At 44.8% G+C, this 144,179-nt stretch overlaps 1 protein-coding gene across 2 annotated transcripts; it reads right to left on the bottom strand.

Annotated features, from left to right (window-relative positions):
• Positions 1-40,146: 40,146 nt before the first annotated feature.
• il2 (interleukin 2) lies at positions 40,147-104,106 on the bottom strand. 2 transcript variants are annotated; one of them, XM_078539172.1, is made up of 8 exons: positions 103,893-104,106; positions 78,739-78,848; positions 60,788-60,899; positions 60,670-60,696; positions 56,227-56,259; positions 54,469-54,501; positions 51,066-51,206; positions 40,147-44,446 (listed from the first exon to the last, which is right to left on the bottom strand). In XM_078539172.1, exons 1-8 carry the CDS (start codon positions 103,965-103,967, stop codon positions 44,333-44,335), a joined length of 645 nt encoding a protein of 214 aa, XP_078395298.1. In that variant the 5' UTR covers positions 103,968-104,106; the 3' UTR covers positions 40,147-44,332. The 2 variants fall into 2 exon arrangements, with proteins under 2 accessions (XP_078395298.1, XP_078395306.1); XM_078539180.1 differs by lacking the exon at positions 56,227-56,259.
• Positions 104,107-144,179: the final 40,073 nt, after the last annotated feature.

Below are 144,179 nucleotides of genomic sequence, written 5' to 3'. Positions count from 1 at the left end.
CTGTGCCCTATAGTTCTAGTCTTTCCCACGAGTGGAAACATCCTCCCGGTATCCACTCTGTCAAGTCCCCTCAGGATCTTATATGTTTCAAGAAGATCACCTCTCATTCTTCTAAACTCCTAGGGGTATAGGCCCAATCTGCTCCACCTTTCTTCATAAGATAAGCCCCTCATCCCAGAAATGAGTTGAGTGAACCTTCTCTGAATTGCTTCTAACACAATTATATATTTTTTCAAATAAAGAGACCAAAACCGTACACAGTATTCCAGATGTGGTCTCACTAAGGCTGTACAGCTTCCCTGCTTTTATATTCCATTCCCCTTGCAATAAACGCTAATTTATTATTCTATTATATAATATTTATTATAAGTATGTGTTATTATATATTATATTAATATTTATCATATAATAATAAATGGAAGCGTCCAGAGGATGGCTAGATTATTTCCAACCATATGAGTTCCTCTGTACTCGAATAATTTGAGTGGAATGTCCTTGGCTACTGGAGGCTTTCCCACAGACAGTTGCTTTATGAACCGTGATGATTTCAACTTGAGATGGACCGAGGGCCTCATCCAGAACACGATGCTGTGGAAGTGATGCTATGGTGCTGTTGCACACTGTCGGTTCTTGGCTCAAGGATTGTTAAAATGCCCTGGCCAATGAGATAGAATCTCATCAAAAACAAAAATACCTGGAAAAACTCAGCAGGTCTGACAGCATCTGTGGGGAGGGTCATGCCTGTTTGTTAGAAGTTGATTGGTGTCTGCTGAGAGGATAGGTGTCATATTGTTGGTTTTGAGGCCATAGACAGATCGGAGATCTTCATGGGGAGCATTCATGAAACAGCTTGTCAGTAGCTTCCTGAAGCTCCACAGCTTTGTTCTTCCATCATTAGTTCTTCATCTCTTTCTGTTTGGCCTGTAGCATGTGTTTTACTTGATGGTCATATGTAGGATCTGTGAGCATTGTGCAAATCATCTAGCAGCTTGTCTGTATCTTGGTCATTCTTGTTGAACCAACCTTGGGTGCTTCCATTTCATGAATCCAAGGACCTCAGATATCTTGCTGTGAGTAACATCCCTTAACTGCTTCTAACAATCTTCAATGTCTATGTTATCTTCTGGGATACCAGCAAGATCTATAACTAATTTTTGTTTCAGTTCCTGTCTCTTGGCCAAGTCTTTTAGAATAATTACGTCAAGCTTCCTTTGAAGTTTGACTCTGTGTCATAGAGCTTTAGGTGTTATCTTCAAGGATATGATGCTCCTGAAAGACAATGGTCCGACCAGAATTTAGCACCTTTGAGGCAACAAATAGACAGCACATTCTTGAGGTCTCTCTGTCATACAATAATGTAGTCATACATGTAGTCAATATTTAGATCTGGGGCGCATCCATGTTGTTTTCAGTTCGTCACTTGTTGGAAGACTGTGTTAGTGGATGGTGAGGTCAAACTCGCTGCACTTAGAGAGAAGAAGCTGGCCACTGAAGCTTACTCTACCAGTGCCGTGGTGTCCCAGTACTCCCCTCCACATATTAAAGTCTGTACCAACATGAGCATTGAAATCACCAAGGATGTAAATTTTATCTTGATGTGGTACTCCTCTGAGATCATTGTAAAATGATTCTATGGTCCCGTTTTATGTGTCATTGTTGGTGCATTGATGCTGATGAGCATTGCATTCTGGTTTCTAGCAAGACTTCTTTGAAATACTATAAGTCAATTGTTGATACCCTCGGGAAGTGAGTCAAGCTTACGTGCCAATTCAGATTGGATGGCAAAGCCCACACCTGACTGTTACGGCTGGCCTTGGACTTGCCAGTCCAGTAGAATGTGTAGCTTGTGCCTACTTCCTCAAGATGAGAATCCTCTGCAAATCTTGTTTCACTTAGAATGGCTACGTCAATATTGTACATGCCCAGCGTTCTGGCTGTGAGGGCTGTTCTTCATTCTGGTCTTGAATTATTGTCCAGAAGTGTTCTGATATTTCATGAGCTGACTGTTATTTGATAGTTGTTTGTCCTTTGAATTTTATGTTTTGACCACAGTGAATGGTGACCAGCCAGGAGCAGTGACCTGGCAGGTGGAGGGAGGACAGGGCATGTTTAGGGTTTCTTTTCTACTCCTTCCCACAACGTTGTACTTAAAAGATCTGCTCAGTCGCTTTAGATGAACTCTACATCTGCCCTGACCTGTGGAGAGCGACGATCACCCTCAGGCCGGCTGTGTGCAGGTTTATGAGTGAAGACTGCCAGTATCATCCTCTATTTGTTCAGTCACCACTTCCCCATTGCCACAGGGCTTGGTAGTCTGATATGTTGGTTGATTTGATTTGCTGAACAACCTGCACATAGAGTATATTTAAGTGTGCAAAGTTTTATGAAAAGCCATTTGCACTCTCTCGTCAGAGGCAGCTAATGCTGCACTGGTGCAACCTGTGCCATAAATGCGGCAGCTAAAAGGATGTAAGTTTTAATTTTGGAGTTGTCCTCCCCCTAGATGAGCTAGCTAAACAAGTTGGAGAGCCTCACCGGCCCTTCCTACATCATCATCCATCCTGTTGGCACTGTCTGTGTTCTTCTGCACTGTCAGCTGACGAAGACTTGACTGTTTGGTCCAGAGCTGGAGCTTTTGTTCTCTTACTTAGGCTGCCAACCAGGACTGACAAGCCTCACCTGCCCGGAGCATATTTTTGAGGTACTTGACATTTGTCTTCACACCTCTGCCTACAGCTCTCACCAGGGATTGGCCTGTGAAGCCGGGAGTAGGGCTATCTGAGACACTGACCATACAAGACTTTTTGTGGATTAAGAGTTTCTCAACTCTCTTCACCATCCTGGTCCTTCCTAACCCTTTGACCCCTACACTACTGTGACAAATATTGAGTCAGGGTAAATGGCAGTTGTGGACAAAGAAACCATAAATAGATATGTGGTTCAAGAAAGTTATTAATATATTTTGAAGCTGACAGGTAAACTCAGAGTTAGGAATGATCTTGACTGATATTGCTGCCAGTCCTCAATGAGTTTCGTGCGGGTGAGTGGCTGTAAATAACATGAGCTGTCCAGCAGTTCTTTGCCACTATCCCCTTTAATATTGAATTGGTGTCTAAATGTAATAGTGCCTCTGTTGCCTCTTCCCTAATTTCTTTTAATATGCACAGAACATACTTCATGATTTTACCAGAAAAAGGAAGCTAAGTACGTTATCTACCTCAGTCAAGGTCATATACTTTGTATATTGCCATCTTGACACAATCCTTATTTTCTACAATGGAACTTTGTGCTTGTATGGAGGTGTCAATGTCTTTAAGCTATTGTGCACAGTTGGCACTCCATCACCAGCCCTGCTGGGCAACGTGTAATCATAGATATGCCTTTGCATCCCACTCAATCTGCCAAAACTCTGATAGCCACTGTTATTAATTTTGACTTCTGGGTATCATTCCCAACTCTGTTGAGTTGAATGAGGCTGTTTTATGTAGACTCTGGATTAGATTTGTTGGGGAAGAACGTTGCCAGTTGTGAAGATGGATGTATTTTTTAAATGTTTTTGGGAATATGGTGGTATTCAGTAAAGAAAGCTGTGTGTGTGTGTGTGTGTGTGTGGTTGGGTGCAGCTTGTCTGTGGGAACTAAGTGATTGATAGGTAAAGGTGCTACATGCATGCATTTGCAGTGAGGGGCTCTGGTGAAGTGGCTTTACAATAGGCTGAGTTTTAAAATTTGCATTAAATGATGGGTAGGGACTTAACTTTTCAGCTGTTAAATTTCAAAGGGAAGTTTAGAAGTGAACAGGGACTTCGACAACTTACAAAGGTTTCATAAGTAAACAAGGGAGGGTTATTAAATTTTACTTGACTTGAAAGTGGAGACAATAGGAAAACATGAAATATTTTTATATTTGGAAAAGTTGAGTTAAAAGAGGTGATTGAGAACAATCGAATCTAAGATGAAAGGAAAAAAAAATATTTAAGGAAAGATGTTTAGTTGAAAACAAAAACAAAAATACCTGGAAAAACTGAGCAGGTCTAGTAGCATCTGTGGAGAGGAGCACAGTTAACGTTTCGAGTCTGTATGACTCTTCAACAGAACTAAGGAAAAATAGAAAAGAGGTGAAATATAAGCTGGTTTAAGGGGGTGGGGGGGGTGGTGGGACAAGAAGAGCTGGATAGAGGGCCAGTGATAGGTGGAGATAACCAAAAGATGTCACAGACAAAAGGTCAAAGAGGTGTTGAAGGTGGTGATATTATCTAAAGGAATGTACTAATTAAGCGTAGAAAGCAGGACGAGCAATGTACAGATAGCCCTAGAGGGGGTGGGGTAAAGGAATCGAAAAAGGCTAAAAAGTAGAGATAAAACAATGGATGGAAATACATTTAAAAATAATGGAAATAGGTGGGAAAAGAAAAATCTATATAAATTATTGGAAAAAACAAAAAGGAGGGGGAAAATTGGAAAGGTGGTGGGGATGGAGGAGAGAGTTCATGATCTAAAATTGTTGAACTCAATATTCAGTCCGGAAGGCGGTAAAGTGCCTAGTCGGAAGATGAGGTGCTGTCCCTCCAGTTTGCTTGAGCTTCACTAGAACAACACAGCAAGCCAAGGACGGACATGTGGGCATGAGAGCAGGGTGGAATGTTGAAATGGCAAGTGACAGGGAGGTCTGGATAATGCTTGGGGACAGATCGAAGGTGTTCTGCAAAGCAGTCACCCAGTCTGCATTTGGTCTCTCCAATGTAGAGGAAACCGCATTGGGAGCAAAGAATGCAGTAGCCTACACTTCCCTCAACTTAGTCTACTGCATTCGTTGCTCCCAACGCGGTTTCCTCTACATTGGAGAGACCAAACGCAGACTGGGTGACCACTTTGCAGAACACCTTTGGTCTGTCCGCAAGCATTACCCAGACCTCCCTGTCACTTGCCATTTCAACACTCCACCCTGCTCTCATTCCCACATGTCCATCCTTGGCTTGCTGCATTGTTCCAGTGAAGCTCAACGCAAACTGGAGGAACAGCACCTCATCTTCCGACTAGGCACTTTTCAGCCTTCTGGACTGAATATTGAGTTCAACAATTTTAGATCATGAACTCTCTCCTCCATCCCCACCCCCTTTCCGATTTTCCCCCTCCTTTTTGTTTTTTCCAATAATTTATATAGATTTTTCTTTTCCCACCTATTCCATTATTTTAAAATGTATTTCCATCCATTGTTTTATCTCTACCTTTTAGCCTCTTTCGATTCCTTCACCCCACCCCACCCCACCCCCTCTAGGGCTATCTGTACCTTGCTCGTGCTGCTTTCTACACTTAATTAGCACATTCCTTTAGATAATATCACCACCTTCAACACCTCTTTGACCTTTTTTCTGTGACATCTTTTGGTTATCTCCACCTATCACTGGCCCTCTATCCAGCTCTTCTTGTCCCAACCTCCACCCCCCCCCCCTTAAACCAGCTTATATTTCACCTCTTATCTATTTTAACTTAGTTCTGTTGAAGGGTCATACAGACTCAAAACGTTACCTGTGCTCCTCTCCGCAGATGCTGCCAGACCTGCTGAGCTTTTCCAGGTATTTTTGTTTTTGTTTTAGATTTCCAGCATCCACAATTTTTTGCTTTTATGTGTAGTTGAGTTGTGGTGGCTACATGAGGGAGATGTCCTGAGACCAGATCTGTGCGGGGGAAGGTGTGAAAGCTGTGAATTTGAAGCCAGAGAAGTCCTTGTTGCAGAAAACAGTCTGTTTCTGAACTTTTCTTTTGAATTTGGAAGAGAGTGAGAAGCCATGTGGTATACCTTTACTAAAGTGACAACAGTTTTTGCCTTGGGTTAAGTTACTGGATTTTTATGGTTAAAATTCTGCAAGGGAGTTGTTGGCAAGTAGTTTACTTGTGTGTTCTGACCAAGTGGGGATTTTATTGGGGCGATGTTTTGTAAAACTGTTTTAACTGCGTAACTTTAATCTTGTGTGTTTACGTTTTTTTTTCTTCTTGTTAATAAATCTTTCAATTTTAAAATTCTAAAAGTGTTACAGGGATTCTATACTTCTGCAATCAGTAGTTCTTTCCCTCATTTTCAAAATACAAAAAAAAAAGGTTATGAACAGTAAGACAAGTTCCTCTGGGATTTGGTTTTCTCAGCGATTAACATCAGCTGTGATCATAACACCAGAGCAAAAAACGGCCATGGAAGGGGAATGGCAAATGAGTTACATCCCACCCCCACCACACCCTGCCTAAGGATGAGGCACTCAGTATAAAGGGGGTCCAGTGGTGTAGATATTGGGAGATTAACACAACCAGGTTTGCTTAAGAATGACTTAATTTTGCTACTGAGCTTTATCCTGCAACAATCAGCACACAAACACAACAAAGATATAGGCGAGGTAACGCCTTGGCACTCTTCCCTCCCTGCTTCCTTTCACTTAGCCAGAACTACACTCTTTTTATGCACATTAACAGTGGTTTCATGGCATTTTGATCAATGCAACACTGACGGAGCAGCTCTGTGGAATTCCCTGGCCATGATTATATCATGTGTGAAGGGGAGCTTACTAGTGAGCTGCCCTGCATTAATTCATGCTATTCTGTATTCTATATGTTTATAATGATATTGAGGAACAATCCCTTCCCTCCAGCTGCTGCCCTGCCATAACACCATCACCCACACTCTCATTCATTCCTTTGCTTTCAGTGTCAGTCCAAATACTACACCCAGAGACATAAGACCAACATCGGGAATCTTGATGCTTTGAGCGAAACACAGCATATAAATGGCCAGGAGAAAGAGGGAACGGAGAAAAATAATAGCATCTCTAAAAAGGGGAGTTAGAGGATGCAGACTTCAGCTGTAGTGACCCGGAATGTGACCTTATGGGCCTTTCTTTCAGGAGAAGAAAATTGGTGGAGCATCGTGCCAATGTGTAGCCATTGCACCCAACCTCCAAAAATGTGTTTTATCTGGTTGTTTTGCTGAACGAGTCTGTCATCAGCCAGCACAATTAGGGAGATTTCTCCTCACAGCACAATTCCCAGAAAAGGATCGCAAGCCAGGGAAGGCATATAGAGCATGCCACTGTTAATGAAGCTTTCACAGCAACCTCTGCACCCTGAAAAGCAGCTTGTGTTCAAACAATGATTGAGACTTTTCCAGTTCTACGCCTTATGAGATCAGCCATGATCGTAATGAATGGCGGGGCAGGCTAAAGGGGGTGAATTGCCTACTCCTGCTCCCAGTTCTTCTGTTCTTATGTTCATATTGGGTTCACCTGCCAGCCGATCAGTGGCCAATCAGGGACAACTGTTTGGCAAACATGAATTCACTGGATGTGGATTTCCCTCAGGAATCTGGTTCCAGTGAGACAATGGGCTGAATTTTGTGGCGAAGTCCAAGGTTCTGCTGCCAGGACCAGAAGTGAGAGCCACTGCCTCTCGGATGGGGCCAGGCTGGGGAATGGTATTCTGTGGCGACTGCTCAATTAACAGGCAGGAGGCAAAGGAGGCATCCAGTAAGGTGACGGTGGCAGTGCGATGTCAAGTCCCTAGATGTGCTAGCACCATTTTTAGAGGGCTGCCAGCACTCAGTGAAATTGATCCATCCACAAAGAAGCAGCAGTGAAAGCCCCAAGGAAGAAGGTTGGTCAAGGAATGGCAGAAGGAAGAGCCCAGGACCCTCGGTTCAGCAGTGCCTCCCTGCAGGTTCTTATCCAGTTTTCTCAGGCAAGGATGGAGGGTCTCTTCCCCCAGGAATGGGGAGACCTGCCCACCATGCCAATCAAGCCTGGACAGAGGTCACAGAGGAGGTCATCCCTCAAACCTGGCTGCAGTGCTGCAAGTGGACTAAGGACCTTATGCCGTCCACCAAAGGGCGTGCATCAAATAATGCTTTCATTAGCAGCTGACATGTGGCTATGCACTGTCAACACCCTGGGGGTTACCATTGACCAGAAACTGCACTGGGCTAGCCAGATAAATGCTGTGGTTACAACAGCAGGTCAGAGGCTAGGAATCCTGCAACGAGTAACTCACCTCCTGAATTCCCAAATCCTGACCGCCATCTACAAGGCACATGTCAGGAATGTGATGGAATACTCCCCACTTGCCTGAATGAGTGCAGCTTCCACAACACTCAAGAAGCTTTACACCATCCAGGACAAAGCAGCCCACTTGATTGGCACCACATCCACATTCACTCCCTCTACCTCTGACGCGCAGTAGCTGCAGGGTGTACCATCTACAAGATGTACTGCAGAAATTCACCAAGGTTCCTTAGATAGTACCTTTTAAACTCACGACCACTACCATCTAGAAGGAAAAGGGCAGCAAATAGATGGGAACACCATCACCTGGAATTTCCCACACCTAGTCACTTGCCATCCTGTCTTGGAAATATATCACCATTGCTTCACTGTTGCTGGGTCAAAATCCCGGAAGTCCCTCCCTAACAGCACTGTGGGTGTGCCTACACCACATGGCCTGCAGTGGTTCAAGAAGGGAGCTCACCACCACCTTCCCAAGGGCAACAAGGGATGGCAAATAAATGCTGGCCCAGCCATAGAAGCCCACATCCCGTGAATGAATAAAAAAAGGTGGTGAGATTGGTAGAAAAGTAATGCCAACCCAGTCAGTGGCAATGGGGCAAGTCAGCAGCATTGCTTGCATATACATGACAGTCTAGCAATGGATGGCCATGAATCACCAGTGGTGATTCCTGCTCTGTTGCTTCTAAGTGGCTGCATTCCGGAGGCAATCCCATGACACCATCATGGTCAGTCAGACTGCCACCAGCATAGGCATTATGCTTGTCTTTGGCAGACCACTAGTCATTTATATATTTGCAGAAGATATCTGTGCGCGATATCAAAGGAAAGGTGAAGACTGGCAGCAGGGTCATTTACCGCACAATCATGATTCCCACAGAGGAGGAGGCCCTAGAAGTTGAGGCCAACATGGGGGCCATTCCATCACAGGTCATGAGACAGGAGTGAAGACATGAAAAAGTGAGGGTCTAATGGATAGCCGCAAGAGAGCCTCTGGCAAACATGAAGCATAGTTACCGTATGCCCACCACTGGTCACATGGACCTCCACAGTAGAAGAAGATTGAAGGACGTGATGGAATGTGCATTACGCTCTAATTAATCTTCTCTCTCACAGTGCAAAGACAAGAGCAGACAGCTCCAAATACTGGGGGACAGCCAGTTATCTCTGAGGAGGGGGGGGAACCTCAGAGGCTGCACAGTCATATTGTTTCCCCCGCACTCTCCACCAGCGCAGATATTCTCACTTTGGTGGGTATCCCCTCATGATTAGATTCAGGGCCACAATCTGGTGAACCCAGCAAAGAAGCACCCAAGCAATTGATGGAGTCTATCACAGCTGAGGCCACTGACAGTCGGAGGACTGTGGGGGCGCCCAGTGATGCTGAGCCTCAGGCTGATGATGTGTGTCTGGAGTTGTTGGCATGACAGCAGATGCTGGAGCTATAGTGCCAGATGAGGGAACATCTGGTGGAGTTTCCAGAGGTGAGGTGCACTGGTGATGGAGGAGTCCATCCAGACCATGAGTGCCACCGTGTCTCTGACATGTGTGCGCTTGGTTTCCTCCAGAGAGAGATTGGTGATCCTCATGGAGAGCCAGATCCAGCAAACCACCCAGCGGATGCCAGAGATGTGCATGGACATGCATGCCATTGCCAACTCCATGAGCTTTCTGCAATAGTGCCTGGGCAAGAGGTGGGCAAGGCACCTGGTCTCACTGGCAGATCTTCTCACTCCCCAGGTGAGCAGGGTGGTACAGGCATATCTTGAAAGGGGGAAAGAGCCTGATGCATCTGGAGTCTCCTCAGTCCCTCTGTTAATGACATCCGCGCCTCACTTAACTCTGAAGACAGAGGAGACTTTTGTACTTGTGCAGGAGGCCCTTAATATGCCGGGCCTCCAGGCCTCAGGCAGCCAGACGACAACGGTCAAGGTCATCCCAAGCAATGGGGCAGAAAGGTCAACCTGCCTTCAACTCAGCTGCCAGTAGAGTGGAGCACAACATAGAGGCACACATACAAGATTTAAGAAGAGCACCTACCTAGTTGCACCTGGGGTTCATGGGCCAAATCTTTGTTAAAGCATGCTGCCTTGAAATTTTCTTGTTTTCCAACTTTTATGTGATGCGGCAAGGCAAGAGGTATCCTGTCATTTCTGTGGACCACTGAGTACCCTGGCTTTGTCAAAGGATGTGATGAGTGGGGTCACACTGCTTAAGGTCAGTGCCTTCCCCAGGCCACAGTGTACTGTCTTACTCAGGGAAGAAAAATGCAGGAAGTGGCAACAGGGCTGCAGAGAGTTGAAGCTTTAAGGTACAGATCTGTCAATGAGGACCGGGTGAACTCTGCCTATATTAATGCCTCCTTTGCACGTATCGTATTGCATCTTGCCTGTGGTCCCTGGGGCTCTTCAGCATCCTGTGTCTGGTCTTCATTTCTTTCCATCCTTGAAGCTATGCAGTGGGGTGGAAAAGCTCTGGAACCTGGGACAGAGCATTGAGGCTGCTTCCCAGGTACGGCGAACATACCCCCAGAAATCACTTGCATTGGCCGCAGACCAGTTGTGCTGGCCCTCTTGAAGTTGGCAATGGTGGCCATTGATATAGCCGCTGACTGGGACTCTCTAGTAGATCCCTAGAGGATTTGAAATTCAGCACCACGATGACCTTGAGCGCCACTGGTATTGGGTAGCCATCAGTTCCTATGGGGCTCAGCTCGTCCTCCATCTGTATTGGCCTCCGTGGGGAAGCACAGACTTTAGTGACACTGCTGCTCTGACATTTGAAGGTAGCTGAGCCTAGGATTGTAGACCCTCTGTGAAGGGTAACCCTTTCTGCGCACAGGAGGTTAGTTGCATGCCCCTCTGCGCCTTTCCCCTGTGTGCCACTGCACCCCAACCTGCTGCTGGCCAACTGTCTCTGGCTGAAGTCCTCTCGCTGTCAGATTCTCCTCCTCCCCGGAGATCCCAAGCTCGAGCGAATGACGCCCAAGTCACATTAGGCTTCACAACGGTCGTCATTTGGCTCCAGCATTGACCTCCTGCTAACTCACGTCCTCCTTATTCCTGGAGAGGCCCTGAAGCCCACTGCGCTCTTTGAAAAATTGGAAAACCCTGCTAATTTAATTAATTGCCTGTTTAACGGGATTCCCACCTTGTTTGAGCACGGCATCTTCCCATCGTACTGGCCACTACCCTTCAGAGTATCTGGTTGCAATGTGAAGACGTGGGGTTTCTGTTCTGTTATTCTGACCACCCCTGCCTCCCAGCCTGACTCCAAAGGGCTGGGAAGATTCTTGCCTTGTACCCCCCCCAAAGCCTTAAGTTGCTGGGTTCAGCAGGACGGGTTTCTCATGTTGTCAAAACTGAAAATGAAAGCTGCAGCTGGTCCTCTCATTCCCATTAGTTTCTAATGGATAGCGAGGAGCTGGCATCCATTCAGGCAGCCAGGAAGCAGCTGGAAGAAGTTCACAACAAAGTTAAGATTTTAAGCATCCAGAATAACAATGGGGTTGCGGGATGGTGTTGGGTGGTGCACATAATGATGACTGCGCTTATGGTGCTGTGTTGTACAGATTTTATTGTAATAAATTAGTGTGGCACTATCATTCTGCTTCAGTTCGTATCCAACAACCTTTTCCGAGAAAGGGAGGTAGTTTGTGAGTGCTGAGCGATAGGGATTCCCAGAAAAGGTAGGGCACATCGTTTGATAAATTTGTAGACACCTCAAAAGGCGGTGGAAGCAGAGTCTTAATATTTTTAAGGCAGAGTTGATGGATTCTTGATAAGCAAGGAGGTGAAAGGTTATCGGGGTAGGTGGGAATGCAGAGGTGAAGTTACAATCAGATCAGCCATGATCTTATTGAATGGCAGAACAGGCTCGAAGGGCCGAGTGGCCTACTCCTAATTTGTATGATTAGAGATTCTGGGTTTCTCCATGAAAAAATGAATCAGTGTATTACTTATCATGAGCAAGGGTCACTGAGAAGAGCATTTCTCACCAGATTACAGGAACATTTCATCTGCATTAACCTAATCTTAATTCTCTGCTTCCAATGTTCCCTCTCAAATTTAGTTGTTATGCTTGGCTCAATTTTTTCAGTGTGTGGTCCCTTTGGATTTTCTTTTGTAACTACGCAAATGCATTATGTACCAAAGGACAAGGCTTGCACGGTAACTTTCAGACTGTTGTGTGGTTGCTCACCCATGCAGCTTATTGGCAGCATTGTCTTTCTACCTTGGTGTTCCTCCTCCTCCTCTTCCTCATGCTCCCATAGTTAAATTTTTCTGGAATTTATTAGCCTGCACTGACTCTCCTGCAGGTCAGTGAATGTGCCGTCTAATAAAATATCTTGCTAATTGATCAGATTCCTGGATCTCAAACCTTTATTCATGGAGTGAAAGGCCACTCTGACAACAGAAAACATTGCCGACTCTATGGCAGGAGGTAGTAGGGAGGGTGAAAGTCATGTCCACCACTCAGATGACCTATACGCACGTGAGAAAAAAGTTAGAAATAAAAACAGAAAATGCTGGAAAAACTCAGCAGATCTGGCAGCATCTGTGGAGAGAGAAACAGAATTAATGTTTCGAATCCATATGACCCTTCTTCAGCTCCTTTACTGCATCATGGATATGACCATATTGCAACAGAACACACTTTCTAATGGCAACTTAAAACTGGAATTATCACATTAAAGTTGAACCAACAATACAAACTTTGAACAAAACCTAGTTACTTAATACATGTTAACTTATTTACTTATGCACTTGAGATATGCTGTTAAGTAAATTAATCTAGAACATGAAACTACTGGATTGCAATGAAAACCCATCTAGTTCACAAATGTCCTTTAGGGAGGGAAATCTACTGCCCTTACATGGTCTGGCCTAAATATGACTCCAGAGCCGCAGCAAAGTGGTTGACTCTTAACTGCCCTCTGGAACAGCCTAGCAAGTCACATAGTTGTATCAAAACGCTACTAAATCAATAAGAATACAATAAAATTGATCACCCAATTTTATGTTTTTGATTATCAGGTTCGCTTTGTCCAGCGAATGCTAGCTGCACCCTTGACATTAACACATTAGTTGGTGCTTGAAACAATAGAGGCAGAGCGACTGATTAACTGAACAAACATTGGTAGTTCATTGAAACTAAGAACAGAGCACTAACACTATGTGTGCTTCTTCAATCACCTCCAGCTCTAGACTTACAATTACCCAAGAATTCCCTGCTGTGTAGTGATTGGTCAATACAGTCACATGGTCAACTAACTACATTCTCTTAAAAGTACATAGCACTCCACTTTACCACATCCCTCCCCCTTTACTTGAAAGTACAATTGACAAACATCGCATCAACCCAATTATTTATATGAATAACTATTTACAAGTCAAGTCTCTCAGGAGGCTTGCCCAGATTTGTCGAGTGTCGTAGCTCAATGGCCTTGGCTGGTTTTACTGAGACCCCACTTCTCAGGGGTCAACTGTCCACCAGGCTCTTCGGTGGAAGTGGACAAGTTTGTGTCTTCGACAGCCTCGGGTCCAAAAGGCCCCACCGGTACTTCCAAATCGTGTGACGTTTCTTCCACATGCGGTGCAGACTCAAACATAAATGATGACAGCATTCCTTCTTGTGGGACTGTCTCTCTTCTCCGGAGATGATCCGCATATCATTTAATTATTTGGCTGTTTACTGACGCATTATAGGAGAGAGGCCCTGTCATGGCACACCGCCTAAAAGCCACTGGGCCCAGCTCCAAAGTTCTTTGTGAGAACTGTGTCTCGCACCATGAAATTTCTTTCATGATTATGGCCATGATGTCTACTCTTCTGGACCTCTTGGCTTGTCTCCACCCTCCCCACTAAATTTGGCTTGATAAGAGTTAGACGGGTGCGGAGCCATCTCTACACCAGTAATTCAGCAGGGGCAATACCAGTGGTTGTGTGTAGCATTGTCCAGTATGTGAGCAGGAACCGTGACAATCTGGTGCTGATGGAATCCCTGTCCAACTTTTTCATCCTGGACTTAAAAGTTTAGACCGCCTGTCCAGCCACACCATTAGAGGTGGAATGGGAAGGTGAGGTTTTGACATGAGTTATTCCGTTGAGGGTTTTAAACCTATGGAACTCCCCGCTGATACATGCAGTCCTGTTGTCTGACACGAGCACCTCTGGTAACCTGTGTACTGCAAAACTGTCGCCAACGGCCTATGGTGACAGCAGATGTAAGTGACCGGGCTTTGTAGACATCCATCCACTTGGAATGGGCATCTATTAGTAAAAGGAACATCGTGCTCTAGAAGGGCCCCACGTAGTTGATGTGGAGGCACACCCCTGGCCGCCCCAGCCATTCCCAGGGGTGCAGCAGAGCTAAGGGGGGGCAGCTTTTGTACCTGCTGGCATTAAGAACAACTTTTGACTAGGATTTTGATGTCTGCATCCATCCCTGGATGCATGCGAGCATCTTCGTCCTACTAATGCCAGGGTTAGCACTATGTAATTTGGCTAGTAATGGCTTTTGCCCTCTCTGGGGCACGATAACCCTTGCTCCCCAGAGCAATATACCGTCCTGGCAGGTGAGCTCATATCTGTGATTGAAATAGGGCTTCATATCATTAGGCTTTGGCTCGCCTGATCATCTATTCAAGACCTGCTCCCGGATGTGAGATAAAAATGAATCTTGGCTTGTCCACTCACGGATTCGTTTGGCCTGGACTGGGGAGGAATCCAAAAAGTTCAGTACTAAGATAAGTTCCTGCGGAATTGGAACCTTCACGTTGTTATCTGGCAGGGGCAGGCTGGCTCAGCGCGTCAGCATGTGCAATCTGGCTTCCCGTTCGGTGAATAAAAGTGTATTCATAAGCAGCCAATATCAGTGCCCACCTCTGGATGCGAGCAGATGCAATGGGGGGTATCGCCTTATCCTCCCCAAATAATCCCAGCAGAGGCATGTGGTCTGATAAAACGTGAAAATGGTGATCATGGGGGTATTGATGGAATTTCTGAACACCAGACACAAGACAAGCCCTCCTTCTCAATTTGAGAATATCGTCGCTCTGCAGCACTGAGCATGCGAGATGGACAACCAATGGGTCACTCGGAGCCATCCACCATCCGATGTGAAAGTATAGCCCCTACTCCACAAGGAGATGCGTCACGAGTTAAAATCAATTCCTTCTTTTGGTCAAAGTGGACCAGTAGGGCCAATGATTTTAACAATTGCTTTACCTTCAGAAACGCATCCTGGTACGGAGCTTGCCAAATACATTAATGGTTTCTCTTAAGCAATGCGTATAACAGAGTCAGTACGGTTGATAGATTTGGGAGAAATCGCCCATAGTAGTTTATCATGCCTAAGAAGGCCTTTAGTTCTGTAGTGTTTCTCGGTGCAGGTGCCTCGTGAATAGCCTTGACCTTTTCTTCCACGGGATACAGGTCCTGCGTGTCAACATAATGGCCCAAGTAAGCTACCTCTTTGGCTTGGAAAAGACATTTTTCTCACTTCAAGCGCACTCCTGCTTGTGAGAAGCATTTCAGCACCTCCTCCAAATTAGCTAAGTGTTCTTCGTCAGTTCATTGAGTGGCTAAAACATCATCCAGCTAAGCAATGACATGGGGCAGTCCCTGAAGCAGATTTTCCATGGTACGCTGGAAAATCATGCACATGATGAGACCCCAAAGGGTAGTCGAGTATATTGATATAATCCTCGATGCGTATTGAAAGTCACAAATTCGCTCGAGCCTTCTTCCAACTCTACCTACTGGTAGGTGTGGCTCATGTCGAGATTTGAATATGTGAGGCCCCTGCCAATTTCAAATACAATTTGCCAATCTTTGGTTTTGGGTGTTTATCAAGTTTGACCACACTGTTTACAGTTAACTTATAGCCACTGCATAAGCGAACACTTTGGTCTGGCTTCAGTACGGGTACTATGGGTGCCGCTCACTCGGAAAATTGCACTGGTTGTAAGATATCAACTTTTCCAGCCTGTTTATCTCGGTCTCAACCTTGTCTCATAGAGCATAAGGAACTGGTCTGGCTCTGATAAATACGGGGGTTGTGTTAGGGTGGATTTTGGCTTGTAGCCCACGAATGCTTCCTAGCTTGTCACTGGAAATAGAAGTGTACTTTTGTAACAATTCCTGTAAGATTCCTGTAAGGGGTAAATTTGCAGGCTGATCCCCAAACTGCAACAGGGCTTAACATATCCCTTTCACTCTTATTTCTTCACCCATATATGTTTTTGATTTAGTGTCCAATTGTTCCAAACTTAAAGGATGGACTCCTTTATTCAAGTGTCTGAATGTATGTTCTCCTATGACAGACACTGATGCCCCAGTATTGACCTCCACCTTGATGGGTTGTTCATTGACTCTAATCACTATCTGAATTTCTCAGTTCTACCCACTTTCAGGCTTCTGCTTCCTTTGGTTCTTCAATGAGACAGATTTTGTGATTTCTGCCTTTGTTTTTAAAATGCTGACTCAGCCTATCTTGACAGTGCTGCATTATGTGACCATTGCTGTGGCAGAAAAAGCATTTGATATTTCTGAACTGTCGATCACCTGCAGGCTGCCTGGGTGCATTTCTCTCATTAATGTCGTGGGTTTTCTCTGTTGTACTGTTGTTCTTCAATGGTCTGTACATAGTGGGCGTTCCCCACCTTTCTGCAGAGTCTGACATTTTCGCGCCTTTTGTTACAGGCCGTTCCCGCCCTAGAAGATGGATGGTGCCATTTTGTGTATCTTTTATTGCCTCCGAGTCTCTAACAGCGCTCTCCATGGCTGCCGCCAATTCTAATGCCTTACCGAAGTATAGATTAGCTTCAGATAGCCATCACTTTTGAATAGCATCGTCCCCAATTCCGCATATCAATCGGTCTCTCAACATGTCATTAATTGAAGTTCCAAACTCACAATATTCCGTTAATTCCCTCAAATTGAATTTAAAACGCTGCATAGTGACTGAGGGCTTTGGCATTAGGTGGTTTTTTACAATGTTTACTTACTCGTTGAAAGTCTTCGTATTGGGGGTATTAGGTGACGTGAGGCTGCGGATCAACCCATACATTTTGCTCCCACCTGCGAACAAAAGAATCACCCTCTTCTTGTCCTCCCCCATGATGTTGTTAGCAGTAAAGGAGAATGCTAGGCATTCGACGTAATGAGACCAGTCATCGAAAACGGGGTCGAATGGTTCAAGATACCCAAACTGCGGCACACTCGATGACTAAGGAGGCTGTGCTTTCAAACAACGTTCAAGGTAATGGCGAAGTAACGTGGCTGGCTTACTGCAGCTTTCTTGATTGCCGTCAGTTGACCAGATTACCCTCATCGCCAGTTTTATGCTTTTGGTTATCAGGTTCGCTTTGTCCGGCGAACGCTAGCTGCGCCCTTGACATTAACACATTAGTCGGTGCTTGAAACAATACAGGCAGAGAGACTGATTAACTGAGCAAACACTGGTAGTTTATTGGAATTAAGAACAACGCACTAACACAATGTGTGCTTCAATCACCTCCAGCTCTAGACTTCCAGTTATCCAAGAATCCCCTACTGTGTAGCGATTGGGCAATACAGTCACATGGTCAACTAACTACTTTCTCTTAAAAGTACATAGAACTCCACTTCACCACACCAAAATCAACCTAAGCAATAGACATGACAAGGGCCAGTCAGCCCAGTAAACCATGTAAAGGTCTGCTCACTAACATCTGGGAGCTTGTGCCAAAATTGCACGAGCTATCCCATAGGCAAATTAAACAACAGCCTGACATAATAATGTTCAATGAATCATTCCATCAGTCTGCATCCCAGACCCTTCTGTCCCTTCTGATACCCATCCCTGGGTATGTCCTATCCCATCCATAATGGCAACACAGTGGTATACATTCTGGAGGGAGTAGCCATGGAAGTTCTCAACAGCTTATATCCAAACTAGCCAAATATCGCCAAATCGTTCTACCCGCAACAATTACCAGTGGTGGAAGGTGTTATTGACAATGCTATTAGGTCGCACGTACCGTAGATGTCGGCGTATAACTCGACTTCTAATGCTGCAAAAAATCCCTCCTAAAGGAGGGTCCAAATTATACGTCAAGTGTAAAAATGAGCCGCCAGCCTGGGTCCAAATATGGACAGAAGAACTGAATTCCAGACGTAAGAGTGACTGCACTTGACATCAAAGCAACATTTGAATCAGTGTGGCATCAAGAAGCTTGAGTAAAATTGAAATCAACGGGAGTCAGGGGGAAAACTCTCCATGGTTGGAGTCATACCTACCCCCCACAAAGGAAAATGGTTGTGGTTGCTGGAGGTCAATCATCTCAGTCCCAGGATATCACTGCAGGAGTTCCTCAGGGTAGTGTTCTAGGCCCAACCATTTCAGTTACTTCATCAACAATCTTGCCTCCATCACAAGTTCAGAAGTGGGGATGTTAATGGATGATTGAACAATGTTCAGCACCATTCACAACTCCTCAGATAAATTAAATTAAATAAAAAGCAAAAACAGCTGGAAATACTTGGCAAGTCTGGCAACCTCTGTGTGTAGAGAAACAGAATTAACATTTTGACTTGAATGTGACCCAGCTGAAGAACACTCATATTTGACAAGGTTTTGAAGAAAATTAGGTGAGACCATTGCAAATGCCTGAATATAATCTTCCAAAGTCCTCTTAATTTGTTCCATTAGGTCTGAAAATTATGTGTTTCGCTCATATTGAAGAAAGGTGATGGAGGGAAACTGGGGAATTATAGACCAGTTAGCCTAATATCTGTTGTCAGGAAATTGCTCGTGCACATAGTGTAGGATATGGTGACTGAAAGCCCGTACAATTTGCAGATACTGGACAGAGCCAGCTTCCATTTGTAAAGAATAGGTCATGCCTGACAAATCTGACTAATTTTTTTGAAGAGGTAACTAAAGTGGTGGGCAGGGAAATGTCTGTTGGATGTTATTTATGTGGACTTTTCAAAAGATAAAGTTCCTTATAAGAGACTGTAAGCTAAAGTTGAAGCTCATGGAATTAAGGGGAAATTATTGACCTGGTTAGGAAATTGGCTGAAAACAGGGGACTGAATTCCAAACTAAGGAAATGGATGAGTTTGGGTCAAGTGATTGAGGCAGGGAGGAGTTTGTGAGGCGGTGGTTAAAGTCTCAGAAATCTCTTTCCTGACTCAACCCGCCCACTTCTGGCTTTAATTCTTTAATTGAAGCTTGTGGATGGGTAGGTGGCAATCCCATTCAAGGAGGCTGGTTGGAACTTTAAATATGATAAGCCTCATTGTCATTCAGGTTTTGAGTGTTAACTATTGTTGGCCAGGTTTCCAAAGCTTTGGGGAACCCAGCAGCTTCATCGAGGCGAGGTCTTGGTGGATTCAGGAGGTAAGTGTCTTTACATCTGCTTCCTGGATCCAGATGCCTGTCTGAGGAGCCTCTGCAATCACTGTATTTGACAATGACCTACCCCCTTGTTAGGGGAAAATTAAAAATGCTAAAAGGGAACACTGTAAGAATTTACTGAAGAACCACTTAAAATCTCCAGGCAGACATGGCTGCTAAGCATATTAAACGTTGACGATTACCAAATGAACATTGCACAACCTTGGGAGTCAGGCAGAAGTCACAAGGAGGACATAAATTAGATTAAGTGTACTCTCCTCTCACATAGGGAAGGAGCAGATGGTTTTAGCTTAGATATGGGAAGACCTACAATGGGCAAAGAGGGGGCTTTGATGAAACACAAGCAGTCTTGAGCTGTGAGAACCAAGGTCTTTGCGTACATGTTTTAATTTTGATTGGATAATATAATTATGTATACATCCTTTAGAATAATTGGTTAGCAAAATCACATGTTTATGTACTCAATGCATAAGAGCGGTGTGTCGGTTACCGATTGGATGTATTCAAATGTACTCAAATGTATTATGATAAGAAAAAGTACAAAAGTAATGAAATGTAATCAATCTGGGAGCTGGGCCTTCATTCTTAGGAATGATTGCGGCTCCCTTGCATATGCTTGAATAAAACCGGTTAAAGGAAGCCTGAGTCTCTGTGGTCGCTATGTGATCAGGGATTGTAATTTCTCCTCTTCAACTGGCCTATGTGGTAGTTGCTGGATTGGAGGGAGTACCTTCTTCACTGTGGTAGCAAATTCCACAGGCTCACCACTCTCTGGGTGAAGAAATTTCTCCTCATCTCAGTCCTAAATGGTCTACCCCGTATCCTCAGACTGTGACCCCTGGTTCTGGACTCCCCCACCATTGGGAACATCCTTCCTGTATCTACCCTGTCTAGTCCTGTTAGAATTTTATAGGTTTCTATGAGATTCCCCCCTCATTCTTCTGAACTCCAGCGAATATAATCCTAACCGACTCAATCTCACCTCATATGTCAGTCCCGATATCCTAGGAATCAGTCTGGTAAACCTTCGCTGCACTCCCTCTATAGCAAGAACATTCTTCCTTAGATAAGGAAACCAAAGCTGCACACAATATTCCAGGTTTGTGGTCTCACCAAGGCCCTGTATAATTGCAGCAAGACATCCCTGCTCCTGTACTTGAATCCTCTCGCTATGAAGGCCAACATAGCATTTGCCTTCTTTACCGCCTGCTGCACCTGCATGCTTACCTTCAGCGACTGGTGTACGAGGACACCCAGGTCTTGTTGCACATTCCCCTCTCTCAATTCAGATAATAATCTGCCTTCCTGTTTTTGCTGCCAAAGTGGATAACCTCACATTTGTCCACTTTATACTGCATCTGCCATGCATTTGCCCACTCACTCAGCTTGTCCAAATCACAATGAAGCATCTCTGCAACCCCCTCACAGCTCACCCTCCCACCTAGCTTTGTGCCATCTGCAAATTTGGAGATATTACATTTAGTTCCCTCATCTAAATCATTAATGTATATTGTGAATAGCTGGGGTCCCAGCACCGATCCCTGCGGTAACCCCTAGTCACTGCCTGCCATTCGGAAAAAGACCCGTTTATTCCTGCTCTTTGTTTCCTGTCTGCCAACCAGTTTTCTATCCATCTCAATACACTACCCCCAATCCCATGCGCTTTAATTTTACACGATAATCTCTGATGTGGGACTTTGTCGAAAGCCTTCTGAAAGCCCAAATAAACCACATCCACTGGCCCCACCCCCCCCTCATCAACTCTACTAGTTACATCCTCGAAAAATTCCAGTAGATTTGTCAAGCATGATTTCCCATAGCTGAAGTCATGCTTCAGCTATGCAACAAAGACCACACTAATTCTGGGCACCGTATATTAGGAACAATATATTGGCCTTGGAGGGAGAGCAGTCAATTTTAGATTTACTAGAATTATACCTGGTCTCCAAGAGTTAAATTACGAAAAGGGATTACACAAATTCACATTAAATTCACATTAAACTCACACTGAAGCATTCAAGAGGGCATTAGATGATTAGTTAGACAGAAAAAATGTGCAAGGTTATGGGGAAAAGGCAGGAAAATAGCACCGAGTCATAACGCTCATTTGAAGAGCTAGTGCAGACACGATGGACCAAATAGCCTCCTTCTGCACCGTAACAATTCCGTGAATTCCAGGGAAAACAAAAGGTGAAGGGGTACGATCAAAGTTTTCAAGACATTATGATGAACAGATAAGGTAGATAGGGAGAAACTATTCCCACTGCTTGGGGAGTCTAGGACAAAGGGACATAGTATAAAAATTAGAGCTAAACCTTTCAGAAGTGAAATTAGGAAATCCCTCTGCACTTAGAGGGTGGTCGAAGTTTGGAACTTTCTTTGCAAACAGCAATTGATGCTAGATCAATTTTTAATTTTAAATCTGAGAGTGATAGTTTCTTTGTTTTCCAAGGGTATTAAGGGATATGGAGCAAAGGTCCATATTCCACCATTCCACATGAAGCCAAGTCACAGATCAGTCATGATCTCATTGAATGTTAGAACAGTTTTAAGGGAGGCATGGTCAATTCCTGTTCCAATATTATGCAAGATATTTTCAAGACTCACCTTCTCCTTGGATGTGATAAAGATGTTCAAAGTCATGACGGTTTTAGACAGAGTAGCAAGAAAGAAACTGTTCCCATTGGTGGAAGGGTTAAGAACCAGAAGAAACAGATTTAAGGCGATTGGCAAAAGAAGCAAAGACGACATGAGGAAAGATGTTTTACTCAGTGAGTAGTTTTAATCTGAAATGCACTGTGTGAAAGGTTGGTGGAGGCAGATTCAATTGTTGCTGTCGATAACTTTAGATAAGTAATAGAAGGGAAAAAATGAGGGGTACAGAGAAAGGCTGAGGGAGTGGGACTAGCTGGACTGCTTTTGCCGAGCGCCACCATAGACTCAATGGGCCAAATGGTCGCCTTCTATAATGTAACCGTTCTAGTGCCCACAAGATAATATCATTCCCACTCCCTCCCACTCACTCTGCACTCAAGTTATTTTGCAATGCTACCTTCTACTCACTGTCTCCTTCAGGTGTTTTCTGCATTCCCTCCTGTGGACTCCCCTCTTCTCCACATTAATTATGGTGACATCTCTGTCTTGATCTTGCATGCAACCTCACCTCTACAGCTTGAGTTTCCCCATGCCCATTCACATGTATGTTTTGGCTGCTGCTCCAGGCCCAAACTCATCGCCCGGAATTTTCCGTGCCTGCTGGTGTCAGGCATGTCCGGTGGTGTGAGCGGACAACATGGTGTGATCGGTTTCACAATGGCATGAAACCAGTTCGCGATCGTCCACTCAGATCACCGATGGCGGGTGATGTGCTCTGGACATCGGGAACCTCATTGTAATACATCAGCATATCATTATTAGGCCTGCCTGGCGGACTTATCTCCCACCCCCTGATGGATTGTCTATTTCACAACAGCACATAAGCGACGTGCACTTCGCGGGCTGCACTTCGCTCAGGACTTAAAGGTTTGTTTGCCTATCTTGCTTCGGTCAGCACTCGCAGTCATCAGCGCCAGGCTTCACAGACAGCACCACATCACTTTTACGGGAGCTCATGGCAGATCTCTACCTGCCAGATCAGTCATATATGGGTGGGTTTTCAATGGTTGCAGTGTTAGGGCTTCCTTGCCGAAGAGGGAGAAGTGGCCTTATGCAAGGAAAGAGGCTGCAGGATGAGGGCTGTACTGTGGAAAGAGGGTATTCCAGGATGTTCTTGGGGGCAGATGTTGATCTGTGCAAGTGGCCTCAAGATGATGATGCCTGAGGAGTCAGTCTCCAGAGGAGATGAGGCCAGACAGACATGTGAGGGTATGTGTGTGAGAATGGGTGGTGATATCCGTTGGGCTGGCAGTGAGTGAGATGCCAGTGAATGTCTGATGGGCTTGAGCATGTGAGTTTAGAGTGATGAGGTGGTGGCCGTACCCTGGCGGCACAGGTGAGATTATTCATCCTCTATCCGAATTGGATGGCCGACCTCTTCTGTGCAGCATTGTCACTGATCATCACTGCCATCATCTACGACACCATAGTGGTAATGTTGCTGCCCCTCCTGCGGCCAGAGCAGGGGTAGAGGACATCACGGTGTGCCTCCACAGCATCCAAAGGACACTCGAGGGCTGCAGTCTTCTTGTCTTTTGGGGCCATGTCTTGTTTGCTGCAGTCCTGGGCTGGAAGTACTGAGCGCGGCTGTACTTTACATGTGGTGCCTGGCGTGATGAAGCAGCGAGGTGACGGCATGGCTGGCGAATTGGAGCTCGCCCACCATAGAAACAGCGTTTTACGCACTTACTGCAAATCTGGGACAATTCCGCCCATCAAATTTTTTTCCCCTTTTCTATTTCTGTTTTTTCTACTTTTCTCTTTATGCCTCCTTGGAAAAATCTATCCTGTCGACATGCCCGCTTTAATTTCACCCCTCTTAGGTACTTGCCCCTCCCCCCGCCAGCCCCCCCAAAAACCCTATCCTTATCCTTCAGCACTCCCTGTCTTTTTTTATTATTTGTATGGCTAGGGAAGCAGTTATAGTTCAAAGTTGGTGTTAACAGTTCGTGCTACAGCTCAGCTGATGAAGTGTGAATGGCTGCGATGCCACCAGGAACAGGTTTCTCAGGGCAGAAGTTCAGTGCGCGGGTGATGGTCTGATTCGGGTGGCCACAGTCAAAATTTGAGCTTTTCCACATGCAGGGATTTGTGGAGCAAATGGCCACTTCTTTCCTGGCCTATTCTCAAGTGTGTGGAGTGTGTTCCAGTAGGGACAATAGGATTTTAGGTGAGTGTGTGAGTATTTTTTAGCCCCTGTGTCAATGCGAGTGCTTCATTAGCTGTAAGCCAGTGGTGTTCTTTCAGGAGGATATTTTCTCTGCAGACATCAGGAGGTTCAATATGTGCTTGCACAGGAAGTCATTTGAGCTATGTTGATCGCAACATCATAGAAATAATCCTCATGGCTTCCCAAAAATGGATATCAACATGTTTGTGTGCTGGCTCCTGAGCCTGGTTGAGCAGCAATATTCTGCTCTGGGGTAGACCAGGGTGTGTGAAGCAGTGCATAGTGTGTTGGCTCTGCTGCCCCAGGTGGTACCTGTCAGTTTTCATATGAGGTTAATTTTTGTCTTGACCTTGACTCCATTGTTCTGGAGATATTGCCAGCAGGTGAATATATGGTCAAGAGTGAACCATGGAAAAGTTACAGCACAGAAAGAGGCCATTCAGCCCAGCGTGCCTGTGCCTGCTGCAAAAGAAAAAAAAACTGGCTGCCAATTTTAATCCCACCTTCCAGCACCTGGTCCGTAACATTGCAGGTTACAGCACTTCAGGCGCAGGACCAGGTACCTTTTAAATGAGTTGGGGGTTTCTGCCTCCACCACCAAACCAGGCAGCAAATTCCAGACATTCACCACCCTCTGGGTGAAGAATTTTTTCCTCATGTCTCATGTTCCCTCTAATCCTTCTAGCAATCACCTTAAATCTGTGCCCCCTGGTAATTGACCTCTCTACTAGGGGAAACAGGGCAGCCCTGTCTACTCTGTTTAGGCCCCTCATAATCTTGCACACCTCAACCAGGTCACCCCTCAACCTCCTCAGTTCCAAGGAAAACAACCCCAGCCTATCCAATCTTTCCTCATAGCTGGAATCTTGAATCCCTGGCAACACTCTTGTAAATCTCCGCTGTACTCTCTCCAGAGCAATTATGTCCTCCTTGTAATGTAGTGACCAGAGCTGTACACAAAATTCCAGCTGTGGCTGAAGCAGCATTTTATACAGTTCCATGATTACATCCCTGCTTTTATATTCTATGCCTCATCCAATAAAGGACAGCATTCCATATGCTTTCTTTACCACCTTATCCATCTGTCTTGCTACCATCATGGACCTGTGGACATGCACACCAAGTTCTCTCACTTTCTCTACCCCTCCCAATATTCTCCCATTTATTGTGTATTCCCTAGCTTTATTTGTCCTCCCCAAATGCATTATCTCACACTTCACTGGATTGGATTCCATCTGCCACTTTTCCACCCACTCAATCAAATCATTGATATCATTCTGCGACAAAAGCTATCTTTTTTACTATCAACTACACGGCCAATTTTTGTGTCATCAGCAAAATTCCCAATCATGTCATCCACATTTAAGTCCAAATCATTAATACATACAACAAACAGCAAGGGACCCAACACTGAGCCCTATGGAATGCCAGTGGAAACCGTTTTCCATTTGCAAAAGCATCCATCAACCAATACCCTTTGTTTCCTGTCGCTGAGCCAATTTTGAATCCAACTCGCCACATTCCCCTGTATCTCATGGGCTTTTACTTTTCTGACCAGTCTGCCATGTGGGACCTTGTCAAATGCCTTACTGAAATCCATGTAGACAACATCCATTGCACTACCCTTATCAATCCTCCTTGTTACTTCCTCAAAAACTTTGATTAAATTAGTAAGACACAACCTTCCCCTAACAAAACCATGCCAACTATCCTTGATTAATCCATTCTTTTCTAAGTGACAGTTTATCCTGTCTCTCAGAATTGATTCTAATAATTTGCCCACTACAGAAGTCAGGCTGACTGGCCTATAATTATTTGGTCTATTCCTCACATCCTTTTTAACTAACAGTACAATGTTCACAAACCTCCAATCCTCTGGTACCTTGCCTGTACCTAATAAAGAATTGTAAAATGATCCTCAGAGCATCCGCTCTTTCCTCCCTGGCTTCCCTCAACAGCCAGGGATACAGTCCATCCGGCTCTGGTGACCTATCCACCTTCAGAGATGTCAGTCCCTCCAGTACATCCTCTCTCACTATGCTTATTGTATCTAACATTTCACACTCCTCCTCTTTAACTAGAATTTCTGCTTCATCCTCTTTTTAGTGAAGGACTCATTGAGAACCCTGCCCACATCTTCAGCATCAGAGCACAAGTTGCCATATATATCTCCAATCGGCCCTACCCTTTCCTTAGTTATTCTCTTGCTGTTAATGTGCTGGTAAAATTGGGTTTTATTTGATTTTACCTGCCAATATTTTTTCATATCCTCTCTTTGCTTTCTTAATTACCTTTTTTACTTCACCCCTGTACTTTCTATACTCCTCTAGGCTTTCTACAATATTAAGCATTTTTACTTAGTTCTGTTGAAGAGTCATACGGACTCAAAACGTTAACTGTGTTCCTCTCCGCAGATGCTGCCAGACCTGCTGAGTTTTTCCAGGTATTTCTATTTTTGTTTTGGATTTCCAGCATCTGCAGTTTTTTGCTTTTATATTAAGCTTTTTGTGACTGTCATGAGCTTTCTTTTTCTGTTTGATCTTACCTTGTATACTTCTAGATAACCAGGTGACTCTAGATTTGGCAGTACCACCCTTTTTCTTTGTGGAGACATATATACACTGTACCTGTAGAATCTCACTTTTGAATGCCTTCCGCAGATCTGTCACTGATTTCCCTTCAAGTAGCTGTAACCAGTCCATTTTCACCAGATCACCTCTCAGCTTCGTAAAGTTTGTCTTTCTCCAATTTAGAACTTTTACTTCTGTTCTATCTTTACTCTTATTATATTAAAGCTAACTGTATTATGATCACTATCTCCAAAATGGTCACCCACTGCTACTTCATCCACCTGCCCAGTTTCATTGCCTAATACTAAATTTAGAATTGCACTGCCTCTTGTTAGGCTTGTTACATGCTGGCTAAAAAAGTCCTCTTGAATGCAATTCAAGAATTTTGTGCCCTCTGTGCCTATTACACTGTGTCCCAGTTGATATTAGGGTAGTTGATGTCCCCAACTATTGTTGCCCTATTGTATTTGCACTCAGAAATTTGCCAACATATTTGCTCTTCTATCTCCCTCTCGCTATTTAGGGGTCTATAGTACAATCCTAGTAGTGTGACTGCCCCCTTTTTACTCCTGAGCTCAATCTACATGGCCTCATTTGATGATTAATTTAGTATATCATCCCTCCTCACAGCTATAATTGATTCTTTAACCAATAATGCCACACCCCCACTTTTTTTAGCCCTGCCTCTATTTTGCCTGAAAACTCTATATCCAGGGATGTTGAGCTGCCATTTTTGCCCCTCTTTAAGCCAAATTTCCGTTATAACAAGGATATCATGCTGCAGTCATGAGTGAGTGGTCAGTCACAGGAGTGACACGAATTTCCTCCCTGGACATCGAATTGTTCAGGTGGAAGGCTGAAACGATTGTCTTTACAGCATTTGATCGAAGTCTCCATTTTCTGAAGTAGACTTCCAGAGAACATAGATCTTCATTGAGTGCTTTCTCAATGTCCTGAAGTTCTTTAGCCTGGTAAGGCAGGGCCAAGTTGTCAGCATGTGCGAAGAACCATGACTTTGTGGAAGGAAGGTCACTGGTATATATGTTGAAGGGAGCCGGTGTGAGGGCTGGTCTGTGTGGGAGCCCATTGTTGGTTATGGATGAGTGGCTGATTTGATCTTCAAGATGCACACACAACTGTCAGATGATGATCATGGAATTGATTAGTTTAGGGTTTTCGCACAGAAGATGATTTTGGAGAATTTTCAGCAGCACACCTGTGCACCAAGCTGTGTCACAGGCACAAGATAAGTCAACCAAGGTGGTTCCTGTCTACAGGCCTTTCTGAAAACCAGCCTCAACATGTGAGGTCAGTGTCAGGCCCAGATCAGAGCAGTTGCACCTGTGCAAAAAACCTGCCTGTTGGCTGGGGGGAGTGGGGTGGGGTGGGCATCACTGCTTCCAGGGTGTGACATAGTCTGTTTAGCAGGAGGCTTATGTGTTATTGAGAACAGGGTGATGGGGCGGTAGCTGTGTGGCTCATCAAGTGGTTTCCCTGGCTTGGCAATGGCCACTCTCTTGGGTCATCACAAGATGTTTGGAATTGTTCCTGTGCTATGGATGTCGGCAGCTTTTCTAGCCACTTCCTTCCCTGTGATCTGATGTTCTTCAGGAATTCAAAACCCACCGACTCCTGCTGCTTTGCCAGACTTGTTGCTGTCCACTTTCTCTTGTAAGGGCTTGAGAAATCTGTCTCTCTTGAGAGATTGCATCAGGGCTGTTTTTATCATCCGCTTATCTTCCCTGCTGGCTGGTATCTTTGAGTTTAATAGGAGCCATGAAGCGACGGCATCGGTGTCGATTCTGGGCCACCTGGTGTGATTGTTGCATGGCTGCTCCCAGGCAATGCAAGAGTTTCCACACCTCTCAGGTTGAATGCATGAAGTCAATCTTTTCCCCTGTTTCCTGCTGTCTGAAGAGGCACTCTTCATCAAGCAGAAAAACTTTCCTTGCTTTATAACATCATAAGAAATAGGAACAGGAGTAGGCCATACAGGCCTTGCTCCACCATTCAATATCATCATGGCTGATCTGATTGTGGCCTTAACTCCACTTTCCTGCCCACTGCCCATAACCCTTGACTACCTTGTAAATCAAATCAGCCTTGAATATATCCAATAATCCATCCTCCACTGCTCTCTGGGGAAGAGAATTCCAAAGATTAACGATCCTCTGAGCAAAGAAATTCTTCCTTATCTCAGTCTTAAATGGGAGGCTCCTTATTTTTTAAACTGTACGATCACCCACCCCCCCCCCCACCCCGCCCCAACCACCCCAAGGGGAAGCGTTGTCTCAGCATCAACCCTGTCGCGCCCCCTCAGAAACTTATGTTTGAATAAGATCATCACTCATTCGTCTAAACACCAATGAGTACAGACCCAACCTGCTCAACCTTTCCTCATAATACAGCCCCTTCATCCCAGGAATCAGCCTCATGAATCTTCTCTGAACTGTTTTCAATGCAAATATATCCCTCGTTAAGAAAAGAGACAAAACTATACACAGTTCTCTAGGTATGGTCTCACCAATGCTCTATACAGTTGTAGCAAGACTTCCCTGCTTTTATACTCCATCCCCTTTGCAATAAAGGCCAACATTCCATTTGCCTTCCTAATTACTTGCTATACCTGCATGCTAACTTATTGTGATTCATGTGCAAGGACACCAGATCCCCCTGCATTGTAGTCTCTTTCTATCTAAATAATATTCTGCTTTTCTATTCTTCCCACCAAAGTGGACAACCTCATTTTTTTTTAGCCTACTCAGTTAACCAATTAATAATCCTTTTCAGACTCTGTGTTCTCACAGCTTGCTTTCCTACCCATCTTTGTATCATCAGCAAATGTGGTTACAATACATTTGGTCCCTTCATCCAACTCATTAATAAAGATCAGAAATAGTTGAGGCCCCAGTCCTGATCCCTGTGATGTGCCATTAGTTACAGATTGCCAATCTGAAAATGAGCCATTTATCCTGACCCTCTGTTTGCTGTTAGTGAGCCAATCCTCAATCCATGCAAACATATTTTCCCCAATGTCATGAGCTCTCATCTTGTCTAGAAACCTTTTATGTGGCACCTTATCGAATGCCTTTTGGAAATCTAAATACAATACATCTACTGGATCCCCTCTCAAAGAACTCAAATAAATTTGTCAAACATGATTTCCCTTTCATAAAATTAATTTGACTTTGCCTGATTCCATTATGGTTTTCTAACTGCCCTAACTGTCTTTCCTACTGTCCTGCTATCATCCCAGTGTTGACTTATTCTTGGATAATTCTACAGCTTTTTCTATCAATCTCTTGGTATTCTCTGAAGGGCTGACCAAGGCAGTCCTCACTGTCTCCTTAAAGGCAATTGCCCCACCCTACTCTCCCCAACCTTCACATCCAGTGTTCTTCCTGAGGCCTGATGGACTCTGCCAGCAGATCAGCTCTCGCCAATCCTCTCTGCGTCTCCCTCCATAACGTGTGTTCACTTGTGCACAGGACCCGTGCAATTCATGGCCTTATTGCGGGTGATCAGATCAGTATCATGGCCTTGATGTATTTTCCCTTATTGAAGTTCCCTGCTAGGCTACATCATTCACCACTTGCCCTACTCAAACCATTGCAGTGGCAATGGCACTAAATCACACCTGGATCTGTCTCTCTACCCCTCTGGCGACTTCTCCTTTGAGCTCCTCAATTTGTTCCATCCCTCATACATGAAAATTAAAATTCTTGTCCCTATTGCTCACCCAACGTCATGCCAGGATTCTCACTGAGCCACGTGCAACACTTTCCTCCCTCAGCCTCTGCCCCAAGCGGCTTCTCATGTTCAGTGATTTAAACTTCCATTTCAACTCATGCTCTTGTATCTTTGAGTTCACTGTCATCACAGAAACTCCCCGAGCCATTTTGACAGCCATTCCCTCAACCTCACCATCTCATGTGGCTTCACTACTCATGTCTTGCCGATCACAGATAAAGCTATCTTTGATCACTTCCTTTTATCCTTCTCCACTTGCACCCCCTTCCCTCTCCTAAAGTTACTTATTTCTCTATCTGACACTGGAACAAATTCTCCCTCAAGTCACTTACAACTGAACTTTCAAATTTCCAACTGTCTCCTAGGCTTTGGCCTTCCATTCATTGGCATTTCTGCAATTATCAATCTTCTCAATCACACCATCACCTGCACCTTTGATGCCCATTAAAGAATTCTCTCGGCCAGGCTGTTCCCCCTGCCATGGCCCTCATTTCCACACTCAAGTTCAACAGCACAGAATTGGACACCTATGGTGAACAACTGACTTATTCATTCATTACCAGATCTGGTTGGGCCAATTAAAGCCCAGCACTTGTTTATTAAAACTGCTCACTATTTACAGATCACCCTGGAATTCAAGGATAACCCCCATTTCTTGTCTCCACTGCAATCTGTTATCTTATGCCACTCCTCCCTGCCTCCTCTACCCTCACCTCCAATAACATGCAAGAATCTTATGCACTTTATTGTTAAAAGATTAAGACCATTCATTAGCTGCCTCTGCTACATCCCTCACTTTCCCTAACCCACTGGGCAATTTACTGCCCATCTACATCTTCCTTTCGCTCTCCAAAATTTTTGAACAAGATATCGCCTTCCAAATCTATGCTCACTCTTCCTGCAATTCCATATTTGGTGATCTCTCCAATCAGATTTTTCCATCTCTGCCACAGTAGTAAAACAACCCTTATCAAATTCACTAATGACATTCTGTGCGATTATGACCATGGTAAACTATCTCTCCTCATCTTTCTCAACCTGTTGACTGCCTTTGGCAGAACTGACCACATTGTCTTCCAATGCCTTGCCACCATCGTCTAGCTGGGTGGGACTATACTTGCCCAGTTCAATTCTTATATATCTGATCATAGCCTGGGAATCACCTACAATGATTTTGTTCCCTATTCCTGATCTTGAATGACCTATCCTTGGCCCTCAACAATTTCTCATCAACATGCAGCCTCTTAGCGGCATCATCCAAAAACATAGAGATAAAAACAAAAAGCTAAAAGCTACTGTGGATGCTGGAAATCCAAAACAAAAACAGAACTACCTGGAAAAACTCAGCAGGTCTGGCAGCATCGGTGGAGAAGAAATCAGTTAACGTTTCGAGTCTTCATGACCCTTCGGCAGAACTGAAGCATAGTTAGGAGAAAGGTGAAATATAAGCTGGTTTAAGGTGGGGGGGCGGGGGGAGAGAGAAGTTGAGGGTGTGGTGATTGTGGAGATAAGCAAGCAGTGATAGGAGCAGATAATCAAAAGATGTCACAGACAAAAGGATCAAAGAGGTGTTGAAGGTGGTGATATTGTCTAAGAAAAGTGCTAATTAAGAATGGAAGACAGGACACTCAAGGTACAGCTCTAGTGGGGGTGGGGTGGAAAGACTAACAAAGTTTTAGTTTTAGATTTAAAAATAATGGAAATAGGTGGGAAAAGAAGAATCTATATAAATTATTGAAAAAAAAGGGAGGGGGGAGAAACGGAGTGGGGATGGGGGGAGGGGGAGTTTAAGATCTAAAGTTGTTGAATTCAATATTCAGCCCGGAAGGCTGTAAAGTGCCTAGTCAGAAGATGAGGTGCTGTTTCTCCAGTTTGCGTTGGGCTTCACTGGAACAATGCAGCAAGCCAAGGACAGACATGTGGGCAAGAGAACAGGGTGGAGTGCTAAAATGGCAAGCGACAGGGAGGTTTGGGTCTTTCTTGCGGACAGACCGCAGGTGTTCTGCAAAGCGATCGCCCAGTTTGCGTTTGGTCTCTCCAATGTAGAGGAGACCTAAAACATCCAAAAGCATGTCAGGTTCCATGTCTACGCTGATGACATTCAGTGCTATCTCACCATCGCCTTTCTTGATCTCTCCTGGTCTCTGATTTGTCATACTGCTTATTCAACATCCAGTACCAGATGAGCAAACATTTAGTTCAACTAAATATTGTGAAGGCCAAAGCCATCGGGCTGAATCGTCCCAGATTTGCACTAAATGTGGTAGCGGGCGGGAAAAACGACGTTCTACTTGCTGGCTGCAATGGTGACTTTTCAAGCCGTATCGCCCCCAAACCCGCCACATTAATTTTGCATTCCCACAGTAAATGCCATTTTGATGGTGGGCGGGCTCCAATTCATCTGCCACTTGTCACCTCGCCACTTCATCATGCCAGGCACTACATTTAAAGTGCAGCCACGCTTGGTGCTTCCAGCCCAGGACTGCTGCAAAGATGACATAGCTCAGAAAGGCAAGACGACCACAGCTCTCAAGCGCACTTTGGACGCTGTGGAGGTCCTCTGTGATGTCCTTTACCCCCGCTCTGGCTGCAGGAGGGGCAGTAACATTACCGCTCCCGTTTGGGAGGGGATGGCAGTGGTGATCAGTGCCAATGCTGCACAGAAGAGGTTGGCCATCCAATGCAGATAAAGGATGAATGATCTAATCTATGCCACCAGGGTACAGCAACCATCTCATCACTCTAAACTCTCACACTCAAGCCCATCAGACATTCACTGGCATCTCATTCACTGCCAGCTCAAGGGACATCACCACCCATTCTTTCACGCATACCCTCACATGTCGATCTGGCCTCATCTCCTCTGAAGACTGCCTCCTCAGCCCTCACCATCTTGAGGCCACTTGCATAGACCAACATTTGCCTCCACACACACTCTGCGATACCCTCCCACCCCAGTACAACCCTCGTCCTGCAGCCTCTTCCCTTGCCTAAAGCCATTTCTCCCCCTTCCCCAAGCAAACCCTAGCCCTGCAGCCATTGAAAAGTCCATCCACATATGGCTGATCTGGTAGGTAGAGGCCTGTCCGTGAGCCCCCCTAAAAGTGATGGTGCTGCCTGTGAAGCCTGGTGCTGATGACTGCGAGTGCTGCCCGAAGCAAGGTAAGCAAACAAACCTTAAAGTCCCAAGTGAAGTGCAGCCTGCCAAGTGCACGCCTTATTATGTGCTGTTTTGAAACACATTGGCATGTTTTCCCACTGACATGGGTGGATGATCCAGCAAAGTGGGAGGCGAGAATAATGTTATGCTTATGCATTACAACGAGGTTCCCGACGTCTGATGGCAGCAAATGTGCCCCGCCATTGGCGAGCTGAGCAGACCATTGCAAACTGGGTCGCGCCGTTCTGTCCACTTGTGCCGCCAGTCATGCCTGGCTCCAGCGGACATGGAAAATCCTGACTATCATCTTCAGCCCTGCAACAAACTCCGATCCCTAGCCACTGATAGCATCCCTCTCCCTGGCAAATGTCTGAAACTGAGCCAGGGCGTTCACAACCCTAATGTTGGGCTTGACCCAGAGATGAGCTTCCAACCACATCTCTGTCCCATTACTAAGACTGCCTATTTCCACCTTTGTAATGTTGTCCAACTCCACCCGTGCCTCAGCTCATCTGCTGCTAAAACCCTCATTCATGCTTTTTTGTTACCTCTAAGCTATTCGAATGATTCTCCTAGCCAGCCTCATCTTTCACTCAACATAAACTTAATCTCATCCAAAACTCTGCTGCCCACATCTTAACTTGCTCCAAGTCCTATTTCACCCAACACCGCTTGCTTTCCCACTTGCATTGACACCTACTCTGGCAAAAGCTCAGTTTAAAAATTCTCATCCTTGTTTTCAATTCCTTCCGTGGTTTCACTCCTCCCTATCTCAGTAACCTCCTCCAGCCCTATGAGACTTCAAGATCCCTGCGTTCCTCCAAGTCTGGTATCTAATGCATCCCCAATACCTATCTACCCATCATCTTCTTACTATACAAATGGTGCTTGTTGTTATTTTCTAACCTCACCCCCTCCTCCTCCTCATTATTGCCTCCAGGTATTTTTCAGCCTCCCCACCTTCAAGGCCCAATTCTAGTTTAACTCTGATCTTCACACCATATTCCACTTGCTAAATGTATCTGGCACAGCCCGTACAGCTCTGCCTTTGTGAAGTGGCTGAGTCAGCAATTTCCAGAGATACCAATTTACAAATTAGATCTAGCAGCATACCTGCATTTTAGACATCATGTTTTTTGATACTGGGTGTATACTGTGTTAGGCTTGATCAATGACACACATGAGGCAAAATTTCCCCCCGTTTGGGGGTGGGTGGGGGAGGGGAGTGTGGGAGCGGACGTGGGTGGGTGGCCCTCCAATCGGCGTCCATGATTAAGGCCCGCCCAGCTGTGAGCTCCCTGTGTGGGCTGGGGGTGGGGGGAGAATGGCAAGTGCGGAAGTGCGCTCCATCGTGCAAAGGAGCGCTCCGATCTTCCTGAGACTAAGTGCCGCCTCAGGGAGATCGGTTCTTAAGCGAAAAAGTTATTCTTTCGAAAATTTCATTCACCATCCATGTCCCCTCATGTGACAATGTCACATGAGTTGGGACATGGACATAACGTTAAGGAAAAGTGAATCTTAATTTTTTAATTCAGGCATGAAACCTCATCCCACCCGTGGGATGCTTTTTCAGGTGGCCGCCAGCGCCCCCGACCTACCCGCCAACCTTAAGGTTGGACGGGCAGGTCCACTAATTGCTTTATGAATGGCCTCAATAGGCTGTTGATAGGTCGGCAGGTGTATAGCTGACTCAGCTGCACCCCCACTGACCTGAAAATGCAAATGACGCAGGGTAATTCCGTGTCATTTTCTGCGTCGGTGAGCAGGCCCTGGCCCCGCTCGCCGATGGGAAAATTCTTGTCGTGGGCAAGTTTTAGTTTTTTGATTGTACCCACCCTCATGAGCTTAACTCAGAATCCAATTTTACAAACAAAATAATGGTCACAGCCTATCAAAATCAACAGCTGGTATTATTCCAAACCTGACTCCATCAAAATAATTCTTACAGACATTCTTTGATAGTTATTTAAAAATAATATTCAATTAAAAAACATTGAGGTTGAACTTCCTAATTTAACTTAATTCTGGATTTTGCTAATTTATATGAACAATGCTGATAGCATTGAAAACTAATAGCAAAACTCTCTCTCGAAAATAAATTTGCTTTTAGATCAAGATTTGTTCCCCAAGCATCAAGTATACATAGCCTTAACTGGTTGTTTACTTTGGCCAACCAGAAAACAATGGAATTTATTTGGCATTTGGGCAAATAATTTCTCCATGCAGCTCAAACTCTAGAATGGGCAAAAATGAGTGAATTCCAATACAAATTATAGCTGAACACATTCACGTCAACATTTGTTTTTAATAAGAGTTAAAGCAGGTATCTTTGTATGCAATTACGGCTTTAATGGAACATTTTCAATGCCAAAGATACATTTCCTCATCTGCTGGAGTCACATAAAATGATCAATAGTGACATTATCTTGGGCATATGATCAGGTTTCACCATGAGGAATGACACACATTTCCACCTTATTTAAGAATTATTACACATCATATGGGGAAAAACTTCAACATCAGTTCCATTACGTTACTGCATAAACATTAAAGGTCAACGTTAATTTTGTTGTAAATACACTTTTTTTAAAAGCCCTGTTTCTAAGACAGGCAGTTTTGAAAATGCTACGCACAATACAGTCAAGCTGTTCCTTATTGCTGAAAAACAGCCCGGCACAACTCTTTTTATTAAAAAAAGCAATAATGGGCTAACAGTGAAACACTTAATAAGTCAGGCGACAACTCGAATGCCCAGTTAAAAATGGTTGCAACCAGACAAACTGAGGAAATTAGCATTGACTAAATCTTTTTAAAAATATGTGGTTAATATTGGATTATAAACAAATGTGTAGCTTTATGGCTGGTTCATTGTCTGGTTGCCTCGTCAGGATTGCATTATTGTACTATACATGCAACTTAGGGGAACATTTATAGATGTGGCTATGAATGTGTAGTTTGAAAGAGCGCACAAATTATGGAGGGCACTGATTTATAGCCTCCAGAATGGTGGCAGGGGAGGTAGGAAGAAGAAAGGGAAAAGCAATGATGAAAAGAGAGCAGAAGGTTACAGAAACTGTTGCAATACAAATGGGCAGAAAGTGACCATCAACTACTCTTTTTGGGACTAAAACACTTCTCTACTGTGAAAGCCAAAATGACAAAATGCTCTAGAGGTCAATCATCTCAGTCCCAGGACATCACTGCAAGAATTCCTCAGGGCAGTGTCTTACTCACAGCCATCTTCAGCTTCTTCATCAATTACCACTCCTCCATCATAAGGTCAAAAGTGGGGATGTTTGCTGATGATTGCACAATGTTCAGCACCAGTCACAACTTCTCAGATACTGATACAGACCGTGCCCTTAAGCAGCAAGGTCTGGACAATATCCAGGCTTTGGCTGACAAGTGGCAAGTAACATTCATGCCACACAAGTGCCAGGCAATGACCATCGCCAGCAAGAGAGAATCTAACCATTGCCCCATGACACTCAATGGCATTACATTGCTGAATCCCCTCACTATCAACATCCTGGGGGTTACCATTGACCAGAAACTGAATGGGCCATCCATATAAATACTGTGGCTACAAGAACATGTCAGAGGCTAGGAATCCTGTGACAAGTAACTCACCTCCCGACTCCCCAAAGCCTGTCCACCATCTACAAGCCACAAGCCAAAAGTGTGATGGAATACTCCACTTGCCTGGACGATTGCATGTACAACAACACTCAAGAAGCTTGACACCATCCAGGACAAAGCAGCCCTCTTGATTGGCACCCCATCCACAAACATTCACTCCCTCCACCACCAACGAACAGTGGCAGCAGTGTGTACCATCTACAAGGTGCACTGCAGGAACTCACTAAGGCTCCTTAGCCAGCACCTTCCAAACCCATGACCGCTACCATCTAGAAAAACAAGGGCAGCAGATACATGGGAACACCACCACCTGAAAGCTCCCCCCCAAGCCACACACCATTCTAACTTGGAAATATATCGCCATTCCTTCACTGTCGCTGGGTCAAAATCCTGGAACTCCCTCCCCAACACCACAGGGACTGCAGCGGTTCAAGAAGGCAGCTCACTTCCACGTTCTCAAAGGGCAATTAGGGATGGGAAATAAATGCTGGCTTAGCCAGCAATGCCCACATCCCATGAATGAACTTAAAAAATAATAATTATGGTTCCTCTACAGCAGAGATTTTCAATCTTTTTGTTTTTGAACTCCCCCTCCCACCCCCACCGTGCTATAAAAATTCCAAGGAGCCCCTGTAACAGCACAAGTAGTTTAATAAAAATTAGTTATACAGTTAAAGGCATATATTTATTATTTTTGTTTCACTTAACCTGAAATTTGTTGCTGGGGCTGAGCAAAAATTCTGTCAAGATGTGCAGGTATTTTCAACAAGCACATTCACCTGACACGTTCAATGTTCATCCTGGCTCAGTTACTCTTAAATTAGTAGATTGTCACTAAGATGAGTAAACTGGCACTCTGCATAAGACCATAAGACATAGGAGCAGAAATTAGGCCATTTGGCCCATCGAGTCTGCTCCGCCATTCAATCATGGCTGATAAGTTTCTCAACCCCATTCTCCCGCCTTCTCCCCGTAACCTTTGATCCCCTTACCAATCAAGAACCTATCTATCTCAGTCTTAAATACACTCAATGACCTGGCCTCCACAGCCTTCTGTGGTAATGAATTCCATAGATTCACCACTCTCTGGCTAAAGAAGTTTCTCCTCATCTCTGTTCTAAAAGGTCTTCCCTTTACTCTGAGGCTGTGCCCTCGGGTCCTATTCACTCCTACTAATGGAAACATCTTCCCCACTTCCACTCTATCCAGGCCTTTCAGTATTCTGTAAGTTTCGATCAGATCCCTCCTCATCCTTCTAAACTCCATCGAGTATAGACCCAGAGTCCTCAAACGTTCCTCATATGTTAAGCCTTTCATTCCTGGGATCATTCTCGTGAACCTCCTCTGGACCCTCTCCAGGGCCAGAACATCCTTCCTGAGATACGGGGCCCAAAATTGCTCACAATATTCTAAATGTGGTCTGACCAGAGCCTTATAAAGCCTCAACAGCACATCCCTGCTTTTATATTCTAGTCCTCTCGAAATAAATGCCAACATTGCATTTGCCTTCCTAACTTCCACGTCAACCTCCAAGTTAACCTTAAGAGAATCCTGGACTAGGACTCCCAAGTCCCTTTGCACTCCAGATTTCTGAATTCTCTCCCCATTTAGAAAATAGTTTATGCCTCTATTCTTCCTACCAAAGTGCATGACCTCACACTTCCCCACATTGTATTCCATCTGCCACTTCTTTGCCCATTCTCTTAACCTGTCCAAATACTTCTGCAGCCTCCCCGCCTCCTCAATACTACCTGTCCCTCCAACTATCTTTGTATCATCTGCAAACTTAGCCAGGATGCCCTCAGTTCCTTCATCTAGATCATTAATGTATTAAGTGAAAAGTTGTGGTCCCAATACTGGCCCCTGCGGAACTCCACTAGTCACCGGCTGCCATCCTGAGAAGGACCCCTTATCCCTACTCTATGCCTCCTGCCAGTCAGCCAATCTTCTATCCATGCTAGTACCTTGCCTCTAACACCATGGGCTCTTATCTTACTGAGCAGCCTCCTGTGTGGCACCTTGTCAAAGGCCTTCTAGAAGTCCAAGTAGATAACATCCATTGGCTCTCCTTTGTCTAACCTACTCGTTACCTCCTCAAAGAATTCTAGCAGATTTGTCAGACCCCTTGATGAAACCATGCTGACTTTGCCCGATTTTACCATGCACTTCCAAGTATTCTGAAATCTCAACCTTAATAATGGACTCTAAAATCTTACCAACGACCGAGGTCAGGCTAATCGGCCTGTAATTTCCCGTCTTTTGCCTCACTCCCTTCTTAAACAGGGGGGTTACATTAGCGATTTTCCAGTCCTCTGGGACCCTCCCTGACTCGTGATTCCTGAAAGATCACCACTAATGCCTCCACTATCTCTTCAGCTATCTCCTTCAGAACTCTGGGGTGTAATCCATCTGGCCCAGGTGATTTATCCACCTTCAGACCTTTCAGTTTTCCTAGCACCTTCTCCTTGGTAATGGCCACCATACTCACCTCTGCCCCCTGACTCTCTTGAACTTTGGGGATGTCATTCGTGTCTTCCACTGTGAAGACTGACGCAAAGTACCTATTCAGTTCCTCCACCATTTCTTTGTTCCCCACTACTACTTCTCCAGCGTCATTTTCCAGCGGCCCAATGTCCACTTTTGTCTCTCTCTTACCCTTTATATATCTAAAAAAACTCTTGCAATCTTCTTTTATATTACTGGCTAGTTTACCCTCATATTTAATCTTCTCCCTCCTTATTTCTTTTTTAGTTGTCCTCTGTTGGTCTTTGTAGGCTTCCCAATCCCCTGGTTTCCCACTGCTCTTCGCCACATTGTATGCTTTCTCTTTAGCTTTTATGCTGTCCCTGACTTCCCTTGTCAGCCATGGTTGCCTCGTCCTCTCTTTAGTATGCTTCTTCTTCCTTGGGATGAAATTTTGCTGTCTCTCTCAAATTACTCCCAGAAACTCCTGCCATTGCTGTTCCACTGTCTTTCCTGCTAGGCTCATCTCCCAGTCAATTCTGGCCAGCTCCTCCCTCATGCCTCTGTAGTTGCCTTTATTCAACTGTAATACTGTTACATCTGATTCCAGCTTTTTCCTCTCAAATTGCAAGGTAAATTCTATCATATTATGGTCACTTCCTCCTAAGGGTTCCTTCACCTTAAGCTCCCTTATCAAATCTGCCTCATTACACATCACTAAATCTAGAATTGCCTGTTCCCTAGTGGGCTCCACCACAAGCTGCTCCAAAAAGCCATCTCGTAGACATTCCACAAATTCCTTTTCTTGGGATCCACTACCAACTCGATTTTCCTAGTCTACCTGCATATTGAAATCCCCCATGATCACTGTAACCTTGCCTTTCTTACACACCTTTTCTATCTCCTGGTGTATCTTGTGCCCCACATCCTGACTATTGTTCGGAGGCCTGTACATAACTCCCATTATGGTTTTTTTACCTTTGCGATTCCTCAACTCTACCCACACAGATTCTACATCATCTGACCCTACATCATTTCTTGCTATCGATTTAATTTCATTTCTTACTAACAAAGCAACCCCACCCCCTCTGCCAACCTGCCTATCTTTTTGATAGGATGTATATCCTTGGATATTTAGCTCCCAGTCCTGATCCCCTTGCAGCCATGTCTCCGTGATGCCCACCACATCATATCTGCCAATTTCAATCTGCACCACAAGCTCATTTGCCTTATTTCGTATACTGCGTGCATTCAGATACAACACCTTCAGTCCTGTATTTCCCGTCCCCTTTCTCATTGTCGTCCCTTTATCTGATGTGCTTGAAGTTACATTCCTAGCCCTTTCCAAACACTCTGTCCTATTTTGTGTTCTGGGGACTTTAATAGCCTCTCCTGGGCTCTCCTTTCTTTTCAGTTTTTTCATAATTTTCCATGAAGTTGAATCCACTCCCCCCACATGCTAACCTGCTGCTTTGTTTCCCATTAGTCATACTTCTTGGAGTTTTACCCTTCCCTCCCCCACCTTCTAGTTTAAAGTCCTGTTGACCACCCTATTTACCCTTTTCGCTAGAACACTGGTCCCAGATCGGTTCAGGTGGAGACCGTCCCAACGGTACAGATCCCTCCTGTTCCAATACTGATGCCAGTGCCCCACGAAATGAAACCCCTCTTTCCCGCACCACTCCTTTAGCCACGTGTTTACTTCCCTTATTCTTGCGTCCCTATGTCAATTTGCATGTAGCTCGGGTAGTAATCCGGGGATTATAACCCTTGAGGACCTGTTCTTTAATTTAGTTCCTAGTTCCTGATAATCCCCAAACAGGTCCTCTTTCCTAGTCTTATCTATGTTATTTGTCCCGACGTAGACCACAACAACTGGATCCTCCCCCTCTTCAATATCCTTTCAAGCCGGTCAGAGATGTCCCTCACCCTGGTACAGGGCAGGCAACATACCATGCAGGACTCTCGATCCTGCTTACAAAGGAAGCTATCAATTCCCCTAATTATAGAATTCCCTACAACTACCACTTGTCTTTTTGCTCTCCCTTCTTGAATGGCCTCCTGTGCCACGGTGCCGTGGTCAGCTGGCTCATCCTCCCTACAGTCCTCCTCCTCATCCACATAGGGAGCAAGTACCTCACACCTGTTGGACAAGGTCAAGAGCTGAGGCTCCTCTGTTCCTGAACACAGGATCCCTCTACCTGCCTCACTTGCAGTCACACCCTGCTGACCCTGACCACTGACCACTGCAGTTGGTAGATTATACATTTGTAGTTTGTAGACTGTCACTGGAGCTGACGGGGCAATGATAAAAAGACAAATAGGAGCAGGAGTAGAAGATATGGCCCGTCGAACCTACTCTGCTATTCAATAAGGTCATGGCTGATCTTGGGTTTCAACTCCACTTTCTTGCCCACTCCCCATATCCCTTGATTCTCCTGAGACACCAAAAATCTATTTATCCTAGCCTTAAATGGATTCAATGATGAAGTATCCACACTCCTCTGGGGTAGACAGCTCCAAAGATTCATTACCCTTTGTTCTCTTTTTCTCAGTCCTAAATGATTGACCCCTCACCCTGAGACTGTGCCCCCGTGTCTTAGATTCTACACCAATGGAAACAATCTCTCAGCATCTACACTATCAAGCCGCTGCAGATTTTTGTAGGTTTCAATGAGATCACACCTCATTCTTCTGAACTCCAGAGCACATAAGCCTCATGAAACAAATAGTGTTGGCACCTGTGCTAGCTCTTGCTTCTCCTCTTGGCCATTGTAAAAGAGCTAAGTGGAGCAAGTTTGCTGAGGCTAGATGTTGTCTTCTTGACAACACAGCACTGGACCAATGATAATAAGCCTCTGGGGCCACATAGTAGTGCTGGCTCCTCAGGTCCTGCTCAGGGTCAGGCTGGAGACTAAAGTGATTGCGCAGTTGTCGATTGGTGACTTGGATCTGGTAGGTAAAACCTCTTGTGCCTTGGTACTGCAGCCATCATGGATCAGCATTGAATTCACTTTAAATCGTCTGTGCTGTGAAGACAGGGAACCTTTGGAATCTTCATGCGGATCTCAGGGGTTGGGATGATGGGGGTGGGGGTGCACAAACTCCTAGAAGAGAATTTCTGCCCCTAAACTCAAAATCTGTCAGACTATAAATTAGTTTGTGCCCCTTTGGTAGCGCCCACTTGTGAAATTAATTTTAAATGTAAAGTCTAAACCCAACATTTTTATTAATTGTATTAAAAATAAGGTATGGCATGGAGAGCAAAGTTTTGAAAGGATGTTGCAAAAGAAATTTCTGGGCTTTATGGCTGCATGAAGAGTGAAGCAATAAAAAACATAGTCTAGGTTTCCTAGAAATGGAACGGAGGGGAAGACCTGTTCGGGCCTCACGCATTAAGTGGGTGGCACCTGAATCAAGGGCCCCCTTTCCACATTGGCCGCTAACCACTTGCCCAAGGTCTGCTCACCACAGGTGCATCTTCCCTCGCCTGGCGTTCCCATCAAGACCCCACCACTCTCTCCCCACCTTCCACGGACCTCACCTTCCTTCCTCGCTGAAAAACCTCACACACTAACCTGGTCCTAGACACCAGCACTTTGAGGGGCGAATCAGATTTTTAAACGGCTGTGCGGCTGCCGCAGTTGGCAGTGATGCATTCCCCGACGACTCTTTTGGTGGCGGGATTTTTGCCTACTGTGTAAGGAACTCAGGATGCATAGAAATACATTAAAACCACAAAAAACAGAAGCAGCTTTACCGTCAAGTACTATCAACTGTGTCAAATGGGAGCCAAACCACATTTGGTCATCCAATGTTTAGTTTTGTGTGTTAGCGGAAACCTGCCTATTCCAGCACAGGCATGATGGGCTGAATAGCCTCATGATCTAATTCCATGATCCTTTTCCCTCTGATCAAAATAATTAGGTGGGTGGGGCCAGGGGGAGGGGAGGGGGAAGAGTATTTCAGGCGCACTTAATTTTTAACTTTTTTGTACTATCTAGCAATTTTAATTAAATTGCATATTAAAGTACGTTCCAATGTTATCCAAATCTGACTGTTAAACAGCTGGACCTACAGAAATTACGGTTATAAGTCTTTCCCCAGGCTCAGAACTTCATAAAAACACCAGCAACTGGTGTGGCTTGAATAGGTTCTGAGAAAGCCTACATATCTTTGATGATTGGATTAGTGGAAAGTGTACAGGATTTAATTCATACAGTTTCTATGTATTGTACATACTACACCTTCATATTATGTAGTTCATAGCTTCATCATTTACAAAGAAAATTCAGCAATATTATAGTTTTTATAAAAATATATACAATATAAACATTAAATTCCAAGCATTTACATAAAATACAGTGAGGTTAAGTTAAATATAACATTCACACACAAAAAAAAAATCAGCATTTATAAAAATTATTTTGGCATTTATAAAAAATTCAAACCACTATTTACATACCATACAACATGGTTTATGCTATGCGTTTTGCAACTCTATACATCTGTTGGAGAAGAGTTTCAAAGGCCTTTAGAAAATCTGATGTCTTTTTTTCTTGGAATTCTTCACATATAGTACAGTTCTTTGGCTATATTAAAAACATAAGTTTAAGATCACAGCAGCAAAAAATATCTTTACATAGCATCTTTAATGTAATATAAGTGCACAAATACAGTGCTTAATCTAATCAAATATTGCAATCTTATTTTTAAAATATTGCACAAACTAAATGGCAGCAGTACAGGATTAAGACCATAAGACATAAGACCATAAGACATAGGAGCAGAAATTAGGCCAATCGGCCCATCGATTCTGCTTCACCATTCAATCATGGCTGATAAGTTTCTCAACCCCATTCTCCCGCCTTCTCCCCGTAACCTTTGATCCCCTTACCAATCAAGAACCTATCTATCTCGGTCTTAAATACACTCAATGACCTGGCCTCCACAGCCTTCTGTGGCAATGAATTCCATAGATTCACCACTCTCTGGCTAAAGAAGTTTCTCCTCATCTCTGTTCTAAAAGGTCTTCCCTTTACTCTGAGGCTGTGGCCTTGGGTCCTAGTCACTCCTACTAATGGAAACATCTTCCCCACGTCCACTCTATCCAGGCCTTTCAGTATTCTGTAAGTTTCAATCAGATACCCCCTCATCCTTCTAAACTCCATCGAGTATAGACCCAGAGTCCTCAAACGTTCCTCATATGTTAAGCCTTTCATTCCTGGGATCATTCTCGTGAACCTCCTCTGGACCCTCTCCAGGGCCAACACATCCTTCCTGAGATACGGGGCCTAAAATTGCTCACAATATTCTAAAAAAACTCCTGCCATTGAGTATGGTGGCCATAACTTGCAACTAATTGAATTGTAAGAAGTTTGACACAGACACATAATATGGACAGACAAGGCTAGACAGGAGAGGGCTAAAGAAGTAAAAATAAATCAAAGCACAGTACTAATCAAAAAGAAATTACGAAACAGAATACTGAAAAAACACTCAAAGGGGATCTCCAACTATATTGCAAGAAAACTGTGCTGAGGCATAAATTTTATATAATGGATTTAACAGTTTGCTTCCAAACTTAGCAAATGATAAGAAATAATTCTTCAAGTCTGGTGGAAAGTAGACTGGAATCAAAAAGTTACTGACATGGTGAAAATATTTCTGCTCCAATCTATTTATGGTGACATTGTAAATGTGACCTTAGCACATGTGTTTATGATTTCAGTATACATGATGAACATGTATATGTTCATCCATGTTCATCCCCCATTTAATGCAGCATAATTCTAATTAGGTCACACCAAAATGGGGGCAGGAACCTGGAGTCAAGCAGGCGGGCACTTATAACCGCTGTGGCGAAGCAATCAAGTGCTTTTCTAGGATTATTCCTCAAATTTCCTTCAGGGGTGCAACCCACAAGTTGCAGACAAAATTATACCCACTTTGCTAAGGTCAAGTTATGCTCAAATTTCCTGCTGGTCTCATTAGCATACGCCTGAACATGAAATGGGTGTAAATCAATGGTTTGAACATAACTGAAACATGATCAAAGGGCATCAGCATAGCATATTCCACAGGGATGATTGTATGCCTTAACACCAAGTGAGCATTCCAGTATCCCAATCCACTTTCAGGGTGCTTGGGAGACTGAGGTGGTGGCGGCTGCTTTTACCTTACTGCAAAGAGTGGCTAGAAAGTGGCCATGGACTGCTGGGTCAGTGAATTGTGAATTCATTGTTGAAAGGCAAAAGAGATGCCTGCTGGTCAAGACTCAGAGAGGCTTGAAGTTTCTAGGATCTATTAGCAGTAACATGGAGCCAATACCTATGAGTAGCTCCAAGTCTACTCCAATGTTCAGCACCAGCATCGCAGACGTGATGTGAAAGCTGCAAGAACCAATACAACATGCAATGGTTGCATTGGGACAGAGCAGGACCCCTGCCATGGAGAGCATTCATGCTTCCTCTCTGATGGAAGCCCTTGATTTATCCAACACATGGTTTCCTGGAAGAATCTAAGTCCATAACAATTGAGGGTCGCGGCGACCTTCATTTCTATATTTAAGGCTCTGATCCTGGCTCCACATTGCCCGATCGCCTCCTTTATGAAGCACACTGCACACAGTCAGCTCAACAAGCGCAGGAGGGGAGAGACCCGAGGGTTCAAAACCAATGTGAGAGAGGAGGTCTGTTGGAAACCAGCTAGCTGAGTCTGTGAGCCAGCTACATTTGGAGCAATAAAATGAAAAGTAAAGTCACAGGGAAACAGGTAAGTGATTGGTTGGTGAGTATTTTGCTATTTTACTCATTTATCCTTCAAAACTTAGGTACTTTTTAAAAAAAAGTAATTGTAAGGTTTATTTAGTATTAGTAAAGTTTACTAACAGTGACAAAGCTTATTGAGAGTAGTGGGATTTAGTAATTATAAATTAATTAAGAAAACAATAATGTGACTGCAAGATGTAGGAGCTCCTGGATGCCCATGTGATTCAGGGCAGACACATCTGTGTAAATGTTTGCGGCTGGAGGAGCTTTTGACTCAAGAGTCATTGAGCTGGAGGCTGAGTTGTGGGCACTGAAGCACTGGGGAGGGGGAAGAGTTACCTAGGCACTTTTTTTCCAGGAGGCGGTCACATTCCTTAGGATAGGGTCATCTGATGGGGTCAGTGGTCAGGGACAAGAGGGTGTGACTATGAGTGAAGTTGGTAAGGAGACCCAGAAGCTGGAAGTGAAGGAGTCTCAGCCTCTGCAATTGTCCAACAGGTTCGAGGTTAAAGCAAGTGGTATGGATGAAAGTGGGGGCTGCCGGGTGGCTGAGCAAACTGACCATAGCATTATGCTACAGGAATACATTCAAGTCAGGGGAGTTAATATGAATGTAGTGCTGTAGGGGACAGCTTGGTCAAGGGAATAGACACAATTCTGTGTAGCCAAGAGAGAGCGAGTCCAAATGGCTGCATTGCCTGCCCTGTGCCAGAATTTGGGACATCTGCACTGGGCTTGAGAGAAACTTGCAGTGGGAGGCGGAGATCCAGTGGTCATGGTACACATAGGTACCAATGACATAGGTGGTATATTAGCATGGATAGGGGATTGGCTAACTAATAGAAGATGGAGAGTTGGGATGGCAACCTGTAACTAGTGGAGTGCCACAGGGATCAGTGCAGGGGGCCACAATTATTTACAATATATATTAATGACTTGGATAAGGGAATTGAATGTACTATCGCCAAGTTTGCGGATGACACAAAACTAAGTGGGAAGGCAAGTAGTGAGGATGACAAAGAGTCTACAGAGTGATATAGACAGGTTAAGTGAGTGGACAAAAACTTGGCAGATGGAACATGATGTGGGAAAATGTGAGGAGCTGAATATTGTTTAAATGGAGAAAGAATGCAGAAAGCTGCAGCACAGAGGGATTTCGTACATGAATTGTAAAAAGCTAGCATACAAGTTCAGCAGATAATAGGTAAGGCAAATGGAATTTAGCTTTTATTTCAAAGGGAATGGAGTTTAAAAATAGGGAAGTCTTGCTAAAACTATACAAGGCACTAGTTAGACCACACCTAGAATACTGTGAAGGGTTTTGGTCCCCTTATTCAAGGAAAGACATACTAGCATTGGAGGCAGCCCAGAGAAGGTTCACTAGATTAATCCCAGGTATGGAGGGATTTTCTTATAAGGAAAGGTTGAGTAGGTTGGGCCTGTACTAATTGGAATTTAGAAGAATGAGAGACGACCTTATTGAAACATATAAAGATCCTTAAGGGGCTTGACATGCTAGAAGCTGAGAGGTTGTTTTCCCTTGTGGGAGAGTCTAGGACCAGAGAGCATAATTTCAGAGTAATGGGTCACCCTTTTAAATCAGAAATGAGGAGAAATTTCTTCTCTCAGAGGGTAGTGAATCTGTGGAATTCTTTACCACTGAGGAACGTAGAGCCTGGGTAGTTAAGTATATTCAAGGCTGAGATAGACAGATTTTTAATCAGTAAAGGAATCAAGGGCTATGGGGAAAAGGCAGGAAAGTGGAGTTGAGGATTATCAGATCAGCCATGATCTCACTGAATGGCGAAGCAGACTCGATGGGCTGAATGGCCTACTTCTGCTCCTACGTCTTATGGTCTTATAGGTAGAACTAGGAAAGAGGTCCTGCTGAGGGAGTATGAGCAGTTGGGGGCAAAATTAAAAGGCAGAACCTCAAAGTAATAATCTCTGGATTATTACCTGAGCCACAAGCAAATTGGCATAGGGCAAATCAGATTAGAGATAAATGTGTGGTTCAAAGATTGGTTCAGGAGCAATGGGCTTTGATTCATGGGGCACTGGCACCAGTATTGGGGAAAGTGGGAGCTGTACCGTTGAGATGGTCTTCATCTGAACCATGCTGGGACCAGTGTTCTGGCAAGTTATATAACTAGGGTGGTAGAGAGGGCTTTAAATAAATAGTGGAGGCAAGGGATCAAGTTTGGGAAGATGCAATAAATTAAATAGAGAAGACAAGACAAGAGGGCAATGTAGCAATAAGGGAAATGGTGATCAAAGGGTGGCAGGAAGGGACAGAGTGTACAAACCTAAGAGTGCATCAGCAAAAAAAGGCTAAAGGTTGCAAAAATTTGAAAAAGACAGAACTAAAGGCTCTTTATCTGAATGCATGTAGCATTCGTAATAAAATAGATGAATTGACAGCACAAATAGAAATAAATATGGATGATCTGACAGTCATTAAAGAGACATGGCTGCAAGGTGACAAAGACTGGGACCTGAATATTCAAAGGTATATGACATTTATGGTGACCATGAAGCTAGGAAAAGGTAGAGGGGTAGCTCTGCTAATTAAGAATGACATTGGTACAATTGAGAGAGATGGCCTTAGTTTTAGAGATCAGGGTGTAGAATCATTGGGTAGAGATGAGAAACAGTAAAGGCAAGAAGTCACTTGTGGGGGTGATTTATAGGCCCCCTAATAGTAACCACACTATAGGACAGGTATACAAGAAGAAACAATGGGGGCTTGTGAGAAAAGTACAGCGATAATCATGGGTGATTTTAATCTACATATAGATTGGGCAAATCAGATTAGCAAAGGTGGCCTGAATGATGAGTTCCTAAGAGTATTTTCAGGACAGTTTCTTAGAGCAGCAAGAGAGTTTTAAAGTTTTAATTTTACAGTTGTAGAGCCAACCAGAGAATAGGCTGTACTAGATCTGGTAATATGTAATGTGACAGGATTAATTAATGACCTCATAGTAAAAGTGCCCCTAGCTAGCAGTAGTCATAATAGAAATTCACATTCAGTTTGAGGGAGAGAAGACTGGATCTAAGGGTAGTGCTCTAAACTTAAATAAGGGAAATTATGAGGACATGAAAACAGAGCTGGCTAAAGTGAACCGGGAAATCAGATTAATGGATAGGTCAGTAGAGATGAAAAGTCAGACATTTAATGAGATATCTCTGAATATTTAGAACAGATACATTCCTGTGAGAAAGAAAGGCTTTAAGGGAAGGATGCACCATCTGTGGCTAACTAAGAAGTTAAAGATAGTATGAAGGTGAAAGAAAAAGCATATAATCCAGGAAAGATGAGTGACAGGTCAGAAGATTGGACAGAATAAAAAGAACAGCAAGGAAGGATGAAAAAATTAAAAAGGGAGAAATTAGAGTATCAGAGAAAGCCAGCTAGAAATATAAAAACAGATAGTAAGAGTTTCTACAGGTATCTGAAAAGGAAAAGAGTAAGCAAAGTGAGTGTTGATCCTCTACAGAGTGAATCTGGGGAATTAAATGGTGGAAAATAATGAAATGGTGGGTGAACTGAACAGATATTTTGTGTCTGCTTTCACTGTAGAGGATACAAATAACATCCCAGAAATAATTATGAATCAGGAGGTGAAAGGGAGGAACTAAAAACAATTACAATCATTGGGGAAAGGGTACTGAAAAAATTATTAGAATTGACAAATCCCCAGGTCCTGATGGACTTCATCCTAGGATCTTAAAAGAAGTGGCTGCTGGGATAGTAGATGCATTGGTTTAATTTTTCCCAAAGTTCCCTAGATTCTGAAAATGTCCCATCAGATTGGAAAATAGTGAATGTAATTCCTCTATTCAAGAAAGGAAGGAGATAGAAAGCAGGAAACTACAGCTTAACATCTGTTGTAGGAAAATTGCTGGAGTCTATTATTAAGGAGGTTATAACGGGGCACTTAGAAAATCTCAACGTAATCAGGAAAGTCAACATGGATTTGTGAAAGGGAAATCATGTTTGACTAACTTATTGGAGTTCTATAAGAAGTAACAAGCAATGTGGATAAAGGGGGCGGGGGGGGAAAGCAAAATACCGTGGATGCTGGAAATCTGAAATAAAAACGGAGAAAATTTTCTCTTCCCTGGCACTGTCTCAAAGAGGGGTAAAACATTCAGTCCTTTAAATGAAGCAACTGCAAGCAGTTTCGAACAAGTCACTCTGGGAATAAATACCTATCAGGTAGATTAAGGGAAGGAAAACAGTACTGCTTATTTGCCTACTGGACTAGTGAAATTGGATAAATGTTAATCAATTCATTTCCTGGACTAATCCCCCAAGAACTTGAGGTCTGCATGGTTGATAGTCTATCATGAAGGTAACACACAGGTATACAAATTGTTCTTCCCCCTCACCCCTCCAAAGTGTTCTATACAGTATGAAAAAAGTTACTCAGGGACTTACTCTGATAAATTCAGAAATTTTTTTCGCATTTTTCGTCAATATCTTCATGTCTGCTAATTTGTAAGAGTCAAATGACAATTCAAATTTCAACACTTTCAGTTCTTGAATGAAGCAATTGAAAGCAGTTTCAAAACAGTCACGCTGGTGGAAAAATAAGCAGATTAAATATTACTTCATTAATTCTGGTATCTTCATTACATACATGTCTTTAAAGGAATTGCACAGTTTATCCCACATTTTTAATAAAACTGGTAATTCTAATAGATCCTTATTACTGGGAAAATATTAGTCTGTGCCACCTCAACACTCAATCTCTGAATCAGCTGTAGTGACACGAAGAAATGACAAGTCTGAAATATACTTTCAGCCATTTTCAAACCAGGCAACACACCAAAGAATGGCAGGGATATGGTTCAGTCTGAACAGGTCTGAATCAACGTAGTTTGCAATACTCCTGCCGCCGACAAACATAAAATGGTAATCAGGAGGTTGGCTCCCACTCAGGGCGCCAGTGCATACACGGTTAGTCCAACTGCTTACATTGTCATTGTGCATCCTGAAGCCTCAGCTCCCACACCCCATGCCACTCTCCTTGCATCCTCCCACTCCCCTCACCACTCTCCTCATATCCTCCCACTACTACCCCCCCGATCACTCTGCTCCCCTCGCCACTCTACTCACATTCCCCCGCTCCCTTCACCACTCTACTCACATTCCCCCGCTCCCTTCACCACTCTACTCACATTCCCCTGCTCCCTTCACCACTCTACTCACATTCCCCTGCTCCCCTCGCCACTCTCCTCACAGCTCCGTGTCCCTCGCCACTCTCCTCACACCACCCCCGCTCGCCTCGCCATTCTCCTTAACCCCCCCGCTTCCCTTACGACTCTTCTCCCATTCCCCCACTCCCCTCGCCACACTTCTCAAATCCCCCCTGCTCCCCTCTCCACTCTGCTCACAGAGGGGAGCTGCAAAGGGCTGTCAGTGACCACTTTTAAAAGCTAATGAAACTGTTTCCGAAAAAAAACCCCAGACATTTTTGCATTGCGGAATGTAGTTGCTCCAGCAAATCGTGCACAAGTTGCACTTTCAAAGTAAAGAAAGGCTTGGTACTTTTGGGAAAATCGGCATTATCTAGTGCTGCGATACAGACTGGTATTTTGTAATTTCTCTCTAAATAGCTGAGTGATTGCCTAGTACCTAAGGGTCAATGGATTTGATCAGTGATGTTGCCCACACTGCTGCTGCCAGATTTAAAGTTAAAGCCGTAGTATTACCCAATCATGTGAACAAAACATATTCAGCAGAAACACCTTGGGCAGGATTTTTGGGCCGCTGGGCGGGTGGGCCCCCGGAGCGGCTGGGAAATGGTTAACGATTAACGGCAAGCCAGCGCTGCCGGGGTGGGGGGGGGGGGGCGAGCGCAAAAGTTTGCGCGTGCGTGGGGGAGCGCGCACCGAAAGTTCCCTGAAGGCAGAGAGCTGTTTTTTAGCTGGTTTTTTTTTGTTGTTTTTAGCTTTTGCCTCAGGGAGCTGATGCATTTTAAAATCAAAAATAAAGACTTTTAAAATCTGGAAAAAAAAACGTCCTGACGTGGGACTAACTCACAATAACGTGAACAGAATAAAAATTCTGCCCAAAAATTGATGTTCTCGGAGCTAATGGGGCAGCATTTTACGTCCCGCGGGGCAGGCGTGTGCCCGACCTGCTTGGTTGCAAAATTGCACAAGATGACATGGGGCAAGCGTCCCAACGTCATCCCGCTCTCGAGATATTCTGCTCTGCGGGTGTGGGCAAAAGTCGGAAGCGTGCCCGTCAACAATTAAGAGGGCAATTAAGCCCAATAATGGCGCACTCGTCTCCGATTTTTCGTGGTCCGTTCAACCTTACGGTTGGCGGACAGACAAATCGGCCAGGCGGCCTTTCCATTTTTCATCAAACCTCATCCCAGGGTGGGATGAAATCTCTGTTATGAAATAAAATAAAAATATCTGTGGACAACATTTCTATTATGAGGTATATTTTCAGGGGCTTGATTGTGATGCACGGACATTTTTTTTTGCAGCTTTTTAAACCTTTATTTCATCATTCGAAGGTCTGCAGCTCCCTGAGGCAGCTATCTGCCTTCAGGGAACTCTCTCGCAGTGCTCACCCTCACCCACGGTGATGTAATTGCTCGCCCTCTTCTTGCCCCCGCCTCAGCTGTTAATTGGCAAGCCAGCGTGAAATCACGGTCGGGGGGCTGATCGTGGTGGGCAATCTGTTTCCCGGCCGATCCCGGGCCCGCCAAAAATAAAATTCAGTGTTTAATGCAGGCCACTGCCTGGAACATCATTGACAGGCTCGGACAGAGTGTCTGCGCATATTCAGGAACTGCTCCTCCTAGTGCTACGGCACAAACAGTGGAATGGTTGTTTCCCCGCCCACCCTCTGGCCCCTCAATCTGCCAATTTTCTCTTTCTTCTCTTAAAGGCACTGACCCCTATAGCTGCACGTGTATGGCATACCTCCAGCACCTCACTCAATTCCTCATGTGTGAGCATTCTGGCCTTCTTGCCCATTTGAATGATGGCAGTGTTGCTTCAGAGTTCCACTCTCCCAAACTTTGTGATGAATTATGAGACAAATCAGTTTCAATGCCAGGAATCACTAAGTACTTCCTTTGTCACAAAATCAGTTAATGTCCCCAAATTAAGCCAAAATATACTCAACTTTGTGCCAAGTAGCGGGAGGTTCACAAGATAACTAATCCTTCCACTAACTTTATTACACAATATTATGCTGTTCAGGTGCTTATAAAGAGACATAGCCCAGCCTGCCGAGGACAACTCTAAGATGGGGCACATGATAGTATACATGGGTTATGATTAACCCTGCCCTCTAGCAGAAATTGGCAATGCCCTTCACTTGGCAGTAGTATGTTAGAAACTAGCAGGGCGTTACAGTTGAGGGATTCATTTGCAGTTCTGGATGTTGTTACCAGATCAGCCAGATTGATTACTGGCCAGGATGGCATATTTTGCCCCACTAAGAATGTTCAGAACACTTCTATAAAATGGACAACCAATAGTTTAGAGGAAGGAATCTGACTTTCTAGAATGTAATATTAAGAGATTACAGATTATAAATCTATTTGTCACATACAATTCCATTATAAATATGGACACAGGAACTTGTGCATGGGCACACATACATACCCTACAACCCACCACCCCATCACACCCACACAGCTGTAACTTAGATAGAAAGCCAATGCTTTGACTGCAGCTACTTAGTTCATAGGAACGTGAGATCAGTTTGATTATTCCATTAATAATTATTCTGCCAAGGCAATAAGATAAATTGAAAGATTGAGCAATTTATTAGCGCAGAAAGTTATGGCATTCCAGTGCCTAATACTTACAGGTACCTGTTCAGGAGTGTATAATCTTAATTCCTAAAAGAAAAAAAGATGCACTTTGTTGAAAATATAAGGCAGTTATTCTTTTAAAATGTCTGTAATAAACTTAAGTTCTGTAGTAACCCTTTCATCTCCATTTGCATGTACAATGGTGTACAATGTAGAATTCTATCAGCAGCCATTTCAAGAGCCTGTTTGAAACAATAAATTTGGCTAACGAAACAGCACAGGTTGTGGAGTGGTACAGTGAGAAGATAGAGAGGTAACCAGTCAAATTCTTTTTTCATTCCAACAGTGTGCGTGTCAAATATATACACATTAACACACACACACAAACACACACACACACACAAACACACACACACACACAAACACACACACACACAAAGTTGATTTTAATTTGTCACAAGTAGGAAGAATCTTTTATCTGTTGGAACAGTTTGCTTGTAGCTGAGACAAAGTGGTTTGTAGGAAAAGCTGATTGTATTTGAAACAACTTGTGGGACGATTATGGAAGTAGTTAAATGGATGGAGGAGGTGAAGCATTGGGGAAGAAACTGTTAGTACTTAAGGAGTCTAGTGGGGGAGAAAACTGACTAATGAAACTCTGATTAGGTGCAAGATGAAGTATTTGTGCAGGTAGTGTTTAGGAAGAAGTAGCGATCAATTCAGCGGGTGGTGTCAGGAAATTTGAATTTTATCGAGGGCAATCAGTACGGAGATGGTGGTAAATTGAGGGCGAATATTTTGTAAGGTAGCTAGTGGGTAACTGAAAAGGGTAGTTAATTTTCGAAAATAGGGGTTGGAGCATACTCAGGAGGTTATGAGTAAAGTGAAGAAATGGAAGGATGTAGGGAGAAGAATACTGGCATCATTGTATGGTGGGTGAGTAACTGAATCAAATTATATGCATTGATAATTTATAAAAGCTAAATTAGTCATTTGAACTGAAGTCACTTTGAAGTTTTTGGAGCTAGCTAAAGTTTTCAAAGCAGGATGTCACTGCTGCTAAGAATGTCAAAAGTGGGAAAGGAGAAAGCAGAGCTTAAAAAATTATAAGCAATAGTAATGGGTGAAAGTATGGGTGCAATCAACAAATATCGGCAGAGACATTGGGGACCCCACAGAACTGTACAATCCACTTGTCATTTGTCACAAATTTCAAAACAATCTAATTCATCAGTTATCATACTTTCTTTTAGGCCAGTGCTCCACTAAAATAAGCTCTTAAAGCTTCTTTTGACCTCCTAGTAAGGATAAGGAGACTTGCTTCACTCGTTCACTAGTTTATGTTCAATTGTCTTTCTTTCTCTCTGTTTTGTCACTTTTGTTTGCCACTCTCTCTTCTCTACTTCTGTTGACCTTCCCCCTCACTTACAACAGCTCACAATTCCTGCCAATATTTTTATTCCATTATAAATTTCTGCGTCCACATTTATAATGGAAACTGCCTATGTAAATTTATCACATTGTAACTGCACTCTCCCTGGGAAGGATGCAATTACAGTGCGACAAGTACACATAGAAAATTCCATTATAAATGCCGGCGTAGGAATTTGTGCCTGTACGCACACAGCACCACAACAGACACACACACACACAGACACACATATGCAGACACTAGAGCAGATGCTAATGCTAGAATCTATATAATATATGGGACCATATGAATAGTTTTATTACTCCAATAGGTAATAAATTCCATAATAAAAGGGTTCAACCTTTATCCTAATTGTACAGAAAACAGTGTCTAATACTTACAGGTAGACCTTTATGAGCATGCAAAAGTGATTCCTAAAAAGATAGAGAGAGTTATTCTTCTAAATGTCTGTAACAGTCTTAATGGTACTGTAACCCCTTCATTTCAAATGCAGGTTTAAAGATGTATGTAGAATTGAACGGACTTGGAAAGAGAGAGCAATCCTTTGGAACTCTCTCCCTTTACATGTGTAACATATAAAGGGGCTAAAACAAAAACAGAATTACCTGCAAAAACTCAGCAGGTCTGGCAGCATCGGTGGAGAAGAAATCAGTTAACGTTTCGAGTCTTCATGACCCTTTGGCAGAACTGAGTATAGTTAGGAGAAAGGTGAAATATAAGCTAACTATACTCAGTTCTGCCGAAGGGTCATGAAGACTCGAAACGTTAACTGATTTCTTCTCCACCGATGCTGCCAGACCTGCTGAGTTTTTCCAGGTAATTCTGTTTTTGTTTTGGATTTCCAGCATCTGCAGTAGCTTTTAGCTTTTTGTTTTTATATAATAGGAAGATCCTAGCTGCTATCAGCGAATTAACAGCCCCCTTCAATAATCAAGTTCACAAATAAATTAATCATTCCAAAGCAGTACCAAGTGCTGGAAATTCTAAGAATTAAACCCGTTTTGGAGAATATTGGTGACAAAGCAGTTATCTGCTTGAACGGTTACATACTGAGAAGTGTAATTGATCAAAAAATTGCCTTATCCATACTGAAGGAGTCACGTGCTGACCGGTGAATGTACTGTACCTAGATTTCCAGAAGACACTTGATAAAGTGCCACATCAAAGGTTATTGCAGAGAATGAAAGCTCATGGTGTAGTGGGTAACATATTGGCATGGATAGAAGATTGGCTAGCTAACAGGAAGCAGAGAGTTGGCATAAATGGGCCTTTTTCTGGTTGGCAGGATGTGGCGAGTGGTGTGCCACAGGGATCGGTGCTGGGGCCTCAACTTTTTACAATTTATATAAATGACTTGGATGAAGGGACGGAAGGAATGGTTGCAAAATTTGCTGACAACACGGAGATAGGTAGAAAAGTAAATTGTGAAGAGGATGTAAGGAGGCTACAAAGTGACGTAGATAGGTTAAGTGAGTGGGCAAAGATCGGGCAAATGGAGTATAATGTGGGCAAATGTGAAATAGTTCATTTTGGCAGGAAGAATTTAAAAAAATTATCTAAATGGTGAGAGATTGCAGAGCTCTGAGATTCCGAGGGATCTGGGTATCCTAGTGCATGAATCACAAAAGGTTAGTATACAGGTACAGCAGGAAAGCTAATAGACTGTTATCATTTATTGTGAGAGGAATTGATTACAAAGGTAGGATGGTTGTGTTCCAGTTGTACAGGGCACTGGTGAGAACACATCTGGAGTACTGTGTACAATGCTGGTCTCTTTATTTAAAGAAAGATGTAAATGATTTGAAGCAGTTCAGAGAAGGTTTACTAGATTAATACCAGGAATGGGTGGGTTGTCTTATGAGGAAAGGCTGGACAGGTTAGGCTTGTATCCATTGGAATTTAGAAGAGTAAGAGGTGACATAATTGAAGCCTTTCAGATCCTGAGGGGTCTTGACAGGATGGATGGGGAGAGGATATTTCCTCTTGTGGGAGAATCTAGAGCTAGGGGGTCACTGTTCAAAAATAAGGGGTCGCTCATTTAAGACAGAGATGAGGGGAATTTTTTTCTCTCAGAGGGTTTTTGAGTGTTTGGAACTCTGTTTTGTAAAAGGCGGTGGAAGCAAGGTCTTTGAATATTTTTAAAGGCAGAGTCAGATAGATTCTTGTTTAACAAGGAGCTGAAAGGTTATCAGGGGTAGGCAGGAACGTGGGGTTGAGGTTACATTCAGGTCAGCCATGATTTTATTGAATGGCTGAGCAGGCTCGATGGGCCGAGTGGCCTACTCCTGCTCCTAATTCGTATGTTCATATGTACGTATGTTCGTATGAATTAGCTGAAATCTTTCTTGGCAACTTTTGACCAGCCAATAAGGGCACTCTTCAATTCAGTTAACCTAATGGTTTGGAACTGGGGTTTGTCCCAGATCCTAAAATTTGCCTAGTTTGGCAATGAAACTGTTTTTTGCTTGATCTAAATAGACTGAGAGGTATACAAAAAACAAAGGACATGTTATCTTCAAGACACAAGCAGATAGTGCGGGTAAAACTTTAACAATGCGGGGGAATATTATGGACCCCAAGTGGTGGCATGCGGGATGGCTTAATAGGCGGGATGAGGAATCTGGATCTCCCGACAGTGGGTTGAGATGCAGAGATAAAGTCAGTGGTTAGTTGAACCTCACGCTAGCCTGTGGCGGGTTCATACTTGTAATATATTTGCATTGCTTGAATATTCATGAGCGTAAAACTTTTAAAAACAAATTACATCCTACCTTCAAGATAAAGTCAGCAAAACAAGAGAATTTCGTGGCACGTGGTATACTTTTGTTTAAAGGTGGAATGCACCAGTTGGTTTTGTGCAATTGTGTGTAAGGTAAGAGGTTTTCCTCGTTTAACTCTATGGTACAAAGGAGGGGAGCAGGCGAACGACAGCTTGCTCAGGACTGGCCAGGGTGAGTCAATGGTGAGAGAGTGTGGAATGGGGTCGGTGGCATGGAGGAGTGGAAGGGAGATCCCGGGAGGACAGAATGAGGGGTCGGAGGCATGGAGGAGTAAAGTAGGAAGGGCCAGCAGGGTATGGTTGGAGAGGACAGTCAGTCAAGGTAAGAAAGTGAGGGGCCTAATGGGTGGCGTGCGTACTGTCCAAATGTATGCCCATCTCAGGGTGTTTGCTGGCAGAGTCCTTACAGGGTTTGAGTTCACCTACAACACTTCAATTATCCCCATAGAGAGTGATTTCAGAAAATGTCCTTTACAGTGCATGGTGGCAGGGGGAAAGGGGGGGTCAGCTGAGCCTGCATGTTCAACCATGTCGCAGAGTGATGAGTACAACACTGAGCACTAACATGAACATTCAAAAAAGAGTGAACAAGAAAACACTGGCTGCAATTTTGTGGCACCAGAGAGGCTGGTTCCTCTGTGGCAGATGCGGCAGACCACTCAAACGTCCATTGATTTTGGTGAGATCAGAAGATCCCATCGGTGGGAGGGGCTGGAACATTCCGGCCATTGTTTCTTCCACAATAAAGGAAAGATCCTTAACTACATTGTAACCATCAATGCATGCCAACCATGAGGCGTGCCAGTACATTTAGCATTTTGACTAAGCTAGTCTCAGCAACTAAGGATAATGCACACATTAATAAAGTGAACCCAATGTAATGTGAAATATTTACAAGTGAAATTTAATTTTGAAAAGCACCCGTGCCACCTTTGTGTTCTCAGCCTTATGTTAATGGTAATGGAGTTGAGCAGGAAAGTTATGGCTGTAATGCAGAGCCTCCCTGTATGTCCAGGAGGCTCTTTCATAGCCCGCTCATACCTGCTGATTGTCAGCTGATGGTGGGTTTCACCAATGAAACGCATCCCCCACTGCGTGACTGTAGTTGTCTCCCATGCACGCCAGTGGCGCTTTAAATTTTAGTTGTAATCATGTGGGAAACGGGAATAAGCAAAAGAGCAGAAGTGGTGCACATTTCCAATTACACCATCGGGAATGGCACAGTCTTCACAAAATCCCCCTCTCTGAAATATCGCCAAAAATGACTGAAATTCAGAAACAATCGGCACATTGGGAGAGGTCAAGGGCCCTTTGGAGTTGTTAAAAGTAACATGAATGTGCATAAAAAGTGCATAAATTCATTGGAACTGTCAATCTCATTGGAACTGCCAAGAGAGCTGTCAAAACGGATTTAAATTTCCTGACATTTAAACATTTGAAAAATCTGTCTGCAGTGTTTTAAAAAAAAAATCAGTACTTGCTATTTCACTTTGTTCACATAAGCTTGAGGGCAACCATCATATGCTTAGTGCTAGATGCCGGATTTCACAAGATATCATTAACACCATGGGGTGCCTGTCAGTTCACAGTTTGATTGACAGCTTCTCGTGCTTATAACATCTTTAAAGTAGGACTATAAATACAAATACTTGTTTTTATAAGGGATTAAAGGAAATTAAATTAGTGAGTGAGTTCGTATCAACGAGAGAGGTTTTTTTTTGAAATAGTGAAATCATCAATAGGCACTTAAGAGCTTTATTTAATCTCAGCATGGTCCTGAGGTTTGCTCATGATGCATACTGGCATAGGGTCTACAAAAGGCTATGGGGATGAGTGGGACATAGGTTGCCAAGGAGGTTATGAGCGGCCATGAGGCATGGGTAGAGGGGCATAGGTTTGCATGGGTTGTCATGGAGCGTATGAGAAGCCATGAGGGTGGTGCATAGAGTGCAATAGGTTTGCATGGGATGGCACTTGCTCCACTGTGGATGTTAAGTCAACATTAGCCCTTCTTAGTTTCTTAAGATTGGAGGGTCATACTTACATTTTTCTGCTTTTCCTCCATTTGTTTCTAAAAAAAAATAAAGAGCCTTCAATAAAATGAAGACAATTTTGTATAGAAAGACACATTAAATGCTTTTAGAAATATACCGAATACTAACTTGCATACTTTTCACTACTTTTAAAATTTCCTGCAACTCCGCTGATGCCTTCAATTCACTTGCATCATCACTGTTAGTAGCGTCTGCTTTTGGTAGACACAGAGCAAGACTGCTGGAAATGCAGGGGGAATTAAAAGCACAAAATTAAATCAGAATATATAGCTAACCTTCAGACTTGTTATTTGTCACACCCACGGCCCCACCATTTCAAGCAGAAAGCTATAAGTAATGAGTGACATTAAAATGAAGATCTTGAACTGGACTTTGTATAAATTGTGCCGTGTCACTGATTTGACTTTACATTTCAAACCATTACAAGTTAACCATGTACAGATACAGTTAATTTATTATTCTCCACACCTCTCCCCCCATTTAGAAGCAACCATACGGCAAACCTGAAAACATTTTGGACACACTTCGGACTGCAATGGTTCAAGAAGGCAGCTCACCACTGCCTTCTCAAGGGCAAATAGGGAAGGACAATAAATGCTGGCCTAGCCAGCGATGCCCACATCCCGTAAAACAAATTAAAAAGTCATAAAGCATGGACAGAAAAAATTCATGGATTGAAGTTCCACCAAAAATGTCTATGTCCAGATGCTATATATTTCTAATTTAAGTTTAAAATAATATTCTTGGATAGACAATCTCTATAAGAAATCACCAACTACAACAGTATTGTCCAAACATTAACCAAATTGGGAATTTAATTGTGGTTATTTGTGCTTTTGATTAGTAAATAAAAATGAACAATAGAAATAGTCATTGGGCTTGTGATTTCAATACTTATATTTGCACCAAGGACTTTGGTCTTGTGTGCTTTTTGATAAAAGGGGCAAGATGAAAAGCAGTATTGGATTGCTTTTGATAGTTGTGTCTGCACTCTTTACTTCCTTGGTTACTGCCCATTGGTTACCTACTAGCCTGCTGTGTAACATGGGTGAAAAAGCTGAACTTTAGCAACATAGAAGCACGAGGAGCATTGTATGGAGAGGGAAGATATTGTAATTAGCTTGATTAGTCAGAATGACTCCTCCAGGCCAGGGGAAAACAAACCAAAACAACAACAATCAACATTGACAGGCCATCTGGGTTACTACAGAAATCTAGTTTCATTCTACAATGTAGGAATGCAAGTTAGACAGAACTTTTCAATCATTGCTGGGAGGTAATTAGGTGTTAAGAACATAACCAAAACGAGCAAGAGAAGCCATTTGCTGCTAATCAACAAGTTCATTCTACTTCATTACTTCTCACTGAGATCACCTCTCATTCTTCTAAACTCTGAAAAATATAGGTTCATTTTACACAATCTCTCCTTATAGGACAGTCCAGAAATCAATCTAGTGAACTTTTGCTGCACCTGCTCTAAGGCAAACATACCATTCCTTCAGTAAGGAGACCAAAACTGCAAACAGTACTCCAGATGTGGTCTCATCAACGCTCTACTCGTCTACTTGAACCCCTTTGCAATAAAGGCCAAAACATTTCACTGATCAGGATGCCTACTTGATACTTTAACAAATAAATCAGAGAAATTATTGAGCAACGGGAGTATTTACAAGGAGAAACTGCCTGTCGCTCTGATCTGAAGATCTTTAGAAAATAAAAATCTGCCTGACTTCCATTCTACTTTCTACAGAAAATGGTCTGAGGATGTCCTCTGTAGGAGTTTTACTATCTTGGATCTTCCCAACCACAAAATAATTGCCATTCAAAGTGAAAGGCAGTCAGCTTGCTTCAATAGTACACCGTCAATAACTCAGTAGTGCTGGAAAGTGAAGGCAAATGCATAGGTGGTTGTTGGATCGGCTTTGCTTGACTTCTTTCACAGTACAGTCTTGTTCTGACAAGCTCTTTCCTTAAGGAGTGAACGACTGTAGGCTTCTTCTCAGAAGCTTGGTTCTGAATAGCAATAATGTGGTCATCCTTCAAGTAGACAAATTGTCTAATACATATTATTCTTAATTGTTCTCAAGGGTAGATCTGTCTAGTTTTTGAAATAGAATAAGCTAGAATTTCTGTGGGCTTTTGCACTGCAGTACGCAGTTATCAGACAGTCAAAGCAGTGCGGTGCCCTCCACAGGGGATTCTGGGACCTGTGCAAACAAGGTAAGCAACTTTGGCTAAGCTTTTCTGCACCTGCTGGCGTCCGGCAGATTCGGTGGCCTGAGCGGACAATATGGTGTGATCGGTTTCATGACGGCATGAAATCAGTTTGCGATTGTATAGTAGGCTGCATTTTCTACCATCGGGAACTTCATTGTAATAAATCTGCATATCATTATGAGGCCAGCCGGCCGGAATCGCTTCCCGCCCCCCACCCCCGGCCACCCTGCTGGACTGTCCGCCTACATCGGTGGGAAAACACACCAATGTGTTTCACAACAGCACATATAAGGCGTGCACTTGGTGGGCTGCACTTCAAGGTTTGTTTGCCTACCTTGCTTCGGGCAGCACTCGCAGTCATCAGTGTCAGGCTTCACAGACAGCACCACATTACTTTTAGTGGGGCCCACGGGCAGGTCTCTACCAACCAGATCAGCCACATATGGGTGGCTTTTCAATGGCTGCAGGGCTAGAGCTTGCTTAGGGAAGGGGGGAGAAGTGGCCTCAGGCTACGAAAGAGGCTGCAGGATGAGGGCTGTACGGTGGAAGGAGGGTAACCCATGGTGTGTGTGGGGGCACACGTTGATCTGTGAAAGTGGCTTCAAGATGGTGATGCCTGAGGAGGCAGTCTCCAGAGGAGATGAGGCCAAATGGACATGTGAGAGTGTGTGTGCGGGAATCAGTGCTGATGTCCCTTGAGCTGGCAGTGAGTGAGGTGCCAGTGAATGTGTGATGGGCTTCAGTGTGAGAGTTTAGAATGATGAGGTGGTTGCTGTACCCTGGCGGCACTGATGGGATCATTCATCCTCTTTCTGCATTGAATGGCCAACCTCTTCTGTGCAGCATTGGTACTGACCACCACTGCCATCACCTATCAAGCCAGAGTGGTAGTGTTGCTGCCCCTCCTGTGGCCAGAGCAGGGGTAAAGGGCATCACGGTGTGCCTCCACGGCGTCCAAAGGGCGCTCGAGGGCTGCAGTCTTCTTGCCTATCGGGGTCATGTCTTCTTTTCAGCAGCCCTGGGTTGGAGGCACTGAGCGTGGCTGTACTTTAAATGTGGCGTCTAGTGTGAAGCAGCGGCGAGGTAATGGCATGGCCTGCCCACCATTGAAATGGCGTGTATCCTGGGAATGAATAATTAATGCGGTGGGTTTGGGATGATATGGCGTGAAAAGCCACCATGGCGGCCAGCAAGTAAGGCTTCACTTTTCCCACCCGTTACCTCACTTAGGGGCAAATCTTGGACGATTCCGCCCTTGTCTCTGGAACAAATCGGATTGAAGAATCCTTACTGAGGCATCCAGAGTATAAACCAGGAAGCCCAAGATAGAATAGTTAATTAGATATAAAATTATATAAAGCAACGGAAACAGCGAGAGGGAAAGAAAGGTGGAAATAAGAGAGGGAGAAAACATATAGATTATTTTAACTTTTAAATTATTTTAAATTATCAACAATGGTTAAAATCTAAAGTATCGATAGGCCACATTCGTAAAAGATAATTTTCAGTCCCAGAGAGGTTGTTCGACAGCAAGTAAAGCTGAACATGCCATTATAAATTAATTTATGCTTGCACGCATACGTCCTAATTTTTTCTGCCATAGTTAGTGGGTAAGTGCTGCAACTTCACGATCTTCAGGTGTTTGAATTCCAAGTCCCTCCGTGAGGTACCGCTATAGCAAAGCCTGTGGAGGAGCAAGCCAAGTCAGACAAAAACTTCCTGGTTTTTGCATTTAACTGCGCGTGTGCAGGTGCCAGGAAATTGTTCTCTAATTTACTCTGCGATTTCTGATAGTCTCACTGTTATTTCTATCACAAAATGAGGGCCATCATTGAGAATTTAAAACTCAACGGAGACACAGAATGGTTGCAGGCAGCATGGGCTGAATTTTTCCAAATCTTTTTGGGCATCGGGGCCATTTTTGGGATCGTGAATCCGATCACTGGATTAGGGGGCCTTCCGGTTGCCCGTTGGCCAGAGCAAACCCATTAAGAGTTCCCCTCCGGGTTTCCTGACCAATCACAGAGGGAGGGCAGGAGGACCGTGACCATTTTGTCCGAGGAAGGGGTTCTAATGAAAGGAACCAGGCCCATGTTTCAGAGAGGCTCACAGCACCCAGGCCAGAATTTTATGTAATATGACACGCGACGATGTCGGGTGGACGTCCCGACGTCATCGCGCACTCGCACGGTATTCCGTTCAGAGGGCACGTGCCGAAGTCGGCTGGGTGCCCACTGATAATTGAAAGGCCTAATAAGGCCATTAACAAGCTCGCTAACTTGAAATTTACACTGCCCGTCTAATCTAACAGTCGGCGGGCAAGCGAAAAGGCCAAGCAGGATGAGGTTTCCTAAAGCTAATACAAATTGAATAAAAACAGTATTTTGAAATTAAAAACATGTCCCATCTCATGTGACTGTGTTGTGTTTCGTTAAATTTTTACTGTCTTTATTAATGTTTTTAAAAAAGCGCTTCAATCTCCCTGAGGCAATTGAAGCGCTCTTTCACGCGCATGCGCGAACTGCGTGCCAGGCCCGGTCTCCCTCCCCCCCGCCCACACAGGTAGCTGCTCAGCGCTGCCGCTCGCGATCCACGCAGGGCGGGCCAATTGAAATCGCGGTGCGGAGCCGGGCGCGGGCGGCAGCCGGCTTCCCGACCGCCTCCCACCCACTCCCATCGAGCCCCCCCGACGAGGGAAAAATTCTGGCCCCCAGGGAAATGGAGAAGACCTGGGATGGCTGGCCCCAGGTCTCCCATTCTTAGCTGGGAGGTGCACCTAAGGGTCCTGCAGTGAGGTGGACTCGCCTAAAAGCAGGAGGCAGAGGTTATCTTCTTCAACCAAGCAAGGCAGTCAGCAGTGGCTGGGGAATGAACAGCAGCAATGTGGCCTCTCTAGCCTGGAGGCAGTGGATCTTAATGGTCCAGGACTTCAAGCGGGTATGGCAGCGCGCCAAGCCTCAAATGCTGACTTGCACCGCAGGTAAACACACCTTGCAACTCCACTCATTGCTCTCTCTCTCCAGGCACCTCACATGCCCATCTGAACAGCCAACACTTGCAACGACGCTCACCCAACTGTCCTCTCGCATCTACGCCCCACAATCACAATATACAAACATTTTCCTTCACTCGCCTGAACCCCAGCCATTCCTAACAATCTCACCTCCGTGCGTTCTCTGCTTAAGGGAGAAGATATCACACAAGTTGGTGAGAGTCAGAAAGTCCGCGTTGTGAGATGGGGGGGGGGGGGGCCTTCCAGTGACTGGCACCTTTTGGCTACAGGCAATGCACGTTTGCCTGGTCTACTTGGAAGGCAGTCTTACACCATGAAAATGTCAGCAACGACATGCCATGATGGGCCTTTAGACCCTCTTTGCCTTTAGGCCCTCTTTTAGAGGTCTCACCTCTGTCCACCTGCACCTCGGTGGCCATCCCCTCTTCTGTATGGAGGGGCGTGTGGTTGCAGGGAGTGAGGCTGGTGCTACAGCCAGAGAATTTGCAATGGAAAGGCCCCTGTGGTGGACGATCAGCAAAGAGGACTATGTAGCTGCAAAAGCCTCTCCCAGTGCCACTTTGAATACTGGAGGCAGGGAAGTGCAGCTAAGGGTGGGTGAAGTGCTGATTAGTTAAAGTGCCTTCCAGGTAGTCGGCACTCACCCATCAAGTAGTGATAGCACTCCCTGGCAGGAGGACTGCTTTGCAAAGCTGCCTCTCAGTCTAGCCATCTCTAAAGCTCTTTAGAGAAACTGACGAAAGAAATCCTTTCCAGCTCATTAGTTTCACTGAGGCAGTCCCTTCTGCCACCTCCTAACCGACCGGGTGGAGACACAATGGGAGACTGCTCTGCTATTGGGAAAGAGGGATTCTGCTCGGCAAATCCCTAATTGCCTCCTTATCCTGAACTCTCTACCAACCCATTGCTGAAAAAGCAGCCAGAGGTGGAAACATGCCAGCATGACCCAAGCACTCTTTCTGATTTTTCTGATCGCTCCCCCACCCCCTGCGAAAATTCAGTTCCATGTCTTTTTCAATCACGGCAAGAAAAAGTGTAAACAATTCAGTCTGGACAAGAGATTACACTTCACCTGCAACGAAGATCAGAAGAGATGAGGCATCACTGGAATACACAACAAAGGAAAGCAGCTACATCAACAGGAAACACACAGAGGTAGAGGTGGCACATTTGGCCTAGCTTGCTGCATTGTTCCAGTGAAGCTCAACACAAACTGGAGGAACAGCACCTCATCTTCCGACTAGGCACTTTACAGCCTTCCGGACTGAACATTGAGTTCAACAATTTTAGATCATGAACTCTCTCCTCCAACCCCACATCAAGGAAAGCAGTGCTCCCGAGAAACCCCACTGTATTCCTTCCTCCAGTCCGAAAAACAATCACTACACTGTACTTCCTGTTTTCTAGCCAATTTCATATCCATGCTGCCACTGTCTCTTTCATTCCTCAGGCTTCAACTTTGCTGACAAGTTTATTATGTGGCACTTTATCAAATGTATTTTCGAAGTCCATAAATACCACGCCAACCACACAACGCTCAGCAACCCTGTTACCTCATCAAGAGTTCAGACAAGTTAGTTCAACACAATTTACCTTTAGCAAATCCATATTGGCTCTTCTTAATTAATCTACGCATGTGCAAGTGACTGTTAATTTTGTCCCAGATCATCCTTTCTAAAAGTTTCCCTGTCACCGAGGTCTGTACTTTCCGGATTTATCCCAAATTATACTGATGACTTATTAAGTACAGCCAGCCATTCTAGTACTCCCTCTTTAATCAATTATTAGCCCATCCAGTATCTCAAATAAAACTTCTTTCACTATGACTTTCACTATGTTCATTGATAAAGACAGTGCAAAGTACTCATTCGGTACATCAGCAATGCACTGTACCTCCATCTGTAAGACTCCTTTTTGGTCCCTAGTTGGTCCTACCCTCTTAAATAAGTATATAAATAATAAGAGGGTAAAAGGCTTTCCGATTTCCTATTCATGTTAGCAGCCGGTTTCTTCTCATGCTCTCTCTTTGGTCCTCTTAATTCCTTTATCGTTTTCTTTCTGAACTTACTATATATTGCCTGGTTCTCACTTGTATTAGCAACCTGATATCTGTCATACACTCCCTTTTTCTGCTTCACGTTATTCTGTATCTCTATCATCATCTAGGGAGCTCTGGCTTTGGTTGCCCTACCTTGCTCTGTCGTGGGAGCTTATCTAGTATAGAGCAACTAAAATGCAAACTTTTTAAAATTCATTCACAGGAAGTGGGCTTCGCTGGCTGGGCCAGCATTGCCCTTGAGAAGGTGGTGGTGAGCTGCCTTCTTGAACTGCTGCAGTCCATGTGGCGTAAGTACACCCACAGTGCTGTTAGGAAGGGAGTTCCAGGATTTTGACCTAGCAACATGATGGTGAATGACTTGGAGGGGAGCTTCCAGGTGGTGGTGGTACGAACTATCTGCTGCCCTTGTCCCTCTAGGCGGTAGTGGTTGTGGGTTTGCACAAATTCAGTCCAACTCAGAAGGAAGAAAATATGTAGCCAATATTATTTAGCTTTACAATTAAATACAGGAAAACATTAGCTATTCAGTCTTCCAGGGAATCAAGTCAAACACACTGTACAGCTCATAATAAATGGTTCCCCTTCTGAATCCAACTCAGGTTGCAAACAGAAGAACACACTTTCAGCACAATGCTCCTCACATGGTTTACTTTCATGTTTATCTATATATAGCCATGAATTTTAAACACTGAAGCCCTGATGTGTTTGTTCTGATGGCACAATGCAGTAAAGCAGAGCTGACAACCATCCAAATGGAAGATCGCAGATCATGGGGGTATGGGGTGCCTTATTTGGTTGAGGCTGCCTTTATGAACATGTCAGTGGCACCCACTCTGAGGGCAGAATTTACCGTGCCCATTGGCATCGGGCGTCATGGCGGGTATGAGCGGACAATATGGTGGCAAGGCCAAAGATCGGTTTCACAATGTCGTGAAACCAGTTTGCAATCGTCTGCTCCATCCGTCAATGGCGGACCGAATTTCCCACTGCCGCATCTTGGGACTTTCATTTTAATACATTTCCATATCATTATAAGCCCTGCTCACGGGAGTGATCCCCCCACGTCGGATCATCTGAGCATGTTGGCATGATTGCACACTGGCGCATTTCACAACAGCATTTTTAAAGGCGTGCACCTGGCAAGCTGCACTTTGACGGGAACTTGGAAGCGAGTGACCTCAAGGTTGAGGCGCCGCGCATTCAGGCGAGGGTCCAGGCAAGTCACAATTTCCGGCTTCGCTGACAGTGTGGTACAGGGGCAAGGGCTGCACTGCGGTTGAGGTGATTTGGGGGGGGGCCAAGACCTTCACTGCAGTTGATGGTAGTGCACAAGTACATCCGGTGGGGTGGGTGGGGAGGGAAGCGGCGACAAATTAGGGAAAAGTGACCATTCCTCCACAGCTGAGACAGTTCAGGCGCAGCCACATTGACATGCTTGGTGACAGGCCTGAGGCCTATCTGCCCACTCAAGCAAATCAGAGGCCTGAAAGTGCCACCAAATGCTCCAGAACCTTTCACCCCATGGGCACAGACTGCAAACTAATGAGCGTTTTAGAGGACTGCAAAACAATGGACACATTTTACAATCTCCTTGCTAAAGCTGGCCTTGAAGCAGTCACTTGGGGAGGTGCTCACAGACCCTTGCAAAGTTATCATTCAGGTTCAGACCAGTCTCCCCCATGGTTCAAGCTAACAGTGCAGCCTTGCAGTACAGGTTAGGAGAATGCCTGCGTCCGAGCTGAGAGCTCAGCGTGCAGTCCAATGGGCAAAACTGCCGCCAATCGGTCAGTTGGAGTGGGGCAAAGGAGGGGAGGGGTTTCAGATAGCCATGCAGCACACTAAACTCTGGCCATCCAAGTAGTCGCCAGCACTCTCTGGGATGCATTAAGGGGCCTTCAGACTTAACCAATACAGGTTCTCAGTACACCCAAGCTAACCCACATGTCTTCCTCTTTCATCCTGCAGGAGGAGTACATAGGAGCATGGAGCTGTACGCCTCATGGCTCATAGACAGCAGAGACAAAGGAGAAGAGAGCGACGGAGGCGACTGGCTGGGTAGAGGGAGGAGCAGCACCCTCTGGAAGAAGGGGTAGCTGGGGCTCCCATGCATGCCACCGAATAGGCACAGCGAGCTGTTGCTGGTTGGCACCTAGCTAGGCCCAGGGTCTATAGACGGCGCTTATCATTCCTGCAGATGACAGAGAACCAGTGTCGCCAAACAAATGTCTAGGGAACTGGTCGGTCACATCTTCCACCTGCTGCAGGGTTTGGCAACAGAGAGACATGGAGGGCATCCATTGCCAGTGGCCATGAAAGTGACCGCGGCACTCAACTTTTATGCCAGTGGGTCCTTTCAGGACTCCACAGGTGACCTCTGTGGGATATTACAAGCCTCCACAAATGCGCCCATGAGGTCATGGACGCCACCTTTGCGAAGGCACACGACTTTGTGCATTTCGCCTGGGACCAAGAAAGCCAGGAAGCAAGAGCGCTGGAGTTTGCCCAAATCTCAGGCTTCCCACAAGTACAGGGTGCCATCGACTGCACTCATGTGGCACTCAGATCTCCATGGCAACTACATCAACCACAAGGGCTTCCATTTGCTGAATGTTCAGCTGGTGTGCGAGCACCAGACACATCCTGTAGGTCTGCGCACGGTTCCCAGGGAGTGTCCACGATTCCTACATTCTCAATAGGTCTCAGATTCCTGACGTCTTCTAGGGTCCACAGAGGCTGCAAGGGTTGGCTCCTCGGGGACAAGGGCTACCCACAAAGGACATGGCTGATGACACCTTTGTTACGGCATCAGAGTGCAGCAAAGGGAAGGTATAACGAGGCTCATGCTGCACTTACACCTCCATGGAGCAAACCATCGGGATGTTGAAAATAAGGTTCCGCTGCTTTGACCAGGCTGGTGGAGCCCTGCAATATAGTCCACAGAGGGTGACACGTATCGTCGTTGCCTGCTGCACCTTTCACAACCTGGAGCTCCAATAGGGAGAGGAGCTGACTGAGGAGGAGATGGAGGAGCTGCACATCTCCTCTGGTGAGGAAGATGTCGACGGGTTTGAGGGTGAGGAGGTCCTCGAAGGTGAAGATGACAGCGATGAGGCCATCGCACTGGCTAGACGAGGCAGGCGCGCACTGTAGGTCCTCATAGCTACTAGATGCGTGGATGACGACATGCAGTGAGGAGACACCATAGATCCTCACATAGCTTATGTGAATGTCTAACTCCTGCCTGGCTGATGCGCTCTGTGAACAGGGTCATATCATGGAGATGCAGCAGGGCAACTTTAACTTCTCCTGATCCTATGGCATCCTTTGTGAGCTGAACCCTTCAGGACCGCACTGTCACAAGACACAGATGCTGAAATGATGGGGCCAGCCGCACCTCAAAGGTCCTGGGAGCAGAGAGAGAGAATGACGGAAATCTGCCGCTGGCCCAGGACATTCTGACAGCAATGATAAGCGCCATCGAGGTGTCGGCATGACTGATGTGACCAGTGACAGTGAAGGTACACCAGTGTGCTGCAAAGGTTACACAGGGAAGAGGCCCTGGACTGAGACACCTGCCTTTATCTTCTGCAGGGACCAAGGTCCATCTGAGTGACACGAACACTACTCATTAGAACAAGGTGCCATAGGCAAGGAGACATTCTTGGGAGCTTATTAACAAAGTGAACTTTATGTACAAGTGATTAACACCCATGCCCAAGCTGTGCAACTACATCTTCTTAACTCCCTGATTTTGTTAATATAGTTTATTTGTTTGTAACCAGAAAGAGAGAGTTACATCTTCTCAACCTTCCTAACTCTGCTGCTACGCCTTGGTGCTCCCCTGACATCCACAGCAGAAGTGCAGGCAGCCTGTTGACTGTGATGACCTTGGTAGGCATCCTCTGGAGGGCCGAGACCTGGAGAACCCCGATGTGCTTTCAGGGTCCTGCTGTGTGTCAGTGGCGCCCTTCTTGGCCTGTGGAGCTGCAGTTGCTGGGGTCACAGGAAGATGGGATTCAGGTGGGTTGGATGCTCCCAGATTTATCTGGGTGAATGGCCCTGGGGTATACACCTGCTGATCTTCCTCCCTATGGGTGCCTGAGGACCCCTGGCTGACTCCTTGAGGAGGGGAGGTAGCTGGAGCGAGATTGAGTGCCCTGCGTCCCTCTCATGTTGACACTGCTGGAGGCCAACTATGGCGTCAGCAATGGAGTTCGTCCTGCGCAGCAGTGCAGGACCGATGTCCTGGACCAAGGTCTCAATGGCAGCCCCATCCTACCAGTGTTGACCTTGATTCGTTGGTATGTTGGCATCATCACCTCAGACTGAAGGCAGACAGACTCCTCCATCGTGCCTTGTAATCTGAGGAATGCAGTGGACATCCCTTCCTGATGTTCCCGAGCTTGCCTTTGCAGTTCCAGCAACTGTGACATCACCGAGTCCAGAGGCTCGTCATCCGACTCGGACTCAGCAGATTTCTGGTTTCCAACAGTCCTCCGAGAACCGAAAACCCGGCAAGTCCCTGCAGTGGATCACACAGTGCGATGTGCTCACCAGATTGTGACCCCGAGGCTACTCTAAAGCTTGGTCCTACCGAGGTGTGTCTCTCTTTGCTGGTGGAGGGTGTGGGTGAGCGCTGTGATCTGTCTTCAACGAGGGTTTTAGAAGATTTCTCTTCTGAGGCTTCTTCGGGGCTTCAGTAGAGGGTCTGGGTCATGGACTATGTTAGCTGTTTCCCACATGTGCCTGGGAAAGCAAGGGGAGATAATTAGTGCATGGCAGGGGACTGTGAAACTGTGAAATCACTCACAGCATGGTTGTCTGATGGATGTTGCACTGCTGGATCCTCACTTGGTAGAGCACCGCCGACCTCACTGTCAGCGCAGGAACGGTCCTGATCTTCGCCAGCCAGCTGGATGATTCTATTGTCAAAGTCTGTGAGGATTTTGACTTCAGGTATTCCTCCATCAGTCTGTGACCTCCCCCTTTTGTTGTGTGCCAGCTTGTCCTGCATGAATAGAGATGGAGAGAGTGTAAGCGGGACTCCTGCCAGGCCAGATGATAAGTATGTCTGGCATGTGTGGGTGGTGAGCGGTCTCATTAATGGGATGAGGACAATGAAGGTGTGAGAGTGTGAACGGTGATGTCTCTTGAACTGGAAGTGAGTGAGGTCCATGTAGATGCGTGACGGATTTGGGTGAGAGAGTTGAAAGTGGTGAGAAGAGTGACTTACCCTGGCTGAACGGGGGAGATCATTCATCCTCTTTCGGTACTGGGTGGCTGTCCTCTTTTGCAGCCTTTGGCACTGACCACCGCTGCCACCGTCTCCCAAGCCAGGTGTTGCTGCTATGGCGAGAGCGAGGGTAGAGGATATCATGGCGGGCCTCCACAGCATCCAAAAGGCATTCCAGTGACGTGTCACTGAATTGGGAGGCTGCAGTCTTCTTGCCTTTTGGGGCCATGTCTTCTGTGCAGTAGTCTTGGCTGGAAGCACAGAAAGGTGTGCGCACGGCTGCACTTTAAATATGGTGCCCGGCGTGAGGAAGCGGTGAGGTGACAGCGTGGCGGGCGAATCGGAGGCTGCCCACCAGTGAAACCATGTGTTTCCCGGGAATGCATGATTAACGAGGCAGTATTGGGACGATATAGTGTGAAAAGCCGCCACTGTGGCTGGTGGGTGAAACATTCTTTTTCCCACCCACTACCGCACTTAGTGCAAATCTCTGATGATTTCACTCTCATAGGCTGTTAGAAGGTTTAAATAGAGGGCTGACAAAATCTCATTTATCTTCAATGAAGGGTGCCTTCAGTGCCGTGAATAAAGTAATCAACTTACTCGGAACCTTCTGGGCCTTCTAAGGGCTGATACAGAATGCACACCAACTATCAGGATACACGTTGATGCACGAGCTGCCTGTCATCTCTGCGGGCTCCTCTCAGGGCACTCTGGAGGACGGCAGCAGCTCCTCCGCCAGTGACCGTGGCATCTGATGAGTCTGTGGCGACTCAGGAGATGCCAGCCGTGGCACTGGTCGCAACATCCCAGGCGGGGCCAGCACAGGCTCCCATGGCCAGAGGACAACTGCCAAGGGCATCTAGGCCAACAAGACAGCAGTCAGCAGGCTGACTCCAATGCCGGTGCCAGCGAGGCGGGAGCACCTAGACATAGCACCCGCAAACATAAGTTAAAAAGCGCCATGAGCACACAAGAGGGACAGGTCACGGGTGATTTTACGTTCATTTTTGTTTATTTTATGTATAATCGTCTGATGTTGAATGCCAGAAATGTTTATTTCTGATTATTATCAAACTATCAGAATGACATAAATTGTGTTTTTGTCATCATGGCCTGAGTATGCTTCACCTTTTTATTTCATTGGTGTGGGGAATGCCAGTATGCAATGCTGGACGTAGATGGCTCTGAACTTTATTGCACAGGCACTGAGTGTTTTTTGGGTGAAAATGAAAGGGTCCTTTCAGACATCCGGGATGGGGGTGGCAGCCCTGGCATGTGTTTGAAGCTGACCTTTGGCAGCCTAGCTGAAGGAGCGTCAGATCAAGGCATCCCTGGTGTCGCTGCCTCCTTGTAGGTTACCGAGCTCTGGCTCCACACCCTCAGTGTTCTCCATACTGTGCTCATCTTCGGAGTTGCTACTGGATTCATCATGTGTGGTCTGTGGAGCTGTGTCAAGGTCCTCTTCCTCCAGTGGGACCCCCAGTGCCAGATTGTGGGGAGTGTAGCATGTAACCACGATCAGTGACACCTGCTCTGGGGGTTATTGTAGTGCTCACCCTGAAGAATCCAGGCATCAGAAGCACAACTTGAGAAGACCTATTGTCCTCTCTAACACCCCCCTTGTGGAGGCATGACGCGTATTGTAATGCTTCTCTGCCTTTGTTCTTTTCAACAGATAGCCCTCGTCACTCAGCAGCCATCCATCCAGTTGGATGAGCCTCGGCACCTAGGAGTGTCTCAGGATGTATGTGTCATGGGAGCTGCCGGGGTAACTTGCACAGATTGCAGAATCTGTATCCTGTGGTCACACACCATCTGCACGTTCATGGAGTGGAATCCCCTCCTGTTGACGAAGGCACCCGGCTGACCCGCTGGCGCCTTGATGGCCACATGTGTGCAGTCAATTGCATCCTGGATGTGAGGGGAACCCAGCAATTGTTGCAAAGCCTCACACAGCCTGGCTGGCCTCCTCTGCATGGTAAAGAATAAAGGCCAGTACCAGCCTGAACAGAGCTTCTGTCACCAGCTTGACACAGCTGTGGACAGCTGGTTGGGAGACTCCACACAAGTCCCCAACTGAGCGCTGGAAAGAGCCGGAGGCATATAAGTTGAGGGCCACTGTGGTCTTCAGAGCCACTGGCATGGGGTGTCCACCACACAGTTGGAGCTGATCTCAGGCCCAGTCATCTGGCAAACGGAGGTCACGGTCTCCCTGGAGAGGCGTAGCCTCGTTTGGCATTGCACCTTAGACATATTGAGGTAGTTGCATCGCCGCCTGTAAACCCTGGCAGCAGGATAGTGGCACCTTCTGCAGACCCTTCTGCCTTGGACTACCTACTGGCCCTTGTGCCTGCTCTTCTCCTCCCACAGGTCCCTCCCCTGGAAGCTGCATAGGGACACATGGACTCCTCTCCCCCTCCTCAGAGGAGGTGCCACCAGCAGAGACTACAATCCCCATTATAAGGGTGACGGAAGGCTGTCGGCTACCTGGAAGGGTCGACATGGTCTGATTCCTCCGGGGGCCTGGCAGACAGCAATGAGTCCTGAAATGAAGCCTAGAAATACTAAGAATGAAGCCCCGACAGAGATGAAGCTGCCAAGTAACAATAAGCAACCAGCTGCAAACTATCTCTGAAGTTTCTCACTACTCATACTGGCGATGCTGCTGGCCCTTTTTATCCTGCCCTTGCATGAGGTTTGTGAAAAGGTCGGCTGGCCACTTGCCCATTTTGCCCGTACGGCGAGCAGAAAATTGCACGGGCAAGGAAAAATCAATCGGACTGTTAAGGATCTTAAGTGGACACTTAACTAATGATGGGCACCCGCGCCTGCCCACCGAGCGAAATATCGTGCGAGTGCACGATGACGTCAGGACACTCGCCCGACGCCATCGGGTACTGCTTCACTCCCATTTTGGTCGGGCCCATGGGGCAAAAAAACAATTCTGCTCTATGTATGTTTTTTTAAAAAAATCAGACTACAGCATACATACCAGAAATTCTGCAACCACAATAAACTGAATAAATGCCATCTACCACATTGCAAAGAGGGTCCAACTTGCCTTCTGCCAAAATTTCCATCACAGTTTTACATTTTTACACAACAATCTAGTCGCTGCACAGTTTCAGCAGTTCTGGCAACCAGGTCGCACCTTCTGAAACTCAGAGGGAGCACTATTTTCTATATGCTTGGTACTGAAGGGATGACCAATTTCACACATGCAGTAACCTGCTTGCTGGATTTGAAAGTTACATGCCATTTACCAAATCTTCCATAACAAGTTATAATTAAATATAAATTACAAATATATATAGATTAGCAATTATTAGTGTTGTCATTTACAATGATTCAGAGGATGTATTGTTTAGTAACAATATGGAAATTGCGGACAAAGTGTTCAAGGAAATAAGTTCAACCCTTACATGACGTGTGACCCAAGTACAAGATGGTTAATATAGGATATAAATAAAAGCTCCATAATGAATCAATTGGTCTTTAGGAATGTTTTTCAATTTTATGCAAGACACAGCAAAGATGCAATGCACGGAATTCTAGGCTTGAGCAAAATAAATTCAGCTGGTTTCATTCTCATGTCACAATCCTCTATTATTGATGCACTGTACTCTCAAGCGGGAAGTGAAATTAAGCTCTTCTCTGATCATCAGAATTCGCACTGTCTGCCTCGCTTCAGATTGCTGGTATTTTCCCTCGGAGGTCAACTCCTGTGACATGGGGATTTCAGTCCAACTCAAAAACACTCCAACAATTCACGAAAACTGATGGCAAAAATGCCATGTTGAATGCAGCAAGATATGAACACTACATTATGGCCAACATGCAATGCTATAATATGAAGCAATTTATTTCAGTTGGAAACAAGGTTGGTTATTAAATCATAATAAGCAACACATTCAATTGCTGAGTCAAAAACACTGTGAATGTAAAGAACATGTCTACAGTGTCTCTGTGCTTTAATCAATAAAACAAAAACAATGCATAGAATAACACAGTCACACAGAAAATTATAAAGACAGTTGATGTGCGGTGTAAACAAATGAAAGCACGGGATTTGGTGGTTAAGAAGAATTACTCATTGAACCTTTGAACTGTCTACTGTTACAATCCCCGTACAACCCAATATTTAAAAAAATTCAAACTTCCAGTTAATTGCTAATAGGACAACTCTACAAGATTCCATGTTTTAAGACTTATACTGTAACACCATACTAAAAGCACTATTAACTAAATACTATTTCTGTAGGCAACTTACACTTTAAAACACAGGACAGAGTTTTTCCCTTTTACTTTCAGCAAAACAGATAAAACACACTTCACAGTTATACTTTACACTGTTCTTTAAGTAGATTTTCATTTCTCCCAGAGTCAGTCCAAAATGATTCTTAGCTACCAAGGGTTTACTTATGATCTTTTTCTTTCTCAGCCTGGACACTTTAACTCTGGAACCACCTTATACAGTGTGAGGTTTCCTGGAGACTTCTCTCTCCAGCTATGCTAGGCACATTTTCCAGCCTGGTTTTAACTCTTTACAAATTTGGTCTTTCCAATCTGAGCGTGGGTTCCCACCCACATTCCTGCACGATGAACTATAGAGTCTTGGGCCAGTGGTTTTTTTCTTTCTCTTGGACCCCAGCAGATTAGCATGTGATATTCAATGATATTTTAAGAAAGTCTGTAACTGACATCACAATGGCTTCCTCTATACACTTCCCATCTTAAAGCCCATCACGATGGTGAAGTAAATTACATGGGCCTTGTATCCAGGTAGAGGTGCTGATTAGCTATCCTTGAGACCCCAACTCTCTCTGATCTTGGAAGTAAGTGGACAGTTTAAAGCACAGCTGTTCACAACCCAACATTCTCAAAGCTTCTCTGGGAATTTGGAGACTCTCAGTTTATCCACCGTTAGCACGTAGGCCGCTGCCATTGTCTCCAGGTGTAAACACCTTGTACCCTCTTCCCAGTAAAGCAACCTGGACCCCCTTTAATCTCTAACAATCAAACCACCCACGCTGTCAGGAAGCCTTCAGAACATGACCCCCTTCATTTTTACCTTAAAGACACAGCTCCAAAACAAATCTTATAAACCTCATAATTGTAACACTACTTGATTTTATCAAGTGATTTGTTAAGTAAATCAAGTCTTTTAAAGTATCTTTGATTTAAATAGAATATAATGTTACATCAAAAATCTGAAACTTCTCCTGGCCTATTAACTGATTTCTCCACAGGATGTGTTAGCTACTACAAGTCATCTCTGATTGCAACTTACTGATTGCTGAGGTATACCTATTAAGAGGGAAAGAAAGTTGAAATCCTTCCACATAGAACAGCATTACAATAGTTAACCAGCTATCCTCTAGATCAGAGGTAAGCAAATTAATTAATAGGTGAAACATATGCAGCAAATGTCCATTTTGTACAGTACAATGCCTTATACCGCTTTAATAAATGCTTGACATCATGCGATTACATATTTCATTATGGTAAACAGATATCCATAAATAAAAAGTTACCATAACAAGAGTAGAGAAATCCCAGTCTCAGTGTTTATGAATGTGAAAATATGGCAGTCCAGGCTAAGATGGAGGTAACAGTAGAAACAAACTCGCTTCACTTGCCTTCTCTGCAGAGAGAACAAAAAATGTATTTAAAATGAAAAATAGCTGTGCAAAAATACTTAATGCTTACAACCCAACCAGAACTAATAACCATTCCAATATCCATACAGCCAATGAAAATCAAATTAAACACTTTACTCTCATTGATAAGGATCGTTATCTATAGCAAGAGGCTATCAAATTGTTGATAGGGCAGCTGCACATTCCAGAAATTCTTTACTTCACATTATGTACACATAGACAGAGACATCAATTACAATTCAGAAGACACACATCACAGTTCAATGTGTCAAAGTTATTTTTAAAAGCAGTCATTTTCTGCTGTTCTTTTGCTGCTTGATATTGTGGCCTAAACAGCAGTCCTTAAATAGAAAACTAAAGGCCCCTTTGGAAACACTATAAAAGTCAGTGTGGCACTCATTTGCCCATCCACTGCTAGACATTCAGTGCACTCCTTCCTCAGGATTCTCTCTTCCCATTGACGTTTCACCTCCAATTTTGCTTGGCAGGGGGGATACTAAATTTCCTAAACTGCCCCCCAATCGTTAAATTTGAATAGCGAGCCACCAGAATTTAAAAGTTGACCCAACCATGAAGGCCTCTCGCTAGTGCCAATGAGCAGACAATGCCATCACTCAGCCCACCACTTGCTTGATGCACACTCCACATCAAAATTGCCGCACCATACTCTCCAACTTGCCATAAACAATACTACCGAAGCCTGCAGGTTATATTTTTAAAATAATATAGGCAAACAGGTTTGAACTTAAGAATTCCTAAATTTCAATATTTTGTCTTCGCAATATAGTCAAGAACTGTGAACTAAACAGGAATGCATAGCATATATTGAAGGATAAAATACACTTTAACTGGATGAGTCCAAAATCCCTTTGTAAATCCAATTCACTGGTAACATTTAAATGTAAATGTGTTAGTGCTCTACAAGACTGCCCAATAATTAAAAGCATAAGACTCCATTTAGACATTTTCTAATAAGAAGTTAATGTGTTCTCCATGCTTCAAATTCTAAAGCATAGTAAATAAGGAACCAGTCCTATATTCTATATTCCTCTCATTACTTTCTCAGTGTTAAGGATATTAAGTGGTGAAGAAGGTGAAGGGTGAATTAGTGGATACCGAGGGAATAGCAGGGATACTAATGAAGTACTCTGCCTCAGTTTTCATAAAGGAGGAGAATATTGAGATTATAGGACTACCAACGATGGGTGTAAAACAGTTAGTGGAGCTTATTACTGAAAAGAGAATTGGGCCTAAAGAAGGTATTTCAAATAGACAAATCAATGGGTCATGATGGAAACCCATAAGGTTCTGAGGGCAGTTAGAAAAGTAGAGAAAGCTCCAATTATAATTTTCTGAAATTGTAGTGTAGGAAGATAGATTTGTGGCCTTCCTCAAAAAAAGGTGACTGGGATAAGCCAGGAATTTCTAAACCAGTTAGTTTTACTTCAGCTGTTGGTAATTTATTAAAGGTGGTGTTACAGGTTGAAATTGCTAAGAGCTTGGAGAAACAGAAGTTACAACAAGCCCAGTCAAGCAGAGATTTCTGAAATGTAGGTTTTATGTCACCAACCATATAGAGTTCTTTGACAAAATAACAGAAAGGAAAATAAATGTAGTTGAAGCAGATCAAATGGATGTTCAAAAAACTTTTGATAAGGTACCATAAAAGAAACGTATGACGAAGATGATGGTATTGGAATTAAGGAGAAGGTGGTCACATGGTTGGAGATTGCTGGAGGGTGGAAAGCAAAAGGGGAATATAGGTATTTTAGCAAGATGGACAGATAGATGTGAAGTACAGTTCAACATAGATAACTGTGAAGCAACACACTTTACAAATATCACAGAACCACAGAATTGTTACAGTACAGAAGGATGCCATTTGGCCCATTGTGCCTGCACAGGATCTCTGAAAGAGCAACCCACCTAGTACCACTGCCCCTCCTTCTTCCCATAACATTGCATACTCTTCCTTTTCAGATAACAATCTAATTCCAAGAAAGAATCAGGTACGAAGTCTACCATAAATGGTAAAATTTTAAGTGTGGGGCAGAAAGGAGGGGAGCAGGACATACAAGTAATAAAAGGTGGCAGTACAAATAGATAAGGCCACAGAAGAGTCAAATGGAAATATTGGCTTTGTATCCAGAGGTATAGAATATAAAAGTAAAGAGACAAATATTGAGATTATAGGACCACCAACGATGGGTGTAAAACAGTTAGTGGAGCTTATTACTGGAGCACATTAAAGAAAGGAGACAAAAGGCAAAGGTGAGTCACTAGGATGTTAAGAAGTATGTAATAGAGGTATGAAGAGGAACTTGAGGAATTATAGGTTTTTCACTCAAGCTAAGAAGCTTAAGGAATGACCTGATGGAGGGAATTAAATAGCGGCTTGAAAAAGAGGACTATTAAAGACTGGGTAACAATGAGGAGGAAAAGATTCCATGCTATATTATGCTATGGTTCAAAATACCCAAAAGGGATTATAAGCTTGAAAACAGAAAAACAGATAGCTGACACTTGGATGATACTCTTTGAGAAGTAACAGGTTGCTCTTCATAACAGTACAAAACAGGGTACAATTCCATTCCCTTCCATATGTTGCAGCGTAATATTTGCTCTTCATCCTGGTAGGAGTATCGCCCAGTGTGTGATTTCCATATTACAAAGACAAGGACAATCAATCAGCTCAATCAAATGTCAACTATTAAAGCAGAAAACCAAGATGCACTAACAATGGACAATCCTCAACCTGCAGAACCCCTATATGACACTTATTAATGCTAATCCTGATATCTATACATCCTCATTGTTCAGATGGAGGAGGCAGCAGAATAATTATTCATGAGTGAAGCTCAATTATGTGTACAAAATTGGAACTGCTAATTCCAGGTCTAACGTTATGTGCATGCACATGTGTGACGGGTCTTTGAAGTTTCAAAATAGCTTTTACTTTCATTAACTTCTGAAGGAATGTAATCATTAATGTGAATGTACACTGTGAGCCGCAACTTTCGAACCCCCTCGCAGCGGATGGGGGGTACCCCAAAGGTGCGTTGAGGAATCCCTCTCAGAAATTCACAGGTAAGGGTTTGCATGACAATTGGCCAGAAGCACAAACTTCTTCTGGGCAATTGCTCTGCACTGGGAACCATCTGAAAATATGATTTAAATAGCAAACTTTGGATGGTTCCGAAAGGGTTACACCAAGTTACTCAGAAAAAGTTAGCAGAATTAATGCCTCTCCCAACTTCTGGGTAACTACTGTAAAGACCGAAATCGATCCTCCATGGGACTCCCCGCACACCCCCAACCGCCCCACGGGACTCCCCCACACCTCGACTCCCCCAGAGGACACTCCCCTAAACACCCCGACTAACCATCCCCCACAGTATTCTGCACCCACCTGATCCCCCATGGGATTACCCCCACCCGCACGGGACTCCTTGTCTGCCCCCCAAGAGCCCGACTCTCAATGGCTGCCGACCCAAATCACTACCCCCGCGCCCCCCTCAACTTGTAGGCCCGATGTGACCTCCCACCCACCACCCCCCAACCAAGACCCATTCCCCAATCTCCTGAACTTTGACCCACCCCACACCCGACAGCCCCCCACCTCCCTGACCTCCAACTCCTCCACACCCCGCTACCCCCCCACCCCCGACTTCGGACTCTCCACCCCTGACCTCTAACACCTGAGGTCTGACCCCTCCCACCAAGGTCCAACCTCACCACTCATTGCCCCCCCCGCCACCCCCCCCCCCCCCAAGTCCAACCCACCCAGCCCACCAACACTTCCCCCTCCCCCCACCCCTCCCCCAAGATCCGACCCCACCCCCATGGTCCAACCCCCTCCCCTCACCATCCCGTGATGTCCGGCTCTGTCTCCTCCCCACCCAGAGGTCCGAACCCCCCTCACCCCCTTTAAAGTCTGACCCCTCACCCACGCCACCGACCCCCTCAAGGTTCAACCCCCTCCCTCACCCCCCAAGGGCCACCCCTCAACCCCCGATCCACCCCCAAACCCTATCTACTTACCATAGATACTTCCCCTTGGCCTGTCAATTTCAATGGGGCATTTAACTTACCTGGTTTACAGCAGCTCAGGCCATAAAAAAGGGGCGTGCCCACCTTCAATTCAATGGAGCTGGACTTTGACACTGGGCCTCGGGGACAAGCTGTGCGACTGAATCTCATCCAACCTGAGTCAGAAGGTCAGGCAAGACAGGCTTGGAAGAAAATCCACAGAAAATAATTGGGCACAGAGTGGCATTCCGATGCTGATTGCCACTCCGAGAAAGTTACAACCCTGTATGTTGTAAGTGAAAGAACAATCCAATTGCAGTTAAATGCCTACTGTCCTGCTGGAAGGGAAAATATATCTAAATGGTACACACTTGGAAATGTGAATAAAATCAGTGTATTTAACACTGAATCACACAGAGCAGAAGAGACCCTTCGGCCCATTAAGTCTGCACCAACACGTGAGAAACACCTGACCTATCCCATTTACCAGCACTTGGCCCATAGCCTTGAATGTTATGATGTACCAAGTGCTCATCCAGATACTTTTTAAAAGGATGTGAGGCAACCCGCCTCCACCACCCTCCCAGGCAGCGCATTCCAGGCCATCACCACCCTCTGGGTAAAAAAGTTTTTCCTCACATCCCCCCTAAGCCTCCTGCTCCTCACCTTAAACTTATGCCCCCTCATGACTGACCCTTCAACTAAAGGGAACAGCTGCTCCCTATCCACCCTGTCCGTGCCCCTCATAATCTTGTACATCTCGATCAGGTCGCCCCTCGGTCTTCTCTGCTCTAACGAAAACAACCCAAGTCTATCCAACCTCTCTTCATAACTTAAATGTTTCATCCCAGGCAACATCCTGATGAATCTCCTCTGCACCCCCTCCAGTGCAATCACATCCTTCCTATAATGTGGCGACCAGAACTGCAGCTGTGGCCTCACCAAGGTTCTATACAACTCCAACATGACCTCCCTACTTTTGTAATCTATGCCTCGATTGATAAAGACAAGTGGCCCATGTGCCTTTTTCACCACCTCACTAACATGCCCCTCCGCCTTCAGAGATCTATGGACACACACACACACACAAGGTCCCTTTGTTCCTCAGAACTTCCTGGTGTCATGCCGTTCATTGAATACTTCCATGTCAAATTACTTCTTTCAAAGTGTATCACCTCACACTTTTCAGGGTTAAATTCCATCTGCCACTTATCTGCCCATTTGACCATCCCATCTATATCTTCCTGTAGCCCAAGGCACTCAACCTCATTGTTAACCACCTGACCAATCTTTGTGTCATCTGCAAACTTACTAATTACTACATAGTCATCTGTGTCATTTATATAAATGACAAATAATAGGGGACCCAGCACAGATCCCTGTGGTAAGCCACTGGACCCTGGCTTCCAGTCATTAAAGCATCCTTCTGTCATCACCCTCTGTCTCCTACAACTAAGCCAATTTTGACTCCACCTTATCAAATTACCTTGTATCCCATGTGCATTTGTCTTCTTTATAAGCCTTCCATGTGGGACCTGATGTAAACTACATCAACTACACTACCCTCATCTACACATCTGGTCACCTCCTCAAAAAATTCAATCAAATCTGTTAGGCATGACCTCCCTCTGATAAAACCATGCTGACTATCCCTGATCAAACCTTGCCTCTCCAAGTGGAGATAGATTCTCTCCTTCAGAATTTTCTCCAATAGTTTCCCTACCACTGATGTGAGACTCACTGGTCTGTATTTCCCTGGCTTCTCTCTACAACCCTTCTTAAATAGCGGAACCACATTAGCTGTTCTCCAGTCCTCTGGCGCCTCCCCCGTGGCCAGAGAGGAATTAAAAATTTGGGTCAGAGCCCCTGCGATCTCCTCCCTTGCCTCCCTTAGCAGTCTGGGACACAAATCATCTGGACCTGGAGATTTGTCTACTTTTAAGTCTGCCAATACCTCCAATACCTTGTCACCCCCTATATCAATTTGCTCAAGAACCTCGCAGTCGCTCTCCCCAAGTTCAATACCTTCATCCTCATTCTCTCGGGTGAAGGCAGGTGTGAAGTATTCGTTCAACACTCTACCGATGCCCTCTGGCTCCACCCATAGATTTCCCCCTTGGTCCCTAATGGGCCCTACTCTTTCCCTGGTTATCCTCTTCCCATTGATACACTTATAGAATATATTGGGGTTTTCCCTACTTTTACCAGCCAAAGCTTTCTCATATCCCCTCTTTGCTCTCCTAATTGCTTTCTTAAGCTCCACCCTGCACTTTCTGCATTAGTACTCCACTAATGCCTCTGCTAATTTGCTCACCTTGTACCTGCTAAAAGCCTCTCTTTTCCTTCTCGTCGTATCCTGAATATCTCTGGTCATCCATGGTTCTCTGGGCTTGTTACTCCTTCCTATCACCCCAGAGGGAACATGTTGAGCCTGTACCCTCCCTATTTCCTTTTTGAATGCCCCCCACTGCTCCTCTGTAGATTTCCCCACAAGTAGCTGTTCCCAGTCTACCTTGGCCAGGTCCTGCCTTATTTTACTAAAATCCACTCTCCCCCAATCAAAAACATTTTTTTGCAACTTGTCTATTTCTTTGTCCATAACAAGCTTAAATTGTACCATGATAAAAGCAAAATACTGCGAATGCTGGAAATCTGAAACAAAAATAAATATAGCTGGAAAAACTCAGCAGGTCTGACAGCATCTGTGGAGAGGAACACAGTTAACGTTTCGAGTCCGTATGACTCTTCTGATGATGAGTCATACGGACTCGAAACGTTAACTGTATTCCTCTCCGCCGATGCTGTCAGAACTGCTGAGTTTTTCCAGCTATTTTTATTTTAAATTGTACCATGTTGTGGTCGCTATCACTAAAATGCTCCCCCACCACCACCTCAGCCATCTGTCCAATTTCATTCCCAAGAATTAGGTGCAGCAATGCGCCATCCCTTTTTGGGCCCTCTACATATTGACCTAAAAAGTTCTCCTGTACACATTTCAAGAAATCCACTCCATCCAAACTCTTAACACTATATCTATCCCAATTAACATTGGGAAAGTTGAAATCACCTGATATAAATACCCTATTGTTATTGTTTTTACATACCTCCGCAAATTGTGCACCTATTTGCTCCTCAATTTCCCGCTGACTATCTGGGGGTCTATAATAAACACCTAACAATGTGGCTGCCCCTTTTTTATTCCTAAACTCTACCCACAAAGCTTCATTTGATGCCCCCTTCAAGATATCACCTCTCCTTACTGCAGTAACCAACTCCTTAACTAATAATGCAACGCCTCCTCCTCTTTTACCCCCTCCCCTCTCTCGCCTGAAGATTCTATATCCTGGAATATTGAGCTGCCAATCCTGCCTCTCCCTCAACTACATCTCAGTGATGGCTACTATATCACAATTCCACATGTCAATCCTCACCCTTAACTCATCCGTTTTACTTGTAATACTCTTGGCATTAAAGTAGAAGCCATCCAGCGTTGCCTTACTCCCTTGAAATTTAATGCAGCTGTACTCCCTCTGACTTGATTGTTTTACTGTGTTATGATGTGTCCCTATTCTGCTAACAATCTGTGTCCCCTACTCCTGCCGAATTAGCAAACCCGCCCGCAAGGATGTTAGTCCCGCTCTGATATAGATGTAGACCGTCCCGCTTGTACAGGTCCCACCTTCCCCAGAAACGGTCCCAGTGATCAAGGAATCTAAAACCCTCCCTCCTCTACCAACCCTTAAGCCACGTATTCATCTGCATTATTCTCCTATTTCTGAACTCGCTAGCATGTGGCACTGGGAGTAGTCCAGAGATTACAACCTGAGAGGTCTTGCTTTTTAGTCTACTGCCTAGCTCCCTGAATTCTTGATGCAAGGCCTCATCCCTCGTTCTACCTATGTCATTGGTACAAACATGTACCATGACCTCTGCCTTATCACCCTCCCCCTTTCAGGATGCCCTGAAGTTCAAAAAAATGCTATAATGCTTCTCTCATTCTGCTCAACATTTCTTATTTTAATTGACTTGTTGACTGATCCAACATTGTCTGCTTGACACCATCACCCAAAATCAAAATTACATCACCTTCACCCCAGCACTTTACAATGTCAAGTTTGAATATTGCTGATAAAAAAAGACATCTGTCAAAGCTTTTCATCTGGCTCTCATCAGGACAGAATTCACCAGCATACCAACTGTAAAGGGAACAACAATTTATACTGCATGAGAGTAGAGCACTGATTGGTTGGCAAGTGTACGCTGATTGGTAGAAGCATTGCCATGGAGAATGCACCAGGGTGCTGTTAACTGCCAAGCTTTTGTTTAAATTCAGACAGGACAAGTACAATTTCTGTACTAACTAATGACTAAATGTCAAATTTCTTGACTAAACAACAATGAATCTCAGACTGCACATTAGATTTGGTCATTCTGGCATTTTATCCACTTAAGCAGGCTACTTTTTGTATTACACAATTGCATGGTACTAAATGTCTGTCCTTACAATTGGGCTCACAGTCCGATTAATCTTCAGCCAGAAGTGCTGAGCAGATGGTCCATCTCTGCCTCCTCCTGAGGTCCCCAGCATCACAGATGCCAGTCTTTAGCCAATTTGACATACTCCACATGACATCAAGAAACAGTGAAGGCACTGGATATTGCAAAGGCTATGGGCCCTGACAACATTCCGGCAACAGTACTGAATATTTGTGCTCCAGAACTAGCTGAGCCCATAGCCAAGTTGTTCCAGTACAGTTACCACACTGGCATTTACCCGGAAATGTGGAAAATTGCCCAGATATGCCCTGTCCACAAAAAGCAGGACAAATCCAATCTGGCCAATTACCATCCCATCTATTCTTGTTCCAGCAAAGTGATGGAAGAGATGGAACAGTGCTATCAAGCGGCACTTACTCAGTAATAACCTGCTCACTGATGCTCAGTTTGGGTTCTGCCATGACCACACAGCTCCTCGCCTTATTACACCTATAGTCTAAACATGGACAAGAGCTGAATTCAAGTGGTAAGGTGAGAGTGACTTCCCTTGAAACCAAGGCAGCATTTGACCGAGTGTGGCATCAAGGAGCCCTAGCAAAACTGGAGTCAATGTGAATCAGGGGGAAACCTCTCCACTGGTTGGAGTCATACCTAGCACAAAGGAAGATGGTTGTGGTTGTTCGAGGTCAATCATCTCAGCTCCAAGACATCACTGCAGGAGTTCCTCAGGGTGGTGTTCTAGGCCCAACCATCTTCAGCTATTTCTTTTTTTTTATGCTTTCATAGGACGTGGGTGTCGTTGGAAAGGCCAACCTTTGCTGTTCATCCTTAAATGCCCTTGAACTGAATGTCTTGCTAGGCCATTTCAGAGGGCAGTTAAGAGTCAACCACATTAAGAGACTTGAGTCACATGAAGGCCAGACCAGGTAAGGACAGATTTCCTTCCCGAAAGAACATTAGTGAACCAGATAGATTTTTACAACAATCGATGACAGTTTCATGGTCGCCATTACTGAGGCTAGCTTATTTTATATTCCAGATTTTATCAATTGAATTTAAATTCCACCAGCAGCCATGGTGGAATTTGAACTCATGTCCTCAGGGCATTAGCCTGGTCTCTGGGTTATTAGTTCAATGACCTTCCCTCCATCATAAGGTCAGAAGTGGAGATGCTTGCTGATGATTGCACAATGTTCAGCATCATTCGCAATCCTCAGATGCTGAAGCAGTCCTTCCCCATAAGCAACAAGAGCTGGATAACATTCAGGCTTAGGCTGATAAGTGGCAAGTAACACTTGTGCCATTCAAGTTACAGGCAATGATCATCTCCAACAAGAGAGAATCTAATCACCACCCCATGACATTCAATGGCATTATCATCACTGAATCCCCCACTAGAAACTGAACGGGACTAGCCCTATAAATACTGTGGTTGCAAGAGCAGGTCAGAGGCAGGGAATTCTACAGACTCACCTCTTGACTCCCCAAAGCTTGTTCACCATCAGCAAGGCACAAGTCAGGAGTGTGATGGAATACTCTCCACTTGCCTGGATGAGTGCAGCTCCAACAACACTCAAGGAGCTTGACACCTTCCAGGATAAAACAGCCCACTTGATTGGCACCCAATCCACCACTTTCAACATCAACTCCATCCACCACTGACATACAGTGGCAGCAGTGTATACCATCTACAATATGCACTGTATCAACTCCTTCGGCAACAGCTTCTAAACCCGCAACCTCCGCCACCTTAAAGGACAAGGGCAGCAAACACATGGGAACACCACCACCTGCAAGTTTCCCTCTGAGCGACACATCATCCTGACTTGGAACTATATTGCCTTTCCTGCACTGTCGCTGGGTCAAAATCCTAGTACCCTCTCCCTAACAGCCATGTGGGTGTACCTACAACACATGGACTGCAGCAGTTCAAGAAAACGGCTCATCACTACCTTCTCAAAGGCAATTAGGGATGGGCAATAAATGCAGGCCTAGCCAGCGACATTGACATCCTGTGAAAGGGTAAAACAAATGGTGAACACAACCAGATATGGTAAAACTTGCAAATATGTTAAGGCGAGTCTAGTCATGTGTTATAGACAAATTTCATGTGACAAGTTTTTGTGGTTGCTTCAACATACGAATTTGGAGCAGGAGTGGGCCACTCAGCCCCTCAAGCCTGCTCCACCATTCAATAAGACCATGACTGATCTGATTGATCTTTTATCTTGTATTTCAATCCATAGAGATTCTGTTTCTAACCTTGTTAGTGAGGTCCTTTTTTACTACTGCCATTATGTTTTCTCTAATTAGTACAGCTACCCAACCCACTACCCACCTTTCTTCCTTCCCTATCTTTTTCTGTTTATGTTATAACCTGCAATATTTAGTTGCCAATGCTGTTCTTTATGTCGCCATTTTTGAGTTAGCTGATTTCAGCTAGGCCAGAAAAAGCACATTGCAAATGGCCTGAGCATCCTTGGAATAGCGAGGGTAAAAAAAGGGTAAAATTTCTAGTCCAAATCAGGCTCTAACAGCCCTCTACTTGAAGCATATAGGAATCAGAAACTAGAGGTTAATCCAATTATTCATCTTTTTAATTGGAACTGCAAAATAGTGCAAGCAGTGCCAAAGTTGTAAAAGTAAAATGAATGAGCATGCTAAGACAAAAAAGGATTTATCATCCATGATCTTCTGGCACACCACAATGTACATTCAATTCCTGAGACAGAATTAGCAGCAATAAAATATCATCCTCCACATGCAAGGCACTTATTAATGATTTTACATAGAAACTAACATTTTCTAGGGCATATTTGTACAGCTGGATTATATTAATTAAATGGTTGACTAAAGTCCCTACGTTCGCTACATCTGGGTATGTATGGGCTGCCCAAGGCACACAAAAGTGATGTCCCTTTACACCTCATCTATGATCGGTTCTGTACAGCATGAATTGGCCAAACGGGTGAGCGAGTTGTTATAACCAGTTTTGACCAAGTTTTCCATGTACACGGTGAAGGATTCCTTCACATTTGCGGACGCCATACAGGACTTGCATATCGATAGCAATGGAGTGACCATGTGCTCATTTGACATTGCTAGCCTATTCACCAATGTTCCACTTAAGGAAGCAATAGATATTTGCACTGCAGCACTATATCATGGCGATCTAGACCCGCCACCATTGCATGAATTGGCATTCATTAAGCTTATGAACTCTGCAACTTGCGCAGTTGGGTTCAGTTTTAATGACACCATGTAAGCCCAAATAGATGGTGTTGCCAGGGGATTCCCTCTAGACCCAACGTTCACAAAGATCTTTGTTGGCTTCCATGAGAAACGTGTCTTCGATGGAATGACATCTAAACTCCCCCTCGCACATTTCCGATATGTGGCTGATACATTTGCTATATTTATATCCACAGCTGCATGTAGCAATTTTCTTACATGTCTTAATAGACTCCAGCCTGCACTCAAATTCATCTTTGAAATGGAGCAGTCAAATGAACTCACTTCCTTGATGTACTAGTTGAGAAATCTGCCAGGGGGTTCTCTACCATGGTATACCGCAAGCCTACCTTCACTGGCCAATATACGTGTTGGGGTTCTTACAGTTACTCACACTATAAGACTGCTCTTATCGGCAACCTTGTAAATAGGGCCCAAGCCATTTGCTCGCCATGCAAGCTTGATGCTGAAATAGGGCTCATCAAAGGCATCTGCAGGCTAACGGCTGCCCTGATCAGATCATTTCGCGCTGTGTATCACGCAAATTCATGAACGGGCCTAAAGCCATCACTTCCAGCCCTGAAAAATGTCCATGCGAACTTGTGTAAGAGTGATGGGTTACTGTGTGACTATTTATGACAGGGTTCGTCACGTCCGTGTATGTATGGGCTGCCCAAGACACACAAAAGTCATGTCCCTCTACACCCCATCTTACCTATGACTGATTCTGCACAACATGAATTGCCAAATGGGTGGGCGAATTGTTACAAACAGTTTTGACCAAGTTTTCCATGAACATGGTGAAGGGCTCCTTCACATTTGTGGAAGCCATACAGGACTTGCATATCTATAGCGATGCTGTGTCCATGTGCTCATTTGACATTGCTAGGATATTCACCAATGTTCCACTTAAGGAAGCCATAGATATTTGAGTTGAAACACTATATCATGGCGATCTAGACCTGCCACCATTGCGTGAATCAGTATTCACTGAACTTATGAACTTGGAAACTCGTGCAGTTCAGTTTTAATGACACCATGTATGCCCAAATAGATGGTGTTGCCATGGGATCCCCTCTAGGCCCAGCTCCTGCAAACATCTTGTTGGGTTCCATGAGAAACACATCTTCGATTTAACGACACCCAATCTCCTACCCCTCACATGTTTCCGATACGTGGATGATACATCTGCTACATTTAAACCCGCAGCTGCATGTAACAATTTCCTCACGTCTTAATGTGCTCCATCCTGTGCTCAAATTCACCTTTGAAATGGAGCAATCGAATGAACTCCCTTTCCTTGATGTTCTAGTTGAGAAATCTGCCATGGGGTTTCTCTACCACGGTTTACCACAAGCCTACCTTCACTGGTCAATATACGCGTTGGCATTCTTACGGTTTCACGTGTTGCAAGATTGTCTTATCGGCAACCTTGTAAATAGGGCCTGAGCCATTTGCTCACCATGCAAGCTTGATGCTGAAATAGGGCACATCAAAGGCATCTGCAGGATAATAGCTACCCTGATCAGATCATTTCACGCTGTGTATCACGCAAATTCATGAACGGGTCTAAAGCCGTCACTTTCAGCTCTGAAATGTGTCCAGTCTACCTCAGATTACCCTGGAAGGGCAAGGTGTCTCAAAAATTTGAGCAACAGGTGAAACTAGCTGTTTCACGCCGCTACTATGCAGTAGCAACACGAGTGGCATTCGCCACTAACAGGATTCTGCCGTCAAGCCAAAAACACGTCCTGCCTATCACACAAATGAGTAATGTGGTATGTGAATTTCAGTGCCAGTCTGATGCTAGGTATGTAGGCTGTATGTCCCAAAGACTGGTGGATCGTATCAAACAGCATGTTCCTTGCGCTCTTCTTAACGGGCAAGGTACTGACCGTTCCGAACCAGCCCGTGCTTACAAACTCAAAACACAGTGTCCAACATTAGATGTGATTCCGTTATTGGACAACATTTGCTAATTAATCCTCAGTGTGCTAAGAATTACGCTGACAACCAATTTAAGATCGTCAGTCGGACTCTCAATGTGGTGCATTTGCATGTACTGGAAGCTACATATATTAATGCACAGAGCCCTATTTTTGCAGGCAGAAAGAACATGTACATGTTTTGCCTGCTTCAGCTAAACAAAGTAAGTGACAGCCATTCGCTGACTCATTTTTCAGGGCAATGCCTTGACTAATCAGGGTCAAACTGCCTGGTTTTAATTTCAAACAATGCTTGGCAGTTGACTGTCAGTCACCATCAGTGGTGCAGTCTCTTTGACAATGCCACTTGCCAACAAATCAGCACTCTTTTCACATACAGTACAGATTGTTGTTTTCTCCCTTACATTGGTAATCTTGTGAGTGTCCTGATGAGTGCAAGATGAAAAGCTTGGACATGTCTCTCTTTTCAGCAACACTCAACTTGCATTTTTGTTAAAAAATGCTGGCCCACTTCGTAATTCTAGCATTTTCAGTTTTTATTGCAGATTTCTAATGTTTGTGGTTCTTTCTTCCTTTATTTTTTAGTCAGCTGTCTGATGGATTCAAGCAGTATGAAGAAACTAAGTTACAAGTACTTGCTAGAGTACTAATCCATAATTCATGTGGTTAGAATTCAGTCAATGAGTGGAAAACCAAGATGAATATACTTTTTGGAAAATTAGAAGGACATGGAATTTTGGCCACTCTCCCTCCTGAGTTACTATTTTAAGGCTACAAGTTCATTTTTGCACTGTAAGCAGACTGCATTTTTTTTTTTCAAGAAACCCACATTTCATCTAGATGATCAACAGGACACATGGTGAGAGAAGAGTCACTTTGCTTATTTCAGTTAAAGAACAAACTGCTGTTGCCAGGCTGTAGTCTTGTTGAAATTGGCTGAAAGCACCTGACTGGAGCAAGTTATCTTTGGACATTTTATTTTGAACTCACTCTGTGCGAGTTATGCCTTGAGAGGCAGACAGTGAAGGAAGTCTGTCTGTCTCTTTCTCCACCTGTATTGTATGCAGTCCAGAGTGAGTTAATATTCAACCACAAAATTCTCATCTCAGAATTACATACTAACACACCTGTATTTTTAAAAACCTGTGAAGCTGTGACACGCAAGAGTTATCAAAGACAGTGTCTGTAAGGACTTCCAGATCCACTGTGACCAAAACTCTGTCAGAACAACATCAAGACCTTTTCAAACATAATTGTTTTTAAAAGCACCCATTACACCAATCTCTGCACAGAGCTTATTTGTTGTGTCCTTTGTGTGTGTGTGTGTGTGTGTGTGTTGGGTTTTTTTTTAAAAAGGTTGTAAATTGTTATACTTTACAATTACAAATTCTGTGTTAACCAGCTTTACAACTTGATTTTTATTTGTTCATGGGGTGTGGGCATGAACAAATAAAAACCATGCTGGCTGAGTCCTAAAGGACATAGCTGCCCTTCAGAAGGGGGTGGTGAGCTGCCTTCTTGAACCGCTGCAGTCCACGTGGTGTAGGTATTCCCACAGTGTTGTTAGGGAGTTCCAGGGTTTTGACACAGCGACAGCGAAGGAACGGTGAGATATTTCCCCATCAGGTTCATTAATGTCCTTTAGGGAAATAAATCTGCCGTCCTTACCTGGTCTGGCCTACACGTGACTCCAGACCACTGCAGTGTGGTTGACTCTTAAATGCCTTCTGAAATGGCCTAGCAAGCCACTCAGTTGTATCAAACTACTAAAAACAAGTCAACAAGAAATGAAACCGGACGGACCACCCTGCATCAACCTAGGCACTGGAAACGACAACAGCAAACTCAGCCTGGTCAACCCTGCAAGTCCTCCTTACAAACATTTGGGGGCCTGTGCAAAAATTGGAAGAGCTGTCTCATAGACTAGTCAAGCAACAGCCAGACATAGTCATACTCACACAATCATACCTTACAGATAATGTCCCAGACACCAACATCACCATCCCTGGGTAAGTCCTGTCCCACCAGCACACAGACCCAGCAGAGGTGGCGGCACAGTGGTATACAGTCGGGAGGGTGTTGCCCTGGGAGTCCTCAACGTCGACTCTGGACCCCATGAAGTCTCATGGCATCAGGTCAATCTTGGGCAAGGAAATCTCCTGCTGATGAATCAGTACTCCTCCATGTTGAACACCACTTAGAGGAGGCACTGAGGGTGGCAGGGGCACAGAATGTGCTCTGGGTGGGGCACTTCAATGTCCATCACCAAGAGTGGCTTGGTAGCACCATCACAGACCATGCTGGCTGAGTCCTAAAGGACATAGTTGCTAGACTGGGTCTGCGGCAGGTGATGATGGAACCAACAAGAGGAAAAAACATACTTGACTTTATCCTCATCAACCTGCCTGCCCTAGATGCATCTGTCCATGACAGTATTGATAGGAGTGACCACCGCACAGACCCTGTGGAGACAAAGTCCCATCTTTACACTGAGGATACCTCTATCGTGTTGTGTGGCACTACCACTGTGCTAATTGGGATAGATTTCAAACAGATCTAGCAACTCAAGACTGGGCAACCATGAGGTGCTGTGGGCCTTCAGCAGCAGCAGAATTATGCATGAACACAATCTGTAACCTCATGGCCTGGCATATCCCCACTTTTCCATTGCCACCAAGCCAGGGGATCAACCCTGGCTCAGGAGGGCATGCCTGGAGCGGCACCAGGCTTACCTAAAAATGAGGTGTCAACCTGGTGAAGCTATAACACAGGACCACTTGCATGCCAAACAGCATAAGTAGCAAGCGTTCGACAGAGCTATGCAATTCCACAACCAATGGATCAGATCTATGCTCTGCAGTCCTGCCACACCCAATCGTGAATGGTGGTGGATAATTAAATTAATTCTCACTGGAGGAGAAGGCTCCACAAATATTCCCATCCTCAATGATGAGGGAGCCCAGCACATCAGTGCAAAAGATAAAGCTGAAACATTTACAATAATCATCGGCCAGAAGTGCCGAGTGGATGAACCATCTCAGCCTCCTGTGGAGGTCTCCAGCATCACAGATGCCAGTCTTCAGCCAATTCGACTCACTCCGTGTGTTATCAAGAAACAGCTGAAGGAGGCTATGGGCCCTGACAATATTCTGGCAATAGCACTGAAGACTTGTGCTCCAGAACTTGCCGCACCCCTAGCCAAGCTGTTCCAGTACAGCTACAACACTGGCATCTACCCAGTGTTATGCAAGTGTAACAATTTTCATAATATTGTGATTTATTGTAAAAGTAGATTAATAGTGGGGTTTGGGTAGTTTCTCTGTGTGTGTGGGGCGGATTTCATTGAATTGGAGACAGCTGATCTGGATGTTTGGAAGTATCGAAAAAGGTTAGGTAGAGAGGGGTTTGAAATGCTAAATATGTAAACATGGCTGAAGTCTTAGAATGTAAGGTGTGAGGAGAATTTGCATTTTTAGATAAATTGGGACAGTTTGAATTTAAAAGAGATAGTAGTATGTTTACATCTAATAAGATAAGGACAAGCAGTGTGTTTATTTTTCCCAAAGGTTACTGACAATATTAGCACCATGAAAAGTTTTATATTATGGGAAAGTACATTTTCAAAGACATATGGGACAATGGAATTTACAGATTAAGAGAGAAAATGCATATAAGGGAGAATGAAAGGTATGTTGGGAGAGACCCTGTATACATCTAGCAGAAGCTGGTGAAACTTCCTCAGAAAGGCATCCAGCCACATCTGCATTGGAATCTGTTGCATCCAGCCCTTAAAGATGATAATTGTGCAAGCCTGTTTTTTTAACTTTAAAGTCTAATTTGAGGGGGTGTACTTGGGAGTCAGGTTAGGTAGGAATTTTAGTATTTACTACGGTATTAAGTAACTAGAATCTTATGTATGTGTTTGAAATCTTTCCTTTTGTTAATAAATATTTCAATTCAGTTTTTTAAAACAAAAATCTCTAAAGGTCTCGGTGGCCATATTACTTCTGAATTCAACACACGTATCTCAAAATAAATGCAAATTGCAAAACCATTGTGATAACGGGATCAAGTTTCCCTCATGGATTTGATCCGCCTGGCAGACATCATCTGCCACATCATAACACCCGGCGATGTGGAGAATTGCCCAGGTATGTCCTGTACACAAAGTTCAGGACAAATCCAACCCGACCAATTACCACCCCATCAGTCTACTCTTAATCATCAGTAAACAGATGGAAGGGGTCATCAACAGTGCTATCAAGCGGCACTTGCTTAGCAATAACCTGCTCACTGATGCTCAGTTTGGGTTCGCCAGGATCACTCAGCTCCTGACCTCGTTACAGCCTTGGTTCAAACATGAACAAAAGAGTCGAACTCTGGAGGTGAGGTGAGAGTGACTGCCCTTGACATCAAGGCAGCATTTGACTGAGTGTGGCATCAAGGAGCCCCAGCAAAACTGGAGTCAATGGGAACCAAGGGGAAAACTCTCTGCTGGTTGGAGTCATACCTAGCACAAAGAAAGATGGTTGTGGTTGTTGAAGGTTAATCATCTCACTTCTAGGACATCACTGCAGGAGTTCCTCAGGGCAGCGGCCTAGGCCCAAACACCTTCAGCTGCTTCAACAATGAACTTCCTTCCATCGTAAGGTCAGAAGTGGGGATGTCCGTTGATGATTGCACAATGTTCAGCACCGTTCGCGACTCCTCAGATACTGAAGCAGTCCATGTCCAAATGCAGCAAGACCTGGACAATATCCAGACTTGGGCTGCCAAGTGGCAAATAACATTCGTGCCACATAAGTGCCAGGCAATGACCATCTCCAATAAGAGAGAATCTAGCCATCGCCCCTCGATATTCAATGGCATTACCATTGCTGAATCCCCCACTATCAACATCCTGGGGGTTACCATTGACCAGAAACTGAACTGGACCAGCCATATAAATACTGTGGCTACAAAAGCAGGTCAGAGGCTAGGAAACCTGTGAGGAGTAACTCACCTCCTGACTCCCCACAGCCTGTCCACCATCTACAAGGCACAGGTCAAGAGTGTGATGGAATGCTCTCCACTTGCCTGCAGCTCCAACATCACACAAAGAAGTTTATTTTATAATAAATAAATTATTGTGTTTATTGAAAGAAGCCTAGTTAAAGTCTCCTTTATGCCAGGTACAGCAGTAGCAAATGTAAACAATTTGCCATTTTCGTGAATAAATTAAACATTTAAACTATTGTTGTGACCTTTGGAGAAGTGGGGCTGGAATTAGCTGCGCACTCCTCCTATCCCGAACTCTACAGAAGTTCACTCTGATCAGCACATTGAAATGTGATATTATACTAAGATTACAAAAAGCCATAACTTTGCACTATGTGTCATACCCCAAAGATGCACTTGAACCACTAACCCACCCCCACAGCCCCAGGTGCGGATTGCATGGCAATTTTCCGGAAAGTTCAAACTTCCACTGGGCAATTGCCTTGCACTGGGAACCATCCAAAATTACAACATAAATCGCAAACTTTGCATGGTTCCAACTGTCTTACAGCAATAGTTACCCAGAGAAAGTTAGAATAATTCAAACCATTTTTAGCTTTGGGGTAATTATAGCACTGCCCTCCCCCCCCTCGACTACCTCCGAGCCTGTCCCCCAACTAATCCACCACCTGCGACAACTACACTCCCAACCCCCAACGGGATGCCCAACTGCCCTCCCTTCCCCTGACTACCCGCCCCTCCCCCTCAATGACCACCCAACTCCCCCCACTGACCACCTGACCCCCCCCAACAACGACCATGCCTGCTGACTGAGCCCCCTCCTACTGACCACCTGACCCCCATCCACTGACCACTCCCTGATCGCCCCTCCCCCGAGCACCCCCCAATGACCACACCCCCACTGACTGTCCAACCCCATCACCCCATGACCATTTGAACCCCCCACATTGACCGCCTGTGCCCCCGCCATCCAACTCCCGACCACCCAATCCCTCTCCCCTCCAAGTACCTCCCATACACACCCCTCCACCCCCTACAATCCTACACACTTACCTACCTTCTCCCTGGCTTCTCAAAGTGGCTGGACCTTTAAACCTACCTGCTCTATGGCAGCTATTGCCGTAAAAAAGGGGTATGGCTTCCTTACCTCAGACTCAGCTGCCCTTGACACAAGGCCTTGGGACCCATTGTGCTACACAGTTCACGCCTGACCTGAGTCAGAAGGTCAGGCAAGAAAGGAGCAGCTTCATTTCCAGGTGAGTAACTAGGAGCAGAGTGGCAATCCAACTACGATTGCTACTCCACAGAAGTTACGGGCCAATATGTTAAATTGAACTCAGTTAACACTTTGACTAATAGTTGGCATGACTCAGTAGAATCCAAATGCTAAGGATTTGGATTCTACTGAGTCATGCCAACTATTAGTCATCTTTTTGCAACTAAATTTTACAATACATTGAATTGCACGCTGTTGAGTCATTAATAATTCTGAGTCATCCAAATATACTATAAAGACATGCCACCTGGAATATTTTCTGCTCTGGATTTTGACAATCTGTCCCTACTAGATATGGCAGAACTCAAAGGCACAAAATATTATGGTCTCTCACCTTGCTCTCGGTCCTTAATCTATCACATTTTATTGGATGTGGACAAGTATTTAAAATTCCAAGATCAAAACTTGTTTTCTTATATAATTAAGTATTTATATTTCCAATGTCCTATGAATGGCTAAAAGCAGGATAAACAAATGTACATGCCACACTTAACAACTTATATTACTGCCACTGTTTTAAATAACATTGTTCCTGTTACTTTCCACATAAGCAATAGTCCTAGTGAGGAGTCATAAGGAATAAACCCTAACTTTCTCATGCATATCAACTGATTGACATTATTCAATTCACCATTGCTCACATTTAATTACAAGTGTGAATCTTCTGGTTCCATTTTAGATTCTAAATTTACATCAAATTAAACTTCTTTTCTTCTCAGATTGCTGCGCTATAATGATGAACTTATTAAGAACCTATTCTGGAGGAAGGAAAGACCATATGGCCATGGAACCTACTCCATCAAAACTTGCAGTGTACTTTTATTTGAACATGAGAGGGGCAGCTGGAAAGCTTTGTTAAGCAGCGACCATACTGTCATCAAGTAACTAATAAAAATTGCAAATAAATTAGTGTCTATAAGGGGAACATGATTCTTTTTTTATTCATCCACAGGATGTGGGAGCTGCTAGTAAGGCCAGCATTTAATACCCATCCCTAATTGCCTTTTGAAAAGGTGGTGATGCACCTTCTTGAATATAAACGGAGTAGTTTGTTAGGCCATTTCAGAGGGCAATTGAGTTAACCACATCGCTGTGGGTTTGGAATCATAAATGCCAGACTGGGCAGATTTCCTTTCTTACTGGACATTATTAAACCAGATGAGCTTTTACAACAATCTAACGGTTTGACAGTCACTATTACTGATGCTGACATTTTATTCCGGACGATTTTCTTTAATTACGTTTAAAATTCCCAGCTGCCATGGTGGGAATTTAACTCATGTCCTTGCATTATTAGTACAAGCCTCCGGATTACTAGTCCAGTAACATAGCCGTTATGCTACTGTACCCCTGATAATAGAATCCAATGTTGTATTCGTCCGTCTTGGATTTGTATTTCTGCTTCTAAAAGGAACGCCAAGTTTCTCTTCCAGTTTTGAATCTAAAGTTCCTTTTGACAATCTTTGTTGACTTAAAAAGATGTGCAGCATATGTTTCTACAGTAGTACAACTGGCTGCCATAAGGAGGGGATGTTGAGGGTAATTCCAGCATTGGGAGATGTCCCCTTCATCATGTGGAAGAAACAGCAACATTTTAAGCATTTTCATGATATATGAGCTTTCAGGTTTTGGCATGTTAGCATTTTTGTTTTTTTCCCCCCCAAACATGCTGATTTAGAGACTTTTGGAAAACACATCAGACTAAATATCTTAACTTCATTCAACTATTTCCATTCAGTCCTATTGAATTCTTGTCATGGTGGGGGGGGGGGGGGGGGGGGGGACGGGACACACCACACTTCCATTCTGCAACTTTTCCTGTCTATTAATTTGGTGGAAATTCAAGAGCAAGAAAATCCATTTGGCAACTTTCTCTTTGTATTACTTAGAAAAAATTCCAATATATATGTAGAATTATTTAACTGGAGCACCTCAATTATGGAAAAGGTATTCTATAATACTTAGCCCCTGGATTTCATGTCCTGCCAAACTGAGGTTGCTGGTACATTACTGCGAATGGGAAGTGTTGAATTACAGTGCTCCTATTGCTATTGAGATGGGTGAACTAGAGGTGCAGGTTACGATGAGCACATCAGTGCAATTCACACTTGTGTTGTTACAGAGCATGTCAGTACTGGAGGTCGAGTAAGCTTTTAAAGGAAGGTTATCCCATGGAGAGGGGGATATTTAAGAATTATGGAGATATTAAGTAAGTCTTCTATCTATCAATATCTCTATAATTCTCATTTTTTCTCTTCCCAATGGGATTGCTTTCCTTAAAAAACTTAACCTCCTACTGACATTCCCTGTAACAACACAAGCATTGATCTGCTCACTGTAACCTGCATCTCTGTTCACCCACCCAATAGCAAGGACATAACTTTAACTAAGATAAAAGCAAAATACTGCGGATGCTGGAATCTGAAACAAGAACAGAAAATACAGGAAAAACTCAGCAGGTCTAACAGCATCTGTGAAGAGAGAAACCGAGTTAACGTTTCGAGTCCGTACGACCCTTTTTCAGAGCTCTGGAGAAGGGTCATACGGACTCGAAATGTTAACTCAGTTTCTCTCTCTCCACAAATGCTGCCAGACCTGTTGAGTTTTTCCAGCATTTCCTGTTATTGTTTCAGCACTTTAACTTTTCACCTTCCACTGATCATGCACCTAACATTGTACCAGCAAACTCAATTTAACAGGCCATGAAATCCAGGAACTAGACACTATAGTTTTCTTCCTTAGCACTTTAATTGCATTTACGTTGTATTGGAATTTCCTCTAAAGGAGCACAAAGAGAAAATTGCTGATTAGGCTTGCCTTTTGCCCCTGAGCTACTACCAAATTAAAAGAAAAGTTACAACATGAGTTCCCCTCCTCAAACCCCAAATAGGGCTGAACAGAAATGGTCAGCTGATTCAAGTGAAGTTATAACATTTACTTGGATATGTTTACTGAAAGCACCTAGAAAAGTATATTTGAACTTGGGGTGGGGGGGGGCCACCACAAAAATGCCAAAATCTGGAAGTTCACATCATTGTGAAAATAGTTAAAATGTTATAATTGGTTCTTCCATTCACAGGCACTAAAAAGAGAGAATGATGGGGTGTAAAATCAGAAAATGTTGAAAAAACTCAGCAGGCCTGGCAGCATCTGTGGAGAGAGAAACAGAGTTAACGTTTCGAGTCCGTATGATCCTTCTTCAGAGCTAAAGAGAGATAGAAATGTGATGGATGATGGGGTCGTCTCCCCAATGCCGGAATTACCCTCACCAACCCCTCCCTCTGGCAGTCAGTTGTAGCTGCTGGAGAAACATATACTGCATGTAGCTTTTATAACCTATGAAATCACTGCGTCAAAGGGAGACTGAGTTTCAAAGCTGAACCAAGTCTACATTTAGTAGCCATGGAACCCCTGTACCAATTAACACACGTCATTGCTAGTATGGATAAAAGCAAAAAAACTGCGGATGTTGGAAATGCAAAACAAAAATAAAATTAAAAATACCTGGAAAAACTCAGCAGGTCTGGAAGCATCTGCGGAGAGGAGCACAATTAACGTTTCGAGTCCGTATGACTCTTCCACAGAACTAAGTAAAAATAGAAGAGAGGTGAAATATAAGCTGGTTTAAGGGGCGGGGGGGGGGGGGGGGGGGGGGGGTAGAGCTGGATAGAGGGCCAGTGATAGGAGGAGATAACCAAAAGATGTCACAGACAAAAGAACAAAGAGGTGTTGAAGGTGCTGATATTATCTAAGGAATGTGCTAATTAAGGGCAGAAAACTGGCTGCATTGTTCCAGTGAAAAAACAAAAGGCTAAAAGCTACTGCGGATGCTGGAAATCCAAAACAAAAACAGAATTACCTGGAAAAACTCAGCAGGTCTGGCAGCATCGGTGGAGAAGAAATCAGTTAACGTTTCGAGTCTTCAACTGAGTTCTGCCGAAGGGTCATGAAGACTCGAAACGTTAACTGATTTCTTCTCCACCGATGCTGCCAGACCTGCTGAGTTTTTCCAGGTAATTCAGTTTTTGTTTTGTTCCAGTGAAGCTCAAGGCAAACTGGAGGAACAGCACCTCATCTTCCGGCTAGGCACTTTACAGCCTTCCAGACTGAATATTGAGTTCAACAACTTTAGATCATGAACTCTCTCCTCCATCCCCACCCCCTTTCCGATACCCCCCCCCCCCCACCCACCTTTTTCCCAATAATTTATATAGATTTTTCTTTTCCCGCCTATTTCCATTATTTTTAAATGTATTTCCATCCATTGTTTTATCTCTACCTTTTGGCCTATTTTCGATTCCTTCACCCCACCCCACCCTACCCACTAGGGCTATCTGTAACCTTGCTTGTCCTGCTTAATAAGCACATCCCCTGAATAAAACATTAACTGTGTTCCTCTCCGCAGATGCTTCCAGACCTGCTGAGTTTTTCCAGGTGTTTTTATTGCTAGTAGGGAATTGCTGAACATGCAGCTTTTGAAGATCACTGACTGAATATTCAGCGAGATGACTTTAAGGTCTGTGCAAAAAAAATAAGCACAGTTTAACTAGTCTCTTGACTGACTGGTCAGCACCTCACGCACGACTCACAGTGGCGAGCTGGGGGGGGTGTCCCCGGGGGGGGGGGGGGGGGTGGTGGTGTCCCCCTCCCTCGGTGGCGGCTGCCCATAGGTTTTTGCTAGAAACACGTCACAGCTTCAGCGAGCCGGGTTGCTCGAAAGGGGGGAAAAAAAGACCAATAATCGGGGACCCTCATCTTGTTCAGGTTGGTCAGCTGTGGCTCAGTCCATAGCACTTCTCGCCTTTGATATCAGAGGGTCGTGGGTTCATGTCCCACTCCTGGAAAAAAACCAAGAACTGTGACTGTACTCGAGAAAGAAGTTGTGACTGTTGATAACTCGAAAGAGTTTGGTCATTCAACACAAGCATTAAAGTGCCCTTGACATTTTTTGTTTAAAGATTGGCGTCTTGCGCTTTGAGGTAAAGTTTTTTTTTTAAAAAAAAAGCGTCAAATGGAGAGCACGGTGCAAAATAAGTTTCTTTTTTTAGTACCTGTGTAAGTAGAGCGAACTGCATAAGCGACAGTCTGGTGAGAGTTAAAGCGAAGATGCAGAATAGAGGGTTCATCCGCCCGCTTTGCTCCCTTCTTTACGCCAGTGAGTGCAGTGGCCGCAGGCTGGAGCTCATGGTTCCCGGCGATCTGCTTTTTCTCAGCCCCTCTGCAAACTCCCGCTAATCTTGACAACGCTTTCCCTCCCTTTCTGTAAAGGTAGATCTCCTGGAGTGACGCACAGTTCCCCTCTCTTTCTCTCGCACGTGCAACACACACCAAAATGGGGCAACTCCAACACTTTTTAGGAAGGTGACATCCGCTTGCGGGCCGTGCAGCCGAGAGCCTAGCAGCAAAGCCCAGATGACCCAGACTTTACAGGCACAGCTGCTCCTGCCTCCCCGAGCCACACTTAACGAAAGAGAAAGTTCAAAATGCAAACATAGTCGAGGCAGCCCCGCGGTGTCACGTATCGCGCGCCCAGACGCAACGTGTCTGGCGTTTCCAACCAGTGTCTTTACATCGTCTCGGCTCAGCCAGCGCTGTGAATGAAAGGGACATCGACCCTCCAGCGTTAACTCTATCCCTCTCTCCACAGATGCTGCCCGGGGCGCTGGGTATTTCCAGCATTTAATGTATTTCTTTCCGATTTCCAGCATTGATCGCTTGATCGCCTCATCAACCTCCCAAGGCGTTTCACTCCTATTAAAGGCGCTAGCCAAATGCATATTGCTGTCATTTACTGTCGAGTGGCAGGCGACTCTGTCCTTGCCGGTTTGCTTTGTCCCTGCCCCCCCTTTTTTTTTAAAGTGTTGCAGTTTATTGATTGCCATTATTGGGTACCCACTGCCAACGTTGTTATTGTGTAAAATTAAAGATTTTTTTTTAAAAAAACACATATTCAGCCGGCCACGCAGTATCTGTGGGGAGAAACGGGATTGTTGACCGTTCTGTGAACCGGGAAATATAAACAGTTTCTAAGGAATGGGACACAAGATTGTTTATGCTACCACTGCAAGTCCCACTGAGGTCGGACATCCCCTTTGAAACTGTGATGGTTAGATTTGTGGTTGGAACAAAAATAGAACTGAAAAGTGAATTTTTTTTCAAGCCTTATTCCCACCAATACAGCCAGACTTAAACAGTAATTAGCCATCAGCTTGAATTTAATGCAAATAACACCGGATAAGAAATGCCAGAAAGATCTGCTTCAAAATGGGAAATTGGACGGTCTACCAGGTATGTGTGTGTTAAAGCACTTTTTAAGTGACTTTATTTGATTTTAAACTGCAGTTCCTCCTGCAAATTGACATGCTAACTTTATTTTAGCACAGCCTTAAACTGATTTTGTGTTTGAACAAGAGCTGTTGAGTATGCTAAGCATGTTAAAAAAACTCAAATAACTTCCTAACAGCACTTTGTGTGTACCTACACCACAGGGACTGCAGTGGTTCAGGAAGGCAGCTCACCACCACCTTCTCTAGGGCAATTAGGGATGGGCAATAAACGCTGGCCCAGCCAGCGAAGCCCACACCATGTGGATGAATGAAAAAAAATGACAACTCCTAAAATATAATGGACATCAATGCACACAGCTCCCCTTAAGACCACTATTAATATTTGCTTATATTGACCTACCAATCTGTAATACACTGCCTGAGAATGTGGCGGAAGTAGATTCAATCAGGGCTTTCAAAAGGGAATTGGATAAGCACCTGAAGAGAGAACATTTGCAGGGCTACAGTGAAAGAGAGGGGGAATGGGACGAGCTGAGTTGCTCTTGCAAAGAGCCAGCACAGTCACAATGGGCCTAATGGCCTTCTTCTGTGCTGTAGACATTCTATGATTCCATGAATACAGTAGTATTTAAAAGCAAAATACTGCAGACGCTGGAAATGTGAAACAAAAAACAAAAATTGCTGGAAAAGCTCAGTAGGTCTGACAGCAGCTGTGGAGAGGAAGATAGAGTTAACGTTTCGAGTCCATATGACTCTTTATCAGAACTGAAGAGAAATAGAAATGAGGTGGAATATAAGCTGGTTGAGGGGGGTGGGACAGGTGGAGCTGGATAGAAGGCCAGTGATAGGTGGAGGCAAAGGAGAGATTGCCAAAGATGTCATAAACAAAAGGTCAAAGGGGTGTTAATGGTGGTGATATTAGCTAAAGGATGTGCTAATGGTGACATTAAGGGTAGAAAGCAGGATGAGCAAGTGACAGATAGCCCTAGTGGGGGTGTGGTGGGGGGAAGGGATCAAAATAGGCTAAAAGGTGGAGATAAAACGATGGATGGAAATAAATTTTTAAAATAATAATAGAAATAGATGGAAAAATTTTAAAAATATGTTAAAAAATGTAATAATTATTTTTAAAAAGGGGATCAAAAAGGGAGTGAGGATGGAGGAGGGAGTTCATGATCTGAAGTCGTTGAACTTATTGTTAAGTCCAGAAGGCTGTAAAGTGCCTAATCGGAAGATGAGGTGCTGTTCCTCTAGTTTGTGTTGGGCTTCACTGGAACATTGCAGCAGGCCAAGGATGGACATATGGGCAAGAGAGCAGGGTGGTGTGTTGAAATGGCAAGCGACAGGAAGGTCTGGGTCATGCTTGCGGACAGACTGAAGGTGTTCTGCAAAGCGGTCACCCAGTCTATGTTTGGTCTCTCCAATGTAGAGGAGACCACATTGGGAGCAGCAGATGCAGTAGACTAAATTGAGGGAAGTGCAAGTGAAATGCTGCTTCACTTGAAAGGAGTGTTTGGGCCCTTGGACAGTGAGGAGGGGGGAAGTAAAGGGGCAGGTGTTGCACCTTCTGCAGTTGTATGGGAAGGTGCCGTGGGAGGGGGTTGAGGTGTAGGAGGTGATTGGGGAGTGGACCAGGGTGTCTCGGAGGGAATGCTTCCTATGGAATACCGACAGTGGGGGTGAAGGGAAGATGTGTTTGGTGATGGCATCATGCTGGAGTTGGCGGAAATGGCGGAGGATGATCTTTTGAATATGGAGGCTGGTGGGGTGATAAGTGAGGACAAGGGGGACCATATCATGGTTCTGGGAGGGAAAGGAAGGTGTGAGGGCGGATGCGAGGGAGATGGGCTGGATACGGTTGAGGGCCCTGTCAACCACCGTGGGTGGGAAACCTCGGTTAAGGAAGAAGGAAGACATGTCAGAAGAACTGTTTTGGAAAGTGGCATCACTGGAACAGATGCGACAGAGGCGAAGGAACTGAGAGAATGGGATGGAGTCCTTACAGGAAGCGGGGTGTGAGGAGCTGTAGTCGAGGTAGCTGTGGGAGTCGGTAGGCTTGTAATGAATATTGGTGGATAGTCTGTCATCAAAAATTGAGACAGAGAGGTCAAGGAAGGGAAGGGAAGTGTCAGTGATGGACCATGTGAAAATGATGGAGGGGTGGAAATTGGAAGCAAAATTAATAAATTTTTCCAGGTCCAGACGAGAGCATGAAGCGGCACTGAAACAGTCATCGATGTACTGGAGAAAGAGTTGTGGGAGGGGGCCTGAGTAGGACTGGAACAAGGAATTTTCCACATACCCCATGAAAACACAGGCATAACTGGGGCCCATGTGGGCACCCATGGCCACACCTTTTATTTGGAGGAAGTGAGACGAGTTTAAAGAGAAATTGTTCAGTGAGAGAACAAGTCCAGCCAGACGGAGGAAAGTGGTGGTGGATGGAGATTGTTCGGGCCTCTGTTCAAGGAAGAAGCGGAGAGCCCTCAGACCATCCTGGTGTGGGATGGAGGTGTGGAGGGATTGGACGTCCATAGTGAAGAGGAGGCGGTTGGGGCCAGGGAGCTGGAAATTGTTGATATGATGTAGGGCATCAGAGGAATCACGGATGTAGGTGGGAAGGGACTGGATAAGGGGAGACAGAATAGAGTCAAGATAGCAAGAAATGAGTTCCGTGGGGCAGGAACAGGTTGACACGATCGGTCTGCCGAAACAGTCCTGTTTGTGGATTTTGGGTAGGAGGTAGAAGCGGGCCGTCCGAGTTTGGGAGACTATGAGGTTGGAAGCTGTGGAGGGAAGATCTCCAGAGGAGATGAGGTCAGTGACAGTCCTGGAAACAATGGCTTGATGTTCAGTGGTGGGGTCATGGTCCAGGGGGAGGTAGGAGGAAGTGTCTGGAAGTTGACACTCAGCCTCCGTGAGGTAGAGGTCAGTGTGCCAGACAACAACAGCACCACCCTTGTCAGCAGGTTTGATGACAAAGTCAGGGTTGGACCTGAGAGAACGGAGTGCGGCAAGTTCAGAAAGAGACAGGTTAGAGTGGGTGAGAGGGGCAGAGAAATTGAGACAGCCGATGTCACGCCGACAGTTCTCAATGAAAAGATCAAGAGAAGGTAAGAATCCAGAGGGAGGGGTCCAGGTGGAGGGAGAATATTGGAGGTGGGTAAAAGGATCCATTGAAGGGGGGGAGGATTCCTGCCCAAAGAAGTGAGCACAGAGACGAAGGCGGCGGAAGAAGAATTCAGCATTGTGTCAAGCCCAGAATTCATTGAGATGAGGGCGTAAGGGTATGAAACTGAATTCTTTACTGAGCACTGAACGTTCAGCATCAGAGAGGGGAAGCTCAGGGGGTATGGTGAATACACGGCCAGGGCTGGGGTTAGAAGATGGAATGGGGTCAGAGGGACGGGCAGGTGTAGAGGGTCCTGGATGGGTGTTGGTGTCGATGAGTTGTTGGAGCTTGCGTTCCTTTGCACCTGAAAGAAAGAGACAAAGTTTCTTATTAGGGCGTCGGATGAGATGAAGAATAAAATGAAACTGGGGTCAAGGACAGCTTGGAGATAGGGTGAGTTGGTGCTGCTGGAGGGCGAGGTCGAGTGTGTTCATATGGCGGCGCATGGCACTAAGTGTGGATCTCAGGATGCAACGAGAACAGCAGTCCAAGGAGCGTTGTATGTCCTGGAGATACCTGTAATCCTGGGTGGGTTTGAAACATGAGGGATGGAACTTCAGTTGGAATCCATGTGGGGTAAGTCAGAGACAGAGACAGTCACTGAGGAAGGAAATATGGCTGTGAAAGCGAGTTTTAGTAAACACCTTGTCAAACACCAGGAGAGAAATGGAAAGCAATGAAGGTGAACAGAGCAAAAGAGACAAGCGGAAATCCTGTCGGAGAGAAGAGCAATACGTCTTCTCTTTGAGAGTGTCGAGAAGGGACATGGTGAGCAGAATTGTCTTCAGGATCAGCCTGCTGTACTGATATAGGTGGAAACATACACTCAACTGACACCTACCCAAAGATGCTCAAGTTAGCGCAAGACAGCCACACTCTCCACATGTAGTACACTAGACCTTAGCAATTTGCTGACATTTGGCAACTTTCTGTCAGAGATATCTAATATATCTTTTTTTGATCCTGTAAACAAAATTGCTATAAATGCCTAGTTCATGGTTCATAGTAATATTTTAGAGGTAATTTTCAGTTCTGGGAAGATTAATATTTAACTGTGGAAAATGGGATAAATGCAACTAAAGAAGCAGACTATTATACTTATAAAATTAGGGCCATGTTGATTTAAGGGATTAACAGCTAGCAAGGTAAGATCACAAAACAGCAGGTGGGCTGGAGAAATGGAGATTACAAAGAAATGCAGCCCAGAGAGTTGGTTTGTTTTGGGAGCTAAAGCTACAATTAATTTATAAGAATTCAGTAAGCCCTGGAAGGCTACATCATCATGAGGATGGGGGGAGCTTAAGAAAGTTCTAGGGTTTCAATTTATCTGTGTGTTAGCAGGGGGAATGAATGTTCTGCAGTAGGAGGAAAGGCCATATCGATAAGATGCTGCTGCGTGCAAGCTCCAGGCAGCAAAAGTGTTGCTGTTAGTTGGCTCTGTGTAGTTGGGGCTCAGAATTCCCAGGAGCTGTTTGATAGCTCAATGCAGTTAGGACTCAAGAGAAGTCTTGGGGAGCAGAGAAGATGTCAGATGGTCACTGGCTCCATGCTGGAAAGGGTTAAGGCTCAGAAGAAACCCTGGGAGCCATTTATAGCTTTGTGCAGCTTGGGAGATTGGAACTTGGTGAAATCCAGGGGCAGTGCCAACCCAGTGAAGCTAACCGGCTATTAATAAGCTGAAATTGCATCAGTAAGTAGAGACACTAGTAAGTGCAGACTTGGAAACCTAAAGGAACGGAGTCTTGGGAGACAAGATTGAAACCCTGGGTGGTGTGCACTGGTTGATGCAGTCTGAGTTGGAGCAGCTTTGAGGGAATTGAGAGGTTTGATCTTCAAAAACTTGGAATCCCTCGTGAGGGAGACAAAGTTTCAATGAGACTGGTTGACTCACAGTGTTAGCGGATGTCTGGGTGGGTTGCTGAGAAATCTGTGGGACCTGTCTTGGTCGGATTTGTTTTTTATTGTAAAGTGTGTATTCAATCCTGAATGTTAGAATATAAGATAGATATTGTGAATTGTTTTATTGTTCTGATATTGTATAGTAAAGTATATTTTTGTTTGTTCAAAACCCGTGGAATCTTGGAGCTTTACTCTCTTAGCAAGTGTCTTGGATCTCAAACTTTGTCTACTTTAAACAAAATGTTATTGGTCCCTAACCAGATCTTATCAAAAGCTTGGGGGCCTGGTATGGGATCATAAGATCAAATTTGAGGTAAAAGATCAAGTACAACTGATTTTTAAAAAGTAGAATGCAGGCTAAAGTATCATTGATTTAAAAAAAGTTGATGCTTGTCCATCCAGTGGAGAATTACAAAGCACATGAAGCATTACTCTGAGCAGGATGCAGAAAATATTTCATACATGTCTCTGACTCACAAGCTGATGGTTTGGATGTGAAATGTCAGTCCTGCCAGAAACCTGTGAAATTCTGTTTAAGGTTCTAAATGTTACTGCTTTGATAATACAAAGGTTAAACCTGCAAAGCAAGTTTGCTATCTAGTTCCATCATTTTCCTCACATATTTGTAATTAAGGGGCTTGGTGGATATTGATGTACTAATGAATAGGTTGACAGCGGCCAGAAAGTGCTGGGAAAATCATGACGCATCATTATTATCAGCTTATAAAAGATGTAGCAATTTGTGGTGAAGATGCGTGGCATTGAACCTGATTCTCCTCAAATTGCTGAATATTTTGTACCATTCCACTCCCATTAGCCTCACCAAAGTCAAAAAAAATCATCTTCTTGCCTTGAGGCTCTCCATTAAAGTTTATCGGAATAATGAAATTGCTGGGTTTGCGATGTTAATGAATATTATTCTCAACACAGCTATTATAGGCTGGCAGTTCATGTCATAAGGATCAGTGTTCAAAATACATGGGGGCAGCAAGTGAATTCACTCTTGAAACGTCACATGTACCCGCAAAAAAGCAAAGACTGGGTAATAAAAGCCAAGGAAGGTCAATATTACCTTACGTACCGGCTCCTCCATAGCCCAAAGGGGGCGGATGCAGGCATCTCATTAAGTGGGAAAACGATGCAGAGTTTGATTGGAGGATCAGCCAACGTGGGGGAGACAGAATCTGTGAGTGACTGCTCCTGCAATCATGGATTCTGTTTCTCCCATACTCGCTGCTCCAGCTCCTCCAGTCAGAGGTTCCCTCCCTCCTGCTCTTGTTGCTCCTCCAGAGACAGAATCTATGATTGGAGGAGCAGCAAGGGTGGAAGGAAGGGAACCTGTGATTGGGGGAACTGGAGCAGCAGCATTAGGAGAGAGGGAGGCCAAGATGGCGGCTGATCCAGTGCAGATAAAACAGCTCTGGCTGTGTCTGTGAGAGGGAAGGAGAGAGAGAGAGAGAGAAAGTGAAAGTGTGAGAGAGAGAGAGTGTGTGTATGTGAAAGAGAGGGGTAAAGAGAGAGAGACTAAGGAAGGAGCAGGGGAATGGGGGGGGGAGAGAGAAAGAGAAAGGGTGTGGGCAACAGGCAGCATTGTTTACTCTCTCACTTACAGCTTATTTTATTCATATGATTTAGCTACTTTTTAAAAAATCTTTATTTTTCCTTCTAAAACCTTCCCCCTGAGTCTGGCCTTCAAGTTTACAAACAGCTACGGGACTAACAATAACCAAACAGAAAAGAAAAAAGTTAAATCATTTCCAATGGCTTTCTTCCTCTTTTATATTTTTCCGGTAAATTATTTTGGGAGTAAAGTTTAAAGTAGAAAGATCTGGGATAGAGGGAGAAAAAAATATTGTGGGGGAATTAAATCCTTTTTCTTTTGTTTCCCTTAGATTTTTCTTTAAATGTTTCTGCGATAGAAGTGCCTGTAAAAAAAGCTTATTTTGGCTGTCGTTGTGCATGTGTTTCCCTTTTTTTTAAAAGAAAAGTTTTGATGTGTAGAAAAAGTTGGGAGTCCAGTGGATCTAGAAGAGCCCTCCCTTCCAAGCCTTGAATATATTGTAATATAAGCCATTGGAGGAATATGACGGGCTGGGCGAATGAAAGAAGACAATTTAATTATTTTTGGATTCTTGGGTGCCTTCCCAGCACCGAGTCTCTTGTTTCTTTAATATCTTGTAATGGAAATGTAGAGAGAGTTTGTATATTCCTACCTTGAGAACTGTTTGGTTTCTAGCTTAAGTCTTTAGATCTAAGGAACCCACACAAAGCATAAATTTCCAAAAAAAAGCCCTTGAAAAAAGAAACATTTTGTTCCCCAGCGGGTAAGCTCTGAATGATTTATGGTCCTCACATGGCATGCAATCTTGGAGTTGCGGAAAGGGAACAGCTAAAATTGTAGATTCTTTCTTTCCAGCAGGTACTGGATTATTCCTAAGGCTCTCACAAAGCTATTTTGACACTCAGAAATGGAAGGCAGCAGTTAAATGGCATACTCACTTGGTGTTCTACTGGTCAGGTGGGCAGAGCAGTGGCAAATGGAGTTCAACCCGGAAAAGTGTGAGGTAATGCACTTGAGGAGGGCTAACAAGGCAAGGGATTACACTTTGAAAGGAAAAACCTTGGAAAACACTGATGGTCAGAGGGACCTTGATGTGCATATCCACCGATCCCTGAGGGTAGCAGGGCAGGTAGATAAGGTGGTTAAGAAGGCATATGGGATAGTTGCCTTTATTATCTGAGGCATAGAATACAAGAGCAGGGAGGTTATGCTGGAACTTTATAAAACACACTGAGTGTGGGAGTCTGGGACTCACTGCCTAAAAGGGTGGTTGAGTCAGAAACTCTTGCAACTGGAGTACTGCGTGCAGTTCTGGTCACCACATTATTGGAAGCATGTGATTGCACTCAAGGTGGTGCAGAGGAGACTTACCAGAATGCTGCCAGGGCTGGAGGGTCTGAGATATGAGGAAAGATTGGATAGGCTGGGGTTGTTTTCCTTGGACCAGCAAAGGTTGGGAGGGGACCTGTTAAAGGTGTATAAGATTATGAGGGGCATAGATAGGGTGGATAGGAAGGCACTTTTCCATTAGTGGAGGGGTCAATAACCAGGGGGCATAGATTTAAGGTAAGAGGTAGAAGGCTAAGAGGGGAGTTGAGAAATGTTTTCACCAAGAGGGTGGTGGGAGTCTGGGACTCACTGTCTGAATGGGTGGTTGAGTCAGAAACTCTTGTAACATTTAAGAAGTATTTAGATATTCACTTGCATTGCCATAACCTCCAGGGCTATGGGCCAAGTGCTGGAAAATGGGATTAATGCAGTCAGATCTTTGTTGACTGGCACAAACATGATGGGCCAAATGGCCTCCTTCTGTGCTGTAAATGTCTATGAATGTATGAGTGAAGTACCATGGCTAAAGGCTGACCAGAACGATTCACCATCACCCTTCCAGCCCAGAGAGCCTACAAAGAAAGAAGATTATTTGATACAATGTCAAAGGAGCTCTGCATGTAGAGACTGTGTTACAGCAAGGAAGTAATCAGCCAGCACTGCTACATTTTTAGCAAGGACCTGCATCAACAAGCTACCTCCTGCAAGGCCTTGGCAGTGTCCATGAAGTTTACCACAGCCCTCAACTTCTGTGCATGTGGTTCCTTTCAGGCAGACACCAGTGACATGTGCAGCATTACTCAGTGACTGTCCAATACTGCAGGGCATCCAACTCCCATCAGCTGTGACATATCCCCAGCATAGCAAAAGATTAGGACTGTCAGATTTTGTAAGATTCCTGGCACCTCCAGAGTGCAGAGGGTCATTGATGAGGCCCTCGATTGATGGGAACGTGCTACTAAAGGCACCACCTGATGAACCTGTCACATTCCTAAATAGGAAAGGTTAGCATTCGTTGAATGTTGATGAAGGTCTGCTAATTCGCAATTATGCATTTTGCATATTAATGCAAAGCAGTGGGAAGTGCTCATGATGTCTTCATTCTTTATCACTATGATTGTTTTAAAGGGAGGAACAAGGTGGTAGATGGATTTTAGGGGACAAGATATACCTGTTGAAGTCATTGCTGATGACACCCGCACCACAAATAACACAACACAAGAAAAGAACACATGTGCAACTTGTGCAGGAGCCAAGTGGCAAAGAGGAGATTGCAATGCTCAAACCACACTTCCAGAACCTAGACAGGTCAGCTTTTTTTTCAGTAACCACCTTACAAAATGGTGAAACATGTGGTGGCCTGCTGTGCATTGTACAGTTTTGCCCTTCATCTACTAAAATTGCTTACTATTCCAGGATCATCCTGGAATGCAAAGATAACTCCTAACTTCTTTTTTCTACTACATACACCATACACTTTGTTATCTACTACATACACCAAAACTGGTGTCTTTTCCACTCACTTCCAACAGTAAGTGCAAGGAGCCAATCAACATCTTTGTCACTAAAATTGAGACTATCTGATAAGTTGCCTCTGTCAGCTCACTCCCTTTGCTGATCCCATTGGGCGAAACTTCCTTTAGAGATTTCCCTTGCCCTAGCCCTGAACTCAAACCTTTCTCTAATTTCTCTCCTATCTCCCTTCATGCCCTCTCTGAGCTCAACTTCTTCATGAGACCCAGCTCTTCTCCCACAATCCTATTCCCACTCAAGAACTGACCATACAACTTCCCTTCCTGGTCCTCATGTTAGCCTACATTGCTGATGGTTCTCTTTGGGTACTGTCCCTCTGTCTTCAAATTGCCATGATTCACATCTCTCCTCAAAAAACCAACTCTTGACTTCAACATCTTTGTAAACTACCTTCCTGTGTCCAATCTTTCCTCTCTCCAAAGTCCTTGAATGGGTTGTTGTCTTCCAAATCAGTGCCCATCTTTCCTGAAACTCCATGTTTGAATCTCCCCAATAACACTTCCACTCTGCCACAGTGCCAAAATGGTTCTTATCAAAGTCACAAGTGACTTTTTATGTGACCATGACAAAGGTCAACCTCCCCTCATCCTCTCAACCTGTCTGCAGCCTTTGATACAGTTGAACACACCATACTCCTTCAACACCTCTCCACTGTCATTCAGCTGAGTGGAACTGCATTCACCTGGTTCCATCCTTATCTATCTAATCATCGTCACAGTATAAACTGCAATGTCTTGTCTTCCCACTCCCACACCATTACCTCTGTTCCCCAAGAATCTGCCCTTGGTCTCCTCCTATCTCATCTACATGTTGCCCCTCAGCAACATCATCTGAAAACAGGGTCAGTTTTCACATGTGCCCCGATGACATCCAGCTCCAGCTGACCACTAGTTCTCTCAGCTCCTCCATTATCACCAATTTATCAGACTGCTTATCTGACTTCTAGTACTGGATGTACCCCATTCCTTAGCTACTGACTCCATTCCTCTCCCTGATAACTGCCAGACTGTTTGCAATGTTTGGTTCATAATTAACCCCAAGATGAGCTTTCTGCCTCTGCCCTAACGCTAAGATTGCCTATTTCCACCTCTGTAAAATTGCCTGACTCCACCCTTGCCTCAGTTCATCTGCTGCTGAAACACTTATCCATCTCTTTGTTATCTCCAGACGTCCATTCCAATGCTCTGCTGGCTTGCCTCCCACAATTTATCCTTCCTAAACTTGAGGTCATCCAAAACTCTGCTGCCCATGTCCTGACTCACACCAAGACCTGTTTACCCATCAGCCCGGTGTTCACTGACATACATGGGCTCCTGGTTAAGTAACACCTTGATTTTAAAATCCTCATCCTTGTTTTCAAATACCTTCATTGCCTTTAACCTGTCTATAACTCTGTAATCTTAAGTCCCACAACTTCCAAGATATCTGCACTTATCTAATTCTGGCCTGTTGAGTATTTCTGACTTTATTACCACTATTGGTGGCTATGTCTCTCTATTCATTCCTCCTTTTCAACATTCTTTGAAACCTTTGACCCATCTGTCCTGATGTTGCCCTTTGTGGCTCAGTGTCAAATTTGGTTTTATAATACTCCTGTGAAGTGGCTAGGGACATTGTCTTATATTAAAGGCACTGCAAAAATGCAAGTTCTTGTTGCAAGGCTGACTGTTAACCTGGCAGACGAGTTGACAGTGGACCTTGGAGGATTCCAACCCGAATTTCACTGGGACTATTCGTCATGCCCTTCCTCCACCCCCCACCCTATGTAAGGAAACTCTTTCGAGTTGTCAACAGTCACAGATTGAAACTCTTTCGAGTACAATCACAGTTCTTGGTTTCTGGGAGTGGGACATGAACCCACAACCCTCTGATTCAAAGGCAAGGGTGCTATGAACTGAGCCACAGCTGACACCTCCCCCAATGTAAGGAAGGTGCAGCTGCAACAGCAGAATTTAAGTGGACCAGAAAGACTTAAATGAGCCCATTAAATGATTCCTGATCATGGTGCAAATGAAGGGAAGGAAAGGCAAGATTCAAAGTGATGAGGTGGAACTTTTATTGTGCAACAGTTTAAAGAACATTCATTAAATTAATGCAGATGAAAATTAAAAACTACACTCTTAACAGGAAGAATTGACACAAAGTAGTTTATATCTTTAGGACTTTATTAACAATGCCATTTGCATATTCCACAGTGAACATGCATATATTGCTGCCTGTGAACTGAGCAGCAGTGGTAAGACTAGTTTGAAGTCATCAATTTAACTGTCGCAGTTTTAAAAGTAATGCTAGATACCTCCTTTGCCAACAGTTGGAAATTTAATAAAAAATAATAAACTTAAAATATCAAAACATTGCAAATAACCTCCAATAAGATAATGAACAACACTTGTAAATGTGAACATTAAACATTATTCAAGTGCAAGTGACTTCTCACAGAATTATTTAACAGTAATTAGTCATTGTACACAAAGGGCTATAGGCATCTCTCTCCATTAAAGAAAGACAGTTGGTTACATTTATCTTGAGGGGCACCACTCTGCAAATCTGGGGCAAGGTGAGGAGGCTGGCCTCCATGAACTACCACAGCCTGTACATGGATTGAACCCACACCGGTGGTGCCATTCTGCATCAGGCTCTAGCCATCGAGCCAACTGAGCTAACCAACCCCCACAAAGCACAGTGGAGCATGCAGGCATCGATCCCACTACCTCTAACATGCCAAGGGAATAGAATTATTTAACTGCCGTAATAGCATCAAGGGAAATAAAAACAATAAATAACTGTAGAAGAACAACAAGAGCAACAAAGGTAACAAGAAGAACAATGTTGAGGTATTTAGAACAGTTGCACAATTGTACCCCCACAGGCATGCCTGAGGGTCAGATGTGAGTGAGCCTGAGCGGGAAGAAGTGGAATCTGCATGACAGAGCTGCTCTATTCTCTCCTACACCTCACCCCTTCACATGCATGAATCCTCGTGCCAAGTACCTGGTCTCTGCATCAGGCCAATCTGCTGACATCAGGGAGCAGGATTCCAGATGTTGTTCCATGGGGACACGGGGAGCAGGTGGGCTTGACTACAGGCAACTGGCTTGTGTGGATTGACAGTGATTGATTGCATCATGGGCGGATTGTCCTCAGCAGTGTGAGCCTCAGAGTGGAAAGAAGTGGCCCTGTAAACATCTGCCTTCCTGCTCGTCAGCTGCATATCCCTCATAGCCCTGGACTGCCTCTGCAGTGGGTGGCTCTGCAAGTGACGAGGCAAGAATCTGCTGCAGTACTGTTGAACTTGTTGAAAATAAATCAACAGCTCACACAACAAACCACCAAAGCTTTTACTCCACCATCTAATACAGGAGCATCATGTGGTGATCAAAGGACCCAAGAAACTGCAGACACTTGTAATGCTCCCAATCAACTTCCTTTTTCATTCTATAACCTTCCTCGCAGTCGTTCTTATGTCAGGCCCAACATCCACACCTTCTTCCTTTCTTACATGAGTCAGGGACGCATGACCACCACCTCCCAGTGGTCCCTCACCCCACTACCAACAGCTCAGACTCAGACTGCAAGTCCCCTCTCCTTGGCCCCAAGGCAGCAGATTCACAGCTGTCCGTGGGAATGGATGCACGTGTGTCTTGTGCAGAGCCAAAGGGGCCTGGAGTTAGAGAAGAGGGTGGGCTCCTGGAGGGTAGAGGGAGTTGGTTGTGATTAAATGTCCCCTTCACCATATCAGTATCCCCTTACGCTAACAACACTCAAGAAGCTGGACATCATTCAGGAAAAAGCAGCTTGCTTGATTGGCATCCCACCCACCACTTTCAACATTCAGTCCCTCCACAACCAATGCACAGTGCAGCAGTGTGTACCATCTACAAGATGCACTGCAGTAACTCACCAGGGCTCTTTCGACAGCAACTTCCAAGCCCGCTACCTCTACCACCTAGAAGGACAAGGGCAGCAGATGCATGGGAATATCGCCACCTTTAAGTTCCCCTCCAAGCCGCACACTATCCTGACTTGGAATGATATTGCTATTCCTTCACTGTCACTGGGTGAAAATCCTGGAACTCCCTTCCTAACAGCACTGTGGGTGTACCTACACCACATGGACTGCAGCAGTTCAAGAAGGCAGATTACCATCACCTTCTCAAGGGCAATCAGGAATGGGAAATAAATGTTGATCTAACCAGCGATGTCCACACCCCATGAGTTAAGTATATTTAAATGTGGTCATGAATTCTTCCTTGAGGGGCTGTTTCTTTTTCTTAGCTTTTCCCCTTCTCTCTTGAAGGTAGAAAATTGTGTTGGTTTCACAGGTCCCACACCCCTCTGATACCTCATCCCAATGAGCATTTTTCACTTGATTACGAGGAGTCCTTGCTATAAGGCAGTCCAAAATAAAACCAATGAGGAACTCAGGAGAAACTTCTTTATCCAGAGAGTGGTTAGAATGTGGAACTTGCTACAATGTGCAGTAGTTGAGGTGAATAGCATTGGTGCTTTTACAGGGAAGCTAGATAATTGCATTGGGGAAAGACATGGATGAATATGCATGTAGGGCTAGATGAAGTAGAGTGAGGGGAGTTCTGTGTGCAGCATAAACTTTGGGATAGGCTAGTTTGGCCAAATGGGCTGTTTCTGTGCTGCAAAAGACCTTTTAGTAAAGGATCCTCTAGGTAAGTGATCATAACATGATAGAATTTCACATTCAGTTTGAGAGTGAGAAATTTGGGTCTGAAACTAGAGTCTTAAATTTATATAAAGGCAATCGCAAGGGCATGAAGACAGAGTTGGCTAAAGTGGAATGGGAAAGTTGGTTAAAAGGTAAGGCAGTAGAGCGGTCATGACAGAATTTAAGGAGCTATTTCATAACTCACAACAAAGATCATCACCCTCAACAAAGATATATTCCATTGAGAAAGAAAGATTCGATGAGAAGGATGCATCATCCGCAGCTAACTAAGGAAGTTAAGGATGGCATCAAATTGAAAGAAAAGATGTACGATGCTGCAAATATTAGTGGCAGACCAGAAGTTTGGGAAAATTTTAGAAACCAGCTACGGATGACTGAAAATAAAGAGAGAGAAATTAGGAAAAGAGAGAAAAAATAGCAACAAATGTAAAAACAGACAGTAAAAGCTTCTACAATACATAAAAAGGAAAACTGTAGCGAGAGTGAGCTTTGGTCTCTTGGAAGGTGAAACTGAGAATTTAATAATGGGAAACAAGGAAATGGCAGAGACTTTGAACAAGTATTTCATATCTAGCTTCACAGTAGAAGACACAAAAAGCATTCCAAGAATTATAGAAAATTAAGAAGGGAGGGAGGAACTTAAAACAATCACAATCATTAGAGAAAAAATATTGAGTTAACTAATAGGACTAAAGATTTACATGTCCCCTGGACCTGATGGTCCGAGGGTATTAAAAGAGGTGGCTGCAGAAATAGTGGATGCATTGATTGTAATCTTCCAAAATTCCCTAGATTCTGGAAAGTCCCCAACGGATTGGAAAATCACAAGAAAGCAGGAAACAATTGGCCTGTTAACCTAACGTCTGTCATTGGGAAAATGCTAGAATGCATAATTAATGAGTTAGTAGCAGGACATTTAGAAAATCAGAATACAATCAGGCAGAGTCAACACGGTTTTGTGAAAGGGAAATTGTGTTTAACATATTTATAGAGTTCTAATAGTGAATTATTGTTTGAAATCAATCTTTTAAAAAGTCTGACATCTTCCATTGCATAAATAAAGAGTATGACTTGGATGAAGGGATTGACTGTATAATAGCTAAATTTGCTGATGGTACAAAGATAGTAAGAAAGCAAGCTGTGAGGAGGATACAAAGGGCAAAATTTTCCCATGTGGCAGGTTTCATGGCGGGCGGGAGTGGAGAATCCAATGGCAGGCAAAAAGTCTGAAATCTGCCAGCGTAAAAACAATTTGTAATTCTTCCGATGGCAGGTTAGTTATCCCACCACCTAGTTGCATGAATGCCATTTGTGTTCTTTAACATCTCCTGAATGCTTATTATAACAGCTGCTCGCCAGAATCTTGTCACGCCTTCCAATCTTGCACCATGCCAGCGAGAAATTAAGTCAGCCTCAAACCCATTTGAAAAGGGGTGGCATGCACAAGTCGGGTCTCAGTTCATTAGTAACTTCAAGGTGAGTGCAACATACATAGCCCACCTGCTATAGCGCTGCACCAGTCTTGTTAAAGTGAATGCCACACTACTGGGGCTGTAGGGTTGGTCTTCTACTGCTGTTTGCCTACATTTTCATGAAGGACACCACTATGCTGTGGTACTCATGCAGGCCTCCACTTTCAGACAGTGACCAGTACTTCGGTTGGGGCTGGGAAGTGCAGGGGTCTTCTACTCCAGGTGACTGAGACCATTGTCCACAAGGACACCAGGCAGTGGTAGTCAGACAGGACTCTACTTTCAAAACTAGCACTTTAACCGGGGGTGGGCTGTGAGGCGAGGATGGGTGACGAACACAAGTTGGGCAAAAGGGAGGGAAGGCTGTGGAATGGCAGTGGCAGGGAAGGGTGAACACGAAGGGGGCAAAGGGGAGGGATGGCTGTGGAATGGCAGTGAGAGGGAAGGGCGGACACAAGTGGGCCTTTCTGGGGTTGCCCTCTAACTTCTTGTTGCCGCAACAAAACCATGTTGACTCTGCCTGATTGTATTCTCATTTTCTAAATGTCCTGCTATTAACCTCTTAAGTCTGCTTAGAAAGAAAGGAGGAAGACCTCCTTGCGATGAAAGCCACTGAAAGCCAATGGCTTCATTAGCTCTATTAAAGGGCTACGCAGAACTCAGCGGCTTCACATCACTGTCGCTGCATCTCAAGAGTAATACACAGGAATTTAGAATTTGGGAATGTAGGCAATAGTGAAGGAGGCACAGCTGGATCATATATGGCATTCCATCAATGAAGGCCTGTCACGTGTTCACCAGATTTGAATTCCTGATGGGCCAAACGGCATCCGCTCATTGACCATGAACAACTGATTGCTCATTAATATGCCACATAAGAGATTGGAGCATTGAGCTAGGCTGAGTCACTCATCTCAATTAAATCTTAGGATCGCACGCAGGACTCAAGATGTTACATACCTACAATGCCAACTTGGCCACCTTGATGTGTGCGCTAGTGTCTCAGCGACAAGGCGGTGTTAGGGGGAAGAAAGTAAGTAAGAATTTATGGAAAGGGAGAATTTATTGAAAGGGAATGAATTACTTAAAATCTCCAGGCAGCCAGTGCTACCAAGCACATTAACAGTTAAAGGTTAACAGTTGAACCTTGTACAGCCTTAGGGCCTGTAAGCTGTAAACAGAAAGACCTTGGGAGCCAGACGAGTCAGAGGATGGCAACAATAACTGAGATTAAGTGTGCTCTTCAACAGATAGGGGAAGAACAGATGGTCCTAGTTTAGGTTGGAGATACATGCATCGTTAACTTCTATGTGCTTGGTAGCACTGGCTGCCTGGAGATTTTAAGTAATTCATTCCCTTTCAATAAATTCTCCCTTACCATAAATTTTTACTTACTTTCTTCCCCCTAACAGCGGCATCAACTAACATGCAAGTAGGGCAGGAAAATCCATGGACCTTTACAGTCTCCATACATTTCATCTTCTGAGCTTCACTTTCTTGCCCCTTGAATCACTAATGTCTTCAATGTTTCCTTTCAGAGGGAAGGCAAAAGCACATATGGATCCAGGGCTCAATGCTGCCTTTGTCAGGGTCCTAATGCAATGGAGAAGGTGACGGAGGGAGAGGCGACTCTGTGTATAACTCCAGCACCAGGCCATGCCTGAGGGACATGGTCAAGCAGAGCCAGAGCATGAACAGGAGGGTCAGGAGGAGAGGCCCAGACAATGGAGGCGACCTCAGGTTTATTGTAGAATAGTTTCCTATCACAAATGAGCGAGAGGCAATGCCGTGCACGTCTGTGCTTGTCCTGAGCTCTGGTACATCACATTTGCACATTCTTCGTGAAGGCCTGACACCACATGGAGTTGGAGGCTATCCCCATGCCAGTGGCTTTGAAGGTGACCACAGTGCTAAATTTCTTAGCCTCTGTGCCTTTCCAGGGATCAACAGGGGACCTGTGTGGCATCTCTCAGTCTGCAACACATCGATGCATAAAGTAGGTCACAAATGCCCTTTACAGGAAGGCCCATCATTATCTCAGGTTTGCTCTGGATGAAGATAGTCAGGCTGTGAGATTCACCGTCTTCGCCGCCATCTCAGGCTTCCCATGAGTGCAGGGTGCAATAGACTGCACCCATGTGGCTATATGGGCTCCATGATAGCACACCCTAATGTTTATAAACTACAAGGGCTATCATTCCATCAATGTACAACTGGTGTGTGATCACCAGAAGCACAGACTGCACATTTGTGCACCGTGCCCTGGGAGTTGCCATGACTCCTGCATCTTGAGTCACTCACAGGTGCCTGAGATTTTTGAGGAGCCATTACATCTGCTGGGATGGCTGCTTGGGGATAAGAGGTACCCACTGAAGCGCTGGCTGATGACACTGGTAGGTCGCCCTCAGAATCGTTCTGAGGAGAGGTACAACGCTGCTCACAGCTCCACATGCTCCCTCATAGAGCACATAGAGCAGACCATAGGGCTTCTGCAGAAGCGCTTCAGATGTTTGGACCACTCAAGTGGCTCACTCCAATACACTCCCATTGGGGTTTCCCGCATCATTGCAGTGTGCTGCGCCCTTCACGATCTGGCAATGCAAAGAGGTGAACCCTTGCCAGAGGATGAACTGGAGAAGGATGAGAGCTCATCGGAGGATGAAGATCCGGAGGTCCCAGAACCTCAGGAGGCTGCTGAGGGTCAGTATGAGCATGATCACACAATGGAGGAAGGAAGACATGAGAGACTTGCCCATTAACTGCTGACAGGTTCAAGGAAAAGTATAGTTAAGTGAGGGAATATGGCCACATCTCTCCTAGTCCTCAATGCCACCCCCTTTCAGGGGATGTCCAACCACTTGCAGCGAGAATGAGTCCCGCATTCACACTTGTGTGTTCTGCTCTCATGAATCGCCAGGCCATGATCGATGCTTTGGTCCTTGGTGCTCTGTGAGTGAGCTCACTCTGAGAACTGAGGAACAAGAGCGATGTGAGAGAAGACTTGAAGTCTTCTCCGCCATCTAATGATGCAAACACTGTTGCAACTGAGATGTTGACATGCCTAGGGATCTCCTCCTCCCGTGCATGTGCATGTCTTGTGCCACTACCACTGAGGAGACACAAATGCAGCTAGAATATCAATGCTGATGAGCTGGCCTCACTCAGTGGTGTTCCTTGAGAAAGAAGGGTTAGGAATGTTTACATGAAAACATTTCAAATAAAGATTTAAACACATCTCCCTGACGTCAAGGGTGCGAAGACTAGTTCAACTGAGGTTGCTATCACAGAAATGTGAATCTCACAGTGAGACACTATCACTGTGTGGGAGGATGGCTAAACCTCAACATAAGAGAATTCCAATGTACAAAATCACAATGCCTTCAGTACCCAAAACATTCACATAGCCATCAAATGTATTCACAAAAGTGCAATTTCTTTACTGTGATAGCACACCCGTGACCCAAAAGTGACATCAATTTTTCTTAACTCTACTGCTACGCCTGGGTGCAGCCCCGACATCCACAGCAGAGGTGGAGGCAGCCGGCTGACTGCTATGTCCTAATGTCTGCAATGAACTTGGCGGACGTCTTCTGGTGGCCTGAGGCCTGGAGAGCTCTGGCCCTGATAAGAGTCACCTGCTCTGGGGCAGAAGCGCTCTAGGTGGCTTGAGAAGTTGGAGTGGATGGAGTCACAGGCAGAGGGGGCTGTGAGCGTATGCACACCCTTGGAGTGTCATGGGGTGAGGCCGCCGGAGTGTCTGGATGACACTCATCCTCCTGCAGGAGATGGTGCACCTGGAGCGAGGTCAAGGTGCCTCATCCTCATGTCGCCTGCATCTTGATGGTGCCCATCATGGAGTGTGGGGCCAAGCACAAATCCGGCAAGACCTCCTGGACCAAGGTCTCCATGATGGTCACTAGCCTTCCCATGGTGACCACGAGGTGCTCGCATGTCGGAGCCACGACATCAGGCAGAACACGGATGGACTCCTCCACCGTTCGCTCTAGTCTGCTGAGTGACTGTCGAACCTCTGCCTGATGTTCCACCGCTTGTCATTGCATCCCCAGCATTGAGTTGGTGGCTGCTCCCAGAGTCTCATCATCTGACTGGGACTGAGCAAGTGGCTGGGCTCCAGCAGCCCTCCGAGTGCTGGCGACCTGGGCTGTCCCTGCCTCTGACTGCTGCAGGGACGTGTCAGCGAGGTGTTCACTAGAAAGTGAGCCCGAGCCTAATCTAGAATTGTGCCCCACCAACATGTGCGTCTCTGAGCTGGTGGAGGCTGCCTGTGAGTACCGTGACTTCTTCCAGAGCTTCCTCTTCAGACACGGCCTGGGGGCTCGGACTGGTGCTCGGCTGGCTTGTGGGCCTCGATCTGCTGGTGCCTAGAAAATAGAGTTACAGTTAATGAGCATGAGCTTTATAAGACTGCATGTGAGTCACTGTGATTGTCAGGATTAGCTGAAGCCTGGGAGTTGTGATCTGTACTGGGTTGCTGCGAGAGGCCCATCTCCCTTTCCCCACAGGAATGATTCCTGTCCTCCCCAGCCAGCTCGGCTGCAGCCTTCTCGAATTCAGTGAGGGTAATGATGTCGGCCGTCCTCCTTCGGTCTGTGCTCTCTCATGCCTGTTGTGCGCTAGCTTGGCCTGTATGAAGAAGAAAGAAAAGCATGTGATGAGAAGGGATAGAGCAGATGTTGGGTCACACGCATGCCCCCTGTGTGTGGTGAGCCCTCCCCAGAAGGGCCAGAGGATGGAGGGTGAGCAACATGATAGATGGGATGGTGGTGATGTGAAAGTCTCGGTGAGAGAAAGAGCGTTGATATGTGTCCCCCGCTAATGGTTGCGTGAGATCCCTGAAGAGAGTAGCCGTTTGAGCGCATGATGCTATGATGAGAGTTTGATATTGGAGGGAGTTGAAGGATGACTTACCCTGGCAGAGTGGATGAGATCATTCATCCTCTTCCTGCACTGGGTGGCATTTTGGGCGCGGTTGCCAGCCACACTAACCAGTGGGAAGGAGAAAGGAGAGGAGGTTCCCCCTATCTTTAGGAAATCAGCTTATCTTAAAACATCACTGAAGTCCTGGTGAAGGGCCACAATCGTGGGTTGAGGAGGCAATTTATCTGCTAGCGTTTGTTGCAGGACCACACACCAAGTTCTCCACCTGAATCAGTAACGTGATCGTCCTCTGCGATGGCCTCCCAGGCCAGAGAGGTGAGGCTGGTTTGCTTCCTGCAGCCACCCTTGGGATACAGGACATGCCTGTCTGCCCGCACTCCTCGGATCAAGGCCTGGAGGTGGGTGAAGCAGGGTGCTGCCGCCTTCTTGTGGCTGGAAGTCACCTCTGCACATGTTCTGAAAACGGGTGGGCTGGAGAGAGTGAAAGCATGTATTGGACTGGCGTTTAAATGTGGTGTCCAACCTTCGACCTCGCCAGCTGATGGCGAGCGGATGAATCAGCCCCCGTCCCGTGGGGTGATTCGGCCTGATCCTTGCCTGTGCATAGTTAATGAGCTTCCGAGCACGGAATGAGGTGCGAGTTGCCGCCGTTCCAGCCAGCGGGGTGGGCGCTGCCAAAACCACCCGCACTTAGCCTCATAAATTGAAAATTCTGCCCAAGGAGTCTGCAAAGGAATCTAGATAGGTTAAGTGAGTGGGCAAAAATCTGGCAGATGGGGTATATTGTGGGAAAATGTTATTTTTAAAATTTATTCACGAGGTGTGGGCTTTGCTGGCTAGGCTAGCATTAATTGCCCACCCCTATTTGCCCTTGAGAAGGTCATGGTGAGCTGCCTCCTTGAACCGCTGCAGTCCATGTGGTGTAGGTGCACCCACAGTGCTGTTAGGAAGGGAGTTCCAGGATTTTGACCCAGCGACAGTGAAGGAATGGCGATGTATTTCCAAGCTAGGATGGTGAGTGGCATGAAGGAGAACTTCCAGGTGGTGGTGTTGCCATGTGTCTGCTGCCCTTGTCCTTCTAGATGGTAGCAGTCATGGGTTTGGAAGGTGCTGCACTGCATCTTGTAGATGGTACACACTGCTGCCACTGTGCGTCAGTGATGGAGAGAGTAAATGTTTGTGGATTGGTTGTGCCAATCAAGCGGGCTGCTTTGTCCTGGATGGCGTCAAGCTTCTTGAATGTTGTGGGAGCTGCACTTATCCAGGCAAGTGGAGAGTATTCCATCACACTTCTGACTTGTGCCTTGTAGATGGTGGACAGACTTTGGAGAGTCAGGAGGTGAGTTACTTGCCACAGGATTCCTAGCCTTTGACCTGCTCATGTAGCCACAGTATTTAAATAACTAGTTCTTTTTTGGAAATTTTCTTCAAGGGCAACAGTGAGCACCGTTACTTGCTAACTGCAAAATTCAGCAGGAAAGTCAAGGGTACGGTTAAGGAAATGCAATGACAGTGGTCGACAACTTAAGACTGGGTGAAAATTAACACGTAAACCATAGAGCTCCAGCTCAAATAACAGAATTCAACAGTAGCAGCAATTCTTAGCAACATAGAAGTGCACTTCTAACCAGTACTTGCAGAACAGAATTAATCATTGCTCAACAACAACAGAAATGGAATCTTGAACTTTCTCACCCTCCCTCTTCCAATAATCTTGGTCCCAATAATACAAAGTATATGCCCTAGCATATTTCATGATGGGGTAATCTGGTGTGGAGTTGCACTCTGACCCTGACATTAGAAAGACTTTAGGTATGCCAAGTGTTGGGAAGTGCAGAATTAGTCACTAGGCTTTTTGCCAACAGAGAGAAAAACCATAAAATGGAGACCTAGGGCTATGCTAGCATACCCTCTAGTGGTCAGCTGTATAGTAGCGCTTGTGGAGTTGATCTGCAGCTTTTCCACTATTCATTCATGGGATGTGGGTTTCACTGGCTGGGCCAACATTTATTGCCCATACCTAGTTGCCCTTGAGAAGGTTTGTGGTGAGCTGCCTTCTTGAAGCACTGCAGTCCATGTCGTGTGGGTAGAGCCACAGTGCTGTTAGGGAGGGAATTTCAAGATTTTGATCCAGCAACAGTGAAGGAACAGTCAGGATGGTGAGTGTCTTGGAGGGGAACTTCTAGGTGGTGGTGTTCCCATCTATCTCCTGCCCTTGTCCTTCTAGATGTTAGTAGTCATGGATTTGGAAGATGCTGTTGAAGGAGCCTTGGTGAATTCCTGCAGTGCATCATGTAGGTGGCACACACTGTCAGTGGTGTGGTGGAGGGAGTGAATGTTTGTGGATGTAGTGCCAATCAAGCAGGCTGCTTTGTCCTGGATGGTGTCAAGCTCCTTGAGTGTTGTGGGAGCTGCATTCATTCAGGCAAGTGGGGAGTATTCCATCACACTCCTGACTTGTGCCTTATAGATGGTGGACAGGGTTTGGGGAGTCAGGAAGTGGATTACTCGTTGCACTATTCCTAGCCTCCAACCACTGTATTTATATGGCTAGTCCAGTTTCTGGTCAATGGTAAACCCCAGGATGTTGATAGTGGGGGATTCAGTGATGGTAATGTCACTGAATGTCAAGGCATTGGTTGGATTCTGTCTTGTTGGAGATGTGCAACATCTTTTCCTTTCCTAAAGGGAATTAGTTTTACAACAGTCGCCAATGGTTTTATGGTGATCATTAGACTTTTAATTCCAGATTTTTATTGAATTCAAATTCCACCATCTGCCATGGCAGGATTCAAACCCAGGTCCCCAGAGCATTACCCTGGGTTTCTTGGATCACTAGTCCAGCGACAATACCACTGCACCATCACCTCCCCAGAGCAAGGCAAGCTGGCAAGGTTTCTAGGAGAGAAAAAGGAGAAAATGACATGAATAGTGAAAACAATCCATGCTAATTGTTAGAGTCATTGTTATATTTATTTTTCCCTAAAATAATTTTTGATTGTCTTTTAAAAATGTTTTGTGGGAAAATGTTTATCCTTATGGATTTTCTCATTTGAGCAATTTGCTGGTGTTATTTTGGACAACACAGCAATTGACTTGTGTTTTCAATTCAAACATAGAGGGAAACGGATTTGCATATCCTAATGTTCGGAGTTTTATTGTAATAGTGGAATTGCCAAACTTAAAATAAGGTTAATTTAGAAGTTGCAACAAATCTATCTTAGCTTCTTTTGTTCACTTATCAATCATTTACAAGTTCTTTGCTTCTAAGAACATGAGAAAAGACTTCTATTTAATCCAGCAAGGATTTTTCTTTAGAGTATTGGATTGTCAGACGACTTATCCAAAACCCAATCTTGAGTGTGGTGCCATTTCGTCTGGTTAAACATCGGGAAGATCAAATAAATTAATTTGAGCCCCTGTCACAAAATTTATAATCCTCATCACTGATTCCATTCTCTTCCTTGTCTTTTGTCCCTGGTTGAACCAGACTCTTTCAATTTCAGCAACTTGACCAACTGGAAAGCGAGTCCCTGGCTCCATATCTTCTCCATCACTAGGACTGTCTTCTTCTATCTCTGTAACATCATTTGTCTTCACTCCTGCTTCAGCCTGCCTTCACCTGAAGCCCTCAGTGCCTTTGTTACCCCTAGATTCAACTTTTTAAATACTCACTTGGCTTACCTCCCATTCTGCAACCTCTATGGTCTTAAGCTCATACAAAACTGTTGCCTCTATCTATCCTGTACTAAGTGCTGACATTCATCACTCCTTGTTGACAGTCAACAGATGCAGGGATCTGAGCAGCCTGCCTCTACTTCTGCTGAAACCACAGGGGCTATATCACATGGCAGCAGATAAATATCAAACCCACCCGCTCACAACCACCTCCACCCCAATACTGCACCACCCGCCACCCATGCCCCTCGACCACTGAAGTTAATATTGGGGCATGTGTTTCTTGAAATCTCTGACCCAGAGGTTGTTGTGAGCATTGGAAAAGTCATTTACTCTTGCTTTAAGATACTTTACTGAGGCAGAGTGAGGGCATTATTACTTCGAATCAGGGTCATGTGAATAACTGACCTAGGAGTGCTTGACACAGACATTGCACCCATAGTGGAAAAATACTCCATTCTCCAGCATTGTCACTACTTACCATAATAAATAGAGTCATAGAGGTCTTACAGCATAGAAAAAGGCCTTTCGGCCCATCGAGTCTGCGCCGGTCAAACAAGTACCTAACTATTCTAATCCTATTTTCCAGCACTAAGCCCATAGCCTTGTAAGCCATGGCATCGCAAGTGCACATCCAAATATTTCTTAAATGTTATGAAGGTTTTAGCCTCTACCACCCTTTCAGGCAGTAAGTTCCAGATTCCCACCACCCTCTGGGTGAAAAAATTCTTCCTTACATCCCCTCTAAACCTCCTGCCCCTGATCTTAAATCTGTGCCCCCTGGTTATTGATCCCTCCACCAAGGGGAAAAGTTCCTTCCTGTCTACCCTATCTATGTCCCTCATAATTTTATACACCTCAATCATTTCCCCCTCAATCTTCTCTGCTCCAAAGAAAATAACTCCAGTCTACCCAATCTCTCCTCATAACTAAAACTCTCCAGCCCAGGCAACCTCCTGGTAAATCTCCTCCACTCTCTCTAGTGCAATCACATCCTTCCTATAATGCAGATTCCAGAACTGCACGCAATACTCTAGCTGTGGCCTAACCAGCGTTTTATACAGTTCCAGCATAACCTCCCTGCTCTTATAGTCTATGCCTCAGCTAATAAAGGCAAGTATCCCAAATGCCTTTTTAACTACCTTATCTATCTGTCCCACTACCTTAAGGGACTGGTGGACATACACACCAAGGTCCCTCTGATCCTCGGTACTTCCCAGAGTCCTACCATTCATCGTGTATTCCTGTGCCTTGTTTGTCCTGCCCAAGTGCATCACCTCACACTTATCTGGATTAAATTCCATTTGCCACTGATTAGCCCATCTAACCAGCCTGTCTATATCCTCCTGTAATCTAAGGCTATCCTCCTCACTATTTACCACCCCACCAATTTTCGTGTCATCCGGGAACTTACTGATCAACCCTCCTACATTCAAGTGTAAATCATTTATATATACCACAAACAGCAAGGGACCCAACACCAATCCCTGTGGAACACCACTGGACACAGGCATCCAGTCACAAAAACACCCCTCTCGACCATCACCCTCTGCTTCCTGCCACTCAGCCAATTCTGGATCCAATTTGCCAAATTGCCTTGGATCCCATGGGCTCTTACATTTGTTATCAGTCTCCCAAGCTGGACCTTATCAAAAGCCTTGCTGAAGTCCAAGCAGACTACATCAAATGCATTGCCCACATCTACACACCTGGTCACCCCTTCGAAAAATTCAATCAAATTGGGCAGACATGACCTCCCCTTAACAAAACCACGCTGCCTGTCCTTGATTAATCCCTGCCTCTCCAAGTGTAGATTAATTCTGTCCCTCAGAATTGCTTCCAATAGTTTCCCCACCACTGAGGTTAGACTGACTGGCCTATAGTTCCCTGGTTTATCCCTTCCTCCCTTCTTGAATAACAGTACCACATTGGCTGTCCTCCAGTCCTCTGGCACCTCTCCTGTGGCCAGAGAGGTATCGAAAATTATTGCCAGTGCCCATGCTATCTCCTCCCTTGCCTCACTCCTGGGTCTTGCCTAGGATACATTTCATCCGGGTCTGGAGATTTATCTACTTTTAAGCCTGCCAGACCACTTAGAACCTCCTCACTTTTTATGCTAATTTCTTTAATTATATCACAGTCCTTCTGCCTGATTTTCATACCCACATTGTCCCTCTCACTTGTGAACACCGACACAAAGTGTTCATTTAGAACCCTACCTACGTCTTCCGGCCCCACACACAAATTACCACTATGGTCTTTAATGGGCCCTACTCTTTCCCTGGTTATCCTCTTACTCTTAATGTACTTGTAAAATAACTTTGGATTTTCCTTTATTTTACCTGCCAATGTTTTTTCATGCCCCCTTTTTGCTCTCCTAATTTCCTTTTTAAGTCCCCCCCTACACATTCTATACTCCTCTAGGGCTCCGCTATTTTGAGCCCTCAGTATCTGCCATAAGCCTCCCTTTTTCTCTTTATCCAATCCTGTATATCCCTCGACATCCAGGGTTCCCCAGATTTGTTGGTCCCACCCTTTATCTTTACTGGAACATGTTGGCCCTGTACTCTTCCTATTTCCTTCTTGACTGAGTCCCACTGCTCTGACACAGATTTAACTAAAAGTAGCTGCTCCCAGTCCACTCTGGCCAAATCATATCTGATCATATTAAAATCGGCCTTCCCCCAATTTAGAACTCTGGTTTCTGGCCCATCCTTGTCCTTTTCCTTAACAACCTTGAATCTAACGGAGCTATGATCACTGTCTGCAAAATGCTCCCCCACTGATACCTCTACCACTTGCCCGGCTTCACTCCCTAAAATTAAGTCCAGGCCCACCCCCCTCTTGTCGGACCTTCTACATACTGGCTTAAAAAGCTCTCCTGGATGCATTTTAAGAATTCCGCTCCCTCTAAACCTATCACACTATGACTAACCCAGTTAATGTTGGTGAAGTTGAAATCCCCCCACTATTACTACCCTATTATTTTTACACTTCTCTGAAATTTGCCTACATATCTGTTCTATTTCTCTCTGACTGTTTGGGGGCCTATCGTACACTCCCAGCAATGTGATTGCTCCCTTTTTGTTTTTAAATTCTACCCATATGGCTTAATTTGAGGAGCCTTCTAAGATGTCATCCCTCCTTACTGCTGTAATTGATTTCTTTATCAATACTGCGATACCCCCTCCTCTTTTACCTCCTTCCCTGTCTCGCCTGAAGACCCTGTATCCTGGAATGTTGAGCTGCTAATCCGGTCCCTCTCTCAATGACATCATACTTCCATGTGTTAATTTGTGCCCTCAACTCATCTGCCTTATTTGTCAGGCTCCTTGCATTAAAATAAATACCATCCAACCTTGCTAAACTCCCTTGTGCCTTAACTGGCCTATAATTTCTATGCCTTCCAGAATCACTCATTCTCTCTTCTAATTTTGGCTGTGCATCTCCCCCTGCTGAACCTCCTCTCAGGATCCCATCCCCCTGCCAAGTTAGTTTAAACCTTCCTCAACAGCACTAGCAAACCTCCCCACAAGGATGTTGGTCCCCAGGTGCAACCCGTCTGCCTTGTACAGGTCCCACCGCCCCCAGAAACAGTCCCAATGTCCCAGAAATCTGAAGCCCTCCCTCCTGCACCTTCTCTCCAGCCACACATTCATCTGGACTAACCTCCTATTTCTATACTCACTAATGTGTGGCACCGGAAGTAATCCAGAGATTACTACCTTTGAGGTCCTGTTTTTTAATCTGCTTCCTAGCTCCCTAAATTCTGCTTGCAGGACCTCATCCTTCTTTCTACATATGTCGTTGGTACCAATATGTACCACGATCTCTCTCTGTTTGCCCTCCCCCTTTAGAATGCCCTGCAGCCATTCAGTGACATCCTTGACCCTGGCACCAGGGAGGCAACATACCATCCTGGAGTCACGTCTACGGCTGCAGAAATGCCTGTCTGTTCCCCTTACTATTAAGTCTCCTACCACTATTGCTCTTTCCCTCTTTTTCCTCCCCACCCTGTGCAGCTGAGCCACTCACACTGCCATGAGCTTGGCTGCACCCCCCAGAGAAACCGTCACTCTCACCGTTTTCCAACACAGAAAAATGGTTCTCGAGCGAGATGCACCCTGGGGATTTCCTGACTACCTGCCTGACACCTTTTTTCTGACTGATGGTCACCCATTCCCTCTCTGTCTGCACTTCCCTAAGCTCTTGGGTGACCACGTCTAAAAACGTGCTATCCACGAAACTCAGCCTCGTGGATGCACCTCACGGCCTCCAGCTATTGCTCATGCTCCAAAACTCGGAGCTCAAGTAGCTGCAGCTGGTGGCACTTCCTGAACACATGGTCGGTCAGAGCGCAAGGAGCGTCTAGGACTTCCCACATGTTGCAGGCGGTACATAACACGGGACTGAGCTGCCCTGCCATGCCTCTGGCTGAAAAGAAAAACCCTTACTTTAAGTTAAATACAGTAAAAAAAAGTTAAATTATTTATATACTTTAAATAAAAATTAGAACTCTTACCTTTCCTTAGCTTAATCTATTTTAAACTAGATAAAAACACTTACCCACTACTCACCACTCAGCTCTCACCTTTGTGCTGACATCACTTTTTGAAGCTTCCCCGCACTTGCTCTGGTTCTGATCTCTCCACTGCTCTCTCGCGCTGTCTTGTAATGTCACTCATTTTTTTGGGAAAAATATACTTTATTCATAAAATATCTGAAAGAACATTACAAAACATTTCTAAATGGCCATCACAAAAAGTGCAATCATATTCAACTTTTACACATGGATCATGAGGTGCTTCAATGCAATCAATGAATATTACAGTCATTTCCATATGGTCATTACAGACAGACAGTGCAATGGTATTGGAGTTATCGATATACATCATGTTGCACTCTGAGATGCTTCAATACAATTATGATACATTTAGTGTTCACTACATACAATCTTTGTGAGTCGTACGACCCGTTGAGTCTATACAATTTCCAGCCCCTCGGTGTACTATGGAAGAAAGGTCTTAGACAGCGACGTTTCTCCATTGCGCCTTTGCGGCAGCCTGATGTCACTCTTGTTATTTTCAACAAGAACTGACTGCAGGACACTCTTCCCAGACTGCTTCACAGCAATGTTGACTGCAGGACACTCTTCCCAGACTGCTTCACAGCAATGCTGACTGCAGGACACTCTTCCCAGACTGCTTCACCGTAATGTTGACTGCAGGACACTCTTCTCAGACTGCTTTACCACGATGCTGACTGCAGGATACTCTTCCCAGACTGCTTCACCGTGATGTTGACTACAGGACACTCTTGCCAGAAATACACAACATAATGCATTAATTTTTCACATCGATAGTCGATTTTACTTCTGTAAATGAGGCAAAGGTGGGTACATGAGTCTCAGGACTCATCAAGCCCTGGAAAATTATATATAGATGATTATGTGTCCAGCTACAATATTCTCCAGAACTGTCTCTTTTAAAATGCTGACACATCATTTTCTCAAACCTTGCTCAGATGTTTCATAAGTGTTTACGCAGTAGCATTGCCCTTCAAATTTGGCAGAACAATCTTTAACTAAAGCACTTTTTCTGCCTAGATTCAAAATACACAGAAAAGTTGGCTGCAGGTCACCTTATAGCATAGAAGTTAGTCTTCAGTACACAATCACATGTTGCTCCTGGCTCCACAAAGAAAGGTTTAGCTCAGAGGGGCCTCTTTGTCTTCCTAACAGTTGCTGGTCTGCAATCATGATGCCATTAACCTGATGAGCCCATAATTTGCTCAATTTTATGAGATCCCAGCCTACTTCCAATGGGATGGCACTTCAATCCCTAACTGCAGTGAGCAGTTAAAATGGCAGTCAGTGAGATTCCCTTGGGATGAAGAAATAAGGCTAAACACTCCCTTCCAATGGCCCCTCACCATGTTCCTACCAGACAAGATGAGTTAAAAGCATTCCAGTGTCTAAATTTCCTATTATTCTTAGAGACCCTTTACTTTATCTGGTAAAGACCCCTGATCTTGGTTCCTGTGCCCAACAGAAGAACTTCCCTGAATTTAATTTCTCCACATGTGAAAATTATAGTGACATCTATCAAGTCCCACTTGGTGACATTGCCAAGAAGTCATGAGAGTTTAGCAAAGATCAAAACCCTGGAGTTCGTATTGGAGTGCTACTTAGGTACAGGGTAAGTGTGGGCATTTTAACTTTAAAATTATTGTAGGCAATATCTACATAGGAGTTTTCAATAGAGTATTCAATTTAAGAGCAATCAGAACAGGAAAAGGGGATTTAGTCCTTTGAGCTTGCTCTGCCATTCAACTGGATCATGGGCGATCGGCACCTCAACTCTATTTACTTGACTTCCTCTCTCCCACCCTTCTTTAATAAAGGAGTGACATTAATAAGTTTCTAATCCAATTCCTGGATCAGAGAGCTTTGAAAGATTATGAGCAGCCCGTTTGCAATTTCCTAATGCTCTTAATATTCTGAGCATTTTAATACAGATATGGATATACAATTATGCCCTTCCCTTCTCTCCGATGCCTTCTAGAACTTTTCATTCAGGTCAGATTTACACTCCCATTTTGTTCTTGACTTGTTTCTGGAATGTATTGCCTCTACAATGTATCTAATATTTATTTAAGATTCTTGAAAATGCCTCAGCTTCATGCCAGCACAAGTGGCTGTTTTGGATGCGACTTGAAACTCATTTTCTCACAAATTCTCTGCCTGAAGCCAGACCTCAGTCAGCCTGATAATTCCCTATCCACTATCATTTTTGACTCATCCATTTTATTTCTTGTACATGCATTGTAAATACGTCTTCCTTGTTTTCTTTGTTCTATTCAAATTTGGAGTGTTTGGAAATTATATGACAAATTGTTCCCTACACTGTGTGTAATCTCAGCCGGCACGAAGGATAAATTATATTTTAGAATGAAGATCACACCACAGGTAGCTAGTTAATCTGATGTACCCTGTGTCCGGATGAAATTCCATTACGTCAAAGGTAGCATGGAACAGAAACAGAGTAAGTTATCTTCACTATTCTCCAACAATATGCTTTTACCCCAATCTCAGTATAGCCCTTCTTATACTGTATTTACATTGTTCACACTAAATTGTTTGATCGCTCTCTGGTGAGACTGACAACTTAAAGGCACACAAGTCAAATTTGTGCTTTGTTTTTTTGCACAAGCCTGTGAATTCAAAGAGTGGCCAAAATCATTTCAGCGGGACTGTGATGACAATAACATACAGTGGACTTTCATCTATTTAGTTAATCTATAATCACGCAAGGCTCCTAAATGTGAATGAATAATATTTGTTCACATCTATATTATCCCATCGTCCACCCAGACCCTGTCAGTTTCCTTTTGATGTACATTTTTCCTGTTCCTGGCCTTCTACGTTTTCATTCTTGGTTAAGCATTTTGTTCTCTGTATTAAATTATCTCACAACAGAGGTAGTGCTTCAGGAACTCCTTATCTAAGTAGAGGATCAAAACTGGAACTGATAAAGAGCTAGGAAGGAATCCTAGATATTTCTTAATTGCGCTGGTGCATGGTTTCCAGGCCCCAATCTCTCCAAAATGATCCTGTCCAGCACTATTGTGGTTATATATTGTTCAGAAGAACAAACATTATCTGAAATCTGTAAACATATCAATAACCTTTTCCTCTGTAAATTATCCTCTATGATACTTTGATATTCCTCGTTCCCTTGAGCAGGCAGAGCAAATTGGAAAGTAAGTGTTATATTCTAAATATATGTGCCAGTTAACAAGATGGATACACGGCAAAGTGATCGGTCTTTAAATGTCATGACATGAAACTGTTTCAATACACATAAATATAATAACATTTTTATGTTTAAGCAGAAGTAGGATTATCTTCTATCTACACAGTAGGGGAAGGTAGTGGCATTGCAGTAATGTCACTGGACTCGTAATCTAGAGGCCTAGTCTCATGCCTTGGGGTCGTGGGTTCAAATCCCACCATGCAAGTGGAATTTAAATTCAATTAGTAAACCTGGAATATAAAGCTAGTCTCAGTAATGGTGACCATGAAACTATCATTGATTGTCATAAAGACCCATCTGAAATCTGCCATCCTTGCCTGGCCTACATGTAACTCCTGACCCACAGCAATGTGGTTGACTCTTAACTGTTGTTTGAATTCAGGATGTGCGACAGTTCAAGGGCAATGAAATGCTGGCTTTGCCAGTGACACCCACATCCTAGGAAAGAGTAAAAAAAAAATTAGTCAACTGCAATCATTTAGAAGTCACTCTGGCCTTTGTTCCATGCTACAATCTATGCCAACCATATCAAATACGCATTCAGCTTAATGAAATATATTTTTATGGAAAGTAAGAAAAAGAGATTGTGAATGGAGGAAGATACAGTAATGGAAACAAAAGAGTTTTGAGAGGAAATGTGCAGAGCGATTGCTCCACACATAGTCAGAGGCAGGAGTGATTTTCATGTCCGTAGTTCATTTAGGTAAAGCAAGTAAGCTGTCATTGTTACTGGTGCGGATTATTGGCAGCTCACATAATTGGGGGCAAGAAAATGGGGCCTCCCTGTATGAATTTAAAGGCAGCTTGCAGCTGGTAAACAGGAGGTGCTCTATGGCTACAGACAACTGTAATTTTTTTTTACAATAGTCAAAATGGCAGGAACTGTTGGTGCTGCAAGGGTCTCTCATGCTGCATTGGAGGTCCTGGTGCAGAGGGTTAGTAGAAGGAGGGAGGTGCTCTACTCGACATTGAGGGTGGCAGGAGGGGCAAAGGGTTTCCAGACAAGTGTCATGGCTCCAGCAGCAAGAGGTGCAGCAAGAAATTCAATGCCAGGATCATTGCATCTGGCTGCAATGTGCGAAGATGTTTATTGACCAGACCAGGATTAAGGTATGATTCCTCATCTCCAGTGCACCATCTGTAGGTACAAGGCTTCCCTCTCCTGCTGCCCTTCAGTCTCCACCAATCACAGCAATGCGCTTCACTCCATCTCCTTCTGTTGTCACCTCCACACTCTGCACCCACTAGAGATCTCATGCTATCTTCCGTCTGCCTTTTTTAATGAAGCATTCAGATTACCCTATCCTAGTTGTATATCCTCAATACATCTCAACAACTTTACATTATAACACTTTTTCTTGTAGGAGAAGCTACATCACATCCATGAGATGACACATAAAAAAAGAGGAAGAGCATATTTCAATGTCTGTCCCCACTGCAAGAAATGTCTGACATTGTGAACAGGGAGCATGTTGGATCATGGTGATTGGCAAAGCTTCAAGACCCACAGGGTTCTTGCGCTCCTTACCCTCTTTTCCCTTCTCACATCTACAGTCTGTGTGACAAACTGAAGTTGCAGCCATTCTTCTGTCTTTTATCAGCCTGGTTACTAACTGTTAACAGTTGTTTCTCTCTTTAGTTTCACTTTCATAAGCTCAAGAGTCCTGTTGTGTATTGCACTGAGTATGATTAACACATACTCAACTGCAGGCAGCCATTATTGAACTAACTTTATTTACACCTCCAAACAGAGAGGGCAAGAGAACAAAATGTTCTTGCAAATGCTACACTGCCTCCCCATTTAAAAAATAACTTATACATTGAGATGTAAAATGGTACATTTTTATAATTTCCCAGAATACAATATGACCAAACGGACATTAACAACACCCGAAATTCAACAGGTTGGTTGCAAGTTTGTTGTTGCTGTAATCATAACTAAAACATATATAACCGATATTTCCAGAATAATTCACATGTTTAAAAAAAGTTTTCCTTAACACCAGTATGTCTTTAACAAAAATATCATCATTTGACAAGAATAATGAAAAGGACAATTTTCTTCTTTTTCCTTCCTCCATACATTCAATTAAGTAGCCGTTTGGTAGTACAGAGCTTGAGTATGGCTGAAAAAAGAGATAGGTCTAAGCTTTTCACCTTGCACTCATCAGGACACAACGCAAGAATACCAATATAAAGAGGAAAACTACAATTTATACTGTATGTGAAGAGACTGCTGATTGGTTGGCAAGTATTATTGCCATGGAGAATGCACCACTGGTGGAGACTGGCAGTTAACTGCCAAGCATTGTTTGAAATTTAAACCAGGCAGCTTGACCCTGATTGGTCAAAGCGTTGCCCTGAGGAATGAGTCAGCAAATGGCTGTCATTTATTTTGTTTAGCTGAAACAGGCACAGTGTGTGTACATGATCTTCCTATCTGCAAAGAACAGGGCCCTGTGTATTAATATATGTATCTCCCAGTACACACAAATACACCATGTTGCGAGCCCAACTGACAATTTCAAATTGGTTGTCAGCGTAAATCTTAGCACATTGAGGATCATTTAGCAAATGTTGTCCAAGCGCAGAATCACATCTAATGTTGGACACTGTTTTGGGTTTTGCAAGCACGGGCTGGTTGGGTACGGTGTGTACCCTGCCCATTGCAAACAGCGGTTGGAGCATGCTGCTTGATATGATCTGCCAGTCTTTGGGAATGATACCTAGTATCACACTGGCAATGAAATTCATATACCACATTACTGACTTGTGTGATAGGTAGAAGACCCTTTTGGCTTGGCGGTAGCATCCTGTTAATGGCGAATATCACTCGTGTTGCTACTGCATGGTAGCAGCGTCACCTGTTGCTGAAATTTTTTAGATTCCCTGTCCTTCCAGGGTAATCTGAGGTAGACTGGGCACTTTTCAGGGCCGAAAATGACGGCCTTAGGCCCGTTCATGAGTTTGCGTAACATACTGATCAGGGTATCCATTAGCCTGCAGGATGTTTTTGAGGTGCCCCATTTCAGCATCAAGCTTGCATGGTGAGCAAATGGCTCAAGTCCTATTTACAAGGTTGCTGATGAGACCAATCTTATAACATGTGGAACTGTAAGAATCCCAACGTGTATATTAACCAGTGAAGGTAGGCTTGCAGTAGAGTTCATTTGACTGCTCCGTTTCATAGGTGAACATCTTTGTTGGGTTCCATGAGAAACGTGTCTTTGACGGAATGACACCTAACATCCAACCCTTCACATATTTCCGATATGTGGATGTTAAGTTTGCTCTATTTAAATCTGCAGCTGCATGGAACAATTTCCTTACGTGTTTTAATGGGCTCCATCCTGTGCTCAAATTCGCCTATGAAATGGAGAAGTCAAATTAATTCCCCTTCCTTGACATACCAGTTGAGAAATCTGCCAGTGAATTCTCTACCACAGACTATCACACAGCCCACGGATACTGCCGTCAAGGCAAACAGTTCTTCCTATCACATAAACGAGTAATGTGCTATATGAATTTCAGTGCCAGTGTGATGCTAGCTATGTAGGCCGTATATCCCAAAGACTGGCAGATTGTATCAAACAGCATGTCTCCATCGCTGTTCGCAACAGGCAGAGTACAGACGGTACCCAACCAGCCTGTGCTTGCAAGACACTGGGCTGAGTTTTCCCTAATTTGCACTAAGTGCGGTAGCGGGTGGGTAAAACACCGGCCACGATGGAGGGTTTTCACGGTGTGTTGTCACAAACCCGTCTCATTATTTATGCACTCCCAGGAAACATGCCATTTCCATGGTGGGCAGGCTCTCATTCGCCCGCCCGCCAACACCCCACTGCTGCATCATGCCAGGCGCCATGTTTAAAGTCCAGCCGCAAGTCCACATCTCAGTGCTTCCAGCTCACCACTGCTACACGGAAGACATGGCCCTGAAACTGAAGACGACTGTAGCCCCCTAGGTTTAATGACGGGTCGCTCGAGTGACTTTTGGATGCCGTGGAGACCCACTGGGGTGACCTGCACCCCCGGGTCTGACTGCTGGATGGGCAGAAACATGACCAATCTGGCTTGGGAGGTGGTGGCAGTGGCGGTCAGCACCAATGCCATTCAGAAGAAGACAGCCACCCAGTGCCGCAAAAGGATGAATGATCTCCTCTGTTCCGCCAGGGTAAGTCACTCTTTTCATCACTCTCAACAGACTCACAAACCCATCACACATCCACAGGGCCCTCACTCGCTGCCGGTTCCCAGGGACATCACCATTCACTCTCTCACACTCACCATCATTGTCCTCATCCCGTCCAAAGGACCACTCAACACCCACACATGCCAGGCCTACTTATCATCTGGCCCAGCAGACATCTTGCTTACTCTTTCTCCATCTCTATCCATGCAGGACAAGCTGGCACACAACAAGAGGGAGAGGTCGCAGAGAGAGGCAGAATACCTGAAACCAAGGTCCTTACGGACTTTGAAAACATGGCATCCAGCTGGTCAGCAAGGATCTGGACCGGTCCTGTGCTGATGGCGTGGTCGACGCTGCTCTATCAAGTTGGGATCCAGCAGTGCAACATCCATCAGACAACCGTGCCGTAAGTGATGTGTCCTCTTTCACAGGCCACTACCATGCACTAATTATCTCCCCTTGCTTTCACAGGCGCATCTGCCAAATAGCCAACAAGTCCATGACCCAGGGCCTCCAATCAAGCTCCGAAGAAACCTCTGAAGAGGAATCTGGAGGCACTGTCCCTGAAGTGAAGTTCCATCACAGCGCTCACCCACACCCTCCGCCAGTGCAGAGACACACACCTTGGTGGGACCTAGCTTTAGAGTAGTCTCAGGATCAAAATCTGGTGAACACATCGCACTGCCTGATTCACTGCAGGTGGCGGCAGGAACTTCCCAAGTGTCCAGCATTCGGAGGGCTGCTGGAGGCCAGAACATTGCTGAGTTCGAGTCAGATGATGAGTCTCTGGACTCAGTCATGTCAGAATTTCTGGAGCTGCAAAGACAAGCTCAGGAACATCAGGAAGGGATGTCCACTGCATTCCTCAGACTGCAAGGCACAATGGAGGAGTCCGTCCGCCTTCACTCTGAGGTGATAGCGCTAGCATGCCAATGCACTGAGGTCAACGCTGGTAGAATGGCAGCCACCATGGAGACCTTGGTCCAGGACTTCACTCCTGGACTGCTACGCAGGCTCAACTCCATCACTGACACCATAGTTGGTCTCCAAATGTGTGTATGCGAGAGGGCTGCTGGGCAGTTCGATCTCACTTCAGCTACCCCTAATCTTTAAGGAGGCAGCCTGGGGCTGCCAGGCACCCATAGGGAGGAGGATTCGCAGGTGCACACTCCGGGCCCATACGTCCAGGTGACTCCGAGAGTGTCCAGCCCATCCGAATCCCCTCTTCCTGTGACTTCAGCAGCTCCAGCCCCACAGGCTGAGGAGGATGGCACTGCCACACAGCAGGACCCTGAAAGCAGGTGGTGGGGGGGGGGGGCCCTCCAAGTCTCAGCCCTCCAGAGGACGCTTGCCAAACTCATCAAAGACAGGGCATCGTAGTCAGCAGGCTGCCTCCAACTCCACTGTTGGTGTCCGGGGAGCACCAAGACGTAGCAGCGGGGTTAGGACGGTTAAGGAGAATTAGTTGCACAGCCTGGGCATGGGTGCTAATCACTTGTACATAATGTTCACTATTGTCAATAAACTCCCAACAATGTCTCCCTGCCTGTGGCTCCTTGTTCCAATGAGCAGTGTTCTTGTCACTCAGATGTGAAACCTTTCTGCACAAGATAAAGGCAGGTGCCTCAGTCCAGGGCCTCTTCCCTGTGCTCTGTGCAGCCTTCAGACCAAAGTGATGATCCAGCCTCACAGTCCCTCGACACATTACTGATGCCTGCACCTCGATGGTGCTTGTCATTGCTGCCAGAATGTGGTGGGCAGGTACCACAGAGTTCTCTCATTCTCTCTGTGTGCTATCAGCACCTTAATGGAGGGGCTGGCCCCCATCTCTTCAGCATCTGTGACCAGTGATGCTGTGCTCCTGCTCTTGAAGGGTTCAGTTGCTGAAGGCAGACAAAGCATCAGATGCTTCTAAAGTTTCATGGCTGCGTCTCTATGATATGACCCTGTTCACGGAGCACAAGCGAACTGCCTTCGGCAGACATTCTCAGAGGCTATGTGAAGATTTATGGAGTGTCCTCACTGCATGTCGTCATCATCCTCCTGCAATCGAGCAGTGATTAGGGCCTCCACTGCACCCCCATGACAGGAACATTCTCACAGAGGGCATTTGTGCCTCCATAAGCCAGCCTGGAGTCAAACGTTCACAAATGCGATGTGTGGAACTATGGGGACACCTCACTGCATGTCATCATTATCCTCCACAAATCTAGCAGCTATGAGGGCCTCCCGAGTGTGCCTGCCTCATCTGGCCAGTGGGAGGGCCTCATTGCCATCGGCGTCCTCCTCCTCAGGGGAGAGGTGCAGCTCCTCCATCTCCTCCTCAGCCAGCTCATCTCCCCATTGCATCGCCGGGTTGTAAAGGGTGCAGCAGACAACGACAATGCATGACACCCTCTGTGGACTGGATTGCAGGGCTCCACCAGACTGGTCCAGGCACCGGAACCTCATCTTCAGCATCCCGATGGTTTGCTCCACCAAGTTGCGAGCTGTAGCAGGAGCCTCATTATACCGTCGCTCTGCTGCAGTCTGAGGCCGCCGCACAGGTGTCGTCAGCCACGGCCTCTGTGGGTAGCCCTTGTTCCCAAGGAGGCATCCCTGCAGCTTCTATGGACCCTGGAAGACTCCAAGGATCTGTAACCGACTGAGGATGTAGGTGTTGTGCACACTCCCTGGAAACTCTGCACACACCTGCAGGATGCGTTTCTGGTGGTTGTATACCAGCTGCACATTCAACAAATGGAAGCCCTTGTGGCTGATGTAGACCACCGTGTGATGCAACGGAGAACTCAGTGCCACATGA

This window comes from Cetorhinus maximus, chromosome 1 (assembly GCF_964194155.1).
Source record: "Cetorhinus maximus chromosome 1, sCetMax3.hap1.1, whole genome shotgun sequence".
NCBI lineage: Eukaryota > Metazoa > Chordata > Chondrichthyes > Lamniformes > Cetorhinidae > Cetorhinus > Cetorhinus maximus.
This window is presented reverse-complemented; position numbering and strand designations above follow the sequence as displayed.

Coding starts and splice junctions, on each gene's coding strand:
- il2 (XM_078539172.1), bottom strand. CDS start 103,967: ATGAACCCTCTATTCTGCATCTTCGCTTTAACTCTCACCAGACTGTCG. Junction 60,697..60,787: donor AAGTAGTGAAAAGTATGCAA/GTTAGTATTCGG, acceptor ATTTTTTTTTAG/AAACAAATGGAGGAAAAGCA. Junction 54,502..56,226: donor ATGCTCATAAAGGTCTACCT/GTAAGTATTAGA, acceptor TTTTTCTTTTAG/GAATTAAGATTATACACTCC.